This window comes from Lissotriton helveticus, chromosome 3_1, assembly GCF_964261635.1.
Source record: "Lissotriton helveticus chromosome 3_1, aLisHel1.1, whole genome shotgun sequence".
Lineage (NCBI taxonomy): Eukaryota > Metazoa > Chordata > Amphibia > Caudata > Salamandridae > Lissotriton > Lissotriton helveticus.
The window spans coordinates 1,807,564,998-1,807,709,176 of record NC_136061.1 but is presented as its reverse complement, the minus strand read 5'-3'; the positions used below and the strand labels follow the sequence as shown (position 1 = coordinate 1,807,709,176).

At 43.9% G+C, this 144,179-nt stretch overlaps 2 protein-coding genes across 2 annotated transcripts; both read right to left on the bottom strand.

The window, feature by feature from the left end:
* Nucleotides 1–23,240: 23,240 nt before the first annotated feature.
* Nucleotides 23,241–88,385, bottom strand: AUNIP (aurora kinase A and ninein interacting protein). The gene is made up of 3 exons (XM_078682695.1): nucleotides 87,914–88,385; nucleotides 37,414–37,567; nucleotides 23,241–30,150 (listed from the first exon to the last, which is right to left on the bottom strand). Exons 1-3 carry the CDS (start codon nucleotides 88,007–88,009, stop codon nucleotides 28,865–28,867), a joined length of 1,536 nt encoding a protein of 511 aa, XP_078538821.1. The 5' UTR covers nucleotides 88,010–88,385; the 3' UTR covers nucleotides 23,241–28,864.
* A 23,928-nt stretch (nucleotides 88,386–112,313) lies between these two features.
* On the bottom strand, nucleotides 112,314–140,192 carry LOC144824327 (uncharacterized). The gene is made up of 6 exons (XM_078683444.1): nucleotides 140,108–140,192; nucleotides 129,194–129,258; nucleotides 124,050–124,085; nucleotides 117,410–117,847; nucleotides 113,100–113,315; nucleotides 112,314–112,650 (listed from the first exon to the last, which is right to left on the bottom strand). Exons 1-6 carry the CDS (start codon nucleotides 140,190–140,192, stop codon nucleotides 112,366–112,368), a joined length of 1,125 nt encoding a protein of 374 aa, XP_078539570.1. The 3' UTR covers nucleotides 112,314–112,365.
* Nucleotides 140,193–144,179: the final 3,987 nt, after the last annotated feature.

The following is a 144,179-nucleotide window of genomic DNA, read 5'->3' as shown; positions in this document are numbered from 1 at the left end:
GCGGCCAGGTGGCACCCCTACAGGCGAAGATTGATACCATACTGGCTTAGTAGCATCCCAAGACCCAGACAGAGGTGAGAGCCTTTTTAGGTCTCACCGGGTATTACAGACGATTTGTTATGTTATGTTAATTTGGCTCTTTTATAGCGCACGGCTACTCCGTGGAGTGTCCCGGCGCTTTGACAAAGACCCGAAGGAGAGAAAATCCAGGGCAGATGCAGAGCAACAGAAAACATTACTGGGTAAAAAGCCATGTCTTCAGTTCCTTCCTGAAAAACAGTAAATTGCAGATTTTCCTAAGGGAGACGGGCAGGGAGTTCCAACACCGTGGTGCCAAGTATCGAAAAGAGCGACCTCCAATTCTAGCCCGTCTGATGGGAGGAACAGAAGCAATGGCCAAAGAAGCTGATCTCAAAGTTCTAGAGGGCAAATAAAAGGCAAGACGCCTTCTGATGTATCTGGCCCCTGCAAGATGAAGCGCCTTAAAGGCGAGAGTCAGCGCCTTAAAGGTAATCCGTCTCGCAACAGGGAGCCAGTGAAGCCTTTTAAGCAGCTCCGGTGCACTCGCTCTTCGATGAAGGCCAAAAATGGCCCTTGCAGCGGAGTTCTGCACTAGCTGAAGGCGCGCAAGAAGAAATTTTGGCAATCCCAGATAGATCACATTAGCATAATCTAGGCGGGATCCTATCAAAGCCTGTACTGTGGTCTTTCTGTGCTCCAGGGACAAAATCGGAAGGAATTTACTTAGCATTTTTAAAATGCCAAAGCATTTCCCTGTGAGCTCACGAATCTGAGGCCCAAAGGAAAGGCCGTAATCAATCTTGAAGCCAAGATTCTTCGCCTTGGAAGAAGCATCTGCCGGAGGGTACATGTCAGGAGGCCACCAGGCCTTCCATCTCGGATCAGGCGGGCAGCCAAAGAAAAGCAATTCCGATTTATCGGAATTACATTTCAGACTGTGCTGTTTAAACCAGTCAAAGACCGCTCCCAAACAGTCCCTGATCCGCATACCATCAAAGTCGGAGCCCTTAGTGCAGGTGAAAAGGAGCTGGGTGTCATCAGCGTAGGATACGATCTGGGCACCAAACGACTCCGCCAGGGGGGCCATGTAGATATTAAAAAGGGTGGGGCTCAAGATAGAGCCCTGAGGCACCCCCACCTCCAATGGCGGCATGTCGACGGAGAAAGGTGGCACCCAGATCGTTTGCCGGCGACCGGCCAAGAATGACTCGAACCACTTCAACACCACTCCACGCAATCCGATCTCCCAGAGTCTTAAAAGGAGACCGTCATGGGGAACGGTGTCGAAGGCCGCCGACAAATCCAGCATAACTAATATGGCCTTTCCACCTAAATCCAGAACTTCCCGGATGGCATCAGTAACTTCAAGGAGAGCGGTCTCCGTACTCATGTTGGTGCGAAAACCCGACTGAGTATCGTGAAGGATGTCATTACTCTCAATGTAGTCAGAGAGGGAGATGTGAACATGCTTCTCAACCACCTTTGCCAGAGCCGGGAGAAGGGAGATCGGCCTATAGTTGGCATAGATTAAATGGTCCAAATTGGGCTTCCTGACAAGCGGCAGGATCAAGGCATGTTTCCAGGCCTGGGGAACCACCCCTGTGCTTAAAGACATATTGAGCAAAGGGTTTAAGGCCGGGGCTACTTTTCCAAGGCATTTAGCGGGACAGGGATCCTGTGGGGAGCCAGACTTGAGCTGGGTGAGGTCAAGAGAGGCAGGTAGGGACAGAGGAGGAAACTCAGAAAGAGAGGGGCCTTCCACTACCGATGGTGGGAACCGAGAGAGCCTGTGCTCAGATACAGATACTGAACTCATGGGGGGAAAAAGTATCTTGAATAGCTTTAATTTTAGAGGTGAAAAAGATGGCAATTTGATGGACCCATGCTTCCGTGTGGGAGTGGGATGGTAATATCGAGGTGGGGGAAATAAAATCTTTTACAATGCGGAAAATTTCTTTACTCTTATTGGCCGCGTCCTCAATTCTTTTGTCATAATAAGCTTTTTTCCCAGCCATAATATGGCGGTGATAGAGCTTCGTGAGTTCCCTATATTTATTTTTGTCACTGGGATCATACATACGGCGCCAGGCCCTTTCAGCTTTTTTACACTCTCGGCGCAGCTCACCAAGAGAAGGAGTGAACCACGGTGCCGAGGCACGGTTGCAGGATTTTCTAGAAGTAGATATGGGAGCCAACTCCTCAAATCTATCCACTAGCCACCTATTTGTCAAGGGGTATGGCACCATCGTTGCCCCCTTGACAGAGCCGACTTCAAGGAAGCAGCCCAAGAGAGAGAATTGGACCGAAGCCTGTCAAACTGCTTTTGATGACCTGAAAACTGCCATGTGTACAGCACCGGTGCTCAAGGCACCTGATTTCTCCAGTGAGTTTGTAGTGCAGACGGACGCTTCAGAGCACGGTGTGGGAGCAGTACTCTCACAGATCAACGACGAGGGCTGGGACCAACCTATAGCTTTCATTAGTAGGAGGCTACTACCCAGTGAACAGAGGTGGAGTGCAATTGAAGGGGAGCTTTTGCTGTGGCCTGGGCTCTGAAGAAGCTGAGGCCCAACTTGTTTGGAACTCACTTCCGGGTTCAGACAAACCACAGGCCCCTCAGATGGTTAATGCAGATGAGAGGTGAGAACCCAAAACTGTTGAGGTGGTCCATCTCCCTACAGGGAATGGGCTTTACGGTGGAACACCGCCCTGGTAGAGAACACGCCAACACTGATGGTCTGTCCAGATTCTTCTGCCGTAGTGAAGAGAACTCCCAAGAGGGTGGGCAGATCTCCCCACTTTCAGCTGGAGGGGACACGTGTTAGACCTGGCATCTTTGGCGTGGTTTCCCCTGTCTTTTTGCCTCTGCCGCCTGTATTTTTGACGCTGTGCTGGATTTCGTTTTTGCTGGTTTAGATGCTTTGGGCACTTTGCCACTGCTTATCAGTGTCAACGTGCATGTGCTCCCTGTGTAAATTATTATTGTAATTGGTTATCCATGATTGGCATATTTGTAACACCAAGAAGTCCCTAGTAAAACTGAGTTTGCCAGGGCTGGTGATACAAATGCTACTAGTGGGCCTGCAGCACTGATTGTGCCACCCACATCGAGTAGCTCAAAAATGGTGTCTCAGGCCTGCCACCGCAGTGCCTGTGTGCAGTCTGTGAGCTGCCATGTCCACCTGGTCAGTGTCCCCACTGGCCAGGCCTAACCCTTCCCTTTCTGTACACATTAGTCACCCCTATGGATTGCCCAAGGTACCCCTTGGGCAGGGTGCAGTGTATGTGAAAGGTAGAGCATGTACTAGTGCAGGTGACATGCTCTGGTAGTGAATTACAGCCATTTTAGTTTTTCACTATTGCAAGGCTATCTTGCCCATAGGCTATCATGGGGAATGCTGGCTACAGTGGCTACCTGCATATCTTCCCATAGGAGCAAGATAGGACGTAAAAGTTTGGTATCCCTGAACTCAGAATTTAATAACATCTTTTAGGAAAGGTGGTTTTTAAATCCAGTGTTTGAGAACAGCACTTTTAGAAGGTGGCTGTTCTCTTGTCTGACCTTCCTGTGTACCTTGGCCTGTTTGTGAATTGACTGTGTGGTTTGTGAGTGACAGGGGCTGGGTGGCTCCCAGAGGCTGTGTGGGCCATCCCTGGGCTGAATAGCTCCATCTGCATCTAGAGTGGTGGGAGGGGGTAGCACCTGGGCCTGAATAGGGCTGTGCCTGCCTTCCACAATGCTGGCTCCACCTCCTGCTGGGCGGCTGACGACCCAGCCCGTCTCTCTGAAAGGAAAGAAGAGGCCAGGAAAACAAAGTGCTCAAGGAACACACAGAACTGGTTCAGACAGGGCTCAGAACCCTCCTGCACAAAGGGAACAAAGACTTTTAGGGGTATAAGTACAGGACCCCAGACTACAGAAAATTAGATCATACTGGAATCAAGAAGGAACCTCTGCCAAGGAGAATGCAGACTGAAGAAGGAAGACTGTCCTGCAGTTGCTTTGCAGCCAAGGAGAGGGGAAGGACTTTGCTTTGTGCTGTGGTCCCTTGCTTGAAGAAATCTCCAAGGGCCTGAAGAAGAGCTGGCTCCCTGTTAAGAAGTCCCAGGAACAAAAGGACTTCACCCCCAGCTTCCCTGAACTCTGCTGAGAGTTCTGTCCTTCCTAGAGTGCTTGGGCCAGTTGTGGTGCCTCTGGAAGTTGTATCTGTGTTGGGAAGCTGGAAACCAAGATTTGAAAGACTTTCTGCAAGTTTTAACGCATCGCTTGCTTGCGGAGCACATCCCCATCAGTGCGAGGAAATTCCCACCGCTACGAAGGCCAAGATCGTCGCAGCGCCTGTTGCCGCTGCCAGAGTCGTCGCATCCTTCGTTCGCGGGACCCACCAGTCCGGTGCGGGAAGAGTACCATTGCTGCGAGTATCGTCGCTGAGCCTGTCGTCACTGGGTGAGATCGTCGCACCGCTTGCTTACCGCATCACGTCGCTGCGAGAGTCGTCGCAGAGCCATCGCATAGTGGGGCCGCCACAGGAGAAGATCGCTGCTGAACCGCGCATCGTCACCACCCGAAGATCGTCGCATCGTACCTTTTGCGAGCCGCTTCCACCGAAATCTGTGTACCGGAATCCACGCAAGGTATCACATCCCTCCCCATACAGACCGGAGTCACCGCAACACTCCCGCTACGTCCAGCGGGGTTGTCGCATCGCCTCCCCAGGGTCTCAGGAGTGACGCATAGCTTGCTTTTTAACGCTACAGCTTTCACTTGGAACTTTTGTCGCATCTAAAGGTACTGTTGGCTAAAACGTGATGCAAAAGTGGATTACTTTAACACAACCTTAAGAACTCATTTGAAACCGTATTCTTGAACTGTGTATGTTGGATTTTAGTCGATTTGGTCTTGTGTAGTTTAGATTAAATACCTTTATTTTTCTAAACTGTTGTGGAGTCAGTTTGTGGTATGTTCACTGAGTTACTGTGAGTGTTGGTACAAATACTTAGCACATTGCCTTCGATAAGCCGGACTGCTCGTGCCAAGCTACCAAGGGGGTGAGCAGGGGTTATCTGAAGAGTGTTTCCTCCTTACCCAGACTAGAAGCATGGGTCCCGATTTGGACACTGGTACCTACCTCTGCCAACTAGAGCCCCCCAGATCTAACAGCCATATTTGTACTCCTGAGCAACAATGTTCTGTCATCCAAGTCACTTCGATATGAGGGCTCGAGACGTTCTCAGAGTTGAGACAAAGAGCTGATGGTAACCAAGCTACTGTGGACATATGTTCCCCACTGAATTATGCAACCTGGTGTAATAACACTGCAAGGTTGTTTTTTGTTGTGCCAAGAAGTATTTTGTGAGAAATAAGAATAACATGTTTGATTTGCAGAAAATGTAATAGAACTTGAGGCTCTAATTGTGTATTGTATATGTTTTGTGCAGGTTATTTCCTACCCGTGTTATCCACCACTGCTTTGGTACTTCTATCCCATTTGAAACCAACTGAAAAGGCAGGGCACTTGCCAATGATTTGAGCTCCCAGGACTCCGCCGCTTTCACAGGCAACTCCGACCTCTTTTGGTATTTTTATCTCCACCACCCCATGGGCGTTCAGATGAAGGGTGAACTCCCTGCTTTGACTAGAAAGCCTGCTCTTTTCCACCCATCACCCTCCTCCTGCTTCACCTTATCAGGTCAAGCTTTCACAGGTATTCCAACCCATGTCTCTCACTTTACTGTACACATTCCTAAGGGCAGTGTCTCGTTATCTCGAAGTAGACACTCTACTTTACAGACCAATTATCACAATTACACCACCACGCCCGGTTAGACCAATTACTAGGGGCTTAATACATATCCTAGAGGGAGGTTGCACTTTCCCCTCCTCTGAGTGGAACATGTACACCCGGCTACTCTAGTTTTCACTGAATTTCCAAGGTTTCAGACATTCCATATCCACACTGTTCCAATAGTTTACCCATAGATCTAATTCTGCACTGTTTGTGATGATCTTGGGTTGCACACTATGGAGTAGTTTGTGATCACAGAATTCAGTCTTTTGGGTGGTGCCAGAAATAATCATAGGGTATTGCTAGCTGAACGTCCACTGCACTAGATCAAATCAATAAATATTTACACTCAGAGTATAAAAGGACTACAACTACTCAATAACCAAGCTACTTAAATAGTGGAGCTATCTGTAGAGCCATTGAATAAAGGAAACATGTTTCCGACAAAGAGCCTAAATACTCCAAAGTCTGGTAGTTGAGCTTTTGTTGCTCCAAAACAGATATTTAAATCACTGATATCAAATAAACTGCAAGTGACTCCAAACACTTAAATGCTCAAGCAAAACTGATGGCTGAGCATTCACAACTTGTAGAAAAGTGCCCCTTTTTTCCTGGTTGCCCCCCACTTTTTGCCTGATGTTGATGCTCTTTGACTAAGTGCGCTCGAGGTGTTTCAAAGCAGAGTTGTTTAAGACCCATTAATAGCTCTCTTGAATGGTTCTGCTTTGAGTGTCCACTTTGCAATCCCGGCAGATTAACAGCAGTAACCCTAAGATTCTGATTTCATGATTTGTTTTCTGGGCAAAGTTCTGGATGTTGGCCCTCCCTGTTTGTTCAGATAATGCATTGTTTGTGTATTATACGTGTGGCGAAGGATTTAGGTCTTCTTGAAGGATCAAAGAAAAGCCTTCAGGGTTAGATGCACCGTTCTTAACTTTAGGAGCTTGATGTGTTATGTCTGTTCCTTTGGAGATAAAATGCCTGAATCTGTTTCATGTGAGCACCTGCAAATGGTTGTTTAGTTAACTGGTTTGCTAATGGGGCACTTTTTATGGTGCCGATGCCTACATTCTGTTTCTGACCAGGTCTTAACTAGTTATAAAGGACAGCTCTAAGGCAGGATCACATACTCAAGATGGCATCAGAGGGAGAGGAAAATGGAGTAGAATCCCAAAGCCATTTTTGCATGCAGTGGAGTTCCATCTGATGGAATGTCTTCCCGTTATTCTTAGAAACAGGTCATGGCAGTTGTGATATATCTTTGCAAACACAAACTGTGCAGCGGAAAGACAGTGGCAGCTTAGCCCAACCTGTGATAACACAAATGCGGTAGCAAGGGCAAGGACAAAAAAAAAAAAAAAAAAAAAAAAAAGAGTGCTCCCTTGCAGCCCCCTTTCATTCTATTCCAGTCCCAAATTCACTCATTCACTGCACACGCTGGATGTAAAGTCATGCCTATATCCAGTGTTTGCCTATTGACTACATCGAACTCTTTCTGGAGGTTGACTTCCTTGAGGAAATTGCATGCAAAATAATTTCCAAGGGAGCATGACAGCATTCCTGGGCCTCATTTTCTGGTCCAACAGTGGACTCCCACTTCACTTAGGGATTCGAAAACATTTCTGAGTCTTACGCTCAAAATTGGGATAGTGCACATACCTTATCTTATTAAATCTTTATTCGACTATCTAGAGATAGCCATAAAAGAACAGTCATTATAAAAATAGAACAAATACAATCATATTATAAAAACATTGCAACATATACATATGTATTGACCATAACTTTCATATTTATACATCAATGAGGCAATTCTTAATTAGTACACATATAATAATCATGTATAAAAGCTGAAATTGTATTAGGACCAAATCAATGCAATATTCCTATATCTTATAGTTTCCCGCTTATTAATTGCTTTCAGAATGTACAGGACCACCCTATAACAAATCAGAGGGTCACCTAATCTTATCAAGAATTTCATATCCTCTTTATAGGACCTGATGTTATAAGTAATAAATAGTGGCTTTAAATAAAAGCATCTAGGATTCTTATAAAATTTACAAAGCAACATAAAATGCAACGTGCTCTGTTTGCTTAGATTGTCACATGGGCATAAAAAATCTGCAGGCGGATGAAACTGCATTGTAGGAAAGGCTTCAAGAAAATGAACAATGTCACATCTAAATCTCGTTAGTGCTTAATGATACTGTGCATATGTCACATATGACAAATAGTTATTCGTGCTCATATCGCTGCTCTATGATATACTGAGACACAATAGGCTTGTTCTTTTCAGTCAATAACCTTAGATCTATCCTGTTTTGTAAAAAGGTATCTCTAATTTCTTTCTTAGAGCAGATCAAGGTTTTGGACGTTTCTGACCATACTGATGTTTTATATATCTTTTCTAGAACAGTATTAACGTATAGTAGCCATGGAATTTTAAGTGCATTTTGCAGTTTAAGACACTCTAAAATAATTGATTGCGTAAAACCGGTTTCATCTTTTTTCCATATTGAATCCCACAGTGGAAAAGGTCGGGCCAATAGGAAATCTTCTAAAAACTGGAGACCCACCTCATAGTGAGCAATGGGGTTGGATGCAGATGACGGTAAATAAAGTAACCGTATCAGGAACAAGTTTTCTTGGATTTGCAGGACATTAATATTTCAGTGACTCCATAGCCTTGCCCCAAACGAACAAGTTACTTACCTTCGGTAACGCTTTTTCGGGTGGATACAGTATCTGCCTGTGGATTCCTCACCATGTCAATATTCCCTGCGCCAGCAGCATTCGGAAATTTTTTGTAGCTCTCCACGCCGACGAGGACGACGTCGTAGAACCATGGCTCCGCTCGCGACCCTGCTGACGTCACTGGAGCCATAAAAGAGCCTTGTCTGCGTGATGACATCAGTTCCCCTCTTTTTTTCCGTGCCTTCGAGGCACATGGACGGACCGACATAAAGAGAGAGTATACATATTACACAGAATTCAACCAACACACACAGTGTGAAAACATTACTGTAAAACACTTCCATTGAAAACAGATTAGACAATATCAACATTGTGGGTATACAAGGGTGGACAACGGGGAGGCGGGTGGGTCAGTGAGGAAGCCACAGGCAGATACTATATCCACCAGAAAAAGCGTTACCGAAGGTAAGTAACTTGTTCTTCTGATGGATACATCTGCCAGTGGATTCCTCACCTTGTGAATAGAGTCCCACAGCAGTCCCCACTCCCGGAGGAGGGTGTCCACCCTTCTATACCAGAAAATCTTGGAGAACCGAACGTGCAAAGTGTCCGCCCCTCCTCACTTCGGAGTTTAAGCAGTAATGCTTCGCGAAAGTGTGGAGGGAGGCCCAAGTTGCCGCTCTACAAATGTCCTCTACAGGAACACCCCTAGATGAGGCAGATGTAGAAGATTTTGCTCTAGTAGAATGAGCTCTTATACCTTCTGGAGAGTCCTTACCAGCCAAAGAGTAACAGATCTTGATGTACAAGATAATCCATCTGGAAAGGGTGCGCTTGTGCACCGCTCTGCCTTTCCTGCAGCCAGCAAAGGGTGAGGGGGAGGATAGAAGGTAGGAAGGGTAATGGACTGCCCCATATGGAAGGGAGTTACCACCTTAGGCAGAAAAGCAGCCCTGGTCGTGAGTACCATTCTATTAGCATGAATGGTCAAGAACAGGGGGTTTCGAACTCAGAGCTTGAAGCTCACTTACCCTCCTTGTCGAGGTAATGGCAACAAGAAAAAAAGGTCTTAAAAGACAGTAGTCTCAAGGGACACTTGTGCAAGGGCTCAAAGGGAGAACCCATCAAGTAGGTTAAAACACGATTTAAGTCCCATTAAGGCACAATAAATGGAACGGGTGGACATTTGTTGGTAAGGCCCTTAATAAAACGTAAAACAATAGGTGACTTAAACAAGGATGGCTGATCCGGCAAGCAAAGGAATGCCAACAAAGCCGATAAATAGCCTTTCACAGTAGCCACAGCAAAACCCTGCTGGGCCAGGGATAGAGCAAACTGGAAAATGCTGGATAAGCGAGCCCTTTAAGGGTCAATAGACTTCTCCCCTCACCAATGGACAAATTTGGACCACCTATAGGAATAGATAGACTTGGTGAAGAGACGTTTGGCGGACAAAATAACGTCCACCACGTCAGAAGGAAGAGAAAAAGAATTCAGGTTGCCCCGTTCAATCTCCAGGCATGAAGGTGTAAGCTCTGGAGGTGGGGGTGTAGAACATGCCCCTACGACTCCGAGAGGTGGTCTGCCCTGAGAGGGAGACAGAGCAGAGGGCACGAGGAGAGGTGAGAAGATCTGTGTACCACACCCTTCTTAGCCAATCCGGGGCGATCAATATGACTTGGGCCCAGTCTTGGCGAATCTTCCTCATCTACGGGGTCCAGTTCGAGGGTGACGTAGGTGGACTACGGGTGCCGAGCGTCAAGGGCGGTGTGCCGAATACGCTTCCACCCCCCTCCTGAGACCCATGGTGTTTTGTCATAACACCGGAAAAGTGCAGAAACGATCAGTAGAAGCCTCCTAAACCAGGAGTAATTAGGAATAAGTTCACTATTCCTAATTTTTTTGCACTTTTCACATTTTGATTATTTTTACACTCACGTCCCTAGGTAAGGGTGGGCCTTAGCGTGCCCATACCGCCGGGGTTTATTACACCCAGTCCTGATGAATTGCCGGGTAAATTAACACCGTTTCAATGGCAAGAAACATGTCGACTACCCTATAGGAACCCACCACTCAATAAAAGTGGACTGGTCCCTCACATTCTTTTAAATCCAGTGTCCTTAGTGATAAAATTGTTATCTCAGATACACTACTGACATTTTTTAATACCTCCATCACTCACTAATTTTCTTTTGCACACAACACGCCCTCTACCCACTATCCCGCTCCGCAGTAATCCTGGCGTTGCAGCACACCAAAGAGACACTCGGTCTCTTTGGTGGGGCCCGATGATGAAGCATGTCATCACCAGGTGGTGAGTGAGGGCCTTCCTAAACATCCCAGTGTGGGTGTACTGGTGCTCCCGTGAACGGCTTAGTCCTTTCTACATGGACACTCCTTTCTTGTTTATTGATTATTGACCGGGGAACAAGAGTGTCAAAGTACTCTCCCTACCTCTCTCCTTGTCTTACATACGAATCTTCCTCAGAACCCGAGGAATCAAGGGTATGGGAGGAAACGCGTAAAGGAGTTGTGAGTCCCAACTCAACTGAAACGCGCCCCCCAAAGCGCCCTGCATCGGATACTGGAGACTACAGAATGACAGGCAGTGAGCGTTCTCGTGAGTGGCAAACAGGTCCACCCGAGGAGTTCCCCACGTCCGTAAGACGTGACGAACCACCTCCGGATGAAGCCTCCACTCGTGGTCGGCTGAGAACTGCCAACAGACTGTCTGCACGCACGTTTAGAACTCCGGCCAGATGATTTGCCATTAAACAAATTTGATGGTACTCAACCCAGGACCAGAGACGTAGAGCCTCTCTGCAAAGACAATGCGACCCTACTCCTCCCTGTTTGTTGACATACCACATCACGGTAGTGTTGTCCGTTAGGACTTGAACCGACTGACCGCGAAGGGAAGGGAGGAAGGCCTTGAGCGCCAAACGTATCGCCCGTAACTCCAGAAGGTTGATGTGAAGCAACCTTTCCTCTGTAGACCAAAGACCCTTGATCTCCAGGTCCCCCAGATGAGCCGCCCACCCTAGAGTGGATGCATCCCTTATCACTGTGGCCACCGATGGAGGTAGATGAAAGGGCTTTCCCTGAGACAGATTGCCTTCCACGCTCCACCAAGACAGATCAGCCGCAGCTTCTCTGGAGATCCTCACAGACTCCCTGAGATCCCCGTTGTGCTGATACTACTGCCTGCAGAGGCACCACTGGAGCGCCCTCATGTGCTAGCGTGCATGATTGACCAACAGAATGCAGGAAGCAAACAGACCGAGCAGGCGTAGGACCTTCAGGACTGGAATGACCGCTCCATTGTAAAACAAAGGAATCATTTCCTGAATGTCGAGAATCCTTTGAGGAGGAGGGAATGCTCGACAGACAGTAGTGTCCAGTACTGCCCCTATAAACAGGTTGCGCTGAGAGGGCACCAGGTGAGACCTGGGCACGTTTATCGAAAAACCCAATCTGTACAACAGCTGTGTTGTCACTTGCAGATGATGACGCACCTTCTCTGGCGACTCTGCTTTGATCAGCCAGTCGTCCAGATAGGGAAAAACCGGAACCCCGACCTTCTGATATGGGCTGCCACCTCTGCCATCACCTTGGTGAAGACCCGAGGTGCAGTAGTAAGTCCAAACGGGAGGACCGCAAACTGATAATGTTGCAAACCTACCGTGAAACGGAGATACTTCTGTGCGACTTCAGGATCGGGATATGAAAATACGCGTCCTGCAAGTCGATCGACACCATCCAATCCTCCTGTTGCAGCGCTTGAAGAACCTGAGCATGGGTGAGCATCTTGAACTTTTCCTGCTTCAGAAAGAGATTCAAGATCCGGAGATCCAGGATTGGACGTAACCTGCCATCCTTCTTGGGTATCAGTAAATACGGGGAGTAGCAACCCTGACCCCTTTCCTGCTCTGGAACCACCTCTATCGCGCCTTTTTCAACAAAGTTAGAACTTCCTCCTGCAGGAGAAGAAAGTGGTCCTCTGAGCAAACCCCTTGGCAAGGAGGATAATTTGGAGGGAATTCCCAAAAGGGAAGAGCATACCCATTCTCCACAAGATTGAGAACCCAAAGGTCTGTAGTGACAGATTCCCAATCTAGCAGAAAATGAGTAAGCCGACCCCCTACAGGACCGACGTGATCCAGAATGGCAGATCTAGGGCTGCTTTGCTGTGGTAATAGGAGGGGAGGAGGAGGAGGAGGAGGGCTGACGACCTCGAGGGCGACCTCTATTCTTGCCCCTGTAGGATCTATACAAGGTATTTTGCTGCTGCTGTTGCTGCTGCTGAGGTTGTTTGTAGGAGCGAAAGGGCGATCTCCCAAAACCTCTGTACCTCCTAAACGTTGGACCCCAAGGCTGAACCTGAAGACCTAGAGATTTGGCCGTTGCTTTACTATCTTTAAATCTTTCCAGGGCTGCATCCGCTTTCTTGCCAAAGAGACCAGAGCCATCAAAAGGTAGATCCAAAAGTGTTGCCTGTACATCTGGGGAGAACTCTGAAGATTTAAGCCAGGCACTTCTTGTAGCCACAGAAGAGCTCATGATCCTGGCAACAGAGTCCACCGTGTCCAAACCACTCTGAATCACCTGACGAGCAGCCGCTTGAAGGTCCTGTAACACCTCATTCAAATTTTTCCTGTCATCTTCGGACAATTTTGGGGCAAGTTATTTCGCCGAGTCCATTAGGGCGTGGATATAGCGACCCAAAAGACAGGTGGCATTAGTTGACTTAAGGACCATGCTAGCCGAAGAAAACACCTTTTCAGCGGACTGGTCGAGCTTCTTTGACTCTCCGTCAGCCGGAACCTGTGGAAAGGCACTAGAAAACTTCTTTGAACAGGCAGCCTGGACTACTAGACTCTCAGGAGAGGGATGTCATGATAAAAATTCAGGATTCCCTGGAGCCACCCTGTATATCCTGGCAATACTTTGTTAACTGCTGGAGCAGCGAATGGTTTGCGCCAGACCTCCAATACAGGCTCAGTAATTGCCTTATTAAACGGTAGCAGAAGTTCTACAACAGAAGTAGGAGAGTGGAGAACGTCCGCCAGAATATTAGATTTAAATTCAAAAGAAGGAAGCTGAAGGTCCAAAAGTTCTGCTGCCTTTTTAATTACTGTATGGTAGGGGACAACATCCTTTGATGGAGCATCAGATACAGGCGAAAGCTTCTACTCAGGATACATATCAAGGTCACTTGCCTCTTAATTCCATAAAACAGTCATCAGAGTCCTCAACCTCACCTTCCTCCATGCGAAATATCTGCTCCTCCAAAACCCTCTGGGCTTCTCTCCTAGATCTTATTCTAGGCACCGACGGATTCGTCGGCACAGCTTGCGCCATTCGAGGTCGAGCTGACGGTGCCGGAGAGGATGGAAACGGAGTAGACGTCCTCGGCGCCGGGAAATGCCAAAAAGGCGCTGCCGGAAGAAAAGGCATGAAGGGAGCCTGGGCATAGGCCCGAGGAACCCCCATATTAAACGCTAATGGACCCATGGGACCCGAAGGTGCTCCAGAGGGGTACATAGCTCTATGGAATACTCCATACATCGCATTTAGATAATGCGAAGGATCTTGACTCGGGCTTGGAAAAGGATAGGCCCCAGGGACAGACTCCGATGCAGGCGTTACTGTGTTCGAGCCAGCCGGCGCCGACAGCGGATCCGATGGAGTCACCGGCTCATCCGGCACAGGAACCTCTTCTCCCGGAGCCGGAGAATGCTCCGAGGTCGGTGACGGAGCCAGCGTTGGAGATCGAACAGGAGAAGCCGCAGGCGAAGCTGATCTCAGCGGAGAAGCTGGATTCGAGGGAGAAGGAGACACGAAGTCCTTAAGGTGTCGATGGACTGGAGAAGTCGACTTCGGCGCCACCTCTCTATCAGAATGGCGCTTCGAAGAGTGCCTCTTCTTTTTATGCTTCTTGGCTCTTGAAGCATGCCCAGATGTCAATTTCGAGCCCAACCTGGAGCGTGACCTCGACCTTCTTCTTTCTCTTTTTTCTTTGCTCATTTATGCCATGAAGAGCTTCGCTTCTCTTTCTTTCAAAGCCTTCGGATTCATTTTCCTGCAACGGGCGCATCCCTCGACGTCGTGATCCGACAACAGACACCAAACGCAGTCTTCATGTGGATCTGTAATGGACGTATGTCCTCCGCACTCCCTGCAAGGCTTGAACCCGGACTTCCTCGAAGACATCCCTGAAAGGAAACAAGAAGAAGCACAGGAATACAGCCAGAAACACAAAGTAGCAAGAGAAACCTCGGAGAGTCCTAGAAAAACCGTTAGCATCAACGGCGTGGAAAAAAGGGAACTGGCGTCATCACGCAGAAGAGGCTCCTATATGGCTCCAGTGACATCAGCGCGGGTCACGAGCGGAGTGACGTCGTCGGCGTGGAGAGCTACAAAAAATTTCCGAATGCTGCTGGCACAGGGGATATTCACAAGGTGAGGCATCAACTGGCAGATGTATCCATCAGAAAGGGCTATACTTGTGCCTTTAGCCGTAAATAGGGCCACTATCTCATTGATTGGCCGACTCCCCAGTTTGGAAGAAAATTTAAAAATACCTTAAGTTGCCCTGCTCATTTTGGCTCTGGTATATTAAATGGGTTGAGTACAAGAGCCAGCTTCCGAAAAGACAATACCTAAATAACAAAAGGAATTCACAATCTTAACAGGAGTTTTTTTCAATATAAAAGGTTTATGGGAGTTTGGGTTTAGGCCCACAAATCATAGTGTAGGTTTTAGATTTATCACCATTTTCTTCTGTGACATGAAGCCAGAAAATGCGTCCATCAGTCTCTGTAGGCCTATTGGGGTTCTTGCAACAAGTACGGCGGCGTCCGCATATAGAAAAGCGGATGTCGGACGACCTGCCACCATAGGGAGGTCGGCCTGTATTGCCTGTAAGTGATGATCAATCCCATTTAAAAATGAAGAATATAAAATTGCTGCTAATACGCAATCTGGTCGAGTCCCCCGTCCCATCTTAAAATTAGGTGTACATTCTCCATGGGGACCAAAACGGACCTGGGTAGATAATTATTCGTACAAGCGGGAGAGGAGCCCAATAATAGCCGTGGGAGCTCCAATCTCTGTCAGGGTTGCCCCAACAAACGGTGGTCCACTAAATCAAATGCACTGCTTAGTTCGGCAAAGCAGAGATATAAGGATCCTACCTTTGCCCTAGTATATTTACCAATATGCAGTATGACGTTAGGACAGCGTTTGACAGTCCCGAAGCTTTTTCTAAACCCGTATTGTACTGGTGTCAAAACGGAGTATTCCGTTGCCCATTCTTCGAGTCTTAAAAGGAGAACCCTACTCATTACTTTCATGGCGGTGTCTATGAGTGAAATTGGGCAATAATTTCTAGGGTCTTCTTCATTCCCCTTTTTAAATATGGGAATCATAATTGATTCACCCCAGGTCTTGGGGATTATATCTGTGGCAGCTATGTTAAACAGTCTGTTTAGGATGGGTCCCCATAGAGTAGGCGCAGTTTTGAAAACGTCAACCGGGACACCATCCTGACCTGGGGCCAGTCCCCCTGCACTCGCATGGATAGCCTGGATGACTTCCTCATTTGTAATGTTCAGGGGGAGGTTACTTCCATCTTACAACCTATCCTGCCACATGATCATCTCCCTATTGCTATAAAAGATTTCTGAAAAATGTTCTACCCAATTGCCCACTGAGACAAATGAGCAGAATTCTGGAATATTGTCATTCTTCAGAAATGGGGAAATTACCGTCTCCCAAAAAGTTTGTTATTTCGAGTTTTTGCTGCAATGGACACATTTTCCCAAGCCTCTTCCTTAAGTGTCCTTTTCCGGGCCACTATGACTGCATTAGATTTATGCAGTAAGGATTGAATATTAGATAGGTCACATGGAGATTGAGACAGGGCATGCTTCAAGCCCCATAGGGCTTTAGTGCAGGCACCGTCAAACCACCCCTTCTTTTTGCTGCCTGGTGGTCCAGGGGTCTTTGTTAAAATAGATTTAATCGATTTGGTAATAATAACAAACTTCTCAGTCAGTACTAGTGGAATGATTTCCTCCTCAAGACAGTATGCAAATTCACTTTGGTTGGAAACTACTATTTTCCTCATTGTCAGGGAGGGATTAACACCTGACCATTTAATTGTAACTCCATTTGTCCTGACCGGTTTTATATGATTAGCCAAGTTAAAAACATCCATATTTTTACCCCTGAAAAACAAAGGTAGTTTTATAAGGTTATGGTCACTAAGCAGTGAGGGTACCACAGCAAGGTTGCCACACAAGTGGCTTACAGAGGCAGAAACCAATACATGATCAATCATAGAATTAGAGTTTCTGCCTATAAAAGTTGGATTATAGGTCTCATTTGCGCCACTAGCTCCTCTAAGGAGATGAAAATCATATTTGGCCATCATCTGATTGAGTGCTTCCCTATAAGCATATTGGCAAAAATGATCAGATTCCTCATTTATATTTGTGAGGCCACATGGCTTTGTATTAGGAACTCCCCATGCCTGCAAATTAAAATGTACCTGCCCAAATTAAAACATACTCAGTATTGACTATAACAACGTTTCCAGACCATGGTCAATGGCTGTTACCACATACTAAGCATAGATTCCTACTAATCTACTCACCTGTTTGGGCTACATCCCATTCTAGCTTCATACAAGTCACGAAGAGAGATAGGTTTTTGATATTGCAGCACAGCCTGCATTTCAATCATAATTCTCATTCATTGCTCAGGGACCATCCAGACCATGACAGGTTCAAAATTCAGCCTGACTTGGAAAATTTGTCTGCCAGGCTTCCAGAGATTTATACTTCTGGAAAGAATATAGCTGTTGATAAGTCCATGGTCCTGTATAAAGGGCCGCTGCTGTTCAAGTAGTACATACCCAAGGAAAAGATCTTGTTTTGACCTCAAGATGTACATGCTGTGTGAGAGCTCTGCTGGTCTGAGAGTGTATACAGGGAAGGACTCCACTCTAAATCCTACATGCTGCCCTTCCATAGAAGGAATCACTGCCAAGTTTGTATGGAAACTTGTCAAATCACTCCTTCATAAAGGTGATATCCTTTATATAAACAACCTCTATTTAGTAGTGTTGTTCAGGGAGCCAAATGAAGCTTGCACCGTGGCATACGATACAGTTTGACATTGCTGCAAAGGTTTACGCAGGAGCTTGTTTGTAATCAACTCAAAAAAAGCCAGACCACTGCACTGAGATCCAACAAACTGCACACAGTCGAATTTTCAGATAGGCAGGATGTATATATGCTCACTTCAATCCATGAGGAGAGCCCATCACAATTTGGAGTCAGTTGGCAGCAGTTCACAATACATTTGTGTACTTGGTTACAACAAGTATATGGGTGGGATGGATAAGAATATCAAAGGACTTCAGTCATATTACACAAGTCATAAAAGTCACACATGGTACAAGAAGTTGTTTGCCCACCTGACAACTTAAAATGCATATGTTGTTTATCATCAGACCACCGCAGGAAGACAAATGTCTTTCCTTGACTTTCATTTGGCCATAAGTGAAGTTTTTACTGCAGCAGAAGCAGTAGCCTCTACTTCTTCTGCTGTGCAGAATGCTGCAAGATCAGATATTTGCCAACCACATTCCTACAACAGAGAAAGACTTCACCTTGTCATTGTTGCAGAGTCTGCTTTAAGCAAGGAAAGAAGTAGGTGTCGGTATTATTGTCCCCAGTGCCCACCTCAGCCAGGATTGTTTTCCAATGTGCTTCACTTTGTAGTACACTAAAGTGAATTATTGGGAAACTGACTGCAGTGGGCCTGCTCTACTGATAGTATATATGTGCATGGATGTATACCTTTCATGGGCCACTACTTCACTAGGCAAGCAGCCTTTCAAATTATTTCCTCTTGTTGAGAAAATCAACACGTTCGTCCACTGTCAAAACGTAGTAAATGTTTTATTCATCATATGACAATTGCATTACAGTCACAGCATGCCACATAACTTGACAGAACATACACCGTTGTCACAGAGTATCTGGTGCAGCAAAACCTAAAGGTCTTACTAGTCTTTGAAATGCTCTTCGAGGAATTTAAGATCGTTCTCCCTAGCTTGTTTACCTTAGAATCAAGGGTAAATATTCTCACACAATTCAACTAACAAAAGCAAAGTCCTGAAGGCATCCTCAGACACTCCCCCAACTTATATCCAAAAACTGTAGAGTTGGATTTCGCACAGCAAGTGCGCCAAAGGAGCAAGAAAGAGAAGTCTTCCTGAGCCGCGGGTGGCTGCCACAGGAAGCATTAGTAAAGGTTCACTTGACAAGTATACAGTATTAGTCAGAACTCTGAAGTAGAAAAAGACATGAAAAGGTAGGAAAGGCAAAGCCTAAGTATGTTTACATAGGAATAATGCATAGGTAGAAAGCAGATTGTTAAGGTATGAGACACAAAGAACACTGCACATACGGGTCATATTTGTAGTCTGTTTGCAATGTTTATTCTCTGTTAAAACGTGGTAGATCTGTTCGTTGTTTGACAAGTGCATTATACAGTCACATTGCTGTACATAACAGAGGACGGGACATACACCATGTTGTCAAGTACTCAGCTTGCCAAAACCTACCACCCTTAGTAGTTTTGGACATGCTCTCTAGGGAACTTAGGACAGTCTTCCTCAGCATTTTTACCTTAGTTTCAAAGGTAGCTATGCTCACAGAGTTTGAAGAGTGTAAGCCAGACGTATTACTCAGCCCCCCACCTTCCATCTACAAACTGTATGGAGCTGGATTTAGCGCAGCGAGAGCACTAAAGACACATAAAAGACATCTTCATGAGCCTCATGTGGGTGTTATGGGGAGTTAGCAAAGGTAAACTTTGCACACGTTAAGTATCACTTGGCTCAATGGGAGTGCTTGTGAGGGGACTCCGTCCCTGGTTCGATTTGTTCCTGTTGTGGGCACTAGGCCCAGCCACACAAGTGGGGTATTGTTGTAATCAAGACATGCGGGGTAACATTGGGTGGTAGGAATTTTGCGGATCGCTACATCCTACGGAAGTTTAAACCAGAAAAATGTAAAATTTTAGGTACAGATTTAGGCTTCCATGGCATTGTGAGTAAGACAATGGGGGATCTACGCAAGGTACACCACCCTGGACTCCGCTGGGTGTCTAGTTTTCAAAAATGTGCAGGATTGTTAGGTTGGTTTGGAGTAGAAACTCTGATGTGTCCATTTCAATTTGTGGCACTGCACTAGGCCCACTGACACAAGTGGGTACTATTTTTATCGCAAGACTTGTCGGAATGCTGTGTGGTAGGAAATTTGTGGATTCCCACAAATTCTGGAACTGTCCCCTCTGAGAATTGTGTGTTTGAGGTTTACAAGGGACTGGTTGAAAAAAAATCTTTCTGCGAGCCACACAAACCTGGACACCCAAGGTTTCTAGTTTTCAGAAATTTCTTAGGCATGGTCAGTTTCCCAAAAGCCAAGGCCCATAATTGCATCTACCCAGATTGTAAAAATAGTGTTAATTTTGCTGGATGAAATGGGAGTTTCTCAGGTTTCATTTTGGACCTGGCGCTAGGCAAATTCACACAAGTGGGCTACTGTTTTTATCAATAGACGTGTGGGAGCATAATATAACATTGGTTATTACAAATTCAATTTCGCTGCATTTCTGGCTTCCAAATGTAAGAAACTGTGCAATAAAGAAGGCATTTTGCAAAATGCCCTCTGCATCACACAATACTATGGGTACCAACGAATTTAGTGTACAAATAACCTAAGCTCAGTTTCTTATGGACTATACATAAATAGATTTCCTTCATACCCAATTTTCACTCTTTACAAGTTGCTCAATAAATTGAGTATACGTAGTACTAAAAGAAAACTCATTGTAGGATACAGCATAGTTGATTGCTCTGGGTGTGTGTGTATATATATGTTCAAACAAAGCAGGCTCAAGGCGTGCTGGCTGCTGGTGCTGAGGGCAGACCTTTACCCAACAATTGAATGTTCAAAGAAAGTTTCACCACACTCCCAGGAATTGACAAGTTTGTCTTTTATTGAAGAACCTTCCATCAAACGCCACTGACGCGTTTCGACTTTCATATCTTTCAAAGTGGTAAAAAAGTTGATGTCACTCTTTACTGTTTATATATAGATTAGATTGCTAAGGCATTCTGGATGTTTGAGTCCTTTTCACAGGTTCAACTACTGCACCTAAATTAGCAATCTTTGAAATTTGAATTGCCCGTAACCCAGGAATGTCAGTGAAATTTAAAAGCAATTCCTATTGCCTACACATGGGGAAATGTACTAACACAGTCTGCTTACATAAACGAGGGGTGGAGGGTCTAAGGGAGTTTTAAGACCAGCCCTGGCTATCATCCCCTAAATTGACTTACTGCAAACACAAAGAAACCAGGGGGTCTGTAAAAAAGGAAACAAAAGAGTCAATCATATACTCTAAACTTATGAGGCTAAGAAGTCACCAATGTACAACACAAATAACCAATAAGTATTATACAGAAATAATAACCAAACGCATCCGACCACCAGCAAAAGTAGGTGAGACCCAAGATCCAGAGATGGATTCCCATCAAAATCTTGTTAGTGATCTAATTTTCTCATCTGGTCATCCAAAGGTTGGGCTGAGGTGTCTCTAGATCATTGAGACTGCTTACAGACCCACCAAGTAGGACTGGGATCAAACCCACATGTTACTTGTAGACCATGCGTGAGATCACTAAATGGGACCAAGTGCAGTGCAAAGCGTGAGTGTATAAACAAAAGTGATAATTAAAAGTAGAATAGAGAGCAAACAGTAAGACAACTTTAATAACTGTAAGCCCCTTTCTGATTAAAAACCAGAACAGCGCAAAAAAGCAGTATAAACAAATAACTGCTTGTGGGCCGACATGTTTCTGCCATACAGGGGACTACCTCCTAAGGCTTTCTTCAGGGCCTCTGTTCTCAAAAAATCTTTTGCAACTGCTAGTATGAACTACACAGACAAAAACCATAAAAACTGAATAAAGTAACATCATAAAGGATATGAGTTTCTATTCCTCCATGTCATCTGGTTTAACAATCACCCATAATGACAGGGGATATTACCTCACCTCGCCTGGACCAAGCTCAGGGTAAGAGAGGCCACGCTCTCTCAGTCGTTGCCCCAGCCGTCGTTGGCTGGGGCAACGACGGAGAGAGCGTGGCCTCCCTTACCCTGAGCTTGGTCCAGGCGAGGGGATATTACCTCACCTCAACCAAGCTCAGGGTAAGGGAGGCCACGCTCTCTCCGTCGTTGCCCCAGCCGTCGTTGCCCCAGGCAACGACGGCTGGGGCAACGACGGAGAGAGCGTGGCCTCCCTTACCCGGAGCTTGGTCCAGGCGAGGTGAGGTAATATCCCCTGTCATTATGGGTGATTGTTAAACCAGATGACATGGAGGAATAGAAACTCATATCCTTAATGATGTTACTTTATTCAGTTTTATTCTGGTTTTTAATCAGAAAGGGGCTTACAGTTATTAAAGTTGTCTTACTGTTTTCTCTCTATTCTACTTTTAATTATCACTTTTGTTTATACACTCACGCTTTGCACTGCACTTGGTCCCATTTAGTGATCTCACGCATGGTTTACAAGTAACATGTGGGTTTGATCCCAGTCCTACTTGGTGGGTCTGTAAGCAGTCTCAATGATCTAGAGACACCTCAGCCCAACCTTTGGATGACCAGATGAGAAAATTAGATCGCTAACAAGATTTTGATGGGAATCCATCTCTGGATCTTGGGTCTCACCTACTTTTGCTGGTGGTCGGATGCGTTGGGTTATTATTTCTGTATAATACTTATTGGTTATTTGCGTTGTATATTGGTGACTTCTTAGCCTCATAAGTTTAGAGTATATGATTGACTCTTTTGTTTCCTTTTTTTCAGACCCCCTGGTTTCTTTGTGTTTGCACTAACAGTCTGCACCACAGGACAAAGATCACTAATTTAGGTGCAGTAGTTGTACCCGTGAAAAGGACTCACACATCCAGATTATATCATCTACATAAATCCAGGAAAAAAAATAGAAAACCATGGTAACAGCAGCTTTCAAATTGGCCAAATGAAAGCTACTTGACACACATTTAGCAGTCGAAATGAGAGTTGACATTTGTAGCGCAACAGACTACCTTTGTGTTATATTTGTCTACTAATAATGAATATTTATCACAAAAAATTAGAGAATTATAGCTTTTTAAGAAGTTTGTCGCATACTCTTTCAGGAAACATACCCCCCACCCCCTACTTTGGGCATCTGTTAATGAAGTGCAGAGTTTTGTAGTACTGATGACAGACTGGAAAATGTTCCAGTTTCCTTGCAAGAATTCTAGTGCAAAATAAGCAAGAACCTATTTTATGGTTACTTCCCAAGGACAAAAGGAGTTTATATAGGTCTTCTGCTGAGAACTACTTACTGTATCAAATGTGTTGCTAGGTCACTATGAGTTAAAACAAAATGCCCTATTTCATGTGTGGTGAAAATAAAAAAGGGAAGTTGGACTTTTAGTTATGAAGAGATGAAGGTTTGAATGCATTACACGTAGTGCTCCCGGTTTTATGGTATTTCTTTTTTTGCCATTTTCATCTGTATTTATCCATATTTTTTTGTTGCCATTTTATCTGTATTTATCCTCATTTATCTTTGCCACAAGCAAAAGACAACGCTGCTGCTAGTATTTTTCCACATTTATTTAAATTGACAATGCACACATGCACTTGGTTGTTATTGATCAACACAATACATTCATCTGAAAACTTTGCCATTCGCAGAATTTCCCAAATACGCTTTAAAGTGCTATCACAAGCCATTTGTCTCAGAGCCTTGCAGTTTCTGTCATCGGCACAGAGTGCCACATCTTCTCCCACACTGAACACCATACTGCCCCACTGAGAGAAACTCACACTGCCTTCAGCTTCAACCCAATTGTGCCCGCTATGAAAACCTGGAAGCAACTCAATTCAAATTATGCACTAGACTAGAGTAATATGCTGCCTGAAAAAAAAGTTTCAACGTTCTGGGAAAAACAAACACTCACAGGGAATACAACTTAAAGCTTTTACACTCATTATTCAGATATCAATGTGTGTTTTTGCTTGAAAAGCTAAGGAAATGATAAGAAAAGTAGCGCTTCACAGGCAAACTTTGTTAGGTGACGCTAATATGTTTGGGTGTGAATAAAACCAATCTGGCCACTTTGTGACTACTCTGTCTTGTTTTACTTAGTTATGGATTTATTGTTCGAATTTCAAAACCTTTTTTCTCTCATCCTGAGGCTGCATTTTGGAATAGAAAAATGTCAGAAAAAGACATGGCAGCAAAAGGGTTTCCTCTTTTTTTTTATCCATTTCACAGGGGAACGAACGAAAGAGGAGAGCAAAGAACAGTCACAGATTTCTGCAAGTCAGGAAGAGTGCGTGACGGGGCAATCCTGCTGGAACACAGCAGCGCCGCAAAATGTGCTAGTATTTTTCCAGTTTTTAAATATAAATACAAAAAGGAAAATTTGTTTTCTGTTTGTATTTATATGTAAAAATCTGTTCAAACGGAAAACCGGGAGCCCTAATAATACTTAGGGCTCCCAGTTTTATGGTACTTATTTTTTGAGCTTTGTCTGTATTTACCCATATTTATTTTTTGCCAACTTTATCTGTATTTATCCATATTTATTATGGGTTTTGTGAAAAAAATAAAGCTGAAAAGGGTATATTTCCAAAATAAATATGCAGCCATGCTTGAATACCTGCCAGGTTTCAGTGATATGTACATCTGCTGGAGACAAATCAATGCACTTATATGAAAATATGCACATTTCAATATCAGCCTTGTGTATATCTACTGTTATTTAAGCTTCTTTACTAAAATTCCTTTCTTTTTAACCCCCTTACCTATCAATCCACACAGTTATTGACCTGGCAGTCATGGCAAAGTGTATTTAGATTCACTCAAAAAGCCCCCAATTTCCGTTTTTATCCACATTTAAAAATAAATACAGACAAGAAAATAAATGTTTTTTCTGTCTGTATTTATCTGTAAAAATGGAAAACAGGGAGCCTTAATTATACGGTATGGTTGTGCGACCTTACAATGTAACACTCTCGCAAAAACTGTCGTGGGTCCAGTCGGACTGATTGCAAAACCTTTAGCTCATCCCCAGGAGGCTTGTATTCGAGTAGCAAGGTTAAACAAAGGAGCTAGTGAAAAGCATTTAGAAGGACCAAACTCCAAATCAGAGACTCACACAATACGAAAGAAATCTGACACCAATTTCAAAAAATAGATTATCATTTTATGACTTCTTAGAGACCAATATGAGCAAAACCACCAGAGGGTTCCGGAGATACAGATTTTTAAAGAAAATGTTCTTTCAGTCATAACCGCAAACAAGCTTTGGTAACTGAAAAGTTTGGAAACTTTTGAAAAGTTTGAAAGAGTTGTGCTTGGCTACTCCGGCCCGACTAGAACAACCAAATTCGTCAGGGGGGGCACTAAGGAGTATTTGGACAGTTGCTTGGTCACCAAAGTGTTCTCCAGTCTAGTTCTGAACTTTACATCACAACGGCCTTAGGACTTTAAATGAGTAGTCCTTATGCTGAGGGAGATGGAGGATGCTCTGGGTGCTGTGTGGCTGACGGCGGTATCCTTGCCGCTACTCCTCAGTTCACGGGTCAGGAGGGGTAACTTTGGCCACAGAGGTCAGGGTCCCTCGAAGTCCTCTTTGAGCCAGTACATGGCCAGCTGTGGTAACTGTGGGTCAAATGGTAACCTTTTGTGGAAGCTCATGTCCCTCTTGAGCGAACAATCTGAACTCAGATAACACTTCAGGGTCCGGCAAGCTCGGGTGCAACTTTTGGCTGTCGAGAATTAGTCTCTTGGGATGCCCAGTGGCGATCCTCCAGAAGTGGCTACTGACTTACTAAGTTGAGCTGCTTCAGTTTTGATCACCCGGGTGCTGATTCTAAGGGGTCAACTCAGATGACCCTTGGAGTCACTCCTTTGTGCTTGGGAGCAACTATTCCTAAAGCCAGGAGCTACAGGCATAGTTCTCTTTTCACTAGCCCACGGTGCGGCATGTGCAGTCCAGCAGACGGTGCAGCCTCTTTTCCAGGTCCAGGGGCCAGCAGGGCAGTCTTTTTTGTTTCTTTCCTCAGTTCGGTCATGATCTGAGGTTCAGGGGTGCCATATTTAAGCCTAGAAAGTGCACGGGGTGGGGAGTGGCTGATGCAGTCACTAGCCAATGGGCTACCAGAATCCTTTCCGCCCTGTGATGACTTTCGGCTATGAATTACATTTAACAATCCCAGAGTTCACTATTCTGCCCACTCTCAAGATGTCAGAACCCTCCCGTGGATTTTAGTAGCTTGGTAGCCCACTCTAGAGGTGGCCTGCACACCAACGGGAAAACCAGTTTGGGCACTGGTCTCCCTTCTCTGTTCCCACCACCAGCCTGACTACCTGAACAAAGGGGAACCCTCAAGAGTCTGATTGCCATTTGCCCACAAAAGGCGGCTTCGCCTTAGAAGCTTGCCTTTGGGGCCAACACCCATTGTGGCTTCCTGCGAGGGGGAGGTAACACCTTCCTCTGTAGCAGGCTACCACTGTTTCCTAACCTGGGAGTCGTTCACACCAATCCTAGTAGGACAGAAATTTGTCTGGTGGTCAACACCTGTGTGAAGCCATCGGACAAACTGGGCTACACACAGTGGCAACTTTCTAAAAGTTGTTTTTCCTTAAAAGTGACATAAAAAATGGACATGGGCATCAAGTCGGGCTTATTGCCACGATTAATTTGATATCTTGAAGTACCCATTTTAGTAGTCCCACTCAGACGTTAGCTGGGCTGAGAGGTCAGCCGATAACTCTGTTAGCCAATAGGACTACTAACTTTTCCACAGCAAAATGACAATTTGCAAGTGTTGCTGTAAGGAAAGATTAAAAAGCATATGCTCTGTTTAATAATATATAGCTCCCTGCTTCAGAGCTCCATAGGCCAGCTGAAACTTACATATATTCTTAACCATTGGTTTATATAGCAGATTAAAACTGCTCTTCAATGCTGCAGTGGAAGGCAGGGAGCCATTTTGTACTTTGTACCACCCAGGGTGGATATAACCACTGCTACAGCCCTGTGGGGACACGGTCTTTCATGCCCTGTGTCCCCTTGGTACCATACTAGGGAAGAAGTCAGCCTCTGCTGATTGGGCGTAGCCAATTCAACATACACTTTGTGAAGGGTTAGAACACAGGCACTAAAGTCTGGCTAGGAGGCCTCAGTGCACTCTCCGAGTCAAAAACCAGCAGCATCAGTTTAAAACTTACGGGGTGATCATGCAAAAAGTGGCATTTCCTTACAGTGGTACAAGTCTATGATTCGGATTCAAACTTTGTGATGCACCTGGTCATCCGGACAAAACTGTACCTCTCTCTCAGGGAGTGGAGTGCCTAAATGACTGATTAGTACAGGGGATAGTCATCCAAATGGTAGATATATTAGCCCAGAGCAGCATCCTCCTAAACAAGTGGTGCAGGAGACTATTTCAAGGGAGGTAAGCTTCTGACCAGGACCAACTACAGTTGCCTACCCAGTGTTTGACCCAGCCCATCTCTAATTTGGACATCCCTTTACGAGGTGTGGAGACAGGCAGTACTGATTACTTCTTTGACAGACTGGAAAATGTTTCACAGTTTCCTTGCAAGAATTCCAGTGCAAAGTAAGTAAGAACCTATCGGATGGTTATTTCCCCGAAAACTAAACAAGCTTATGTAGATACTCCGCTGAGAACTACTTAACGTATCCAATGAGTTGCTAAATCACTGAGAAAACACAAAAAAGCAATACACTGCTATATGTGTGGTGAAAATGAAAAATAGGGAGGTAGACTTTTAGTTATTAACAGATGGTGCACATGTAAGCAAGCAAAACAGATTCATGTGAGCAACATCATTTTGTAGAAGCTTTCAAGGCATGCCTGCAGCACATTGCAATTCTTTAAACATTTGGAAACAAGGGGTATTAGGAAGGGAGTCACTGGATTCACACTGAAATAGGAACTTTCGATCTCTGAATTCTGCCACAGATGTACAGATCACAATCTAAATTCTTCAGTCTAGAATTTTGATAGATTTCTGTGTGATTTTAGATTAAAAGAAAAAAACTGTATATTTAGGTTCTGTAGAAATGCCCTTGAGATTGCTAACCCTACCAAATAGATTTCACTTAGTTAGCGAAATAGGCAATGGAGAACAGCAATAAGTCAGGAGTACATAGTTCCAAGATGTAGAGGCTTAGGAACTGTGCAAAAGGGTGCAGCTGTACACAGAGGTGCTGCAACAATAAAATTCCGAATGCTGCAGGATTCACAAGGTGAGGAATCCACTGGCAGATGTATCCATCAGAAACTGTATGTAGGACCGTGCACGATATTACAGAGAGCAGAAGAAAAATACAAAAGCGTGCACAGCTGGTGGCACCAACAACCATGGGCATTCGATTGTTTATATCAAAATGTTGTTATGATGCGAAAAGACCTCAGCCTGGATCAAGAATGATCACCTGCTTAGATATCAGATGCCGAAAACTATTTTTGATTAGTCCAGATTCAGTTAATCCAAGTAAGAAAAAAATGATAATTTCTTATAGGGCCTCATGTAGGAGAAATATATACTTCCAGGACACAGACCCAACTCTAGGACCAAATTAACCCCCCATTTGGGAAACAAACATTTTCAGCAATCTTTCTCAATCACTCTCTAAAACAAAATACAATTCTAAACTCTACACTTCCCTCTTTGAAGAATAGATGGCCTCTGGTCTTCTTATACTGCCTTCACGGTATTTCTTCTCAGCGCTACTGCAGCTCTTCTGCAAGCTCTGTAAACTGGAGTGACAGCAGTGATTCTGAAAACAGAACTACTAAAGGGTGCCCGGACACTGCCTGGCCCTGCTCCACTTCAGCACGACTGTAATGAAACTCAATGTCCATGGTGGCACTACCACTGGCATCAATGGGGTGCTTTGGTAGTTAGCTGGCAATGCAAAACCTTTTCCTTTGTATTTACGGCCTTTGGTGCAAATAGGATTTACACCGAAAACTCGCATTGCTAAAAATATTTTTATTGTAGAATGTCATCCGCAACAGCTTCCATTCATAAGCAAAGAAATAGGTCAGATCACACACTCAAAGACTATTAAAAAAATGGAACAAACAACTCACTTTCAGACAGTTTCTTCCCATCAGCTACTCCTAAAAAGGTCAAACAAAAGCATGACCACCTATTAAAAAACAGCTTAACTGAATCACCAGTGCTTTATCACTGCATTTCCTTCTGAATCCTGTGTGAAGAGCAGGCTGGCCAGAGGTTGAGAAGCCATGGGAGAGTTTCCCAACCTGGAGGACATCTCGGAAGGAGGCCTGAAGTTGCCCTGCGCAACATCATCACCATGCCCTTCCTGTATTTCATTTGTTCGATCCCCCAGTGGGGTGTTCCGTGCTTTTGTATTCACAAGGTACTTCAGAGTCTTGTTTGGAACACATCCCTGGCTAATATCTTTGTTGCTGAAACACCTGGTTGACCGAACGGTATTGCCAATGTTTTTCGAAGAGGATACATCTGAACCTTCACACTCATTAAAGATTCCTTCCAAGGATGGTCTAATGCCTTCACAACCATAATGCAAGTGTTTGGCTTGGTGAATAGTGTTCTCACCCGGCACACAGTTTAACTTTACATTTTCTTTTGATGCCCTCATTTTAACAGGATTTATATTTTCTATATTTGATGAGTTTTTAGATGGTTTCCAATACAGCAGATTTCCTTTGGTTTCTGCACAAATATTTGCTAAAGAATTATTGTGGGGTGTAGTGTCCAGGTTTTCTTTTTTCGTTCCTATTCCAGACGTACCCAATGACACGGAACACTCCCTTCTGTTACTCTGCTGACTAATCCCCTGGCCATGCGTGGCCCTATGAGCAAGGACCATATTACCCTCAGAATCTTGGGTGAAGTCTATTTGTGTTTGCGAACCTTCCACACAAGAGGAGCCTTGTGGTGAGAGTGTGTGTGCATGGTTATCTGGGCTGAGTGGCTGCAACAATGGATGTTCGCAGTCTTGGTTGGTTTGCTTCACAAGAATGTCTATATTTAATAATTTAAGGGACTCAAGGTGTGCATCTGGATTCCGTGGCAAATTCCTGTGAGAATTAGGAAGCAGAGTAGGAAATTGTGACTCCGGATCAAACAAGTCCTGTGACTCAGTAATGTGAGAATACACCAAGGACTGCATTTCATTGGACTCCATCTCAATGGGTGAGTCGTTGGAGAGCGTGGTTTGCGGATACTTGGAAGGCGAGTCACGGACAGAACTACCATTGGAGATTCTCTTTATAGCCTCTGTCAGTGGGTTGCATTTTTGTCTCCAGTGAGGCGTTACACTTAATGAGTCATCCACTGGCTGCTGGGTTGAAAAAGATCCCAATGTTCCTCGCTTCTTATTGGAAGACTCCAGCTCATCTTCTGCTCCCTTTCTTTTGAGACCGATGTTTGCTGAAGCCTGGACGTCTGTCTGATTAGCAAGCATTTGTGCTGAAAGATAAAGAAAGCGAGTTACTCACTCTGACATTTCTGATGACCCTCTTGAATGATATTTGTTAGCCATGTACAGACATTATATACAGTATAATGGTACTTTCTAACACACTTAGCCCTGTCCTCTCCCCCCACACCCATTTACATCTTTGCAAGCTCGGTGAAACACAGTGCCTTTTTCAAAGTGGAAAAGAAGGAAGTACAAAGGCAACAACAGGAGGAGAGACACTGATGAGCCACGAAGGACTTTATGCAATACATGATAATCCTTGAGATAAAGCAGGTGCTGGGGCTTAACCGAGGCACAATCATCTAATGGAATAAAGATTGCGTACAATATGCAAATAAGTAAAGGTTGGATGGTTAAAGGATAGATGAGGTGAGAAATGCTGATGTTACCTTCAGCAGATCCAACTAAGGGCACAGCTATCGAGGGGTGGGGGTATAAGAGGAAACAAATTAATTTAAAGACGCGTGCAAAGGTAAGACTTTAATGAGAACAATTAAGCCAGTAGCAAAAAGATAATTCCCTAAATTATCTCCCATACTTAGCTAAAAATCCCCTTTCAATCGTTACACCAGAGCATGCATCTCAGCCAAAAGACCAATTTCACTTGTATTACCTACCCCCTGACCCCCAGACCGGCTCATTCAATAGATGTACCTTTTACGCTGGCTGAGAACCTCTGAAAGGGATTGTATTACTGCAGAACAGAAATGGGTAAAACGTTGGTTTCCTTTTAACATTTGCTTTGCTAGAGATCAACACTTGGATTCCTTCACCTATCTTGACATGGAGATGTTCTGGGGCTGGGAAGTTTGCTGGGGGAAAAACCTCTAGGCGAATGCATTTGAGAAGTATCTAATGATACACACTACTTCCCAACATGTGGATCCCTACATTGCCTCTTGAGAACACCCTTTTCAGAATCTTTGGCAAATCTCCATTTGACAGCCTTTGTAGCTATTTCTACTTCATGTGGAAGCCAAACATATTACAACATAACAAGTGCAAAATTGTTACCGTACACCACACATGGTCTATTTCCATTTTGCAATGCAGCACTGTCTGGTAATCTGTCCCTGTTGAGTATCCGAATTAGGACCAGAAATGCAGTCGCAAGTTTAAATAGCCAAACCCTACTTCAGGAGCCATGGGTCATGTTCAGTGTGCTGTTGTTGGGACTGCAGTGCTATCCTACACACCACTAACATGCACTTTTTATAAGACAATTGTTTTTCTTCCGTCAGAATGTGGACGACGGCAGTGTGATTTGGGATACTCACACCGACCTATCCTGTGTGTTGAAGATCATTGTGAACCATGCATACGGCATCGTTTGCATCAGTGAAATGAGAAGCAAAGAACCCCCAATTAGTCAAATCAAAAGTCCACTTCTCAATCATCCCTTTCTATTAGAGGTGGCAGAATGGGAATAAAAATGTGTTCGGTCCTTCAAATTACTTGCCACAGTGACCCTTGAACTCCGCAGTCCACTCCAAGTTCTTCTCCTCATTTTCACATTTTACTGCAGACTTAAAATGTTTTGAAAAACAGGTCTTAGAGTACCAAAGGCTACACACCTTTAAGCATCTACCGGCTCCTACAACTCAATCATCTTACACATGGGAAAGGCGGGTTGACAACTATGTACACCATAGTCCAATCTCCTGCACCTAAAGACTTATGGGAAAACTGAAAGACCATATTCTGCAATAGACCATGCAATTGCATTAACCACTAAAGTCTAGCCAAACCAGTCCTTTAACAGATCTGGACCCAAACAAGAACTGGTTCACAAGAGAACTTCCATTGTGTAAAGTCAGCAGAACACACGTGGCGTAACCTACGTGGCTGCTTTGGCAAAGGCTTCTAAGAGGATACAGCATACACACAGGTGCAGACAAGAGTAGGGAAACCAGCAACATCTAGCATTTTACGATTCATAAGTCCATTAAACTAACATTGAATGTTTTTCAGAAGAGGGTGAAAGGTGATAAAAACAAAAGCAACGTATGATTAGCTTTGGGCGATTTAAAAATACAACTACTACCCAATGAGTTTCCTAGTACCAGCTTAAAAGAGAAATGAGGCAAGGGATAGACCCAATCAGTGACCAACCAGATTTTTTTATTTCTAGCCATAAGAAAAAGGCAGGTGAAGAGTTCACATGCATCGGAAAGTTATGGCAAAACTTGGAAGCAAGGTAAGAAGAGACACTCCTTTTCATATGCACTAAATTATAGGAAATACAAGAAGCAGATCATTCTGAAAGTCCTATTTTAGGTGGTATATTGGGCGTAAAAAACAAAAGATGAACTGGATTGTGGCTTACGGTCAATTAACAAATATGGAGAGGTATCTTTACAAATGTAGGGGAGAGGGTGCATTATAATATGAACATAGTTATCCCCCACGTGCCTATGTCTAAATCACATCCATACATTCATACAACCTTTACAAACTCACAACACTCTGATCTCATAACACTGAACCCAGATATATGCAAACATGTCTGATATTTATTGTACTAATCCAATGTACATACACAAAATAGTTAAAATCATTAAAAATCATTCGATTAATTTTCACTATGCACATGATCTCCTATATCCCTTTCGTTTCAGTGTACTCGTACAGTAGTAAAGGAGAAACACCTTTGGTTAAAACAATCAAATTTCTTTAAAATTAGCTTATTACTTTTTTTTACGTAATGTGCAAATGAGCAAGATGGAACAACAACATTTCTTATACAGATATCACAAAATATTTTTTAAAAGCTATACAGCATGTAGATGCATTTTTAAATTGTATGTAGTATCTGTATAAGAAATGTTGTTTATTACATCTTGCTTATTTGCACATTATGATAAAAAAGTAAGCCTACTACATCTCCGAATCCAGAAGGTGAATCCCGAAATCGACTGTACCTACCTTTTTGTATCTCTGACTTTTCCTTCCTTAGGATTGCATTGTGCGTAAAGGCGTTAAAAGCATTACTTACCGGTATACATTGCTATTGAAAACCGTACTTACCTTTGAACAAAGTTCTTGGTTTTGAAACATACATAAAAATAAGTGTTATTTTTCCAATTTGGGCTCGGAAATATTCTTTGAGTGTGTGGCTCATTTAATGCCTGTATGAATACAGCAAATGCTTTACACTACCCTGCGATAAGCCTAACTGCTCGCCCAAGCTACCACACAAGAGAGCATTCGTATTAACTACTATTACCTACTTTAGCCTCTGTAAGCCAATTGGGGACCCACTGGAAACTATGTACAGTGTACTTCGTTTTAGTACACGATATAGAGAGCCAGCTTCCTATACGCACTGTAGAGGTAGACCTAAAAATGCATGTGGATTACTTGTACCCCTTGGCATCCCACACTGCTCTCAAACTCACAACAGCACTTTGAAGTATAAACCTAATGATGAAAAGGGGAGAGGGTATGTGCTGCTGACAGAGAAAAACAAACAGTAATCGATCTATGCATTTAAGATACCCTAACAGCGCAATGTGAGTGCTGCTGAAAGTTCAAACTCCATCCCATTGTAAGCTTAAGACTTTATGTATACTAGTGAGTCATCGCTAGAAAGCCATACTGCTGCTGGGTCGGGCAGGTGGAGCAACAAAAATAAATAATATCAGAGCTGCAGAGGGGACACTATTTCTGTGGAAGCACACAACTGCTGATGAATCAAACCATGTACTCCTGGCCACCAACAAGTGGGTGGAGCCAACATCCCTCTCTGTAGTACTCCTGAAAGCTCTTAGATTAGGTTCAACTGCACTGATAAACCAGACCTAAAAAGGAAAAAAAGGATAACAGCAGTGCACAGCTTCATAAAGTAATAGAAGCATTGCTTAGTTTGTGTTTAACTGGCTAGCATGTATGACTGAATGTTTATGGACGCATGCGTTTTTACAAATGAAATCTCATGGATTGCCTCATGCATTCTCTGCTTTAAAGTGTCAGGTAGATGCACAGGGATTTACGGAAGATTATACTGGTCAGAATACCAAACAGTAGGTCATATTTATTTTGTGTGAACCCAGGTACCATGTGACCTAATACGTAGATAAATCCGACTCTCCTGACCTCTGAACTTCTCAGAAAGGAGAAGCGGGTGGATCAGGAAGCAAGTTGCGAAAAGTTATATAAATGTTACCAGACCTGCAGATCTAGTGACTTGAATTTTCTACTCGACATAACTGCAATGCTCTTGACCCATAAACGGGTCTCAAATTATGTGATACTGGACAAATATTTTATTTCACTAAGCCACCTTTTCCTCTATTTTCAAATATGTGAGTTCAGCATGACTACTGTACAAAAACACTAGTTTGATTTAATAGACTGAACTTTTGCTCAGTGTATAATACAAATCTATCCCACATATAGGGTACCCCTGACCTAAAAGGTGACTGAAATCAAATATTTGACTTTGATCCCACAATTAGACTCCAGTTTATTGGTCAATGGCATTACAGTTGGGTCATGTAAATGATTCAAGTCATTAGAACTGCAAGTCTGATAAGTTTTCGAGGCCTGCTGTACCTCAGCACAACTGTCAGACAGTTAACTTTACTTTTTCCGACAACAATCTCCAGGATAAAATAAGGAGCAATTTGTAGAAAGACATAAGCTAATATTTGGTGTCTGTCTTTGAACAGAGCAAAGGTGACAAGATATAAACAAGGTTTAAAAGAATCTTCATTGCTCCTTTACTTTCTGACTGAACAGGACACCTGTTCTTTGCCAGCTCCAGCTCTCTCGTCAGAACGGGCCAGTAGGCCCTAAAAATGGCTTGCCCTCGTACAATCGGACTCGTCATGGCGAGTGGAATTTTTGAGGCCTGGTGGGGCTACAATAGTGAGCACAATGGCCCTACAGGCAATCCTAGCGTCAACAAACTCTTTCATTGGCTTATCAGCCGCAGTGCTCTGCTAGTGACTATTCGCATTCTAGACAGAATCAAGTTCTATGATACTTGAGGGCGGCTGGGGGGGGGGGCGGGGAGGTGTGGTATAATGCTTATGAACATGGCATCAATGAGCAATTACTCCTATTCTACGTAAGGCTGGAGAAATCGAAAGCTCTAACCCCAGGAATTCTCCCATGTGAGTGGACATCGCATGCTCTTCCACTTTGCTGTAGAATGAGGAACAGAGGAAATGGAAGCAGGGCATGGGAGCTGGTAATACTACAATTGGGAAAAAAAAAATCAGATGGCACAAGCGCAGGACCATACCGATCAGACTGCATTAGTTGACCATCAAAATAATAAACAGATTTGATTACAGGCAAGCTAGCAGAGGCACAAATATTATATTATATATACATACACACAGATATATATATATTAAATCCAAACCAAACTTTGCATCAAAAATAAGGCGCCGACTCCGTGAATCATAATCCAAAAGATATTTAATTGCTCAGTTGCTGCATAGACGCGTTTCGGCGGCTTGCTCCCGCCTTGTTCACTACATCTGCATGCACATTGTGTTAAACTATATATAACCATACATGTTCCATGTTTCCATGGACATTCGATTGTTACACAAGTTTCGATTGGCATGGGGTTGTTATGGTTACCTTCATCTGACCCTCATAGATTGACATAGAAGAGTTCATGACATTGCACATTATTTCATCATGGCAGTCTTTTTACACTCTTTGTTTTCGAAACTTTTAAAACACATAGAAAACATTTCATAAAGTGTCTCTCATATATATATATATATACACACACACACACACAAACAAACAAAAAACAAACACATCATCATGCAGTGTGATGTACCATCTTGGGTGCAGCAAGTGGGGTGCATATGCTATACTCCTGAATTACTACTGCAGGTAAGCACCTTTGGGAGTACCACTGAGGTGTAAGCATATGCCGGAGCCAAAACTGAAAACTTTCATGAAAGATTACTAAAAAGTCTGCTTCCACATGTGAAACTACGGGCACCATCTTCTAATATGAATCTCATGATCTTAACTAGCCTTGAACACACAATCCTAAAACACCAAGGTCTTCATTAAAAGTGGCCCAGGAATTGACACATTTCCCCCACCACAAGATGTATAAGTAACTAAGGGTGGGAAATATCTAGTCCATTACAAGTTGAGCCCTGAGGGTCAACTAGGAAATTAGAAATTCTGGGGGAGAGGGATCTGTATTTCCAGATACAATTCTACTTCTACTATAAATTCCTCATTCTTCACTCTACCTGTACACCAGCATTTCGGTTGTTTTCAGCAGACAAAATCTCCATGTAAAGATGACCACAGTGTTCCTGTGGATATCTTATTTCCAATGGGCCAGGTAACCACTGTTAGCAGCCCATCAGAATTTAGAAGCTACTCCACAAACTAGCAAAAGATACAGAGAAGATTCCCACTCAGGACCACAGAAAAGGCCTCCTGGTAACAGTCACCCTAACCATGCTCAAAATCATGATGAGACAAGTAGGTGCCTCATAGTCTACTATGATGTGGACAAAGTCCCAAGTTTAAAGTGTAACGTATAGTGGTTGAGAATGTTAGTTTGATGCATGATCAGTGCCTAGAAGTGTTACATTAATGCATTTGTACTTAATGAAAATCCTAGAGAGCCCTCCTTAACCGCTACCGCGCTAGCGGGTTTTCCCGCTGTGCGCTGAAATTCAAAAATCGCGCGGTTTGTGACAAAGCCAGCTCGTCATCCGCGTAGCGCAGGTAACGCCCATGACGAGCTGGCTTTGTCATCCGCATGGGAGGGGTTAATCAAAGCACGCATACTCAGGACTCACTGCATTTAAGTTTACTGCATGAATATTCTTTGTTGAAACTTGGAATGTGGACTGGATTTAGCCCTTAGGGTATCAGATTGTGCCCAGGTCTTGGCATCAAGAATGCTTATTAAGAGGGTTTCATAAGAGTAATGAGTTAACAGATCAGGCTCTACATCCCGTCGCCATTTGTATCATCTAAGAAGCAATGCTGGGTAAAACCCCTTAAGTCGGTCCTGACTTTAACAGGTACTGTATTTCACTTTTTACACTGGGGTCGGGCCTAAAAGGGCCAGCTTGTCCAGTGATTCTGGATGAGAAAGATTTAACTAGATAAACGCATCATGTGTTCAAACAGGACACTATTTGTTGCCCTCAAGTACAAGCTGCTGGGGACTCGAACATGTATTATCCGATGGTGCAGAATCAGATAGAAGGAACACATCCCCACATTAAATGTCTGCTCCTCAAAGGTACCTGGGGGTGTCGTCCTGAAAAAAGACGATATGGTAGTCTGTAGTGTGCAGGGCTGTGGGGATCTTGTCTGAGTGAAATCATATTCCATTACTGCACTGGAAGACCGTCTTGGGAACGGGTTACTCAGCTTCAAAGAAGGTCGACAGAGTAAAGCCTGAAATGAAAAAACAAGACCAGAAATAGATATAAGTTACACGATAAACCTCAAAGGCTGGGGAAGCAGCACTGGTTATCTATGAAGTTGTTTGGTCAGGTAATTATGATGCAAACAAGCATAAGGCAAACAAGCATACAAGAGTAACAACATTTTTGCAACCTGCATGTCTCTAGCACAGGCAAGAAAGACACAGAAGGATGTGCTTCATTGGGAAACCCACCAGTGTGCAATTCTGAGAGTTCCCAATGGTTTGTCTTCAAAGTTTTCTGGCTCTGCCTACCAACTAGAAATACATGCCATTACTTAGGCTTTTAGAGACCTGCATGGTTACTGTTTAACTTCCAGAGCAGTTCAGTGATCTGGACATCCCTGTTGAAAATGTACCTCCTATACACCAAATTAACCATTGCTCAGTCTGGATCCATTATTTCTTTACCCAAAACCAAAAGCAGCATAGAACATCACATCATGGAGGTGGTGGGGTTCCTTCTAGCACTAATGGGAACTGGAATGCATAGCTTCTCGGGAGATTAGACCTGCCCATTAACGGCAATGTCGAAGATATGCAACAAGCTAAAACTCCTGGGTCAACCACCATCTTCTAAGGACTGATGGGGGAGTGTTAAGTGCCTACTTTAAAAGGAAACTCACACAGACATACTTCGCTGCCAGTCAAGAGGCTCCCAGGAAGCAGTAAGGATTTCACTCAGGCAGTGCCCAAAATCCATAGTGGACATGCATTGCAAAGCGTGCTAGTGACTAAGATCAAAGCCCATGTCTCCACACCTACATGGTGGGATGACCAAAGGGCACAAAGTAATTTCTAGAGTCATGCAACTATCACCACAAATAAAAGTAGACTTTAAAAATCTTATAATTGTTTAGAAGACTGCCCTGGGTACCGCACTGTAATGGCTGGACAGGAGGAGAGGTGGGGCTTTTCTTTGGGTCCAAGCTCCTGGAAGACCGACATTTACAATTCTATAGCCACTGCCCAAAGAAAGACCCACATTTCAACCTGGCCAGCGATTAAGAATGCCATGAAGTAGCCAGGCTAGTGTACAATTTGCTGAAATATGACTGAGTAGAAATCCCACAGCAGACATCTGCAGGTCTTGAATTCTAATCCCAGCAAGGCTAACTCAGCCTTCTGCCCTTCATAGGGTAGCAAACAGATGTTCACTTAATTGCCTAACACCTATTATAAACAGCACTGACAAATGGCAGAACTGCTGAATGAAGCACGGCATAAAAACAAGTTATTAATTCAGTTACTTTGGTATAACAAGCTTTGGTTTCATATTTTGTGCACTGGAATACGCACTGATTTTTACTATAACATACATAAATATTAAAAGTTGTAAACATGTTGCTTTAAGCAAGGAGCCATAACTTTGCATCACGTTCCTGAAATTGTATTGGCTGTACAATTGCATTTGGTTTAACGGCTTCCATTCCTGGCGTCCACAGACATCAACACAGACTGATACAGTAAGTTTGTCAGCACGTAGGCAAAACCACAGGCCGACAACGCAGGAACCCCATCAGGAGGTTAAACGTTTCAAAAAGATGAACTCCCTTATGGTTTCTTGAGCAAAGACTCAGGTCTGAAGCCTATGGTTGCACATTTTTGGAGCATGTAAATCAGAGTCCCCTCGTTGAATTCACCAGAATCAGTGCTTCATTTCAGTCATTGGTTTCCGGTGCTGGGCACCAACACTAAATTGTCAGCACCGGCTCCGGTGACAGACAACCACATGGTGGTGCTGCGGGTTTAATTTTGAGATGAGCACATCAAAAGTGTTTATGAAGTCAAATTGCCTTGAAAATAATACCAGCCTCTCACGACATTATTATAGCTTTGTGTAGCCTGAAATAGTCTGAATTATCACAGTTGTAAACGTGCGATGGTTAGGTGTTATGTTGGTACTGTCATTGGAAGCGCTGGCAGGGGCAATGCGTGGTGTAGGCTGCAGTCACCTGAGAAAAACCACGGTACTTACTTTTTGCAAATCAAGCACTGACCAGAAAGTCTACTTTTCAGAGTCAAACATACAACCAGTGGTTCATGTCAGCAAGTGAGCCCTACGGGGACTTGTTTGTCGCACCGAAACACTCTTTCTTTCTTTCTCACACAGGTAACGGCCTAGAAAAGAAAGTAAACTGAAAGTACTTTACAATGAAGGATGCCTGCTCCCTTCCATAAGTCTTGCCGAGGACCACACTGTCAAGTCACTGGGCTGCTGTGGTGACTAGCAATCTGGGCAACATTATATCACCAGATCATGTGTCTCTCACATAAACAAAGTTCAAGGGAAAAAAACACGTTCATTATGTCTGTTTCAGATTGTTCTCGTTCATTATGTCTGTTTCAGATTGTACTTCCGGGCTCTTACCTGATCGTGGCCCCCGCATGTATGTGGAATCTGTACAGCACAAACCTGGCCAAAGGCAGCTGATTGCTGTACAGGTTGCAGGGAAAGAATACAGTAGACAGAGTGATGGGAAAGGTAGCCCAGTTTGGGAGAAGAAGTGTACTGTTACTGCGCTGTGATATCGTCTTCCTATACTGGAGCAGCATTGGCAATCCCGGTGATTACAGGGATGTTGTTTCAGAGACTATGTATTCAGATGGAAAACGACTGCTGTCTTGTTTTCAGGCCAAGCCTGGGAAGTGCATGAGCTGCTCTGCAGGCATGCTGTATTGAGGTAGAGACCTGAATCTCCACCCACATTTTTCATTGGCTTGTGTCATAGTCCACTGTAAACTGTGCCTGTTCATTGGTCAAAAGGCTTAGTAGTTCCTCCTAAGTACCGCCTTCTCTCATTTTGTAACCTCCCATGGCGACAGCCCCTGTTATGTGTGTTGTTGCTTGGTAGGCTTGAATTACAGCCTCTGAGCACTTTTTTCTCAAATAGGTTGCAGGCAGGACACACTCTCTTCTAACACTTTTTTTTATAACAACTTTATTTTTCCAATTTACCAAACAAATACTGGGCGGTTGATTACAGTCATCATTTGTTGTTAAAACCAGTCCATTCCTAAGAGCGGCAGATTCCCATGACACATCTATAATACGTGATTATATACTACAAAGTTTGTAATATCTTTGACATTTACAATTTCACACAAGACTCAACTTGACATTTTGCTATTCCTATCAGAGGTATCATTCTGCTCATTCCCATTTGGTTTAGAAGTTCCCTGCATAATTCTCTCCAGAGCACAATGTCTTCGGCTAATTTCTCGTCCTTTCTACAGGCTTTCATATGCAATTCTTCCGCGAGAGAGCAGTCCCCTATATCCCTTATCCAACTCTCTGATGTCGGGACTCGATCGCTCATCCAGCATATAACTACCCTTCGTTTGGCCAGTACCAAGGTTAATTGAAGCAATTTATAAGCCATTTTCCATTCCTTCGGCTTCGAGATCAGCCCTAAGAGGCAGTGCTCTGGCTTCACCTCCACTGGTAACCCCACCCCTTTGCACACTCGCTACCACCCTCTCCCAATACTGCCAAAACAGAGGACACTCCCATGCCAAATGTGCAAATCCTGCCTGGGTCCTTTTACATCTAGGACAGTTGTGAAACGGGTCAAATCTATGCGATGGAGCCTCACAGGGGTTATGTACACCCACTGCAGAAAGTTATAATTTATCAATTTTAGGCACGTTTTGCAGGATACTTTACGTGTTAATGTACAAGCCCTCACCTAGCTTTTTTCCAGTAATGGAGCCTGTAGATCCTCGTTCTATGCGTCCTATACCTTACGAGCTAGGGATCCAGAGTCTGCCCTCATAGCTTTATATAACAGCCTGTGTCCACTGCCGCATGCAATATAGAAAACAGTTGGTTCTGTTGGGCGATAGAATTGCTGTGATAAATGTATTCAATACAATAGAAACGGCGTTTCAGACTTTCTTTTAAACATTGAATGAAAAAACGAAATCCATTGAGAACACACCAGGAAAACACAGGGCGAGTTGATTTACTCATATATTTCAACAAGTATTGAATATTAAATAGCTGTCACAAATACAAGTAAATTGCGAAAATACACAGGTGACTATTGTGAGAAGGTGATATGTGGTGACTGGTGAAGTAAACAGTACACTATATACAAAACATACATATGTGATATAAATTAAAAGAATTGTTGAATTTCTGCCCTGTCGTTATTAACACATGTAATGCAAGACTCCATATTGATTGACCATTGGTCAAGAGAACTGTCTAGAGACGTGTGATGGGAAAGTGTTGAACATGTATGATGGGAAAGTGTTGAACATGTGTGATGGGAAAGTGTTGACCTTTCGAACCTGGACACTGCGCGGAATGGTAAGCGTCACTGTGGGTCTTCCTCAGGACTATGAAGGGAGGAGAGGACAGCCAAAAAGTCAAGACGTAGTGGGGATCCAACATTGGTCTCCGAAATGTGAATTCAAATAGTTTGGTTCAGTCGCAATGCATCATTAGTGAGAATTGGGACCAATTGCCAAATGTTCAACTCACAGTGAAACGGTGCGTGCCCAGGTACTCGTTCCACAAACTTCTGTCATAATAATGCAGTTTGTTTAACAACATATGGTAACTCTGCACTTGCTTCAGCCCCTTCCATCAGAATAATTGGTAGATTCTCTGGCTGCACTTGAACGCCGAGTAGGCGCTTCTCCCAGTTGACCGTTTATGTCTCAGGCCAGCACCTATATGCAACGTATGCAGGCCGTCACCTGCTCCTTCGCTGATGTGTTTTTATTATAGCACCTTTCCTCGGGTTTAGACCCATTTCATTGACTGGGTTAAATGCTTTTGCCTTGAACTGCCTAGCTCGCAATAAAAGCCACCTTAAGCTTCGACCCAGCTACATACCGTCATTTGTTGTGTTTTGAATGAAGTTATGTTCAGTCGAATTTCGTTTCAGTAGCGTCTACCTCTAGATTGCAAGGAAAATCAAGGACTTTGTTTTAAATACTTTTATTCAATTTTTTCAATTCTTCTCCGTGGTAGTCAGTGCCAATTGCACCGGTTTTTATTATGTGATTTAACACAAATTCCCTTCGAATAGTGAATGCAGAGCACATCAAATATTCACTACCTGTCAATAGATCTGGATAAAATCCATCGTCTTTTTGCTCACCATGGCACCCCAGTTTAGACCCAGCCATATGCAAATTAGTCTAGACTCTGTGCCTCATGGGAACTACCCAGCCTGAAACTGCCACGCCAGGTCTTCCCTGGACCAGAAACAAGCATCTGGGACTAGTTTCGAGGCATCACCCCATATCAGCCAGGCTAGCTTGAATCCAGTAACACAGTGAGACTGGGACCCATGTCTCGGCATACCTGGCGCACTTAAGGCAAGAAAGCAAAAGCCACACAGAGGATGGACGGAATGCAGAGCAAATAAAACATTCACCCGAGTCAATAGATCTGGGTTAAATTCATCGTTTTTTTGCTCACCATGCCACCCTAGTTTAGACCCAGCCATATGCAAATCAGTCTTGACTATGTGCCTCATGGGAATAGCCAAGCTTAAACTGCTGCTGGTTTCCAGTCCAGGCGAGGACCTGGCCTGGCAGTTCGGGCTGGACTGTTTCCATTGGGAACAGGGTCAAGGCTGATTTAAATATGGCTGGGTGGCATGTTGAGCATAAAAAAACAATAGATTTACACCCAGATCTCTGTACTGGGGGAATGTTTGACATTGTGCAGCATTCTGTCCATCAATTGTTCTTTTTGCATTTGTCACCCCAAGTGGGACGGGTATGTGGGTCACATGCTCTCCATGCCCCTGGAGTAAAGCTAGCCTGAATGATTAGAGGCGATGCCCCAAAACCGGTCCCAGGATGCAGGTTTCCAGTCCAGGGAGTACCTGGCCTGGCAGTTCGAGGTGGACTGTTCCCATGGGGAACAGGGGCAAGACTAATTTGCATATGGCTGGGTCTGTAATGGAATGGCATGGGGAGCAAAAATGATGGATTTAGGCCCAGATCTCTGTACTGGTGGGAACATTTGACATTGTGCAGCATTCTGTCCATCAATTGTTCTTTTGGCAGTTGAAATGTATATAGCCTGTGTGTCACAGGTTCAACCCCAGACAAATCATACTGAGTCTTTATCCATCCTAGGTCAATAACTGAGTACCATGGCACTGAATTATGGTACTGTCTAGTGACAAGCATTGGTGCCCAAAGTCACAAGGACATCTGCCTATGTAGTTATTTAGTATTACGGGGCCCAAGTTAATGGCATTTATTTTTGCCATTTCAGCCTGTAATTATGTATTTTTTAATCGATGTTTCTGTAATTGTCCACCTTAACTAAGTTTCTTGAATGCAAGATTGCAACTAGTATTTTCTACAATTATATGTATGGAAAAATATGCATTCACCACTGAAAATGTGTAGGATTTTTATGCTATTTTAAGTGCTAATGGGCAATAACAACGAAGCAATATTAGAAGCTTTGTTAAACGCATATTTTGATTTGTAGTTTTTTTACAGGGCCTATACCAGAGGGTATCCTAGGTGATTCAAATATTAGTGCTTGCTTCTTGCTATTAATTTGCAAAACCAATACATATTTATATCTAAAAAACAAAACACTGGGAGTCTGAGTCTAATCAGAAATGATCAACTATACAGATGCTGTATAAAGTAGCATTTGGGGGTGGTGATCGAGCATATACATGTGAAATATATGCACATATACTAGGCGCGTTCTCCTCTTTTTAAGCGTTTGAAGTCCTCATGAGGAAATTAATACTGCTTCTATGTCCCCTCTGAGATCTTTCGGGTTCCTTATATTTCAGGGTGCATATTATGAAAGAATCAAGGCAAATCTGCTTAGAAAGGTTCTATGGTATTGTATTCAACTACATTTGTAGAGTGAATTATTTTTCCTTGCAAGGCCCCTTCAGGAGTGCTTAAATTGTGACATACAATGTTGTTCTTAAGAGGTGCGAACCAATGCAGTTAATCAATACTATCTATAAGGAAACATCAGTGGAGAGCTTGCAGTGCCACTATCATTAGGTCTCGCGTGGCGTACTGCACACATGCGCAGTCGAGCTCGCGAAATTTTATGTTTAGAGTGAGTTACACTAGCGAGGGTTAAGCCCCGCCCCTCTTCTCCATTGGCTGGCCTCCTAAACGGTGACCAGCCATTGGAGAAGAGGTCGCCATGACGTATTTCTTTCTCTTTAAGCTCCTTGACTTCTTGCTGGCGTAAAAGCTTTCTTATCTTCTTTATGGGGCCAACAGATGGCCCCATAAAGAAGATAAGAAAGCTTTTACGGCAGCAGGAAGTCAGGCGCTTTTTAATTTAATTGTATTGTTGTTTGTGGTGCAGTTTCGTCTCCTGTCTAGGCTCTGCGTTTTTTTCTACCTACGTGCTGATAACCACAGGAAGCTCATGCATGGCGGCAGGGATGCTAGGCTGGCACAGCTGTCAAAGCAAACAAATTCATTAATAGGGACAAGAAGAAGGGCACATACAAGGTTTCAAAGAAAGTGGCTTTATTGCCAATAAAAGCTGCAGCTTGAGATAATTTGCAGGAGTGCAAAGTGATCTGGTTTTTCAGTAAGCAAGCCAGTTCTTATATACAGTTTTCAGAACCTGGATGCATTAATGATTAACAATGACATCATGGTGTGACCATGCTAGAATTAGGTCCACGTGTACATTACAGTATCAAGGTGCATTTCAAAAATATGTCTACGTTCACAGTTTACATTAGTTGCAATACATCTGACCATGCAGCTATAGGTTAATCTTTAAACTACCGCCGCCTCCTGACTTTCAACCTTGCCTTGACCGGTTATCTGGAAATGTCAATGTGCAATGTTGATCTGATGTCAGCAGAGGCCCGTGTTTTCTGCTTTTCCATACAGATGACGCACTTGCTATCTATGTTATCTATGCTGAGCAAACACTGCCCTTTCACTTAACCGGGCGAGGGGCAGAACAAACTTGGCACGTCCTAGGTCAGCGAGCGATTCTTAGAAAGGTCTCGCTGAACTGACTCTGTACATGGGTGAAAGCTAGTAATACATTAAACAAGTAGGAGCTACAGTAGAATGAGCACGCACACGTTCACCATCTATCCTTTTCTGGTTTTAGCTGAATTTCAGACAACTTAATTTAACTCTCTGTGTACCAGCTGTGCATCATGGAGCAGCATTTCATTATGACTAGTGGGCTTATTTTATTAGCAAGCAGGTTAAAGACAGAAATTAATATAAACTACGGTTCAATTTAATATTTTCATTCAACAAAGGGCCAACTTATTTTTCATCTTTTACAAATCGACCCTTTGAACCTCAGTTTAAAATAATTTCATCACGCAGCATATCACAGTCTAATAATTATATTGTTCATTCTTATCAATGTCAGAAATGTCTATGTTCATTAACTCAGTAGTGGCTGTTTGCATCAGCATTCTTTCTTTTTCCTTTAATTTCCTCACTGGGCATTTAGTCAGCTGTCCCAATAGTTGACAGCACATTGGCAGGCAATTAATTAATAGGCAACAGCCTATTATTAGTAGGAAAATTGTTATGAACACCATTCCTATCTTCCAACCCCATGCGCTCAACCAACTCCAAAGTGAACCTCCTATATCCCATGTACCAGACTCCTGATGTGCTTCTACACCTATATGATGTAATCTTTTTATTGCTTCCCTGACAGTAACAGAGGTGTCAGGGACATAGGTACAGCAGGACGCCCCTATAACTGCACAGACTCCTCCCCTTTCTGCTAGCATCATGTCAAGAATCATTCTATTTTGTAATGAAACTAATCTCACAGCTTGAAGCTCTACTGTAATATTTTCAAGTACACTTGTAGTTTCGTTTATTGTTGCTTCGAGTAGTCTGGCTAATCTACGTATATCCCTTGAGTTGATAGATGGACCAACCCATGGTATTATTCCTTTAAATATATCACCTGCTATTTCTGCTGCTGTATCTCTTTGATCCACACTCCTTCTGCCTCGCCGTGGTGCATGTCTTTGCATGTCCCTTCGTACTTCCTTTGTGTCTTTTATCGCTATAGCAGGTAATACAAAACCTAGGTGACAACAACCACTCCAACTTGTTGGAAGCCATGTATAAGCCTTATCTCCACAAATGAAATAAATTGAGTCACCTACGTAAAATGGAATGCTAATATTTCCGGCCGTCATTTCAAATGTCATATTGCAATTTGTACTATTGCCCACCTGATAGGTCCCGTTACTCTTAATACAAATACTCCCTATTGCGTTGTGTTTTCTTAATTTTAACTTCAAAAATGGTATATTCTTATTTGCCTCTTTTGATGGGCCTGCTATCCCAATGCTTGTATTCTGAGTTGGAAAGATTGGGGTAAAGATGTCAGACAGGGGAAATGTTGCATTCTGCTCTACTACCTCCGTGCAATTTCCCAGTGTCAGAATCTCTGCCATATATTTGTTATATAATGTTCCTGCAGGCGGAGCCATAGTTGCCCCTGCACCACCAGAGGTGCTTTTCTTTAAATTCTGTAAAACAGCTATTATCTCTATCTTTACTATTGTTACGTAAATAGCGTAACAGGATGCTGCGAAAGGCAGTGGGACTTGAACCAGGGGCAAACTTTGGTCTACCGAAGCTGGGAATTGCAAACATATCCAGCAATCTCCCCTTGGTAATATTTTATTGGTATGATGCAACAAAGTCACAAAAGTATTGTGGTGCATATCTTCTCTGTGGGCTATTTCTTCAGGTGACAAAGTGTATGCAGGTATTGTAGCAGGTGTTGTTGGTGCTGGGATCAATTTTTCCATAGGATAGAACACATCTAATAGATATACAATAATTAATGCTAGCAATAACAGACAGAATATCACCCCAGGTATACACATTTTAGACTTGTACCATTTTTTCTTCATTTTTAAAGCTGTATTTTCCCTATCCATACCTATCTATTCTTATACTCTTGTTAATTGGATGTAGAGCTATTGATGACACTATGTTGTGAATTATCACTGTGAATTTTTACTATAATATAAGCTAAACACACAAAAAGCATGAACACATATAAGGTGAGGCTGTAGTACAGAATATATTGCGAACAACTATTCGTTAATATTTCAGATGGTCTCTGAGAATTTCTTGGTACTTCTCGCCTCCCAAAGATATGCATGTAATTTTGTAATGCACGACCCTTTGATATATATCAGTTGGTGGTGCAGCCACACTTACTTTCACAGGAGTGTCCACTATACCTCACCCCTCAGGTAATTTTCTAAAGCTAGCTGTCTCGACGACCTGGAAAAAGTTCTTTGCTGGTTGCTGCAGCAGCACGGGTGCTCGCAGTGACAGGAGGACTCGCAAATACCTCCCGGATCAGTTCATCTACTAATGGCTGCAGTGGCACGGGCACTATGCAGCTACAGGAGGACTCGCAAATACCTCCTGGATCAGTTCATCTACTAATTACTGCAGTGGCACGGGCACTATGCAGTTACAGGAGGACTCGCAAATACCTCCTGGGTCAGTTCATCTACTCAACGTTGAACTTCCCTGATGAAGTGTGCTAAACTTTTCTTGTTCTGCAACTGAGCTATTACTCCTGGTGGTAGTGTGCAATATACCTTAGTTGTATTTTCTTAGTCTGAAAGTACTCTACTCAAGGCTTCTTGTAATGCTATGCTATTTAAATCTCGCATTAGTTGGTATTCTAGCTGATCAAATACTTCCTCAAGGCAAATGAGTGCATTTTCATTGTCTTCCTCACTGCTATTCTCAAAGTCAAAAATTGTCGTCAAAATATCTGTTAGGATGATATCTAGTAGTAATACTTCACCTACTTCCTGTAGAAGATCAGGTACTGGAATCACTGACATTTCATCTCCTTCTTCTTGGTAGATCTTAAGTTGTACCTTTTTTCCTCTTTGACTGGTTCTGGTGTTGGCGTGTGTTGCTGACCTGTGTCTTGACTGAATGCCGTCTCAGTGGGTGCCCTTTTTATATGGCTGGCATGAATCCAGGATTTGTAGTTGGTGCACTTCACTGCTGTCTTTGTAGCGAGCAGCACCTGCTGCGGTCCCTTCCAGCGGGCTTGGAGGCAGTTGGACCTCTGGAATGCTTTGATGAGCACCCAGTCTCCAGGCTTGAACTTGTGCCCCTCGACCTGCAGTGGCTCTGGAAGTGCTCCCTTCACGTGCTGGTTGATAGAAGCAAGAGTACGTGTAAGTGACATGCAGTAATCATTCAACAGTTCATTCGTCATCATAGGCAGAGCATTTTTGTCTGGAACTCCCCAAGCTACCATCGGCAACCCAGTGACAATCTCGTGTGCACTGAGTTTGGTCTTGGCATCTGGTGTGCTCCTCATGCTCATCAGGGCAATAGGTGAGGCATCCATCCAGGTCAATTTTGTGTCAGCACATATTTTAGAGATTTTGGCCTTGAGCACGCCATTTTTTCTTTCCACTGCGCCAGCGGCCTCTGGATGGTAGGCACAGTGTAGCTTCTGCTGTATTCCCAAGGCTTTGCATGTCAGTTTTATTAGTTCATTACAGAAGTGACTGCCATTGTCTGAAAATATTGTTTTTGGGACCCCAAAACGTGGGATCAACTCCTTTATCAGGCACTTGGCTGTTGAGATGGCATCATTGCATTTTACCGGGTATGCCTCTATCCATTTTGAATACATGCACACCACCACCAGGATATACCTATACTTATTTGTAGGGGGCATCTCCACATAGTCTATTTGCAGGGCTTCAAATGGCATCGTTGGCTTCTGAAAATGTCCCTTGGGTACTGGAGCAGTCTTACCCACATTGTACTGTGCACATACCATACATGTTTGACATATCTCCTGTGCTATCTTTCTTATGTTCTTGTTCACCCAGAATTTGTCCATGCAATTTACAATTGCATCCCTGCATATATGTGCCGGGCCATGCATGGCCAAACACATAGAGTAGACCATCCTGTCTGGTAACATATATTTATCTTTGGCATCATTCATCCAACATCCTTGAACAAATGACCCGTTCTTTGACCAACTCATCTGTTCTTCTGCTGTTGCTCCTTGTTGCATTAGTCTTATACCTTCACTTGTTAGATCTAGTGACTTCACTTCATCAGGTAATTCTTGGACCGTTAGTACTAGTGCTGCATTATTTCTTGCTGTCTGTTTTGCTGTAATGTCAGCAAATGCATTTCCCTGGCCTACCTTGTCTGTAACTTTCTTATGAGCACTGCATTTAACTATGGCCAATTTCTTTGGAAGTGCCAAGGAATTAAGTAATTTAGTGATCAGCACTCCATGCTGTATCTTTGTGCCTTGTGAGGTAATAAAACCTCTTTCCTTCCAGAGTCTTCCAAAGGAATGTGCCACATTAAAGGCGTATTGGCTGTCTGTATATATGTTAACACACCTTCCTTCAGATAATTCACAAGCTCGTGTGAGTGCCACAATTTCTGCTGCTTGTGCAGACAACTCAGGTATCTTACAGGACTCAACTACAGTTCTATTTGTTACAACTGCATAGGCTGCTGATGTATTTCCATCCTCTGTTCTAAGGCAGGACCCATCCACCCACAGTTCTCCTTCAGCATCTGCATAGGGTGTATCAGTCATGTCAATTCTACCCTTCGTTTGTTCTTCAGTTAACAGAATACAATCATGGTCTGAATCCACTAAATCATCAGTGGGGACAGGTAACAGAGTGGCAGGGTTAAGCACATTGCATTTGTGAAGTGTCACATGTGCTGCGAATAAACAGATCTCATACTGCGTGAGCCTGGCATTTGTGAGGTGCTGCGTGCGTGTCTTATTCAGTATCAGCTCTACGGCATGTGGAACATAGACATCAACTTCATGTCCCATTATAATGCTTTCTGCACGTTGTAGTGCTAAGGCAGTTGCTGCAACAGAACGTATACAGGAAGGTAAAGCCTTGGCTACAGTATCCAAGGTGGCAGAGAAATATGCGCATGGTCTTTTGTGGTCACCAAATTGCTGGCATAGAACCCCAAGAGCACTCCCGTCAGACTCATGGACATAGAGTAGGAAAGACTTAGAATAGTCTGGTAGGCCTAAAGCAGGAGCAGAGCAGAGAGCTTGCCGAATGGCAAGGAAGCTTTGTTCATGTTCTGGCAACCACTGAAGGGGTTCGGGAGTGTCCTTGTGGGTCAGGGCCAATAAGGGTTTTGAAATCAAGGAGAAGTTAGCAATCCACTGTCGACAATAGCTGGCCATACCTAAAAAGGCTCGCACCTGCTTTTGGGTGCGTGGCACTGGTGTCTGTAGAATCAATTTAATGCGCTTGTCATCCAATCTTCTCTGCCCTTTCGACAGGATGTGTCCTAAATAAGACACTTCCTGTTGAACAAATTGTAGTTTCTCTGGGGAAACTTTGTGACCACGTTCAGCTAGGAAATTCAACAAATTGATGGTGTCAGTTATACATTGTGGCTCAGAGTTGCTGCCAATCAGCAGGTCATCTATATACTGTATTAGCACAGAATCTGGTGATAAATTGAAAGTATCTAGTTCTCTTTTCAAGGCCTGATTGTAAATGCTTGGGCTTTCTGTGAACCCCTGAGGAACCTTCCTAAAACAAAAGGTCCTCCCGGAGACTGAGAATGAGAACAGATACATGCTACCCTCATCTAATGGAATTGAGAAGAAGGCATTCTTCAAATCGATCACTGAAAAATATGCCATTTCTGGTGACAATGTTGACAGTATTGAGACTACATTGGGGACGACCGGGAACTGAGGCACCACAATCTTATTAATTTCCCTGAGATCAAGAATGAATCTATAATTCTTTTCAGTAGTATTTCCATCTCCCTTTTTAAGGACCGGTAAAATAGGGCTGTTGCAAGGACTGCCTGTTATTTCTTTCACAATTCCTTCTTTGAGCAAGTCAGTTACTATATCCTGCAACCCCTTTAGGCCTTCTGGAGCTATTCTGTACTGAGGTATCCTTGGTAATTTCACATTCTGTTTAATTGTAATTGTTACAGGTGTCATGTTCATTCTTCCTGTGTCATTTTTATGTTTCGCCCAAATTCTTGAATCTATTTGATCCAATATGTGTGCTGGTATAGTTTTTATTCCTATTGACAGTAAACAGTTGTCTATTTCCTCTGTCATTGGCCCATCTACTTCCAAGAATACTCCATCTGCCCTACACGTAATTGTTGCATTCATTTTCTTAAGCAAGTCTAATCCCAACAAATTAAATGCACATTTTTCTGATATTAGAAATGAATGGGTGTCCTGTAGTGGGCCTATACTGTATTTCAAGGGAGCCGAAATTGGGCTAGTTACAGGTATGTTGGTGAATCCCACTGACTTATTTATTTTTCCCGAGAGAGGAACATCTGGAAACTTTTTCTTTGTTAAGGAGGAATTGGTGGCCCCTGTATCTATTAGTAATTCCACAGGTGTACCTTCAATCTTACCCCTGACATATGGTCCAGTGGGATCTACAGGGATTACCATCCTCTGTATTAACTCTCTCGGGCCTCCCTATCGTGCATAATAGTCCCATTCCCCTTGGGGCCCTTCCTGATATATTCCATCGTAAGGGTGATGCACCTGCATTTTTGGTATTTGTGCATTATCAAAGAAATTTGTGTTGGGGGGATAGTCTGTAGGGGCAGGTTGTGAGTCACGTCCTTGCTGTTGATAACCAGCTCTTCCCATGCTCCTACCCCGACCTCTTGATCTCCCCAACCCACCCCCTCTCTGTGACTGTTTAAGGGGGTGTGGGCATTGAGCTCTCCAATGATCATGACCCCCACAATTAAAGCATCCTTGTGTGTGTCCTTGTTCATTTGTGGTGGTATGCTGTGCAGGGGGAGTAGAAAACGACCTTTGTGGACCCCCACGGCCTCTTCCTCTACCCCTTCTTATTTCTCCTCTGCCGCTATACTGGTTTGCCTGCTGAATCAAAACTTTAGTTTTTAACTCTTTTAATTTGTTATTTTTACTTTCCAAGTCCTTTTTACCTAGCATTTCGTAATACTGTGCCAATTGTAAAACTTCTGTTAGTGGTTTGCATGACCAAGTAGGGTTGTATTCTAGAATCCCTTTTTTAATAGATGGTTTCAAATTATTTACAAAACAAGAGACAAGTGCACTCTGTGTTGCTTCCTTTTCAGTATCTAAACCACTTGAAGCTGTGAAGACTTTCTGTATTCTAGCGAAAAACCCAGATACTGTTTCTTCAGTGTCTTGAATGCATGCATTTAATTTTGACCAGTCTATTTGTTTTCTGGGGATCAGTGTATTTACTTTAGCCATTATTTTTGCTGGTAAGGCTCTAATCTCATCTGATATATCATCTCCTCCTTTTCTAGTTTCTGAAGTTATATCGTCCCATTTTATTTTGAAAAGTTCATCATCTTCTCTCCTTATTTTTCCCCAAATGTCTGGTGGTAATATTATAGAAAACATTTGTTCAATGTCATCCAATGTCAGAGTGCCAACTCTTAGTATTATTTCTGTTTGCCTGTACCATTCTTCTCTATTTTGTCTAATGTCTGGAAACTGAAGCGCAAATCTATGTAATTCAACATTTGACCATGGTGTGTGAACTTTAATAGTGGGCTTCCCTTCCTGACTTCCTGGTACTTCTCTTAATGGCAGGGCTCTAGAAGTGGAAAGAGTACTATCTTCTTCTTTTTTAGAAAGAGTACTATCTTCTTCTTCTTTACTTTTTTTCTTTTGTATACATTTTTGTTGTAGTATCAGAAGAGTATCTATCCATTCGGCTAATATCTGGACAGCCTCTAGTATCTCTGTGCTTAATGCCCCTACATCATCTATTGCTGCTGAGATCGTGTTGCTATGAGCACGGGACAATCTGTCAGGTTGGGGGTAGCTGTGTTCCTCTGGCCAAAATTTGGCCCAATCTTTAAACCAGTTGTAACTTTTTTTGTCCAATTTATGCAAAGCACTGCGTTGAAGTGCAGGCGTGAAATCTGGGGGGAAGCGACATTTTGCAGTACGCCATGCAGAGGTACCACTTTTCATAACGTCCATCACCCACTCGTGTATCATGTTCTGTTCTTTTTCTGATATTTTTTTGTCGTAACCCTTGTCTACCAGAGTGAGAGAGAGGCGTGTCATGTAGTGATATAGGTACTGTCTTGCTAGGTGGTGATGTATGTTGTGGTGTGTGTGTCTGTGCTGCTGATGGAGTTTGCATTGTTTGTGGGCTGTATGGTGGTGGAGTTGTTAGTAATGCCTCTATTACAGGATCTTCGGTATCTTCCTGTTCTAAGGGAGCATTAGGTAGAGTTGGGTAAATATCTGGTATTGGCTCGTGAACTGTGAAGCATTTGTCTACTTCCATTTCCTTTTCCCTACAATTACTTACATGTCTTTCTTCCCATTTCTGCCTATCATGTACCATTGCTTTTCCTTTCATACTTTTAGGTTCGCATGAGAATCTTGAAGCTACATATGACCTCCATGCATGGAAAGCATCCCACTGCAACAAACGTACCTTCTTCCCTTTCTTTTCACGTTCTCTTAAACAATCTTCTAAATAAAGCATTTTATCTTTATCAAACGTGCCATATTCTGGCCATTGCAATTCAGTATTTTTCCTTGTGTAATGAGTCCATTGATGTAGATGGACAATTGCAGAGTATCCCTTTTTCCTTGACACGTACCATGCTGGGGTACCGCGAGGTGCTGTCGGCTGAGTGACATCTAATGCTGCCCTGCGGCCTTTAGCTGTGCTCAGAAATAATTTACTAAGCATTTTTTAGTTATGTATGTATGTATTTATCAATTTATTTTCTAGATATACACTGTTCTACACTTTATTTAAACACTGTTGTACAACCTATTTCAGTAATATGCATATTTTTCTAGACGTCTTTCAGAAGCATGCTCTGTCTAAAGGCGACCACCCACGGTCCCTCTTCTAAAAGCGACCACCCACGGTCCTTCTCCTGTCCTTGAGATCCTCAAGATCTTTCACAGGTTGGACAGTCTTCCTCAGGTATCTTTCTTAAAGGCACCCTCAGACCTCCCCTAGAGACCCCTAATGAATCTCAGTATATACCTTCTAATGTATTTTTAGAAAAACACTATTCATTTAATAAACTTGAGTTCAGTGCATTTAAGCACTGCCTACCTGATCATCAGACCAGACAGTATGATGCCGTTGTATGCGTCCCTCTTTGTTGTGGCAGCAAAAAAACCTGATGGTTCAAAGGAAGCTGGTGGTGTCTTTTGTCAAAGGATGATCAGCGGGAGCCTTGCCTTCTGGGCGTGTCAGGAAACAAGTCCTCTCCTCAGTAGCTGCGCAGATTACACCGAGACTGGAAGGCCCCTGAAGATTCCAAAGACAGCAGTTCTTTATCCCCTGCAGAGACCATCAGTTCCCCTTGGATCACGGCACCATTCTGTCAAAGCAAACAAATTCATTAATAGGGACAAGAAGAAGGGCACATACAAGGTTTCAAAGAAAGTGGCTTTATTGCCAATAAAAGCTGCAGCTTGAGATAATTTGCAGGAGTGCAAAGTGATCTGGTTTTTCAGTAAGCAAGCCAGTTCTTATATACAGTTTTCAGAACCTGGATGCATTAATGATTAACAATGACATCATGGTGTGACCATGCTAGAATTAGGTCCACGTGTACATTACAGTATCAAGGTGCATTTCAAAAATATGTCTACGTTCACAGTTTACATTAGTTGCAATACATCTGACCATGCAGCTATAGGTTAATCTTTAAACTACCGCCGCCTCCTGACTTTCAACCTTGCCTTGACCGGTTATCTGGAAATGTCAATGTGCAATGTTGATCTGATGTCAGCAGAGGCCCGTGTTTTCTGCTTTTCCATACAGATGACGCACTTGCTATCTATGTTATCTATGCTGAGCAAACACTGCCCTTTCACTTAACCGGGCGAGGGGCAGAACAAACTTGGCACGTCCTAGGTCAGCGAGCGATTCTTAGAAAGGTCTCGCTGAACTGACTCTGTACATGGGTGAAAGCTAGTAATACATTAAACAAGTAGGAGCTACAGTAGAATGAGCACGCACACGTTCACCATCTATCCTTTTCTGGTTTTAGCTGAATTTCAGACAACTTAATTTAACTCTCTGTGTACCAGCTGTGCATCATGGAGCAGCATTTCATTATGACTAGTGGGCTTATTTTATTAGCAAGCAGGTTAAAGACAGAAATTAATATAAACTACGGTTCAATTTAATATTTTCATTCAACAAAGGGCCAACTTATTTTTCATCTTTTACACAGCGGAGTCTGCGCCCTGGGTTCCCACTCGGACATGCCCCCTGCCACAGGTGTCCGGTGTGCAGCCGTCCCTGTCCCGAGTGCTGTGGGCAAACTCGGAGCGTGCTGGCCACGAGGATGCCGCTGCCCGCGCCGTGCTGGTCCTGCTGCGGGCTCTGCCTGAGCGATGCGTGCTTCCTCCCTAGTGACCTCGCCCTCTCCCCCCGGAGCTCCTCCGCCTCCCACCCCCTGCTCAGCCGGAGCCAAAGCGCAGACAGCAACGGAGGCAGCGTGAGCCGGAGAGCCCCCAGCTCCCCGTGGCCCCAGACTCGCCCAGCCCGGCCGGCTAGGACCATGTGTGAAGTCAGGAAGTTCACCAAGCACCTCAGCAAGCCAGGCGAGCTGCGGCAGAGCGTCTCTGAGGCAGTGCGGACCTCGGTCATCCTGGTGAGTCCCATGCGGGGAAGCTGCGGGGCGCGGGGTGGGGTACAGGCAGGGCCGCTCCCCTGCGCACTGGGTAGAGTCACGCTTCGCCGGGCATCGTCCTGGGACGGACTGGGAAGGGCTCCTTTCCATTCCTTGAGTGTGGGGGGAGGTTGTGGGATAGCAGTTCTGGTACATCACCCATGGCAGTGCGCACAACCCTTCGTGGGTCCTCCTCACACACTGCATTTAGGGCACTTGTGGCTGTCAGGGCTGGGGATGGGATGCAGGGCGGTGGTTTCAGGGCGGTGCCAGCCTTTGTTCGTAGCAGTGATGCTGAGCCACAGGGGCTGGTCTGCACACGGGCAGTGCCAAGTATCTCTCCTGTGCACCCAGAGTGTCCCAGAAGGGGTCTTAGGGTTCCTGCCAACCCCTTGCTGTCATACCAAGCAGTTCTGGTGTTTGGAGGAAGCACTGAAAAGCCCCACTGTAGAGCGCGCTGACATCCGAGCGGAGGCAGTGCCATTTCTTCCCGAGGCTGAAGGCTTCCAAGCAGCCTCCTCTGTCAGGCCACTGCATCCCACGCCCTGCTTCCAGACGCTTTCTTCTAGTGCTGGGTTCTATATACTTTAAAGTTGACACGTCACAGGGCCCACCAAGCAACAGGTACCAAGACTGTTATTTAAAAAGAAAATCTGGGGAAAGAGGGGGGAAAGAGAGAGGGGGGGGGAAGAGAGAGTGGGGGGAGAGAGAGTGGGGGGAGAGAGAGAGGGGGGAGAAAGAGAGGGGGAGAGAGAGAGGGGGAGAGAGAGAGGGGGAGAGAGAGAGGGGGAGAGAGAGGGGGGGAGAGAGAGGGGGGGAGAGAGAGAGGGTAGAGAGAGGGGGTAGAGAGAGGGGGTAGAGAGGGGGTAGAGAGAGGGGGTAGAGAGAGGGGGTAGAGAGAGGGGGTAGAGAGAGGGGGTAGAGAGAGGGGGAGAGAGAGAGAGGGGGGAGAGAGGAGGAGAGAGGGGGAGAGACTGCAATAGGTCTCGCATTTGCGAGAGCTAAAGCTATTGGCATTGTAAATGACAATGCCATTTATTTATCTGTTTTTAAAACCAACCCATAAATAAAAAGTTTGTCATTTACAATACCAATGGCTCTAACTTTTGCAAAGGCGAGACCGTTGCATTGTAAATGCTTGTTCGATTTGTAAACAGTCGACTTATCGAAGTGCAATAGGTCTCGCATTTACGCGAGTTTAAGCTATTGGGATTGTAAATGACAATCCCTTTTATTTATGTTTTGGTTTTAAAACATAAATAAAAGGCATTGTCATTTACAATGCCAATACCTTAAACTTGCGTAAACGTGAGACCTATTGCATTGCAAATGCTTGTTATTACATGTAAGTAAAAATGTTCTATCAAACGTGCTAATGACCGTATTTGTAAACGTTTCTCAGAAGGGTACGCCCCCGCGAACCCACGAAGCTCCCTGTAGACCACCATGCCTACTCACTCGCCTCGTAATTACAGCCATGTGTTATGCCCACCACGTTCATGCATCACCGGCTGACTGCTCCTCGAGGACATAGTACTATTAATTAAGACTGTTACAAAACAACAATTTATGTTGCTAATTATTGCAGTCGATGTTTGCATGACATCTAAATATACCGTGGACCTTGTTTATGAATGCACAGAATCTGCTGTCATCATAAATACTCACGCATTAACAACGGAAGCTGCTATAGCTCTTAAGTTAAAAGGGACAGGGGGGAAAATCGCTCAACAAAATATTCCTTCTATATAGGTACAGTTCGTACAAAAACCGTAGAAATTCTGTGACTTTCTGTAAGAAAACGTTATTTGAATCAAAATCAAAGTTTTGTTACGATCCCTGCAAACACCCAAAAAACGCCTCAGCCATTGTGGTCAAGCACCTGTAACTCCCCTTCCACTTTACTGCTTTTGATTGCATTTATTACCTCACTGATGACAACAATATATCTTATGCAAATAAATAAATTCAACAACAACAATATATCACCAATGGCATCACAATTAATGTAACAAAACACTTCTGCTAGTTACTTACCATATCATGTATGTAATTCAACAATGTCAATAGAGTCATACATGCTGCCATCAAAGAAATACGCAGAGGTATCTTTTTTGGAAGGCTCCCCTCCACGTAAGAATTGCATTATGTAGTGTATGTATGCAGCCGTCAGGCTAATCATCTGGCTAATTAGGAACAGCTTACCGGAAGTTCGGGAGCGTCACGTTGTGGGGCGGGACTTCCACTTTTTTTGCGGGATGCCCGGCCCCACGGAGAGCAGCGGTGACGCGGGGCTCCCAGGTGTGAGGGAAGCCCCGCGTGAGGTGAGGCGGCGGAGAAAGAGCCCGGTGAGTGGAGTGGGGGATATGTGTGTGTGTGTGTGTCTGTGTGCGCGCGTGAGAGTGGTGGGGGGTTGCGTGCGTGGCTGTGTGTGTGCGTGAGCCCGTGAGTGGTGGTGGTGTGGGGGGGTGCGTGGGGAGGGGGTGCGTGTGTGCGCGCACGCGTGTGTGTAGCTGTGCGTGTGTATGTATGTGTGTGTGTGTGTGTGTGTGTGTCTCTGTGGGCGTGTGATTTCGAAAGGCTTGACTTGCTCTGAATGTGGGACAGGGGATGTGCACGGCACCGTGCTGGACGTGCGCGTGCAGGTGATGAAATCGCCGAGGGAAAGCGCGTGCCCATCCCCTGTCCAACATTCCCGGCAAGCCGGCAGCAATAGGTCTTTCGCTGATGCGAGACCTAAAAAGGACACACTTGATCACTGTTCCTTTGTCACCCAGTTCACTACACAAAGTGATAAGCTATATAGAATCTTAAGGAAGCACTGAGGATTATTGACTGAGATTCCTAGACTTAAAGAACATAAAACCAAAACACCTAAGATTAACTACTGGAGAGGTAAAACAATATGTAACTGGCTTTGTCCAAGATTTGTACGACCACCAAAAGGAGAACATGGCTACCTCCCATAGTACAGGGGTTTTAAAACTAATAATGAATGCAATATCTGCCAGTCTGGCAAGAATAAAACCAAAAGGTTTAGCTACAATATGAGCCAGGAATAGGACATTAGACATCATATTGACTACAAGACCAAGTTTGTTGTCTATATTGTCGGATGTGGATGCAATAAGACCTATGTAGGAAGCACAGTTAGACCTCTTAAGCTGCACATGCAGCAACACACACGTGCTATAAGAAATAATGACATGAGGTATCCAATCATCTACCACATGAGAGAACAACATAGGGACAACAACAAAATATGGTTCCTTGGGATTGATCACGTTCCACCTGATCCCAGGGGGTGGGGGGGCGCAGGGAGAATCAGGAATTGGCCTTAAGACGCAAGGAGGTCGCATGGATATGCCGCCTACGCAGCATAGCGAGAGGACACAACACTGAGGATGAGTTACACTACTTCTTAGGAGTAGCCGTTATAGCATTTAGCTTGGCCCCACAGCATTTGGCCAAGTATCGCCACCTTGGGTTTTGGTACCTACTACTCAAACAAATAACTATTACCATATGATAAAGGAGGTGACTCATGGTCGTTTTGATAATGTTTAACACCTTTGAGAGTTGTTTTTTAAAATTATTTTCCTGAAACTGCGCACCTGTTAGTTTGGGATTGTGTTATATTCATGGGTCTTATGTGACCAGTTCCCTTTTTATATTTCCCTTTTTCGGTGCCATACCACTACTAATATGACTGAGGGATATATGAAAAAGGGAAGTTCAGATGTACATATACACGTATAGCCTGAATATATATATTTTTTTATTTTGGGGGATTATAGGTCACCTTGATGATGTTCAATACATTTTGAAACATGAATATACAGGTGTACCCCAAGTACTTGTTAATTGGGGAACTTAGGAGCCTCCTGATGAAGGTCAAATACCTTTGGAACATGCTTTAATATGGCTGCCCACCCCCTACGGCATAGTGTATTCACTATCTCTAAACATCGTGCAATTGCTTCCTATGATTGCATTGTATATATGTATCGTTAGACCCACCTCGTTTATAATACGGAGTGTACCAGCACTCGTTTTTGAGGACTAGGGCTTATTTCTAATCATCTTTGACTATGAACAAGAAAGGTAGAATAGTGAAAAAGGAGGAGGAACAGAAAGCCATGAAAACAGGGACAAAAGGTGAAAGGAGGGATGAAAAAACTGTAAAAGTGATAGAAAGGACAGGAACTGTAGGATGGTGGAAGGAGACATAAGGTGGGAAAGAGACCAGGGAGTCTTCGTACTCAGCAAGCCTGTCATTTAGCAGTGTTGGGATTCTGAATGATTAAAGAGTCCCAGCTAAAAATCAAAGCCTAAAGAACCTCTTCATATACCCAAGAGTTGCTTTCTCTCCCAAGCATGGAATTTTTCATGAGAGCTCTTTAAGAGCCCACTGCTTTTTAGCACATGTATATGAAAATTGTTATGTAAATGTTTTCTTGTGGGTTGGGGAAACCTCTGACCTTTCCTTGGGGAGGGAGTGTGTGCTTCACCACTTGCTGAAATTCACTTAAGATATTGAATACCTCCACTTACATTAATCATCAGCTGCAACTGATCTTGCAGGCTATGCACAAGTTACTAATAGTGTTTGTAGTCGTTTGCTTCATTTTTGTCTGCTATCTAAGGTATTAATCTGAGAACAGCAGAACCAAGTGACGAATGAGCTGAAAATTAAAGCATACCTTCAGACATACACCCTGGATTCCTGCCACATACATCTGAACAGTAGGCGATGGATAAAGGCAGAGCCAGCAACAGAAGAGGGCAATGGCAGAATTGGAAGCGGACGGTGGAATACCAGAGGCGGAAATAGGCACATGCATTTTTTTTTAATCAATGCATACAACGCTCATGCCATTGTTGGATACAAGTAAGAATTATTTGGAAGCAGTCAAGATTGCATTGTAGAGGAAAACCCATGTACTATTCTTTTACTAGGGTTCATGCTGATAACGTGTGTGTGTGACCAACCTCTTTCACTGATATCAGTGAATTTAAGTAGAGCTTTTTTAAAAGGAGTAGATTTGAATATAGTTATTGTGGCATCCTACCTGTCGCGGTACTCCCCAATAACCAAACCACACATGGAGAATAGTTGTACATGTCTTTACTCTTCTCTTTCTCCCCTCCTGTTCAACCTTTACATTGCTCCACTTATTTTTTCTTTACAGCAGATGGAGGTCGCAGTATATAACTATGCTGACGACCTCCAACTAATTTTTGACCTGTCCTCCTCTCTGTCTTCTATCTCTAATTTCCAATCTATCATGACCCACATCCGTGACTGGATGAACCACAACCATCTAAAACTCAACCCAGATAAGACCGAGCTGGTGTTGACGGGTGGTTCATCCAGCCCCTGGTCTTCTCTGTTCTGGCCCCTTTCCCTTGGTTCCCCTCCTGTCCCCTCTTCCTCTGTTAAAACTTTAGGTATCAAGCTCAATTCTCAACTTACTCTTCACTCCCAGGTTAGCTCTGTGGTTTCCTCTTCCTTTCTTTCACTGCGTACTATACGCAAGGTGTCCCGTTTCTTTTCTTTTCACGCCCTTAAACTGATCACCTTGGCGATGGTCATCTCCCGCCTGGACTATGGCAACGCCCTATATGCCAGTATACCTGCATACAGTCTTAGGCGGTTGCAACAGATCCAGAACCAGGCGGCCCGCCTGGTGTTCAAACTACCAAAATTTCATCATGTCACCCCCCTCCTTAAATCTTTACATTGGCTCCCTGTTCGTGAACGTGTACAGTTCAAGCTGGCCTCTATCACCTTCCAAGCAAGACTGGGCACGGCACCGGTCTTCATGTCTTCTGAGATCACTCCCTATGCACCCACCAGAGACCTCCGCTCTTCTACTCAGGCCCTTCTCACGGTCCCGCGCTTCCGTAGGAAGAAATGGGGCGGTTCGAAATTTGCGACTCTTGCTCCACTCCTCTGGAATTCCCTGCCCCCTGAGCTCAGGACCATGACTCATTACTCCCAATTTAGGAAACAACTTAAGACTCTTTTGTTTTCTAAAGCCTTTAATTAATTTGCTTCCCCCACAGCCTGAACTGCTCTATTTCACATCGGCCAGTTCACCCTGTTTCTGTAAGTTGTAGCGCCATGAAGCCGCTGGCGAACGTGCGCTTTAAAAATAATTTTAAATTCAAATTTAAATTCAAATTCATGTAAGTCAGACCTCCACATTCAGAGCCTGTTTTCAACTCAACCCTCCAACGCTTACGTCACAGGTGTACAGTGAGAGCCAAAAGAGGTCCAGCGTTTCTTTTATTACAAGACACTACAGTTATGTCAACAGAAATTGCCTTCTTAGGAGTATCATTGCTTCTCTAAATGCATTTAAGCTTTAAGAGCAGCATGCTCGGGGGATCCCTGGGAGAGTCTTTGGAAAAAATTTATGTTTTTGCTAGGTTCTGCATGGGTGTCGAGCTCAGCAACAAGAAAATGCATTCAAGTCTTGCAATTGTGGTATTGTTTGCATTTGAATTGTATTCGAAAGCGGGTTGGCAGGATATGGCTTTTGTATGCTTTCTTATAGCCAAAAAGATTATAAAAACCTGCTTTATATACTGCACTGCTACACCTGTGTCATTCTGCGGAGAACAAATTAAGTGGTTTAAGTACAACTGACTATAAATCTGCTCGCGACATACGTCTGTTACATGGTTACCCTAACGTGAACTCTGCAGTGTGAAAACCTGCTTTATGCCTTTTTTTTATTCCAAAAGGGTCACGCATTCAGATTCTCACTTTAGGCTTGAGAAGGGAGGGTAGTAGTACACAACATTGCGTGAATCTGGTGACCGTCTACGGCAAAAGGGCTGTCTACCCTTCTCTTTGTGTCTTTAGGGCTAGTATCTGAGAAATAATACATGTGAGGCAATCACCATTTGATGTCAAAGAAATTTCCCCAAAAGGTAATTATTTGTGCAAATATAAAAAAATTAAAACCCATTAAATACACATTAAATATGTAGACATTCACTCTTAACGCATTATCCTGCACTGTTAGGCCAATTCTGATGCTATTGCTTTTTAAAGTAGATAATAATAATAATAATAATAATAAATAATGTTCTGCTTTCAAAAGTAGAAAATACAATGAAACAGAAACACACTGGACTAACTGACCATTTGATAAAAAATAATAATAAAAGAATCGCTTCTGACAACCTATACTATCGAACTGAAGGCTAGTCACTGCCCCAAAAAAGTACATATTCTGCGCATCTCAGAAGGCAGTCTAGCCAGAATCCCACAATGAGTTTTCAGTGGCAGCTTCTCTCAAAGAAAAAAATACCCAGTATTGTCGTCCATTCAAGAACAGATTCCAATGACACTTGCAGCTTGTAAAGCGGAAGAGTGCGTCTATATGTTGGCCACTGCAGTTTAGATGTATGAACAGAATAAACTAGTTCTCGGAGGTTATCAGGAATGGCCACCTCAGAAGTAAGAGGTATCGACATTACTGCCAGAGAATGAGAGGTGTGATGAACCACTGCAACACATGCTACCGGGGTAATGGGCTTTTAAAAGGAGGATACTGGAGTGGGGTGGATTACCCAGTTTCTGCAGAACTGATGGGACAGAATATCCACGGACTTACTAATGGAACAGAATATCCACAGACTTAAAGCAAGGAGCTTAAAGAGAATAATCCATCAGATGAGGGTTGGGGGCTCAATATGATAGTTAACAGAACCTGGTTTCAGTGGTGGCTGGTGACATTTGGATGTGGTAAGGCGTAAATTTTGGGGATGAATGTTGCGCAGCGAGTGAGTCTGCCCATCATAAGAAGGGTTCAAGGGGTTCTACCCAGGAAAATGTTGAAGAAAAATCGAAAGAAGTGTGCACAGGGGCATTTTAAAGCAAATCTGAAAAAGTGAGGTGTATAAAGAGCAGACAGAGCGCTTTACAATAAAACAGGTTTCCTTACAGGGGATTTAATTTTTACAAACAGTTGCTAGTAGTTATGATTATCAAAAAAGGCACAAAGAGGAGGGTAGCTGTTCGATAATTGCTTTCAAGTAAGATGCCACTTCTGCATCTTATTTAACTGATAATGGTATATCGATATCAGAATATAACATACGTTTTTTTTTGCTTTTCAAATGACAGTAAGGAACATTTCAAAATTTTCAATTCATGGCATTCGTACAGTATACATGTCATATACAACCACAGTACATAAATCACAGTGTTGCAGAGCATATCATCAATAGGACAGAGAGGTATAGACATGGGATTAACAGGTTTCATCGTGTAGGGTGAGGGTAAGCATGGCAGTTGTAAAAGTACAGTAAAGTCATTAAACATGTAAGTGACAGCAGGTAGGACATAAGCAGCCCCCAAATGTCCCGTGGCTTGAATGCAGACAGTAGTTCTTCTGCATAGCATGTGAGCTGGTCACGACAATAAGTCAGATCCTGCAACCACAGCCCAGTTGTAGGCACTATCCTACTCTCCCAGCAGAGATCCTGCGTTTAGCCATCAACAGTGCTAGGGACACAAATTTCTTATTGGAAGCTTTTACTTTAGCCCCAATCCCCAGCAGACATCCCCGGGTTACATTTGACAGTTTCTATAATAATTCAAGCAAAGAATTCGTGCAACTGAGCCCCAATATTCAAGTATTTTAGGACATTCCCAAGCTAGATGATAAAAACTAGCTCCGGGTGCACCACAGCGTTTACAGTCGTCATTTTGTCGCAGCCCAAATTAATACAGCTGTGCAGGAGTATAGTATAACTGATGCAAGTATTTAAAATGCACCAATCGTAGATTGCCATTTGCCGTCAGTTGGCCTGTCAGGCAGCAGCTAATTAACCAGTCCTCTTCAGAGAGCGGCTCTGGCAGCACAGCATTCCATTTGTCTAGTGCAGTCGCACCCCCATGTATCATATCATTCTGCGATACCCTATAGAGGTTGGTGACTAATATAACTTATAAGTTACAGATATATGCATTCGGTCACTGTGTGCGGCAGATCAAACTAGCCGTACAGCACATATTTTTTGGGGTCCTCCGGGGATTTCTTTTCCCAAAGTTGATCCTACAGTATAGCAAACCACAGACCAGCGCAGTCTGCTCCGTTACCAGGCAGGCAGTGTTTTTGATTATGCCCTGAAAAAATGGCTTGATTTTATTGCTTCCATTTGGAAGAGGCAAGAGAGCCTGCTTTTGGCAAACCCGTTTTATTATTTAAGCTACAACCCTTTGTTCAGACCATAAATACAGGCTTTCAGGACTAGCTGTAAAACTATGTTGATGAAGGAAATACCATGCTTTTGCCCTCGACATGCGTGCACGACGACAGTCCATTGTGAATTTTGCATGTTTTTTTTCTTCAAACGTGCAAGCAGCAGATCACAGAAATTAAATAAACCGAAGGGGCAAAACAAGAGGCAAGGTTAACAGGTCTTCTCTTTCTTGAAAAACTTTTAAAATTTAGTAATCATGACAGAGATGGTGTTTGGGGTCTTGGGCGGAGGGGTTCTATCTATGTTGCTGAATCTGATCGTTTACATTGGTCACTTTTGGCAATTTACTTTAAGAATTGTAATAGCACGGTGACAGAACACCTAATATGCGGGCCATATAAAAGAGAAACTGTGTAGTGGAAAGTAATAAGCTGTGAATAAATTGAAGCAAGCATGATATTCAGAACATTACATCCGTTCTCATTCTCATTTTTCGTTTAGTTGGAAACAACACTTTTCAACAGCAGGGTAGTGTGCTGACATTTTGGAACTCAACTGTTCGGGCAGCAGTGCTGATTATAATTAGTAATAACCCATGTGGTACCAGCGTAAAACTGTGCAGATTTTGATTTAAACACGGCAGTCAGAGAAGCTCAACTTAGCTTCTGGGATGTCAGTCCCTCACCAATTCAATTAATCAACTCAATTATAATTAAGCAGCACATTTCTAATTCTCAGACAATATCTCTCTTTCATTCTCTACCATAATTAATTAGCATTGCCAGTGATCCAGCGGCCTATAGAAAATATATCATAAACAACACTACCCAACTTCATAACCTATAAACGAAATTCTACACTAACTTATGGACCCATTTATAAACATGACATATTTTGGGCCTACTGAATCAGGTGGTCAGATTAAATTTATATACACATTATCTACAAACTATATACAATTTTATACATCTGTGGAAAGAATATTGTCATTAGAATAAATCCTAACCATTTAAACGACCACCATTGGCGATGGGATCTAGCTAATAGTAACCTGCACTTCTGAATAACCAAGACCAGCTTGTTTGTCAAAAGTAAGATTTTATTTACTAAATTATGGTATTTCAAAAATGTAAATTTATTATTGTAATTTTATTAGCATTAAAGTAAGCATGTTTGAAAAGCTTCAAGAGAAAAACACAATTTAATAAGAAATTCAGAGTTTAAGTAAGGATTTTACAGTTTAGCATTTCTAAAGTCTAAGTCCCTAGCTAAGCTAAATAAATGGAAAATAAAGTAAAGTTCTTTGAGGATTCTTACGTGCTCCACACAAAGTCCAGCAGCACTTCACCCTCATCGGAAAGTCAGAAAGCAGCAGCCAGCCCATCCCTAAGGGCATGACTTTTTATACCTTTCTATGCTAGCTAAACTAAGCGAAGGAAAGTTTTCAAAGATCCTCGAAGTCCCATTGGTTGAGAGTGACAAGTGACATGTCACCCACATTTCAAAACTTCCATTAGGTCACATTTCTTAAGGACCATTGTCTTTTCCGAATGCAACCAGGAGCTTCCTTGGTTTGCAACATTTGTAAATTAATGTTCTCACAATGTTCATCTCATTTCCGCGGGTGCCAAGTTAGAGCTGACAAAATTGTCTTTTATCACTGACTTCCGACCTTGGCCACATCCGACAAAATGTTGACAGCATGTCAGATTTGCTTAGTGAATGCAGCTTTGACGAACACTTTTTCAGAATGGGCTTCTCGTGACTTGTGCAGAAGTAAAATTTAGCTTTAGTAAACTCGAGCAAACTAGGCCCAAAAGCAGGCAACTTATGCTTTCTAGTAATAAACAAAAACAAGAAAAGTATTAATTAAAGAAATAATGTTGATTCTGTATCCACCCTAGGTTTACTAATTAATTAACCCTCCCGATTAGTCTAAGGTTACCTAGCAAATGCAAACATATAAAGCAGCGTTTATATCTACCAGTCTTCATTAATCCATGAGACTTATGTGCACCTAGAATAGTGGAAATGACATCACATGGACAAGGAAAAGCAAAATAAGCACATGCCTCTTTTAGATTTGCAGCAGTTAGTAATGACAAAAACGAAAACGACAAATTATTTTATTATTTTGCACGAACAAAAAGATGCAACATTTATGCACGTTTATGAGCACACATGTTAGTCCCCCCATGTGTAAAGTTTAATCTAGGTTGTATTAACACGATACATCACAAATTATTAATATTATTATTCAAGTTATGGAAATGTGACTTTGCGAGTTTAAACAAAATTTTGTTTTCTATCTCGCTCCATCAACTCCCTCATCTGGTGATTAACAAATCACCACACCAACACCCAAAATTTTGGTAATTTAGATTCCCGAGAATTTGATTCAAATTCATTTGTATCAGTAATCCTAAAAATCTGTTTCTGCATAATCTTTGGAATTAGCATTACGCTCTCTATGTAACTCCTGTAATTCAATCTCCCTTTCTTCTTCTTTTCTAAGTTTATAGATTCTTTTCTTTTCTTTCAACTGCTTCTTTCTCTTATGCAACAAACAACCTATTTTTGTCAAAATAAAAATGAATACTATTATAATCAAAGGTGCCAAAATCTTACCAAGAATTGAACTACCAATATCATGAAACCAATTTTTAATAGCTTGGAATCTTTTTGAAAGTTTCCCTGTAAAATCATCTTCTTCTAAAGGAATTATCTCAGAATGCATTTGTGTAATGTTTTTAATGTACATCTTAATATTCTTACTTTCATCAGGTATATATGTGCAACAATGTTGTACATGTAAAATGCCACAGACTCCTCCCTCTTTTGCTAGGAGTATGTCTAAAGCAAGACGATCTTGAATCACCATAGATCTGATTGCAACTACTTCAACATTCACTAATTGGAATCCATCAGCTGTGTCTGTTGACAATCTGTCAACAATTGTGGACAATTTTCTAATTCTCCCTGCATTTAGGGTTATACCAACAAAAGGTATTACAGCTTGAAAAATATCTCCCAGAACTTCTGTAAAAGTTTCTCTTTTGACTCTATTTACATAATTATGAATTTTGAACAATCCTTCTGAATCTCTATCAACATGAAACACTTTAGGAAAAACAATTCCCACATAACAAGTTCCATACCAATGGTCTGGAAGGTTGTAGTAGGCTTTGTCACCACAAACAAAATAAATCCCAGGGAAGATTGGATCTTTTCCACCTTTGAATCCCCAACCTCCCAAAATCTGATAAGTATCTTCAGTTACTTGCACCTACAAAATAATTATCAAAAAGTGTATTATCTCTTCTAATGCAAAGCTTTCCACTAATTGGTTTATCTATGTGAATTGCAATATTTTCAAGCATTTTGCCATTTAATTTCTCATCCTCTTTTTGCCAGAATTTTGACTTAGTCTGCTTGATTAATTCGTTTCTTTTGTAAATTGCTCTTCTCTCTTCAACCATATTCAAAAATGTCTTTCCCTCAGCACTCAATTTGCATGTTAGATTATTCTTGTAAGCATACTCGTAAGTGAGTTCATTAGTAACAAGGAAAAATTCTCTCATTTGTTTTGCTTTCTTATGTTTATTTAAAGCACCATCAATCTTTATATTCGCAAAAATCTCGTCAAAATCTGAATAGTAATATTCTAAGCGTCCAGTTTGATAAAATAAGCTAGTTAACACACTACATGTTACACCATATGTGAGAGGAAGCATATTGTATGTCACTCCCTCAGAAACAGAAGCAGGTAACTTGACGCAGACATAGCAGTCTTTTGCATCCATTACCTTGACATATTCACTCAAAAGCTTTGTGAATGTATTACTTGAAAAATCACTAATAGATTTATCTTGATGAATGTTAGGTTGATGATCAATAAATTTAGCAGATGCACTATGTTTAGTTTGACTAACTAAAGCTTTGCTTGTCATGTTAACTTTGTGTAATTCTCTATTCATCTCTAATGGGATGATCACAGCTAAAACTAACCAGAGCAGAATTAAAATGAGCAGACACACCAGAGTCATCTTACAGCATCTCTTAAAAACAGAACACTTTGAAGTGCTCTCCTTAACATAAGGCATTTTTGGTTAGTTTTAGTTTTGCCACAAAATTAAAAACAAAATTAATTTTAAAATTTCTAAGACTTAAACTATTTATACCCCCCTTTTAAAATAATTTTATTTTTAAAACCCTAAACAAGTTTTCTTCGACCTTATGTCATACATAAGATTTCTTCAACTAAACAGTTTTTCTTCGACCTTATGTCAACTAACAAAATTTCTTCAGCCTTTTGCCAAATTAAAATTTCTGTACTTCAATCATTGTCACTAATTTCCTCTATTTCGTTTTCTTCTTCACTACTACCATAAATGTCAATAACGGGTGGAATTACTAAATAAGTCCACTCAGGAGACTTGTATTTCTGGTTTGGTCTCACTATTCTTTTTCCTTTTCTCGACACCACTTCAATTTTCCTTCCAACTCCCACTTCCTTTCCAGGACTCTTTTGACTACTGATTTCTTCAACTTGCTCTTTAGGTTTCTTGATCAACCTTACTCTCAATCTTCCACCAGGCCAGTAGTCTGCTTTTCTCACGTATTTCTTCTTTGGTTCAGAAGCATTTGATTCTGACTTCCAAGCCCTTTTCTTTCTGTTTTCACTTGCACCATCCACGTCACTTTCTTCAGTTTCGTAGTCTGAAATTTCAATTGACTCAGGAACTTCTCTATTCGGCAGTTTTACTCCTTCAGGAACACTCCTCTGATTTCCAATACTGGTACTTGGTAATTCGTCTTCTTCTTCTTCAATTACCTCCAACTTCCCAGATTTTGGATTTCTGTTCCTTACTTCAGAGCTTGTTTTCTGCTTTTCGATACTCTCCTGGTCTGAAACTTCTTTTTGTTTCGCTTCTTTGTCTTCAATAGTAATAACTGAATCCTCAGTTATTTTTCCTTTTAACAGATTCTCTTCACCTTCAGAATCTATTTCAATAATTTCCAAGTCTTTTCTTGTTGAATTTTCATTCACAGATACAGGTTCCAAATGTCGACCTTCTTGTCTATCTTCAGGATCTGGATTTATTTCATCTTCTGCTTCAGAATCAGAATCATCTGTAGTATCACTTTCAACATCAGAACTCTCAGGAGTTGGTACTGGAATAGTATGACTAGGATGAATCCAACGTTTCAATCCTTTGCATTTTACAGCATTAGTAGTAATCAAAATTATTTGCCTAGGCTTCTGCCATCTAGGAGCCAGACAATTTCTTCTCCGATGTACTTTCGTTCTGACCCAGTCACCAGGTCTCAGGTCATGTGTCAAAACTTTCTCATTTGATTGTGCTTCAGTTCCCACCTGATTAGACACAGAAGTCACTATATCAGATAACCTTTTACAGTAATCCAAAATAGCACTGTCATTTATGCTCAACAGTTTACCTACAGGTACAAAAGCTTGCCTCATAACTCTTCCCATTAAAATTTCATGAGGACTCAAACCTGTCTTTTTATCTGGTGTACTTCTTAATGACATCAAAACAAGTGGAAGAGCATCTGTCCACTTTACACCTGTTTCAAGACACATTTTTCCAATTCTGTTTTTAATTGTTCCATTAATCTGTTCAACTACCCCAGATGCCTCTGGTCTGTATGCACAGTGTATTTTCTGCTCAATGCTCAAAGCTTCACAAATTAATTTCATTAGTTTGTTATCAAAATGGCTTCCTCCATCACTCTCAATAGTGACTGGAAAACCGTACCTTGGGATAATTTCTCTGAGCAGTAGTTTTGCTACTGTAATTGAATCACAATGTCTTGTAGGAAATGCTTCTACCCATCTTGAAAATAAACAAACGATTACAAGAACATATTTTAAGCAATTGTGTAAGGGCATTTCAATGAAATCCATCTGTAACCTGGTAAAAGGACCACCCTCTCGACCAATTATTCCTGTCCCCACCAATGACTTTCTGTTTGGATTCATTTGTTGGCAAGATAAACACCTTTGACAAAAAGATTCTGCAATTGTTCTGAATTTAGTATTGAACCAAGTTTCTCTGAAAAGTCTAATCATAGAATCTCTTCCAAGATGTGCTGGACCATGATATAATCTGGCCATATCTGCAATTAAACAATTTGGTAAGACTATTCTGCCATCTTTGTAAACCCACACTCCATCTTCTTCACGTGGTCTACAATCTGATCTTAACCACAGATCTTTTTCCTCATCATCTGCTTCATTTTGTAATTCTCTAATCTCATTCCATGTTTCTACAACTGTTGTTAGCATTAATGAATTTGAATCAGTTTCTTTACTCCTTTCCCGATTATATGAATAACCTTTTCTTGCGCAGTATTTTGCCGTTTCATCTGCAAATGCATTGCCTTTTGAGATATAATCAACTCCTTTAGTGTGCGCTGCACACTTGACAATTGCGATTTCTTTCGGCAATTGTATTGCTTCAATTAATCTCCTTATGAAAATTGCATTTTTAATTGGAGATCCTGCTGATGTCATATAGCCTCTCTGAGACCAGAGTTGTCCATAATCATGTACAACTCTATACCCATACTGACTATCAGTAATGATGGTAACTCTTATATCTTTTGATACTTCACAAGCACGAATTAAAGCAATCAATTCAGCCACTTGTGCTGAACGAACTCCTTCAAGACATGATGCTTCTTCAACTTCTTTAACTGTACAGACTGAGTATGAGGCTTTCAAGACACCTCCTTCTGATCTCAAACATGAGCCATCCACAAAGTAGACAAAATCTGATTCAGATAGAGGTCTATCTTTGATATCATGTCTTGGTTTCGTGCAGAATTCCATAACATCCAAACATTCATGTTCTGTTTCGATGTTATCAATGATTTCAGAATCAGGTAGTAATGTAGAAGGATTCAGATTCAAACATCTTGAAATTGAAACATTATCTGCTCCTAGTATGATTTTCTCATACTTTGTCAATCTGCTGCTTGTCAGATGCTGAGTTTTACCTCTTGTCAGCAATATTTCAACTGAATGAGGCACAAAAACTTTCACAGGAAATCCCATAATGATTCCTTCACTCTGTTCAAGACTAACACTTGTAGCTGCAACTGCTTTTAAGCAACCTGGTAATGCTTTTGCAATGGGGTCAAGAACTGCAGAGAAGTATGCAATAGGTTTCTTTAAATTCCCATGTCTCTGAATTAATACTGACAATGCACATCCTTCTCTCTCGCTGCAATACAGTTCAAAATCTTTCTCATAATTCGGCATACCTAAAGCAGGAGCTTGGCATAGGCTCTTTTTCAAATTCTCAAAAGATTCCATCTCAATTTCATTGAGAATAATTGGATCTTTTACATCAGACTTTGTCAGTCTCTGTAGTGGTTTTGCAATTACTGAAAATCCACTTATCCATTGTCGACAGTAACCGACCATTCCTAAGAACATTCTGACCTGTCTTTGTGTTCTTGGAGGTTGCATTGCTTGAATCATTTTAATTCTCTCAATTGTTACTTGTCTTTTTCCCTTTGCAATTCTGTGACCAAGGTATTTCACTTCTTGTTTGCAAAATTGTAATTTTGCTGGAGACACTTTATGTCCCTCTTCTGCAAGGCGATTTAATAGTGTTATTGTGTCTGTCACACAATTTTCTCTTGTCTTTGCAGCTATCAACAAATCGTCAATATACTGCACTAACGTAGACCTACCTGGTAAGTCCAAGTTTTCCAAAGATCTTTTTAACAACTCATTAAAGATTGAAGGACTTTCTGTATAGCCCTGTGGGATTCTTGACCATCCGAGGGTCTTACCTTGGAATCTGAAAGCAAAGATTTCATAACTGTCTGGATGTAAGGGAACAGTAAAGAATGCATTGCAAAGATCAATGACAGTGTACCATTCAGCATCATGTGGAATCTGGTACAGAATTACTGCTGGATTTGGAACCACAGGACAACATGGAACAACGATTTGATTAACCTTTCTCAAATCTTGTACGATTCTAAATGCTCCATTTGACTTTTTAACTCCCATAATTGGTGAATTACAAGGACTACTCTCCATTTCTTTTAATACACCTTGTTTGATTAAATTTTCAATTATAGGTGTAATACCTTCAATTGTTTCTGCTTTCATTTTATACTGTGGAATGTTAGGAAATTCTATTCCCTGTTTCAATGTAATTTTTACTGGATCTACGTTTTTCATCAGACCCATCTCGTTCCCAGTAAAATCCCATATATCAGATTTCACTGTTTCTTTGAGCTCTTCAGGCAAATCTTTCTCTTCAAATGCAGGAAACAATTTTGTTTCTTCTGCTTCCATCATCATCATTGTCATTCTATATAAACCATCTTCCTCCATTGTTTGTAACTCAACTCCATCAGGAGAACAATATATTCTGCAATTCATTTTACACAGAATATCTCTGCCTAATAAATTTACTGGACTACTATTACAAACCACAAATCTGTGTTTGTCTCTATAATTTCCAATTTCAACTGGAACTGGATCAGTTAAATCAGTTTTAATTTGTTGATTGTTTACTCCAACAACTTGGATGGTATCCCCAGAGAGAGGTAGGTTTTCAATTTCCACTGATCTAACAGTAGAACGGGTAGCACCAGTGTCCACTAGAAAAGTGATGTCTACATCGTTAACTTTCCCGTTTACAAATGGACCAGACTGGTCAACCTCAAGAGTGGCTCCAACAACACACTCTTCCTCCTCTCTCGGGCACCGTCAGCAATAATCATCAGAATCACTGTCTTGGCTTTCTGTTAACAAAAATTGTTGTGAAGCATTTTGCATTTGCACCCTTTGTTGCTTTTGCTGTTTTTGCGGTCTTATTACCTGTTCATTTCCCTGAAATCCCACATTTGGATTATATTTTTGGACTCCCCCACAATTCGGAAATGGTGGTTGTGGCAATTGATCCTGGCAGTTATTCACCTGTTGTTGTTGCTGTCGCTGAATGTTTAACTCGTTTAACCCCTGTTGCATCTGTAGCTGTTGCTGCAGGTCAACACCATTCTGCATCTGTGGATTTAATAAGGGATTCTTTAAGTTTCTAGGAGGTTTAGGACACTCGTCTTTCCAATGTCCAATTTCGCCACAATTAAAACAAGGTAATCTTTGTTTCAACTCCTCAATCTTTGGGCTAAATTTTCTTGGAAAAATATTACTTTTAAGCTTTCCTTGTATCTGGTTCGTATTTCCAGTTTGAACAAAATTTGTGTTCTTATTACCCATGCTGGCAATTTGTTGCTCAGCTACTTTTACCTGAGCCCACATGGCTTTCTCCTTGAGCTTCTTTTGTCTCACCTCTAATTCATCGCTGCAATACTTAGCTTTTCTCAGAATATCATCCACAGAAAGTGATTGCCATCCTACAATGCTATTCCTGATCATGTCTGCAATTTCAGGTTTTAGTCCATAAACGAATCTATAGATAAAATGACTCATGTCCTTTTCATCTAATTTTTCATAGCCACTGTATTGTTTAAAAATTAACAGTAACCTCTCATAAAAGGAATGAACTGATTCTTTTGTTTCCTGATTTGTCCTTTCTATTTTAACCCAATCAACTTCTTTGGGTGGAATTTTGTTTTTCATCCAAACTATAACTTTTTCGTAAAAATCCATTACAAGAGGATTTGGGGCACCTGTTTCTTTGATTCGTTCAGGTTCTGTTTTTGGCCAACTTATTGATATTTTACATTCTGTCCAAAGATCTGATGGTACGACAATGTCGAAAAATCCATCTAAATCAATCCACAGAACTTTTGACACTTTGATAAATCTGTCCACTTGTCTATACCACTCTACCGGTTTCTCCCTCAATTTTGGAAAATCATTTGTAAATAGCAGTATGTCCTGTCTTGACCAAGGGACATGAACATATCCTCCACCTGCAATCTCTCTCATTGGAAATTGTTTTGACAATTTTTCCAATCTTTCATCTTCCTTCTTTTTCGTCCATTTTACTCTCCATTTATTGAGTTCTCCCAGCTTTTTGATATAAACAATCAAATCTTTTATATGCACTATTCTTCCCATTGAGTTCAAACTCTCAATGTCACTTTCTGAAAAGTCTAGTCTGTAATGTTTTGCAACATTCTTTTTTTTACTCACATCGATTTCAAGTTCCGCTGCTAGATCTTCTAATTGATCATATTTATTTTTAGTTTTCCACTGAATACTTTTACAAATGAACAGTAGTTCATCATCTCGATAATAATTTAAACTATCTGGACCAATTGTTCCAATTATTAATTCTTCGATATTTGCTTTTAATTTAGCCACATCAAGTTTTGGAGTAGTTACCCTAACTTCAGGACTCCCTACATCTGAAATAGCACCCATTGGTGTTTTTGGAGATAAATCCTCATTAAAGGTTAAATCTGGCATTCTCGATCTCGAAGAGTTTATTTCGGATATGTCTGAGTAAAATTTTTCAGCAGCCTTTTGAATTTCTGCATTTAAAGGAATAGTTAACCCTGTTTTGTTTGATTCTCTTTGGTCAAATACAGGCTGAACAGGACCAATCGTTACTGGAACTGTCACAGCTTCCATGCTTTTTGTCATTCGTTTAATTAATTCTTCTTTAGATTTAAAATATTCAGCAGAATCAACAGCCTCAACGTTTCTTGTTTCCCTTGCATAGTCTTTTGGAGCTTCCCTTGCTCTTGGAGTCATTGCAAAATGTCTACCTTCATTTCGAACATTATCAAATTCTGGTCTTCTTGGAGTTTCAATAATTTCACAATTATTTGGATAAAGTTTTGGAGCTTCACTAATTGGAGGTGCACTCGGTGAAGTTTCAGTAGAAACCACCGGAGTAGACCATGATCTAGGAGGTCTCAAAGGTTGATTCTTTCTAGCTGTAGTGTATATTTCTTCCATAACTGCATCTTCAGATTCGCTTTCTATAGATTTCCCAGCAGGAGTACCCATGACCATTTCCTGAATTAAATACAATCCTTCACTCATGTTTCCCTGCCTCCACATTCGCAATCTGTCTTCATGAGTTTCTCTTCTCCAAGGTGGAGTTTTAGTAGGTCTTTTGATTCCACTAGCTTCTCTTTGTAACTGATACATTTCATCTTCCCACTCAACTAAAGCTTCAAATTGAGTTGGTCTCGGTTTTGGAATAAGAGCGTTCATTTTTTCTCGTAAATTTCTCAAGACTTTTACATTAAATGAACCATCATCAGGCCAAGTTAAAATACCGTCGTTCTTAGTATAACGTTTCCAGCTATCAAACCATAAAACAGTACGATATCCATATTCACCTTCCATGTACGCTGCAGGTGTTTTATACTTATGAAGTAATTTACCACCTCGCGTTTCGATTGTCTTGTCAGGTGAAAATAAATTTTTAAGTTTCTGAAATAATGTTGGCTTTTTCTCGACGTGTTTAAAATGATAACTCATTTTTAAAAGTTAAATTTAATTCGTAAAATCGTTCGTAAAATATTTCCGGGATGTTCCGCAAAGCAACCAATCCGTGCGCGAAACACACCAACAAGCCAATGACAGTTGAGCTACGTCAATTTCCTGCTCAACGAATAAAAATGGAGTTTTTCTGAAGGACCAATCAGCTTACAGGTCGTCAGAGACTCAAGAGCCAATCAGAGTATAGCTTGTGGCGTAGGTCACCCAATCCCAGCGCGGCTCTGTGACGTACACAGCAGCTGCGGTTTCTCGCTTCTCACTCCTAGCGCTTACCCCTCCTTCACAAAATCTTTTCACAGCGCCATTTTAAGGACACTTTTCAGTGTAAATTAATTCTTTAACAATGACAATAAGGACTCATCTGTTCGTTTCACTATTTAGGATAGTTTACATACATTCAAGTATCCACACTTCGGAATAGTCGGCGCTATTCACACTAAGGATAATTTTCAATCGTCGGTAGAGTAACTCTTACCTCACCCTTCTAACACGTAAAATTATGAACTCGTTTTCCTCTGAACGCACCGCGAAGTGACAGTTCTAAGAGTTCCACTTGAACATAAATTACAAATCAAATTCGCACTTTCACACGGAAAATTCCCTAATTTCAAACACACATGAAATCCGTACAGGACTCTCACCTGTTTATAGAAATCATGCACCGTTAGCAAAATAACGACGTTATCCGTACAGGACTCTAACCTGTTTATAGATATAAAACATGTACCCCTACAGGACTCTAACCTGTTTATAGATAATCATGCACCGACGCTACTCTGCCCTTCACTCAAGCTCGGATATAACTAATACTCTTATCACAGTGAGTTTTATGGAAGGCGCTTTGTCCCTATTCTCATGCTGCTCTAATTTCTTAGAAAACCCTCACTTTACAAGATTCACATCTAGCCCTAACACTGTGCTGCTCGGCGACAACACTATGGTACACGGCGGTACCTCTTGTGATACTCGACGATATCACTGCAAACAGAACAGATGACTTGCGTGACTAATTTCTCGCCACACAATCTATACCGGTATAGCTTACGGATAGCACGAAAAACAAACTCAACATGTGTTAAAACATCGATCCTATTTCTATACCATAACGCTTTAGTAACCCTTAGCAACCAACATATTACCTTGGTTACCCTTAGCAACCATCAATTTCTGCTACCAGAGAATTGATCCAGCGGCCTATAGAAAATATATCATAAACAACACTACCCAACTTCATAACCTATAAACGAAATTCTACACTAACTTATGGACCCATTTATAAACATGACATATTTTGGGCCTACTGAATCAGGTGGTCAGATTAAATTTATATACACATTATCTACAAACTATATACAATTTTATACATCTGTGGAAAGAATATTGTCATTAGAATAAATCCTAACCATTTAAACGACCACCATTGGCGATGGGATCTAGCTAATAGTAACCTGCACTTCTGAATAACCAAGACCAGCTTGTTTGTCAAAAGTAAGATTTTATTTACTAAATTATGGTATTTCAAAAATGTAAATTTATTATTGTAATTTTATTAGCATTAAAGTAAGCATGTTTGAAAAGCTTCAAGAGAAAAACACAATTTAATAAGAAATTCAGAGTTTAAGTAAGGATTTTACAGTTTAGCATTTCTAAAGTCTAAGTCCCTAGCTAAGCTAAATAAATGGAAAATAAAGTAAAGTTCTTTGAGGATTCTTACGTGCTCCACACAAAGTCCAGCAGCACTTCACCCTCATCGGAAAGTCAGAAAGCAGCAGCCAGCCCATCCCTAAGGGCATGACTTTTTATACCTTTCTATGCTAGCTAAACTAAGCGAAGGAAAGTTTTCAAAGATCCTCGAAGTCCCATTGGTTGAGAGTGACAAGTGACATGTCACCCACATTTCAAAACTTCCATTAGGTCACATTTCTTAAGGACCATTGTCTTTTCCGAATGCAACCAGGAGCTTCCTTGGTTTGCAACATTTGTAAATTAATGTTCTCACAATGTTCATCTCATTTCCGCGGGTGCCAAGTTAGAGCTGACAAAATTGTCTTTTATCACTGACTTCCGACCTTGGCCACATCCGACAAAATGTTGACAGCATGTCAGATTTGCTTAGTGAATGCAGCTTTGACGAACACTTTTTCAGAATGGGCTTCTCGTGACTTGTGCAGAAGTAAAATTTAGCTTTAGTAAACTCGAGCAAACTAGGCCCAAAAGCAGGCAACTTATGCTTTCTAGTAATAAACAAAAACAAGAAAAGTATTAATTAAAGAAATAATGTTGATTCTGTATCCACCCTAGGTTTACTAATTAATTAACCCTCCCGATTAGTCTAAGGTTACCTAGCAAATGCAAACATATAAAGCAGCGTTTATATCTACCAGTCTTCATTAATCCATGAGACTTATGTGCACCTAGAATAGTGGAAATGACATCACATGGACAAGGAAAAGCAAAATAAGCACATGCCTCTTTTAGATTTGCAGCAGTTAGTAATGACAAAAACGAAAACGACAAATTATTTTATTATTTTGCACGAACAAAAAGATGCAACATTTATGCACGTTTATGAGCACACATGTTAGTCCCCCCATGTGTAAAGTTTAATCTAGGTTGTATTAACACGATACATCACAAATTATTAATATTATTATTCAAGTTATGGAAATGTGACTTTGCGAGTTTAAACAAAATTTTGTTTTCTATCTCGCTCCATCACCAGTCATCATTCCACTATCTGTCTCTACAGTTGCACGGTTTTTGCCACCACACCACAACCACGCACAGTCTGATGTTAGTGAGTCGCAGAGCGTCTTGATATTCAAGCACCGTGGCCTTCAAAGCGCCATGCAGACATTTACTGTAATTTAAATAGTTACTCTAGTGTGTCTGAGTCAAGTTCAGTGTAGTACATACTAAGTTGTCATAAGTACATACTAAGTTGTCATAAGTTGGCTTTCTAGTCTTTGTAAGAATATCTGTATCTGATGTTCTATATTCCATGTTCCTTCTGTGTTTGTCTGGTGGGTTCTACACTTTGGCAGTTAACTGGTTGCTGCTGCGGTGGAGGGTCTGCTCTTACTCTACCTCCTATCTTCTACAATAAAGAATCCTACTACTAGCAACTACTGTCTCAGGAAGTCTTTACTACAATATTTTGGCGACGTGCTCTAGAACCCATAGACCCTCGCTACTAAGAGCAGACCCATATGAGATGATTCTCGCTTAGGGGTTACTACGCCACTACAGTACTGCCAGGAAGACGCGCTGCACTCACGGAGGACTTTCAGAAGCAGTCGGCAAGTTTTTCACTTTATTACATTGCCCTTCACCTTCTCTGTGCTCTGCCGTCTTTCCTCTGCCTGCCTCCTGCTCCGCTCCCTGCCTCTCTCCGACTCATGACGTCTTGGAATGCTGAGGGGGAGTTGGTGATTGAGCTTGTGACGTCTGCCGGCTTGTAGTCTTCACGCTCCCAGTCCTGCGCTTGAAGACGAGAGCAATCGCGTACACACGCATTTGACGCGCTCGAAGTTAGTGGAGCCACATCTCACGTCACCACGCTCTTGGAGGCCATTTTCTTTGTTGCTGTAGTTACCGACTCATCTCCAGCGATGCAACGACGATGCGCACGTCTTTTGCGCATCTTTCTCAAGTAAACTTTCAATTTAATTACCTGTGTTAGCGACATTTAACAAAACGCTCATCTGCTGTGGTTGTTTATAATTTTTACACATTTGATTCTCTCACAACCATCTCTGACTGACTTTGTTAGATCTTTACTTCAAACAACTCGATATTTACTAGACTTCATTAACATATTCTTAACATCAGCCATGTCTGAACAAGTGGCTTTGCAGAGTGGCAATGTTGTTCTTCCTCCCAGTTTTCTTCCCATTCCAGGCCAGCCCAGTATATCATGGGAAGATTGGTTTCCCATGTTCGAGAATTACCTGGATGCTCTGGATGCGCAGGAATACTCTGCCAAAAGGAAAAAAGCACTTCTTCTGAGTTCACTTGGTAAAGAGGGCCAGCGTGTTTTCAGGTTTTTGCCGCAAGCACTCCAAGCTGGTTCTCAAGTTGCTTTAGATGAGTATAAAGAGGCAGTTTCCCGTCTCGAAGTCAGATATGCTAAGGAGGAAAACCTCGTAATGAATAGATATAAATTTTACACCAAAAGTCAGAGAATGGGCGAGACTATTGATGATTTTGTTTCCAGGTTACGTGAGATGTCCGTCAAGTGTAAATTTGGAAATATGACCGATGAACTGATTAGAGATCAGCTCATTGTACAGTGTAATAACAAAAAGATACAAGAGCGTTTATGGGCGGCAAAGAACCCTAACCTTCAAACAGCAATTGACTTGGCAAAAGTTGTTGAGCAATCTGAAGGGTGTATGAAGGAGTTGGAAAAAAGAACAATGTCAAGCGATGTTAGTGAAGTGTCTTGTCATTCACATTTATTCTCCTCTCAAGAAGATAATGACCAAGACGATATTGCCCTCATCAAACAGAAGAAGTTTTTCAACAGGAAAACAGTTAATGTCAAGAGTCAAAATGCTGTTAGGCCTATTACTCCTAGACAATGCTTAAGATGTGGTAGTTTAGCACATGCTTCAGACTCAAAATTTTGTTTTGCAGCTAAACAAGAGTGCATGAAGTGTGGCAAGTTGGGGCACTATGCTCGTGTGTGCAGGGGTAAAGCACGTTCATCTGTATCATATGTAAGCGATATTTCTCAAGTCAAAGATGATAAAGATAAAATTTTGGTTGTTGGTGATGATAATGATCTTCAATATGAAGAACTCAAACGAAAAAACAGACCTAAAGCACTTTTTATTATAGATGGCAAGGATGTTTATTTAATGGTGGACACTGGTTCACGTTACACTATCATTCCCAACTCGTTATATGTCAACTTGTGGGGAATAAGTCCACTTCTTCCCAGAGATATTTCACCAGGTGGGTATCAGGGTGAACCTCTGAACATCTTAGGCTATTTTGAGGCCAACATTAAGTTTTGTACGAGACAGATCTTTGGCAAGGTCTATGTCTCAGAGTCAGGTCCTGCTATTCTTGGTTGGATACACCAATACGACCTCTCTATTATTGTTAATCCACGTGCTGATCCCCAAGTCATGGTAGTAGAGGACATAGAGTTACTCTCTTTACTCTCTAGCTTTAAAGACGTTTTTGGAGAGAGCTTAGGCCGTCTTAAGGGCTACTCACATAAAATCATACTTAAACCCAACTCGATTCCTGTCCAGCACAGAGTGAGACGCATCCCCATTGTTATTAGGGATGAAGTCAAGGTCCTTCTTGATGACATGTTGGCGTCTGGTGTCATTGAGCCAGTTGAGGCTTCTCCTTGGGTTTCGCCCATGGTCGTCACCAAGAAATCGGATGGCAAGCTCCGTTTCTGTGTCGACCTCAGGTCTCTTAATCATTGTGTTGTAGCAGATACTTTCCCTCTTCCTAATATAGCAGAATTAGTCACTACCCTTAATGGTGCCAGATTTTTCTCCAAATTAGACCTCAGGAGTGCGTATCACCAGATTGATTTGCACAAGGACTCCAAAAGTTTAACGGCCTTCATCACACCTTGGGGTACTTATCAATTTACTCGTCTGCCATTTGGTCTCAAGTCAGCAGCGAGCATCTTCCAACGCATGGTTTCTGGCATCTTTGAAGGAGTGTCCAGGGTAGTCTACTTTCAGGACGACATCCTGATTTATGGTCTTACTGAATGCCAACACAATTCCACACTCAAAGTTGTCCTAGAAATATTGTCCAATGCTGGTCTTACCCTGCGCAAAGATAAGTGCTTGTTTGGAGTAGATCAAGTGGACTATTTGGGCTACACTATCACCTCCTCTGGCATCAAACCCAAGAAAGACTTGTGAGGCTATTCGCTCTGCACCCCCTCCTTGTGACAAGGATCAGTTGCGTTCCTTCATGGGGCTCATAGAGTATTATTCGAAGTTCGTCAAGAACTTTTCTGATAAAACTGTGTGCATAAGATCTTTGTTAAAACGGGGTACGAGTTTCACATGGACAGTTGAACAACAAAAATGCTTAGAAAATATCAAAAATGAGATTTGTGATGCTAAAATGTTGTCTTCCTTTGATATTCACAATAAGTCAATTGTTACCGTAGATGCCAGTGCACACGGTTTGGGTGCCATGTTGTCACAAATGAAAGGAGCGACAGAACTCACCGTTGCTTTTGCCTCTAGGACCCTCACTGACACGGAAAAAAATTATTCTGTTATAGAGAGGGAGGCACTAGCTGCGTCTTGGGCTGTTGAATATTTCCGCACATATTTGTGGGGCATGAAGTTCATATTGAGGTCCGATCATAAACCCCTCATCAAAGTCCTCTCTCCTGGTGGAGCGGGAAAAGGTTCAGCTCGGCTCATGAAACTAGCAGCCAGATTACAGGAATTCCAGTACTCAATGGAATACATTCCTGGTTGGAGGAATGTCCAGGCAGACTGCCTTTCGAGGCTATCCTTGGATTGGCGTTCTCCTCACAATTCTGAGGTGTCACTAGATTTGGATGATGTTGCTGTGGCTTCAGTTGAGGATGCAGTCTTTGTGGGTGAAGGTGTTTTTTCGTCTAGTGATTGGTCTAAGGAAATGTCTGTTGATACTACTCTTCAGGAAGTCATCAAACTTGTCAGATTGGGGTCTAGGCGCGAGAGTGCTGTCTCCGTCTCTGTCAGACCGTATGTTAAAGTTCTAGATGATCTTTCAGTTGTGGGTGACATACTTTTTAAAGGGGAGAAGTTCATACCACCATTTGGGTTGAGGTCTAAGTTGTTGGCTTTGGCCCATGAGGGGCATATGGGTCAGACCCTTACTCAAAGACGCATTAAGGACCACTTCTGGTGGCCAGGTGTGGATTCCCAGGTGGTTGATTGGATTGAAAATTGTACTTTATGCAGAGAAGGAGAAAAAAGGTTGAAAACTGGTCCTAAGGTTGTTCCTGGTGCACACATTCTAAGTCCCAATTTACCCTGGCATACCATATCCCTTGATTTCATCGGTCCCATGGGTGAGTTGGGTGAAACTGACAGGTTTGCTATTGTGGTTGTGGATGTCTTCACTAGATGGTTAGTGGTTCACTTCACCAGCGACATCACTACACCCAGTACTATTAGATTTCTAGGTAATCTTTTCAAGGATGAAGGGTTGCCTTCTGTCATAATTACAGATAACGGTCCGCAACTCACGTCCAATGACATGCAAGTTTTTTTGAAAGAGTGTGGTATTTCACATCATCGTACGTCCTTGTACAACCCTCAGGGCAATGCTGTCTGTGAGGGCGAATAAAGTGGTCAAGGGCATCATTCAGATGGCTTCCAGTGGTGGGCACATTGTCAGGAAAATGGTGAATGAAATGTTGTGGGCCTATCGCACCACTCCCTTAGCTAGCGGAGATTTGTCCCCTTTTCAGCTGATGAGAGGACGTGATCCTGGACTAACAACAGAAAGGGAGAAGATGTGTAGTACATACTAAGTTGTCATAAGTACATACTAAGTTGTCATAAGTTGGCTTTCTAGTCTTTGTAAGAATATCTGTACCTGATGTTCTATATTCCATGTTCCTTCTGTGTTTGTCTGGTGGGTTCTACACTTTGGCAGTTAACTGGTTGCTGCTGCGGTGGAGGGTCTGCTCTTACTCTACCTCCTATCTTCTACAATAAAGAATCCTACTACTAGCAACTACTGTCTCAGGAAGTCTTTACTACATTCAGCACTGTGCGCCGACTTTTCATGCCAGGGTGTAAGAGGGGTGAACAAATTGGAGGCTCAAAGCCGCCCCAGACGCTTGATATTTGTTGTGACTTAATTGTCGCCTCTCCTTTCCCTTTGTTACATCTTCCCTACTGCTCAGCCAGGATGAGTGTTGGAATGTTTGGTGATGTCATGGAATGCATCGGTGCCTGGTGATGTGCTGAATGTCAGTTGGTGTGTGCAGGCTGAACAGCAAGGAGGCTGCTCCTGGTGAGGCTATGTGCTATCTATCATCATACTTACCATCTATAACTGGATTCAATAAATCACCTTGTTATAACTTACTACCTGGCTACATCTGGACTTCTTTTGCCTACAACAATATTCATACACTGTGGCCTTCAAACTGCCGCGTAGTGATTCACTGTAATTTAAATACTCTAGTGAGACTGAGCCACGACCAGCACTGCGCACTTACGGGTGCCCTACATCCTAGCAACAACAACAAAATAAACTTTTACTGCCAGGGTTTAAGAAGGTATTGGTGCCCTTTTCATGAACACCAGTTATGTTACATAAGGACACATTCATTTATTTTTAGGCACGGGGAGATTAAAGACCTGATTTGGATATATTGGCGTATGGCGTCACAACAGGGACGTATATCCTGTCTGGCAAAATCTAAATCCCATAATATCGTATGGGATTTAGATTTCGGCAGACGGGATAGCTCGCTGCGTTGTGACGGAGTAACCCGTCTGTCGGTATTTAAATCAGGCCCTAAGTGATTTGCCTGGGATCGCAGGAGGTTGTGCCAACGCAAAGACTCAAACCTGGTTCCCCATCTCCAAAGCCAGCAACTCTGGCTGATAATGTCATACCAGATGTAGATTTGATCACGGAAGACATTTTACATGGTTTAGGCCCTACTGCCTAGCTCAAAAAAGGCACTTTTAATGCCAGTGAGCAAGGGTAACCATTTGTATATGTTGCAGTTTCGCTGCAGTGTGTTACTATTTTCAAGCTTGCTAGTGGATGCTTATTGCAACAGTGCATGCCTCTAGTTGTGTGTGTGGTCACTGTTTATACCTGCCAGTGGACGCATGATGTTGTAGCGCCCGCCTCTGGTGGTGTGCATTTCTCTACTCATGATGTATTCGCTAAATGTTATTTTGCTCCACGTTCAGGCAATTGCTTTGGGTTTTAAAACTACTTTTCGGCACCGATATTTCCCTCTTCAGTAGTGCATTTATTAAGAGCTCATCAGCTGTTCCTTCATGCTCGAAAACACACACACACATGCTTGCCGCTGGGACTACCCATATCCACTTGCTCCCATCTTATGCATAGGGTCTGTAACTCAGTAAAGATCCTTTTCTATAATGGAGGATACAGCTATGCCATTTAACTGAGGACAGGCCTCTGCCGATACAGCACGCTGTCTGTGCGCATGCTTCTGGTACAAATTTGGTAATAACATTTACAGTGTGTACTACCGACTGAATACACGTGTATAATGAAATACAAGTGTGTTTTAATTTTCCACGGTCACCAACTCACTAATTATTAAACTTTAAAAACACACCTGTGTAAGCTCTTTTCAAATGAGTACCGCGAGTAACCAATGCCAGTCCCTCTTTGTGCCGTACGGGCAGAGAGCCTCCTTCCACCCCTGTGCTGCCTCACATGCACACATTGCACCTGAGGTCCTAGTAACCTGACCATGTCTGTAAGCCAATGCAGATGCTACTCCTGTTACATAGGAGAGCAGTGCCAGATTGGCTCAGACAGGCAGTCTCACCGCTCATTACTGGAGACCAGTGGCTGCGGCTTGGATTCCCCCCCCCCACCCCACTAATGCACAGTTGGAAAGACAGAGGCCTCTAGTGCGCATGTCAGGCTGGCCAGAGAAAGACAGCAGTCCAACCCGAAATACGCACTTGGGCCCAAGTGTGCCGACTATGGATGATGACAAGTACAACTACGGTGTCAATATTGATAAGCCCCACCCCCTCAGGCATGCATGTGATACACAGGACCCGCCTCAGCCGCTCAAAGAAGGCTGACTGGCTGCCACGGACAGCATGCAAAATACTTTCAAATGTAGCAGTTAGCTCACATTTAATCAGAGGGCCAAAATATAAGTGGAGAGAAAGAAAGAGAGAGAGAGAGAAAGCGAGGGAGAGAGAGAAAAAGCGAGGGAGAGAGAGAGAAAGCGAGAGAGAGAAAGAAAGAATGATAGAGCGAAAGAGGTAGAAAGAAAAAGAGAAAGAGAGAAAGAAAAAGAAAGAGAAAAAAAGAGAAAGAATGAAAGCGAAAGAGAGAAAGAATGAGAGAGAAAGAGAATGAAAGCGACAGAAAGAATGAGAGAGAAAGAATGAGAGAAAGAGAAAGAATGAGAGAGAAAGAGAAAAAATGAAAGCGACAGAAAGAGAAAGAATGAAAGAGAAAGAATGAAAGAGAAAGAATGAAAGAAAGAGAGAAGAGGAGGGGAAGGAAAGGGAGAAGGAGAAGTAGCTGCTGCTGCTGCTATTCCCGGCTGTTGCCAGCACTGCTATCTTTATTTCACAGCAGATTGCTAAGCGACACATGTGACATTTATTATCTCAAAGCCTTGGTGCCGTTCACAGGGCAAATACCCCACTCTGTATAAAACGTTGCTCTTAGCTTCCCGTTAGCTGTTTTTGATCAGCTTTTTTTGTGTCGCCCATACCAACACCCCTGCATGGGGATAGACCTTCTTCCCTCAACGAGTAGACAGCCTTCTAGGCACTAGGCTCTTCCAACAGAAAGTGTAGACTTCATGTGATGCCTCCTCACATCTGTGAGGCTGGCTGTCAGTCATGTCCACAGCATCTCCGAGTTCTCAGTGGAACAATCCTTTGCTTTTTGAATCCCACTTAACACACGTTTTACTGACGGGCACTGTGGATGGACTGTGTAAGGCTTCAGAACTAGTTTGGGTTAATTATCTTTCAAATGTCACTGGCTGTTCTTCAGACACAAATGGTACCCTACTAAATAGACATGCCCATGCAGTACGAATCAAGGCCCTTACTAAATTTTATTTACAAACATTACACATGCACTAGCAGTCAGCCTAGTTTTTTTACTCAAACGCTAAAAAGTCCTGTTACTTCCGCATGGTCTCGTCTGGCTGTGATACAGCGCGAGGAGAGTCTGTACATACCTGCACGCCATTCTTCTTCCCTGCAGATGGGTCTAGCCAAATCCCACATGCCTCGGACGGGGAAGCGACTGCACGGCTACCTTTAGTCTTCATCATTGGTCCACACTAAGAAGATCCTTTATCAGAATATGGAAAGCACAACCGTTTAATGTCCTGTGTGGGTTAAGTGAATTCTACTCCTCTCTAGCACAGCTAACTTATCATTCGCAGAGCAAGCGGGTAACTAGGGATAAGATATCAATTTCCATTCTGAATAGAACCGCGGGAAATAAACATTTCGAGATTCCAAGCGGAGTAGGCGAGTCCCCGGAGCCAACCACCACTCGGGGTTAGACGACATGAAGCCAGTGTATAGGTAGCCGCTAACTTTCCTTTCTATTCCTACGGCTCATGATTACCACCCGCCTACGCGCACCTATACGGTAACCACTCGTAAAATTCAGCCTAGATTCGAGTGTCAGTAAGCGCGCGTTTTCAAAACACGTATTTGGCCGTAATTGAAGTACTTCCGGGTCATGTTACAACCAATCCCAGACGGAACCTAATCTGTAGCGTGTGATAGTGTTCCTAACGTGAGAAATTTCCTGGTATCCCAGCCAATCTTAGGGCGCCATACAAAATTCCGAGAGGCCAATAGGCTGTGGAGGCCGCCCCCGTGCCTTTGTCCGAGCCATTTATTTATTTATTTATGCGTTTTTATATAGCGCGGACTTTACCCGAAGGTGTCAGAGCGCTTTACAATAGGAACAGAACTGATACATGAGAACATTACAGGTGAACAAATTACAAAAGCAAACGCTAAGTTACATGAGGCAAAAGTGACAATCGTGAGCAAACAAAATACACGAGGTAGCAAACGGAACAAGCATTTACAATGCAACGGTCTCGCCTTTGCCAAAGTTAGAGCTATTGGCATTGTAAATGACCACATTTTTATTTATGTGTTGGTTTTGAAAACAGATAAATAAAAGGCATTATCATTTACAATGTCAATAGCTTAATCTCTCGCAAATGCGAGACCTATTGCATTTGCACCCACCCACATACCCACAGGCCTGCCAAGTATCACGCATGAGGCATGACTCTAACGCATTTCAGTGCGGCGATCCGCATCACCGCACTGAAATGCATTGTCACGCATACAAATGCCACTGTCTCACTGCCCTATAAGAGCGCTGAAGCTAGCTACGCGAGGTTGCTAGCGCAGACCGGCCCCTTTGACACCTGTGCGCCGGCTAAGGGCTTTGCTGCTCCCTGCAGAGGCTTGCAGCAGGCTCACTAAACAAATCTTGTGCACTGCAGCCTGCTATAATGTTACATCTTTTAGCTCTGTGCTGCCTCTGTCTGCATGGAAATTCTCGCCCGCGCCGCGACTTTATGGAAGTGAGGTCGTAATCAGGAAGCGGCTGGGGATTTGAATGGGGTTGTGTGCTGAGTGCTGTGCGCATCCCGGCGACGCGGCATAATAAATGTGCTGCTGCCTGCATATTTACCGACGTTGGACCGGACGGCAACACGACACTCTTAGCAGCATAATGGCCGTGAAAAATAAGGTTGTAGAGGCCTCGGGCGCTGCTGGGACCTGCAGTGCTGTGCGGCCGCACCCGTGCGGCTCACTGCCACCGCTGCACCAAACTCGCGTTCAGAGACTGGACTTTGGGCTCATTAATCATGCGGCCGCAGCGTCGTTACTGCCAGCCTGAGATGTATTACAGACCGACTACTGAACAAGAAGTAAGTACTTTGGCCTGTCACTGAATGATTTTAGTAGTGTTGTTGTCACACAGCGTGAGTATCATACACACTGCTCCGTGAAGACGGTAAATAACAGCGGCATATGATGATGATGTAGACCCAGCCGCACATTCATTAGCCCTAGTAGCGTCGGCCGGGGCACACTGCGCCAATAAGTAGTTAATATTGTTTGCCGGCTCCGGCTGCGCCATCCGACGGTGGAGCCTGTATGCTCTGCTGCACAGCAAGCAACACAATGCCAGATCAGATAAGTTCAGGACTCACTTTAAATCTTTACTGTGTATTGCTTTTATTTAGGGCCCACTGTAAAGCAAAGTGAATATACATATAAAACTTTAAAAAAACGAATTGCTTAAAGTAATTGTGATTATTGTAACAGCATATTTCGGGAAGTGATTGCTGGTTATGAGGAAAGAAAGCTTCCAGAGACGGCCCGCTTCTCTCACGCTGAGCTTGTTTCACACTTGAGGCACGTATTTAGAACAGTAATGAGGGTCATGTCAGGCAGTTTTTTGTTATTTGAAAGTTGGTGAAAGACCAACGTGTAGAATACTCACCTGGGCACAGAGTGCATGGCTGCTTGTTAAGAATCAGGAGGCATGATTGTATTTTATTTAATATTGGGCCTCACTGCTACCATTTACTCCCTTATATAGCTGTGGTACCCTTTTAGTTTCATTGGTATTGTAATTGCTGTTTTTTTGTTGTTGCTTGAGAGGCCTTTTTGTATTTGTGTTTTTTTGTAATATTTTAAATCTGTAGGACATACTGTGGAAACAGTACACCCCACAGGACAGTAACCCACAAAGCACAATGGTAATGGAAACATATAAAATATATCTTGTAATAGTCAGGGCTGGTCAAGGTTTTATTGCACTGGGTATTTCTCCCCATCCCTGCTATCTGAGGGGAGGAGCTGGGCCCAGAATAAAACAAGCTGCTTTTGATGGAGTCTGTGGTGACTGCACAGGAGAGACAAAAGGTAATAGTGGGGAAAGTCACTGTCACAGAGATATTTTATCTAACGTCCTGAGCCAGAAGCCTGCCCTGTAAGTAAAGTAACCGCCTGAGCGAAGCTCAGCATTGCAGTCACTGTCTGCAATCTGCACAATGTTGAGTTCAATGTCAGTGAGGCTGGCTCAGGCTCCACGCTGTAGCCTCTCTCACGTTCTAGAGCACTTCCATTTCTGGTGCTTTGCAGCAGTTTTAAGATGTTCTTAGAGTTTCTCCTTGCACAAATGGGTATATTTCCAGATATTTATATGTTTCCCTCATCTTCATTGCTTGATTTTGCTCGCAAATATGTGTCACTCATAGTCGTTGAATGTCACTCATAATTTCACTGACATTATGAAAATGTCACACATAAGCTATCTGAAACCTTGGCAGCTATGTACCCACAGAGAGCCACACACACACCCCCACACACACACAGAGAGAGCCCCACACACAGCCCCCCCCCACACACACACAGAGCCCCACACACAGCCCCACACACACAGAGAGCCCTCCACACACAGCACAGCACAACAAGGCAACAGGGGAGTGGGGGGCAGAAAAGCAAGCACAATGAGGAACAGGGGGGGGCAGAAAAGCAAGCACTCACCGGCTGGGGCGGAGGACTCGGCAGCTTCTCTACCGCCTCCAGGCGCTTGGGGGTTTTTAGGGGTTGGGCTAGTGGCCCGTGGCTGTCGCAGAATTAAAGATACTTAAAAAGTGAGTCTGGGTGCACCATGATAGTGTCACAGCCACAGGGCTCTGCAACCTGTGTGATTGCATTTTAAGAACATGGATGCCCCCCTCCCCCCCTTGTCAACCAGGTGCGACTAAGGTGAGTCCACTCCTATCTAACAATGTGTACCTTTACTCTGATAACCGCACCCAAGAACCTCTGTGTGGGCTTGGTCCTCAGTGTTGAGTGCGAGGGCATCTGGGGAGGAGGGAGCGTCTGAGTGATGTGCACAATCTTCAATCGGCCAGGCCTCAGCATGTCCGGACCCTGAGTGTTGGGGGAGTGTGGGCCTGTAAAACACAGGCCTCAGCAACATACTGCAAGGTCCCAGGATTAGCCGCGGGCAGCAGCTGTGAAGAGTGCACCGCGACTCTGATTCCGCGGGAGGGTCACAGCCCGGCTCCGACCTCAAAATACCCCAGGAGCTAGCAGCGTGGCGGCACACTTCTAATTAATGGCAGCTCATGGCCAATTAAAGTGCAGGTCAGAGGGGGGCCGCGGCGGGGGTGCAGGTGCCTTTGTGCAGGCCTCTATCCAAGCCAGGGTACCTCCAGAGTCTACCCACACGCAGCCGAACCGAACCCAAACAGCAGCAAGCAAGACTCGTGAACACTCACAACCCAGCGGCAGCCATTCCAGAGTCGCCCAGTCCAAACACGCCGTGATCTGCCTCACCAAAGGTTGTCACATGACCGGTTCTTTTAGCGGCATGACCAGAATTTAAAGGCATAGCCAGTACAAATATTAAGAAAGTTGTCTAAAGCCGTTTTTTTACTCAGCACATACTTAAATAATATATATAAGCAGCAAGCACTTAAACAAGCACAACCAGCGAGAGGGAGGGGCAGGAGAGCAAGCACAAGCAACGAGGGGGGCAGGACAGCAAGCACAAGCAACGAGGGGGCAGGACAGCAAGCACAAGCAATGAGGGGGGGTCGGAAAGCAAGCACAACGAGGGGGGGTCGGAAAGCACGAGGGAACAGACGCACAACGAGGGAACAGATGCACAAAAACTTACTGGCTCGGTGGGGGGGAGTCTCTGTCTCTTGCATGGCCGGTCAGACAGCGCCATGACACCACCATCTTTCTCCGAGGCGAAGCAGAAATGCCTCGGAGAAAGCATCGTCATTTTCAGATTCGGGGGCGTGGTTTTCTTTCTATCCTCTTCCCATTGGCTGGAAGGTAAAATTCCAGCCAATGGGAAGAGGAGAGAAAGAAACTAAAAAACACACCCCGAATCCCAAAAAGACGGGGCTTGAACGGAGTGACGCCCCTCTCCTCCAATGGCTGGCCAGCATTTACGAGGCCAGCCAATGGAGAAGAGGGGCGGGTTCAAGCCCTGTTCTCTAAAACATCTGTTTTCTCCCAGCGGAGACTGCGCAAGCGCAGCCTTCGCTAGGCGAAACCTAAAAAGTGACGTGTGCAGGTTACAAAAGTGTACAAAGTACAAATAGAGGTATAATACTGCAATAAATGGAGGACACTCAAACACAAGAACAAACGTTACTTAGGCAATGGTGGCACTTGTGCAAGTATCGAAAGAAAACAAAATGTAAGAGGTAGTAAACAGTGTGTTACAAGAGAAAAGTGATGTGTGCATGTTACAAAAGAGTACCAAACACAGGTAAAAGGGTAGTACTGCAATAAATGGCAGACTCTCCAACCACAGGAACACACTGGGAAGGCACTTCCATAGTCATGAAGAATAGAAATTTTCTATACTAAAAGGTCTTCCTTCATATAATAGAGAGGGCATGAATTAACTTTGGAAGTGTCTTTGAAGGAGGAGAACTTTGAGGTCAGTTTTGAAGGCCTGGGAGGAGGTGGTGGTCCGGAGCTGAGGCGGAAGTGAGTTCCAGATTCTCACTGCGTTGCCTGAAAAGGATTGGGCCATCGATCTTTCCTTCTTGAAAGTGGGAGGTTCAAGCAGTAGATTTTCCGCATTTCGTGATGGTCTAGAGCCTCCAGAGAGTTTCAGTTTATTCGCCAGGTAGCAAGGAGAGGAGGAGTGCAAGGCTTTGTGGGTGATGCAGGCAGTCTTGTAGATAGATCTTGCCTCGATGAGAAGCCAGCGGAGGGTGGATAACATGGGTGTGATGTGGTTGCTTCTTTTGGGCCCATAAATGAAATGAGCTGCTGAATGGAGAACAGACTTAAGGGGGGACAGGTGGGATTTGGGGAGGCCAGTAAGGAGAGAATTGCAGTAGTCCAGTCTGGAGAGGACCAGCGATTGGACCAGGGTTTTAAGGTCATGCTCCGGGAAGAAGAGACGAATCCCCCAAAGAAGGCGCAGTTGGTATCGAGCAGGCTTTGCAATTGAATTAATGTGGGACAATAGATTGAGTTTTGTGTCAAGTATGACACCAAGGGATTTTGCGCTGTCGACAGTGATGGGTTTATTGTTCAGTAGATTCATCTGGTCATCCATGATTGAACCGGGGGAGGAGAAAGTGAGGAGGAGAGGAGGAGGAATTCAGTTTTGGAGGGATTCAGAATCAGTTGATGCGTTGACATCCCGTTTTGAATGGAGTCCAGAGTAGAGCTTAGGACGGAGAGATCGTGAGTAGAGGCAACCTTGAGGTAGATTTGAGTGTCGTCTGCGTAGAGATGATAGTGGACCCCGGATTTACTTAGGAGATTTCCCAGTGGTTCCAAGTAGAGATTGAACAATGTGGGTGCAAGTATAGAGCCTTGAGGAACACCTTGACCCACCGCCAAAGGAGATGAAAGACTGTCCGCTATTTTGATCATTTGGGATCTCTCAGAGAGGAAGGAAGCAAACCATTTAAGCACAGTGCCCTCCATGCCCATTCTCTGTTGAAGAGTGTTGAGGAGGGTGTTGTGATTGACAGTGTCAAAGGCTGTAGAAAGGTCAAGGAGAATAACAAGACAAGACCCCCCCAAATCGAGTATCCGCAGCACGTCATCAATCACTTGCAGCAGGGCTGTTTCAGTGCTGCAATTTTGGATGAAGCCGGACTGAAAATTGTCAAGAAGATCATTGTCCTTGATATGACGAGAGAGTTGTTTTGCAACACATCTTTCTGTGATTTTCGCAAGAAAGGGTAGGTTAGTGATGGGGTGGAAGTTGTTGAGTTCATTCGCACCAGCAGTGTTTTTATTTAGCAGAGGGGTGAGCTGCCCAGTTTTGAAGGGAACAGGAAGGGAGCCTTGACAGAGGGAGAGGTTGACCAGAGTGGTCCAATAGGGATGAGAATGGGTGTAGAAGTCAATGGCAATCGCACTAGGGATGGGGTCAAGAGAATGGTTGGAGGGCTTTGTTTCGAGGATGCACTTGAGGAGGACATCTTCAGAGATGGGGTCGAAGTTCTGCCAAATGACTAGTGATTTGCGCTCCTCTGGAGGGGTAGGATGAGCGACCTGATCCACAAGTGATTTCACTTTTTCGGCGAAGAATACAGCGAAATCCGCAGCTTTCTTTGTAGAATCCTCCAACTTGGAGGTTGGGAGAGCAGTTAGTATTCTTGATGAGATCAAATAGTTTTTTGGGTCTATTTTTGGCTGAGTCAAGGAGGGTTCTGAAGTGTGATGCTTTCCCAAGGAAGATGTGCTTGTGGTACTTGGATCTTGCTGAACGAAGCGTGGCCAAATTATCGGTGGAGGGCGCTTGCCTCCATTGTTTCTCCAGGAGTCTTAAGTGCTTCCTTTCTTCATAGAGGGATTTGTTGAACCAAGGTGCTGAGGGAATGGGCCTTTTCTTTTTGCTTCAAGGAGGAGTGACGTTATTGATTTCGACTGCAAGGACTGAGAGGCATTGGGAGGTGAGAACGTCATCATCTAGGTTCGGATCTAGCCTTGGAAGTGACAGCAAAGCTGATTCACAGAGGGAAACGGTGTCAATATTTTTAGTGTCACGTAACCAGGAGGTAGCCCTTTTAGGTTGGCCAAGAGTTATAGAGTGCGCTAGGTTAAGAGAGAATGGGATGAGGAGGTGGTCAGACCAGTCTACGTGAATAGGGGTAGCGATAGAAAGCATGCCTGCTTTAGAAATAACAAGGTCCAGGATTGAGCCCTTAGAGTGTGTTGATTCTGTGCAGTGTTGGATAAGATCGTTTGTAGAGAGGAATGTGGCCAGCAAATTCGCGGAAGAGTCTTGCAGAGAGCCCCAGTGGAGATTGAATAGCAGGTACTGCTCTCGCAAACAATTGTACGAGTTACAGGCCCAGGGACATTAAGTGATTTGCCCAGAATCACAGGATATTGAGCCAACGCGAAACTGGTTCCTCAGTTTCAAAGTCAGCAGCACCACATCTTTACACCGCTAGTTGTGGTAGATTGTGCCTTTTAACGAGTTGTTAGTCTGTACGAGGGTTGTTTCTTGTTTTCCCACTAGTAGTGAGATCATCGCATTTACGTTTGAAAGGTTATCTCTTCCCTCATCCACCAGACTGTTGAGTACTTGATTGCCAACAAGATCAAGCATTTGCAATGCAATCGGTCTCGCCTTTGGGACCTTATATGTATTTAACTATGCAGCACATTAGCCTGGGTGCTAAAACATCTACTGTTCTTTAACATGGAGGGAAAGTAAGCACCAAACTGTGTGACACGCCAGGTATTGGAACACATGGAGAGAAATATTGCCTTTCAGCTGGAAATGGTATAGTGCAAAGCTGTTTTTAATTTAAAATCAGGGCCTTTGGTGGTCATATCACTGAAAATACAAGATTTGAAAAAAATATTATTGTCTATGGGTGCCATGTAGGGCTTTAAAAGTAAGCCAGAGAGTTTTAAATTTGATGCGATTGCTGACTGTAAACCAGTGTAATTCTTTAATGGCCTGGGATACAGACTGATGTTTTGGAAGATTGAGCAGTACTATGGCGGCTGAGTTCTGCAGAACATGCAGTTTATTGAGGTATTGTTTCTGCAGATTATTGTATAGGCCGTTACAGTAGTCTATTTTAGATCAAATGAGGGAGGAGATAATTGTTTTTCTGGCTCTGATTGGAATATAAGGAAGAATCTTTCTGATGATTCTTAGTTTATTATATGAAGTAGATATGTGTGGTAAATATGTCTTTCTTCAGTGTTTATGGTAGAATTTGAATGTTTTATGTCACCAAATATTGTAACATCATTTGGAATTGTTTATACATAATTTTAGAACTATACCATGTAATGTGGAACTGGCTGAGGTTGAGTTTAGGTTTGAATGCCAGAGAAGCGGTTCAAACTGATCTGACGGGACGCCTGAGCTTGTGCACCAGTGGGTCATTTCTCGCCTTTAAATAAAAAAGATTTAAACTTTATTAAGACTCCCTCGCTTCTTACAATGGCGACGAGGTGTTTTTAAATATTTTGCCGACCCACTGTGCCAAGTTTCACTTGTTTTCACCTTTTGCTGAAGATTTGAGGAAGATTTTAACCAGCACTTACTTCGTTCCTGCTTCCTGGTTTGATTTTCCACTCCATGATATTGTTGTTGCGGCATCCTGAAGAAAGAGATTGAGGTACTGTTATTTTTTTTTCATCGGAAACGAAGCCGTTCTTCTCCGTGAGCCTGCTCGCGCTGAGGTTATCACGCGCTCGGAGCTGCTCACGCAAAGGAATCGTGACGTTGTGCTCCTAGCTACTGTTGCTAAGGGAGTGCTTGGAACGCACGAAGGGAGTGCTTGGAACGCATTGCTTGTTTCCTGATCGCGTCAGACGTTTGCGAGGACACGCAACGTCGCGGCCATTTTGGATTGATACTCCTATGAATTCAGCTGATTTACGAGCTGATTTTAATTGAAGCTGATTTACGAGCTCATGTATTTGCCTCGATCTGTATTGATGTCTTTGGAATTGCGCGAATTCAGCGATTCGCACACTTTTCATATTATAATATCTACAGGAGAACGTTTAATAAAAAAAAAAAAAAGAAGTTTGCTACAAATTGAGCTTTCAAACCCCTGCTAAAAAAAACAACTTGGATCCCACAGAACCCAAAAATTATAGGCCTATTGCTTGCCTTCCTTTCCCTGCAAAGATTGTGGAGAAAATAATGAATATTTAATTATCCCAATTCATTGATCATAATAATCTTTTGGACTCCACTCAATTCGGGTTTAGGAAGGATCATGGGACGGAGACAGCCCTCATTAAGGCGGCGGACGAAATTAGGATGATATTAGATCAAGGTGGTGCGGCGGTCCTTGTTCTATTGGATATGTCCGCAGCCTTTGACACGGTCGATCATTCCATTCTAATCGACCGTGTCTCGGCCATGGACAGAAGGCCAAAGTGCTACTAACCTCTTTCCTCGCCAATCGTACTCAATCGGTTAAACTGGGCGAATCCTTTTCACCAACGTTTTCTCTTCCATGTGGGGTGCCACAAGGATCCTCCATCAGTCCGACCTTATTTAATATCTACGTGTCAGACCTGGCTAGGATCATTAAAAAGCTAGGGATGAGAATAACATCATATGCCGATGACACCTAACTGGTGTTGGCAGTACATAATGTGATGGATTTCAAGTGGCAGCCAGCTTTCAGGAGGGAATGTAAGCCATCAGCTCCTGGATGGCACGAAACTGCCTAAGGTTAAACTCCGATAAAACGGAGGTTATGACCTTTGATAGTTTAACCCCTGGCTGGTCCCCTACGTGGTGGCCAACCGAGTTGGGACCTCCGCCTCAACCAGTCAATAAAGTCAGGAACCTTGGGGTTATGTTAGATGACAAGCTCTCGTTCACTCACCATGCGAATGCAGTTGTAACCGCTTCTTTTAACAGTCTTAGAATGGTAAGGAAGTTGCTCCTTTTCCTTCCCCCGAGTGTGGGAAAGACTCTCATGTGTACGCTGGTTATGGCAAAAATTGATTATTGTAATGGCCTCTTTCTGAATGCTCAGGAGAGTCTTAAATTAGCTACAACTAGTGCAAAACGCAGCAGCAAGAATGCTTTCTGGTACGCCTAAATTTAAATACATTTCCCCAGTTATTCGCCAACTACACTGGCTACCAATCAGAAGCCGAACTAAATTTAAGGCTTATGTATAACATATAAAGCAATCAATAACTCTGGCCCAGAGTTCCTGAAAAAGGCACTCTGTCCATATATTCCCACCAGAATCCTTCGCTCCTCCTCTGCACGCTGCTTAACCATCCCACGTACAAAGAAATCATCTTGGGGAGACAGCATCCATAGTTGCCACCGCCAAATGGTGGAATACCCTTCCTCTACATATCAAGGCCAGCCCATCCCTCATGACATTCAGGAAGTTGGTAAAAACATGGCTGTTCAACCAGTAAGCACTCCCTTCAATCCTATGTTTCTCTATCTTTCAGCGCCGAGACACCTCCGGGTAGTTGTGCGCTATAAAAATTTCATAAATAAATAAATATTCTCTTCTTCAGTGATATGCACACTCATTCGTTTTAAAGTGCATGTTACCTTTGCTACTATTATACCTATTATCACCTACTACAGTGATATGCACACTTGTTTATTTTAAAGGGCATGTTACTTTTTGATGTCAACAACTGTGATATGCACACTAGTATATTTTAATGGTACTTATTTATTGAAATTTCGTTAACAGTGATGCACGCTATTTTAATTGTATGAATGCACATTTACTTAAAATTTTACAACGATAATTTGTTTTTACAAAGGCATCTTCCCAAATTTGTAATCAACCCACTATAATTTTACAAATACCCGGAAAACCTAAATTGCAATGGAAACAAGCATTGGAAATGCAATAGGTCTCGCAGCATTAGAGTTAGTGCATTTAGAATTGTTTATGGGTTTTTTGTTGTAAATCTTTTGCATTTTTATTTTTTTTTGCCAATGCTAAAGAATTACAAATCAAAAAAGCAATAAACAATTGTAAAAGCTGTAACTAAAAATCCTACGAGACCTATTGCACTGTGTGAGGGTGAGGTGTTGAGGGTGAGTGAGGGTGGGGGTGAGTGAGGAGTTGAGTGTGAGTGAGGTGTTGAGGGTGAGTGAGGTGTTGAGGGTGAGTGAGAGTGAGAGTGAGTGAGGGTGAGGGTGAGGGAGGGTTATTGCGAGTTAGGATGAGGGGTTGAGGGTGGGTGATGGTGAGGGTGAGGTGTTGAGGGTGAGTGAGGATGAGTGAGGGTGAGTGAGGAGTTGAGGGTGAGTGAGGGTGAGTGAGGGTGAGTGAGGGTGAGTGAGGGTGACTGAGTGTGAGTGAGTGTGAGTGAGGGTGAGTGAGGGTGAGTGAGAGTGAGTGAGGGTGAGGTGTTGAGGGTGAGTTGTTGAGGTTGAGGTTTTGAAGGTGAGGTGTTGAGGGTGAGGTGTTGAGGGTGAGGTGTTGAGGGTGAGGTGTTGAGGGTGATTGAGTGTGAGTTAGTGAGGGTGAGGTGTTGAGTGTTAGTGATGGTGAGGTGTTGAGGGTGAGTGAGGGTGAGGGTGAGTGAGGGGGAGGGGGAGGCGTTGAGGATGAGTGACGTGTTTAGGGTGAAGTGTTGAGGGTGTGGGTGAGGAATTGAGGGTGAGGGAGGGTGAGTGTGGGTGAATTGTTGAGGGTGAGTGATTGAGGGTGAGGTGTTGAGGCTGATGTTTTGTGGGTGAGTGAGGGTGAGATGTTGATGGTGAGTGAAGGTGAGGTGTTGGGTGAGGCGTTGAGGGTCAGTGAAGTTGAGGGTGGTTGAGTGAGGATGAGTGAGAATGAGGGTGAGTGAGGAGTTGAGGGTGAGTGAGGGTGAGGTGTTGAGGGTGAGTGAGGGTGAGTGAGTGTGTGATGTTGAGGGTGATTGAGGATGAGTGAGAGTGAGGGTGAGTGAGGATTTGAGGGTGAGGCGTTGAGGGTGAGGCGTTGCTGGTGAGTGAGGGTGAGAGTGATTGAGTGTGAGTGAGTGTCAGTGAGGGTGAGGTAGCGTCTTACTGATTGCCCGTGAAAAGCCCAATTATCTTCTTATATGTGAAAAAGAATGAAATGCGATAGGTACATTTAAAAAAAAAAATTTTGAGCTTATGTGTTGTATTTATTGTTATGAAATAGCACTCGCTCGGTAGGGAGGCTACTTCAGAGCTGATAAAAACAGAATTATACATTTAATAAACTGTCATTTTTCGTCCTGTGTGTTTAAGCGTAGTTGAGACATTGACAGTACGAGTCTGAAATATAAATGAAAACAACGCAGCAGGACCCGGCGCCTTTTCATCCCTAAAAGTATTTACCATTTGAGGAAGGACAAGGCGCGAACCCGAAATGCATCGAGGGGTGTGATGTACAAGTTGCCTATCTAGAATGTGAACGATTGTCCGATAAAGTATTTCAATCAATCATGCAATAGAAGTATAGAAAATTATTTTCAGCTAAGAAAAGACAAATGCACCAGTTTACGTTGGGATGACTGAATGCCAGCCACGGATACAAGAAAAGTTATCAGGGATTCCAGGCTGCAATCGCGTAGAGTGTTAGGGGGTGTGAGGGGGGGAGGATGAGTGAAGTTATTTGCGTAAGAGAGTGTGTGAGTGTGTTAGTGTGAGGGTAAGTAAGTGTGTGTGAGGCTGAAGGTGTGTGATGGTGTATGAGGGAGATGTTGTTTTAGCGTTACTGAGCGTGTGTGAAAGAGTGTGATAGTTTTGTTGTGTGAGGGTGATGTTAAGAGTGTGTGTATATGTTAATAATAATTAAGTAATGTGTTGTTTGTAACAAAAGGTGTCACATGTCCCCTTTGTATTACTTCTGTCTTATGTGTATATTAGTATGTAATTTTAAATGTGTATGTATTGTACTAACTATGTTAATGTTTTGTAACATGTTTGTGTAGTCTCGTTTTTATTTTTTTTTAAAAATGGCCGACGTATAGCGTCACGTCGACGTCTGCTATGTTTAGCGGTCTAGTTTATTTTTGAGTTGTGTGTGTTTTTTGTTTACGTATTTTTCTAGCCAATCGGAGCGCGACGTTTTTGACGTAGCGTTCCGATTTGCATACGTCAACGGTTGAATTCCCCATAGTTCGAGAATGTTGGTGCGCGGAAGGCGTGTTCTTGTCCCGGTGGTGTTGCTGCGTCGTTTGACAGGTAAGAATGTATTCCTAAGTTTATTTTAATGTAATGTAATGTAGTATATATACTATGTAAAATTTAAATACTTGCTAAATTTATTTAATTCACTCGTAATATTTGTAAATGTTTGTAATGTAACATAAAGTAGTGTTTTTTATTGGCGATATGTAATGCATATGTTTTGTTAAACTGTAATGTAATGTATTAATGTCCTTTTTTTGGTAATTTGACATACAAAAGGGGTTTGTTTCATTTCGAAGTGGTAAATGTGTTGTAATATATTGATGTAAGTTGATTTTTGATTATTTTTTTGTGTGATGCTGAAGTAGTCGGATAATTTGTTATTGACGTACTTGAAGTATGAAATGAAACTTTGTGTCTTTGCTGACTGTAGTATTTTTAGCAATGTATGAACGACATGTACAGTGAACTAATGTATTTTTCGTTAGATTTTTGTGACTGACTCTTTCTATGTTCGTAATATGTTTTATTGTATTTGAACTAATTCCGTCTGGATAAATGCTATTGTGTTAAGCGTTTCTTTTTTTGTGTAAATCTCGACTATTGTATTCAATGCGTCCCATTTTCCGGATGAATCGTTCTTGTTTATTTCCCTCTGAAAAATTTGATTGTTTCTGAATTTTTGTTTATTTCGTCATATTTGCTTTATATTAGACGGAATTCCGTGAGAAGAAGTGCTATTGTTGTATGCGTCCGGTTTTTTGTGTAACTGTTGACTACTGTCTTTAAACCGTCCCATTCTCCGGATGAATAGTGCTTGTTTATTGCCCGACGAAAAAGTTGCCTGTTTCACTTGTGTCTTTGTATCTCCTCGTCCTCGCTTCCTGCCACATATTTGTATTTGTTTCCTTTGTGTAATATTGTTGTAATATCGTACGAATTAAATTTACTTTTTGGCCCGAAGACTGATTAACATCCTTGCATCCTTTTAGGTCAATGATGTTAAGTTTTTTTTGTGTCTAACGTATCTGATGCTGTACTCCGTCGACCCCCTTGTTTTCCGTCCTGAAATTTCTTTATGTGTAAGAAAATGGCCTAACATTCCTCAAATTGCAGAGTGGGTGAATGCTGCAGAGTGGGCGAATGCTGCAGAGTGGGTGAATGCTGCAGAGTGGGTGAATGCTGCAGAGTGGGTGAATGCTGCAGAGTGGGTGAATGCTGCAGAGTGGGTGAATGCTGCAGAGTGGGTGAATGCTGCAGAGTGGGTGAATGCTGCAGAGTGGGTGAATGCTGCAGAGTGGGTGAATGCTGCAGAGTGGGTGAATGCTGCAGATTGGGTGAATGCTGCAGATTGGGTGAATGCTGCAGATTGGGTGAATGCTGCAGATTGGGTGAATGCTGCAGATTGGGTGAATGCTGCAGATTGGGTGAATGCTGTCTATTGGGTGAATGCTGTCTATTGGGTGAATGCTGTAGATTGGGTGAATGATGGAGATTGGGTGAATGATGGAGATTGGGTGAATGATGGTGAGTGGGTGAATGATGCAGAGTTTCTGAAAGATGGATAGTGTGTGAATGATGGATAGAGTGTGAATGATGGAGAGGCAGAGTGCTGTTGCGTTTTTGAGTGTTAGTGTGTGTAACTGAGGGTGAGTCGTTGAGGGTGAGTGAGGGTGATGTTGAGTGAAGGTGAGGGTGAGGTGTTGAATGGTATTGAGGGTGAGGGTGAGGTGTTAAGGGTGAGTGAGTGTGACTTGTTGAGGATGAGTGAGGGTGAGTGAGGTGTTAAGAGTGAGGTGTTAAGGATGAGATGTTGAGGGTGAGTGATGGTGATGTTGAGTGTAGATGAGGGTGATGTGTTGAGTGTGAGTGAGGGTGAGTGATGGTGAGGGTGAGTGAGGGTGTGGAATTGTGGGTGAGGTGATAAGGGTGAAGTTAGTGAGGGTGAGGTGTTGAGGGTGAGGGTCTGAGGGTATGCTGTGCTGTACCTGCTCCGTGTGTGAGGGAAGCTTGCACTGTTTCCGCCTGTGCTGTACCTGATGTATGTGTGAGGAAAGCTTGCACTGCTGCTGTCGGTGCTGTACCTGTTCCATGTGTAAGGGAAGCTTGCACTGCTGTTGGCTGTGCTGTACCTGCTCCGTGTTTGAGTGAAGCTTGCATTGCCGTTGCCTGTGCAGTACCTGCTCCGTGTGTGATGGAAGCTTGCACTGCAGCTGCCTGTGCTGTACCTGATGTATGTGTGAGGGAAGCTTGCACTGCTGCTGTCGGTGCTGTACCTGTTCCATGTGTAAGGGAAGCTTGCACTGCTGTTGCCTGTGCTGTACCTGCTCCGTGTTTGAGTGAAGCTTGCATTGCCGTTGCCTGTGCTATACCTGCTCCGTGTGTGATGGAAGCTTGCACTGCAGCTGCCTGTGCTGTACCTGATGTATGTGTGAGGGAAGCTTGCACTGCTGCTGTCGGTGCTGTACCTGTTCCATGTGTAAGGGAAGCTTGCACTGCTGTTGCCTGTGCTGTACCTGCTCCGTGTTTGAGTGAAGCTTGCATTGCCGTTGCCTGTGCTATACCTGCTCCGTGTGTGATGGAAGCTTGCACTGCTGCTGTCGGTGCTGTACCTGTTGCATGTGTAAGGGAAGCTTGCACTGCTGCCGCCTGTGCTGTACCTGATCTATGTGTGAGGGAAGCTTGCACTGCTGCTGCCTGTGCTGTACCTGCTCTGTGTGTGAGGGAAGCTTGTACTGCTGCCGCCTGTGCTGTACCTGATCTATGTGTGAGGGAAGCTTGCACTGCTGCTGTCGGTGCTGTACCTGTTCCATGTGTAAGGGAAGTTTGCACTGCTGTTGCCTGTGCTGTACCTGCTCCGTGTTTTCGAGTGAAGCTTGCACTGCTGCCGCCTGTGCTGTACCTGATCTATGTGTGAGGGAAGCTTGCACTGCTGCTGTCGGTGCTGTACCTGTTCCATGTGTAAGGGAAGCTTGCACTGCTGTTGGCTGTGCTGTACCTGCTCCGTGTTTGAGTGAAGCTTGCATTGCCGTTGCCTGTGCTATACCTGCTCCGTGTGTGATGGAAGCTTGCACTGCTGCTGTCAGTGCTGTACCTGTTGCATGTGTAAGAGAAGCTTGCACTGCTGCCGCCTGTGCTGTACCTGATCTATGTGTGAGGGAAGCTTGCACTGCTGCTGCCTGTGCTGTACCTGCTCTGTGTGTGAGGGAAGCTTGCACTGCTGCCGGCTGTGCTGTACCTGATGTATGTGTGAGGGAAGATTGCACTGCAGCTCTCGGTGCTGTACCTGTTCCATGTGTAAGGGAATGCTGTTGCCTGTGCTGTACCTGCTCCGTGTTTGAGTGAAGCTTGCATTGCCGTTGCCTGTTCTGGAGCAGCTCCGTGTGTGATGGAAGATTGTGAGATCTGGCATAACGGAAGAATTGGTAGTGCGTGCACAGTTTTTTTTTTGTTTGTTTATTGTTGTAGTGAAAAGTTTTATGTATGCACTGTGTATGTTCTCTTTGTGTGTTTTCTTTTTTATATTTTCTTTATTTCAGGGAATGAGCTGCTACGATGGACAGGTAATGACAAATTAATTTGCATAATATTAAAGCGTGTCTTTGTGACTTTTATACTTTTGTTTATTGATTTGCTTATTGTAAAGCTAATGTAATTATTTTATTAGGTCTCTCTGCTCGCATGTACTTTCTGCCTGGCTTCTTGCATTTGATTTTTATTTTATCAATGGCTGCTATTTCGGTGTATTTGTTGCCATGGATTGTGTTCCGTTTTGCCGTACGTGTTTTTTGGTCGCACTTGGCTTGTGTATACGTTTGTAAAATTATTTAGTGTATGTAATTAAAAGGTTTTTTTTTTTCTGTTCTAGTAAAGGGTATTACGCAATGTATTCCCTTTACGTTTGTTACGTAAGGGATGTTAGCGTTCTATTTTTTAATTGATGGTGATGTAATTATGAGCGTTACGTAATTTTTAGCCAATCGCAGCTCTACGTTGTGTGACGTAGCGTTGCATTTGACGTGCGTCAACGGGGCTTTTTCCAAATTGATGTGAATGTTCGTGCGGTAAAGGTGTGTTATTCCTCCGTGTTTGTTGCTGCGTCGTCTGACTGGTAAGATGTACATTTATTAAAAGTGAGTACATGAATTTGAATGTATTAATACGTGTGTGTATATACGTATTATTAATAATGTTTTATTAGGATGTATGAGTGTTTTATTTGTATTGCGCCATGTGTATTATCGAGTTTTGAGTTACAATATTCCTTAGTACTGTTCTAAAAGATATATGTTTGAAAAATATAGTTTTTTCGAAATGTTACATAAAGCAATGTTTATGTTTGTATGTGTTATGTCTTTGAAATTGCGTCCCTTGTTATTTCTCGCTCACTTTCCTTGTGTTTTGAATTTTTCTTGATCTTTATGCGAATGTTGGCTCGTGTTTAAGTAGATTCTTTGGGATGCATTGAGTAATCTTTGCTAGTGTCTTCCTGGTATGTAGTTTCAGTAGTTCCGTTTCGCCTGAGGTGGCACTGTGATGTTTATTTTTCCTCTGACTTAGCTTTTGCTTGTGTCATTTGTACCGGTATGTGACTTGTTTCGCCGCTATTCATTTTTTTTGTTAGTTGCTTGTTGTAGTTAAAAGTATAATGTATGCACTGTGTATGTTCTCTTTGTTGTGTTTTTTTTTATATTTTCTACATTTCAGGGAATGAGCTGCTACGATCGACAGGTAATGACAATTTTATTTGCATATTATGAAAAAGTGCCTTTGTGAGTTCTTATACTTTTGTTTATGCCTTTCCTTTTATTGATGTTAATGTAATTATTGTATTTGGTTTTGCTTTGCTCGTACGTATTTTCTGTCTGGCTCCTCTCATTAGAGTGTGTTTAGTATTTTATCAATGGCTGCTATTTAGTTTTATTCTTTGGCATGGATTGAGTTTCGTTTTGGCGTACGTGTTTTTCGGTCGCACTTTCCTTGTGTGTAGTAATTTTCTCTTGCACGGCATCCCTTATGTCCATTTCTGCAGCAATAGCACATTATTAACATTCTGCAACCCCACACTACAATTGAGCGACATGAGATCATCACTAATTGCCAGTAGAGCCGTATTTAGAACTCCCCCAGTCTCATTTAGACATAGAACTGCAGTACTGTACAGCACCAAAGCATGCTTGTATAGCTGTAATTCTGTGTGCAACGTACAAAAAGTTGTTCTAAAGCGTGCACTTCAGGCTGGTGGTGTGTGTGACTGTTGAAAGCGTGGATTGATGGCTGTTTGTGTGGGTGTATGCATGGTGAAAGGATGCACTGATGACTGTTGTGTGTGTACGCCTTGTGAATGTGTCCATTGCTAGCTATTAGTGTGTGTGCCTGTTAAAAGCGCACATGTTGGGATTGTATGTCGTTTGTCTGCTGAGTAATGCTGTAGTGGTAATGAGTGGTGCTGTGGTGGTAAGTGTTTGTGTGTGGTAGTAGTGTGATAGTGTGTTGATGGTGAGTGAGGGTGAGGTGTTGAGGGTGAGTGGATGATGGTGTGAGGGTGACGGTGTGAGGGTGAGAGTGAGTGATTGTTGGCGAGCGTGAGGCTATGAGGCTTATTGAGAATGTGAGTGGGTGTGCGAGGATGTGTGAGAGTGTGTGAGTGTGGATGTGTGTGAGGGTGGGGGTGTGTGAGCGTGTGGGCATGTGAGTGTGTGGTGCTTAGTAATGCTGTAGTTGGGATGTGTTGTTCTGTGCTAGTGATGAGTGGTGTTGTGATGGTGTTTAATAATTACCACCACAGCATAACTCAGCACCACAACAGTTGCAGTTCTCCCAACAATGGCATCACTGATGTCCACGAATGCAACATGCAGCAATACCACTTTATCTTTCTGCAGCCCCACAGTACCATTGAGCAACAACACTGCTTCACTCTGCACTTCCACATCCGTATTTTGCAAACACACAGTCTCATTTTGACATAATACTGCAGTACTGATGACTGTTGTGTGTGTATGCCTGGTGAAAGTGGCCATTGATAGCTGTTGTTGTGTGTGTGTGACTGTTAAAAGCGTACATGTCGTTATTGTATGACCTTTGATTGCTGCAGTGGTGATGAGTGGTGCTGTGGTGGTAATTGTTTTTTTGTGTGGTTGTAGTGTGATAGTGTGTTGAGGGTGAGTGAGGGTGAGGTGTTGAGGGTGAGTGAGGGTGAGGTGTTGAGGGTGAGTGAGGGTGAGGCGTTGAGGGTGAGTGAGATTGAGGGTGAGTGAGATTGAGGGTGAGTCAGTGTGAGGCGTTGAGGGTGGGTGAGGCTATGAGGGTGAGTGAGGCGTTGAGGGTGAGTGAGGGTGAGGTGTTGAGGGTGATTGAGGATGAGTGAGAGTGAGGGTAAGTAAGGGGTTGAGGGGGAGATGTTGATCGTGATTGAAGTGTTGTTGTGGTGGTAAGTGTTTGTGTGTTGTTGTAGTGTGATAGTGTGTTGAGGGTGAGTGAGTATGAGGGTGAGAGGGTGAGAGTGAGTGAGAATGAGGGGGAGGTGTTGAGGGTGAGTGAGGATGAGTGAGGGTGAGGAGTTGAGGGTGGGTGAGGGTGAGGGGCTGAGGGTGAGTGAGGTGTTGAGGGTGAGGTGTTGAGTGTGATTGAGGATGAGTGAGAGTGAGGGTGAGTGATGTGTTGAGGTTGACTGAGGCTGAGGCGTTGTGGGTGAGTGAGGGTGAGGTGTTGAGGCTGAGGGTGAGGAGCTGAGGGTGAGTGTGGGTGAGGCGTTGAGGGCGAGGCGTTGAAGGTGAGAGAGAGTGAGGTGCTGAGGATGAGGGTGTGAGGGTGAGTGTGGGTGAGGCGTTGAGGGTGAGTGAGGGTGAGGTGTTGAGGGTGATTGAGGATGAGTGTGAGTGAGGAGTTAAGGGTGATGTGTTTAGGGTGAGTCAAGTGTTGCTGTGGCGAAAAGTGTTTGTTTGTAGTTGTAGTGTGATAGTGTGTTGACGGTGAGTGAGGGTGAATGAGGGTGATGTTTTGAGGGTGAGTGAGTATGACAGTGAGGTGTTGAGGGAGAGGTGTTGAGGGTGATTGATGATGAGTGAGATTGAGTGTGAGTGAGGAGTTAAGGGTGAGGTGTTGAGGGTGAGTGAAGTGTTGCTGTGGTGGTAAGTATTTGTTTGTTGTTGTAGTGTGATAGTGTGTTGACGGTGAGTGAGGGTGAGTGAGGATGAGTGAGGGTGAGTGAGGGTGAGGTGTTGAGTGTAATTGAGGGTGAGGTGTTGAGGGTGAGTGAGGGTGAGGGGCTGAGTGTTATTGAGGATTTGAGGCTGAGTGTGGTTGAGGTGTTGTATGTTATTGAGGATGAGTGAGAGTGAGTTTGAGTGAGAGTTTAAGGGTGAGGTGTTGAGGGTGAGTGAAGTGGTGCAGTAGTGGTAAGTGTTTGTGTGTTGTTTTAGTGTGATAGTGTGAGGGTAAGTGTGGTTGAGGGTAATTGAGGCAGATGTGATGAGGGTGAGTGAGGATGAAGTCTTGAGTGTGAGTGAGGATGACGGTGATTGAGGGTGAGGTGGTGAGGGGCTGAAGGTGAGTGAGGTTGAGTGAGGGTGAGGTGTTGATGGTGATTGAAGGTGGGTGAGGGTGATGGTGATGTGTTGAGGGTGAGTGAGGGTGAGGTGTTGAGGGAGAGTGAGGGTGAGGTGTAATGTAATTATTGTTTTCGTTCTTGCTTTGCTCGCACGTATTTTCTGTCTGGCTCCTCTCATTAGAGTGTGTTTAGTATTTTATCAATGGCTGCTATTTAGTTTTTTTCTTTGGCATGGATTGAGTTTCGTTTTGCCGTACGTGTTTTTCGGTCGCACTTTCCTTGTGTGTAGTAATTTTCTCTTGCACGGCATCCCTTATGTCCATTTCGGCAGCAATAGCACATTATTAACATTCTGCAACCCCACACTACAATTGAGCAACATGAGATCATCACTCATTGCCACTAGAGCCGTATTTAGAACTCCCCCAGTCTCATTTAGACATAGAACTGCAGTACTGTACAGCACCAAAGCATGCTTGTATAGCTGTAATTGTGTGTGCAACGTACAAAAAGTTGTTCTAAAGCGTGCACTTCAGGCTGGTGGTGTGTGTGACTGTTGAAAGCGTGGATTGATGGCTGTTTGTGTGGGTGTATGCATGGTGAAAGGATGCACTGATGACTGTTGTGTGTGTACGCCTTGTGAAAGTGTCCATTGCTAGCTATTAGTGTGTGTGCCTGTTAAAAGCGCACATGTTTGGATTGTATGTCGTTTGTCTGCTGAGTAATGCTGTAGTGGTAATGAGTGGTGCTGTGGTGGTAAGTGTTTGTGTGTGGTTGTAGTGTGATAGTTTGTTGATGGTGAGTGAGGGTGAGGTGTTGAGGGTGAGTGGATGATGGTGTGAGGGTGACGGTGTGAGGGTGAGAGTGAGTGATTGTTGGCGAGCGTGAGGCTATGAGGCTTATTGAGAATGTGAGTGGGTGTGCGAGGATGTGTGAGAGTGTGTGAGTGTGGATGTGTGTGAGGGTGGGGGTGTGTGAGCGTGTGGGCATGTGAGTGTGTGGTGCTTAGTAATGCTGTATTTGTGATGTGTTGTTCTGTGCTAGTGATGAGTGGTGTTGTGATGGTGTTTAATATTTACCACCACAGCATAACTCAGCACCACAACAGTTGCAGTTCTCCCAACAATGGCATCACTGATGTCCACGAATGCAACATGCAGTAATACCACTTTATCTTTCTGCAGCCCCACAGTACCATTGAGCAACAACACTGCTTCACTCTGCACTTCACATCCGTATTTTGCACACCCACAGTCTCATTTAGACATAATACTGCAGTACTGATGACTGTTGTGTGTGTATGCCTGTTGAAAGTGGCCATTGATAGCTGTTGTTGTGTGTGTGACTGTTAAAAGCGTACATGTTGTTATTGTATGACATTTGTTTGCTGCAGTGGTGATGAGTGGTGCTGGGGTGGTAATAGTTTTTTTGTGTGGTTGTAGTGTGATAGTGTGTTGAGGGTGAGTGAGTATGAGGGTGAGAGGGTGAGAGTGAGTGAGAATGAGGGGGAGGTGTTGAGGGTGAGTGAGGATGAGTGAGGGTGAGGAGGTGAGTGAGGGTGAGGGGCTGAGGGTGAGTGAGGTGTTGAGGGTGAGGTGTTGAGTGATTGAGGATGAGTGAGAGTGAGGGTGAGTGATGTGTTGAGGTTGACTGAGGGTGAGGCGTTGTGGGTGAGTGAGGGTGAGGTGTTGAGGGTGAGGAGCTGTGGGTGAGTGTGGGTGAGGCGTTGAGGGTGAGCCGTTGAAGGTGAGAGAGAGTGAGGTGCTGAGGATGAGGGTGTGAGGGTGAGTGTGGGTGAGGCGTTGAGGGTGAGTGAGGGTGAGGTGTTGAGGGTGATTGAGGATGAGTGAGAGTGAGTGCGAGTGAGGAGTTAAGGGTGAGGTGTTTAGGGTGAGTGAAGTGTTGCTGTGGCGGAAAGTGTTTGTTTGTAGTTGTAGTGTGATAGTGTGTTGACGGTGAGTGAGTGTGAATGAGGGTGATGTATTGAGGGTGAGTGAGTATGACAGTGAGGTGTTGAGGGTGAGGTGTTGAGGGTGATTGATGATGAGTGAGATTGAGGGTGAGTGAGGAGTTAAGGGTGAGGTGTTGAGGGTGAGTGAAGTGTTGCTGTGGTGGTAAGTATTTGTTTGTTGTTGTAGTGTGATAGTGTGTTGACGGTGAGTGAGGGTGAGTGAGGATGAGTGAGGGTGAGTGAGGGTGAGGTGTTGATTGTAATTGAGGGTGAGGTGTTGAGGGTGAGTGAGGGTGAGGGGCTGAGTGTTATTGAGGATTTGAGGCTGAGTGTGGTTGAGGTGTTGTATGTTATTGAGGATGAGTGAGAGTGAGTTTGAGTGAGAGTTTAAGGGTGAGGTGTTGAGGGTGAGTGAAGTGGTGCAGTGGTGGTAAGTGTTTGTGTGTTGTTTTAGTGTGATAGTGTGTTGGGGGTAAGTGTGGTTGAGGGTAATTGAGGCAGATGTGTTGAGGGTGAGTGAGGATGAAGTCTTGAGTGTGAGTGAGGATGACGGTGATTGAGGGTGAGGTGGTGAATGGCTGAAGGTGAGTGAGGTAGAGGCGTTGAGGGTGAGTGAGGGAGAGGTGTTGAGAGTGAGGGTGATTGAAGGTTTGAGGGTGCGGTGTTGAGGGTGAGTGAGGGTGAGGTGTTGATGGTGATTGAAGGTGGTTGAGGGTGATGGTGATGTGTTGAGGGTGAGTGAGGGTGAGGTGTTGAGGGAGAGTAAGGGTGAGGTGTTGAGGGTGAGTGAGTGTAATTGAGGGTGGGTGATGAGTTGAGGCTGAGTGAGTGTGAGTGAGGGTGTGATTGGCAAATGTGAGTGTTTTGCATGTGTGAATAGTTATTTTAATGTGAAGTGTGTTAGTGTTTTTGTATGTTGTTGTAGTAGAATGATGCTGTTGTGGTGGTGTAGAGTGATGTTGGTGTGTTGATGAGTGATGTTAGTGTGGTGCTTCCTAATGCTGTTGTTGTGATGTGTTGATGATGAGTTGTGGTTTGTTAGTGTTCAACTATTACCACCAAAGCATAACTCATCCCAACAACATGTGCAATTCTCACAACAACCTAATTTGTGATGTCCACCAATGCAACACGCATCAATACCACCTTATCATTCGGCCCCCCCACAGTAACATTGAGCAACAACACAGCATAACTCGGCACCAGCACAGGCGTATTTAGCACAACAACAGTCTCATTCATACATACTACTGTAGTGCGTGCAAGCTACAAAGTATGTGTATTTTGTATATGTGTTTGTAATGTCAAATGGATAGGCTGAATGTTGTATGTGGGTGTGACTATGTTGTATAAATTGAGTGTATTACTTACAATTTGCCTTTTGTAGAGCAAAAAATACCATAGAAGTTGTAAAATTTGTATCCCACACTTATTTATTTATTTAAAAAAAAAAAAAAAATTTATTGTTTAACTTTGTACAAAAATAAGATATCCTGGCAACATGCAAAATTTAGTCAGAACATATGTCATCGTTTTTTTCGTGCAGAATCTTTATGATTTGGCCATTACAAAAGACAACTTCAAAAGTTTGTGGCAAAAAGTGGACAAGGGCATCTCCGATGTTGTCAACTTCCTCATCTAACATAAACCATTTAATTAAGATCTGGTTTTCGATGGGCATAGATTGATATTCGTCTGTGTTTGTCACTTTTATTGTGATAATACTATTTTGCTCTGTAGAGCTTTCAACACCATAAATTAGAATGTCCATCTTTTCCTCTGGTGGGGCTGTTACCTGTTGAGAGAAAACAAAAGCAACAATTAGTTTTTAAATTTGTATACTTTATGTTTTGTGTAAGGCCTATAGTGGGTGAAAGGAACAGAGTGGTTGAAAGTGCCAGATTGGGTGAAATGGACTGAGTAGGTGAAAGGGTCCCTGTTGTTGATAGGGTTTGAGTGGGTGATAGGTCGAGAGTGGGTGATAGGTCTAGAGTGGGTGATAGGTCTAGAGTGGGTGATAGGCCTAGAGTGTGTGAAAGGGCCAGAGTTGTTGAAAGGTCCCGAGTGGGTGAAAGTTCCCGAGTGGGTGAAAGCTCCCGAGTGGGTGAAAGGTCCCAAGTGGGTGAAATGTAAAAGGTCCAGAGTGGGTGCAAGGGGCAGAGTGGGTGAAAGGGCAAGACTGGGTGAAAGTCCAAGAGTGGCTGAGCAGAGATAGTTGACAAAAGTTTTGTTTGTTGTGCTTACCTCCATTTTGCTATGGCGCGTTGTATTCAATATTTTTTGGCAATTGAATTCATGTACAGTGACGTGAGTCAGGGTAACATATTTCCCAATATGTATTTTAAATTGTGACGCTTCTCTCCACAGTGTCACTTTTATATCATCAGTTGCATCTTTTATTGTAATCGATTTGAGTGGGGTATCTTGCCCATTGATAAACACAGTCTTTGCATCCTCTTCCTACACAAAAAGAAAGCATTCTATTAAATAGTGACTGTAAAAACACATATTGCTAGTGCCTTGTATGAAAGGCAATATAATGTATCACATTTAACGACCCAAATGAACATCCTTTCTAAAAGATTGAATTGTTTATTTGAAAAAATGGCTTTGTAGAGAGTACTTGTGTTTGTAGTATACACCAAAGCACTGCCATCTTTTAGTTTCCAAAAGTCATACTTGCTACTATGTGTGAAGAGTGTATAATTCTAATTTTTTTGAGTTACTTATTGAAGTTACTAAAGGTGTAATGTGTGTGTAAGTCAACTATGCATTTTTTAAGTAGACATGATGACATGGGTGAGGGTGAGTTATTGAGTGTGAGGTGTTGATAGTGAGTGAGGGTGAGGAGTTGATGGTGAGTGAGGGTGAGTGAGGATGAGGTGTTACGTGAGTGTGAGGGTGAATGTAAGTGAGGGTGAGTGAGGGTGAGCGAGGGTGAGAGGGTGAGGGTGAGAGATTGAAGGTGAGTGAGGGTGAGAAGTTGAGGGTGAGTAAGGATGAGGGTGAGTGTGAGTGAGGCTGAGTGAGTGTCATTTAGGGTGAGGAGTTGAGGGTGAGAGATTGAGGGTGATTGATGTTGAGAAGTTGAGGGTGAGTAAAGATGAGGGGGAGTGTGGGTGAGTGAGGGTGAGTGAGTGAGGGTGAGGTGTTGAGGGTGAGTGAGGGTGAGGCTGAGGGTGAGGCTGAGGTGTTGAGTGAGAGTGAGGTTGACTGAGTAGTTGAGGGAGAAGGGTAAAGTTTTTGAGGGGGAGGTGTTGATGGCTAGTGAGGGTGAGTTAGGGTGAGGAGTTTAGTGTGATTGAGGGTGAGTGAGATTGAGGGTGAGTGAGGCGTTGAGGCTGAAGTGTTGAGGGTGAGGTGTTGAGGGTGAGTCAGGGTGACGTTTTGAGGATGAGTGAGGGTGACTAAGGGTGAGGCATTGAGGTAAACACAGTGTTTGCGTTCTCTTCCTAAAGAAAAAGTAAGCATTGTATAAAATAGTGACTGTAAAAACACATATTATTAGTGCGTTGTATGAATGCCCATATAATGTATTATATTTAGCGACCCAAATGAACATCCTTCCTAAATGATAGCAATATTTATTGCAAAAAATGGCTTTGTAGAGAGTACTTGTATTTGTAGTATACAGCAAAGCGCTGGCATATTATAGTTTTCAAAACGCGTACTTTCTACATAGAGTGAAAGAGTGTATTTGTAGGGTGAATTAGGACTCAGGATTTCAATCTAGGAGTTAGAGTGTGGATTAGGATAGTTTATTTCTATTCTTCTTTTTGTTGTTGTATGTGTGTGTGTGTGTGTGAGGGTGAGTGAGGGTGTGTGAAGCTGAGGGTGTGTGACGGTGTGTGAGGGAAGCTTGCACTGCTGCTGTCGGTGGTGTACCTGTTCCATGTGTAAGGGAAGCTTGCACTGCTGCCGCCTGTGCTGTACCTGATCTATGTGTGAGGGAAGCTTGCACTGCTGCTGCCTGTGGTGTACCTGATCTGTGTGTGAGGGAAGCTTGCACTGCTGCTGTCGGTGCTGTACCTGTTCCATGTGTAAGGGAAGATTGCACTGCTGTTGCCTGTGCTGTACCTGCTCCGTGTTTGAGTGAAGCTTGCATTGCCGTTGCCTGTGCTGTACCAGCTCCATGTGTGATGGAAGATTGTGAGATCTGGCATAACGGAAGGATTGGTAGTGCGTGCACCGCTGCTTGGGGTATCTGCGAGATTTGTGTAAGTAAATGGAGAGGGGGGTGAGAGTTGGAAGAGAGAGTGAAACAGGCAGAAACGTGGAGAGTTAGAAGAAAGAGCGAAGGAATCTAAGCTGCGAGATGTGGCATAACAGAAGGATTGGTAGTGCGTGCACCGCTGCTTGTGGTATCTGCGAGATTTGTGTAAGTAAATTGAGCCGGGGGTGAGAGTTGGAAGAGAGAGTGAAACAGGCAGAAACGTGGAGAGTTAGAAGAAAGAGCGAAGGAATATAAGCTGCGAGATGTGTCATAACAGAAGGATTGGTAGTGCGTGCACCGCTGCTTGGGGTATCTGCGAGATTTGTGTAAGTAAATGGAGAGGGGGTTGAGAGTTGAAAGAGAGAGTGAAACAGTCAGAAACGTGGAAGAACGAGGGAAGGAATCTAAGCTGCGAGATGTGGCATAACAGAAGGATTGGTAGTGCGTGCACCGCTGCTTGTGGTATCTGCGAGATTTGTGTAAGTAAATGGAGAGGGGGTTGAGAGTTGGAAGAGAGAGTGAAACAGGCAGAAACGTGGAGAGTTAGAAGAAAGAGCGAAGGAATGTAAGCTGCGCGATGTGGCATAACAGAAGGATTGGTAGTGCGTACACCGCTGCTTGGGTGTACTGTGTGTGTAAGGCAAGTATGCATTTTTTTAGTACATATGATGACATGAGTGAGGGTGAGGGTGAGGGTGAGTGATTGAGTGTGAGGTGTTGCGGGTGAGTGAGGGTTAGGGTGAGTGAGGGTGGGGTTGAGGGTGAGTGAGGATGAGTGAAGATGAGGTGTTATGTGAGGGTGAGTGTGAGTGAGGCTGAGTTAGGGTGAGGTGTTTAGGGTGAGTGAGAGTGAGGGAGTGTTGAGGGTGAGAGATTGAGGGTGAAAAGTTGAGGGTGAGTAAGGATGAGTGTGAGTGTGGGTGAGTAAGGGTGATTGAGTGAGGGTGAGTTGTTGAGGGTGAGGCTGATGTGTTGAGGTGTTGAGTGAGAGTGAGGGTGACTGAGGAGTTGAGGGAGAAGTGTAGAATTTTTGAGGGGGAGGTGTTGAGGGCTAGTGATGGTGAGTGAGGGTGAGTGAGTGGGAGGTGTTGAGGGTGATTGAGGGTGAGTGAGATTGAGGGTGAGTGAGGCATTAAGGGGGAATTGTAGAGGGTGAGGTGTTGAGGGTGAGTGAGGGTGAGGTGTTGAGGGTGAGTGAGGGTGAGAAGTTGAGGGTGAGTAAGGATGAGGGTGAGTGAGGGTGAGTGATTGATGTTGAGGGTGAGGCTGAGGTGTTGAAGTGTTGAGTGAGAGTGAGGGTGAGTGAGTAGTTGAGGGAGAAGTGTAGAGTTTTTGAGTGTGAGGTGTTGAGGGATAGTGAGGGTGATTGAGGGTGAGTGAGGAGGAGGTGTTGAGGGTGATTGATGTTGAGTGAGATTGAGGGTGAGTGAGGCATTAAGGGTGAATTGTTGAGGGTGAGGTGTTGAGGGAGAGTGAGGGTGGGGTGTTGAGGGTGAGTCAGGGTGACTGAGGGTGAGGCATTGATGTAAAGACAGTCTTTGCGTTCTTTTGGGAAACCCAAAAAGAGCAAATCTATAAAATAGTGACAGTAAAACCACATAGTAGTAGTGCGTTGTATGACTGGCAATATAATGTATTAGATTTCACGACCCAAATGAACATCCTTTCTACCATATTGCATTTTTTTTAAAAAAAAAAGGCTTTGTGGAGAGTACTTGAATTTGTAGTATAGCCCAAAGCACTGGCCTATTATATTTCCCAAAACTCTTACTTTCAACATAGTGTGAAAGAGTGTATAATGCAACCTTTTTTGAGCTTGTTAGTGAAGTTACTAAGGGCACGATGTAGGTAAATCCCATTTACCTATTTTGAAATACCGAATAATACCGATTTGGTATTTAAAAATGGGTAAATGGTATGTAGGTCCCAACATCTGTATTCGTACCGAATCCTTAACAATTCTTAAAATACCGAATCGGTAAATACCGAATAGGTAATGCCCATTCATTCCTATGGGCTTTGAAGCCCATAGGAATGATTAGGCATTATCGATTTGTTATTTACCGAATCGGTAATTAAAGAATTCAGAAGGGTGCAGGGGGTGTCACTTTGACACCCTCTGGCATCCCCAAAAAGGGCACAGGTGCCATGTGGCAAGCATACCTGCCCTAAGAGCAGGTCTGCCTGTCACATGACATAGGTGTGCTATTTAGACTTGCAATTTAAAAAAGTAAAAAATAAATAAGATATGTCATTTACAATACTAATAAGTCCAACTTTTCAAATGCGAGACAATATTTTTTTTTAGTTGACATGATGACATGTTTGTGTTCATACTTACGGCAATTATTGTCCCTGAAACGGTCATCAGGCTTTTTAGACTTGCCCGTTTTATTTCCTTGATGGGAGAAGCCGATGGTGCAGGCGGATGCAAAATGTTGTTTGCTTGTTGGATCAGGCCATCCTCGATTGCCATTGCAGGAAATTTGGTTACTTTAGTTTGTTTTGTAATTAAAATTGTTTTGTTTTTGATAATAAAGTTTCGTATCAGTAGTCCACAGTTATTTTTCGTTTGCTCATATAAATTTTCTTGGTAACAAGTACATTTTATTGTTCCAGTTTTATCTGCTAAAGCCAAATGGAATAAAATTTTCTGCTCTTGTTTAGCATTTTTGTACGTAGTTTTCCCTGAGCAGTTGATGACATTAACTCTTATTGGTTTCTGGTATGGTTTGTTGTCATCGGTATTAATGTTCATAATTTCTTCAATAGACATCATCTGAAATAGAAAATGTGACATAACATGTTAAATACAAACCCATATTGCTTTATGATCACTGTAATAGCATTCTAAAGTACCATAGTTGTGTAGTTGGACATTTGTATATATATGATCTAAAATGGATTGGTAGTTAGTTGTGTAACTGTTAATGAGTTGTTGACATTGTAATTGCGTTTCAAAGAATCCAAGTAATTGCTTGCTGTTTGCATTTTGTTGAGATACATCCACATTGAAATCACCTATAATAATGAATTTGTGTGTGGGGTAAAAATCCGTAATATTTGTGATGAAATCAAAAAGAGAAGTTATACTTTTTAGGGGTGGTTTGTATAAAATAATAATAAGGAAATCTGTGTTACCAATCTGTAGAGTAAAATGTAAAATGTCAATCCCTTCAAGTGTCTCATAAATAGGCAATATAAATAAATCTTTTTTGTAGTACATAATCATTCCATGGTTTGTGTTGTATGTATGAAATTTATCAAATATAATGTGATGATATTGTTCTATCGTGAAATCATTAGCTGTAGCATTTCTTGTAGTGTTGATCTCAGTTAAGCAAATAATGTCTGCTTGTAATATATTGCTATCCGCTACCATAGATGAAAAATTTTTCTGTAGTGATCTGATATTGTGTGCAATGATATTGAAATGTGCACTGTATGTATGTAACTGTGGGATATGTATTTCAAGTGGCATTTCTGTCCTTAATCTGTGCATTTCCTCATTAACTTGTGGATGTACTACAATTTTACGTTCATCAAAATTGTGTACATATACATTTTGTATTGATTTTGCCCTGCTAATAGCAACATAATGCAAATGATGAATCTTGCTGTTATTAAAGTGTATATAAAGTGGTTCGAGAGTTGCACCTTGTGTGCGATGTATAGTGCGTGCTGATGCTTGGCGTAAAGGAAATTGCTTGCGTATAATGGTAATAAATTTTTTAGTGTATTGGAAATGTCTAGCTATAGCATGTATTGGTGTCCATGTATTTTGTATTTGTGAATGAAATAAGTGTTTATATTGTTGTCTGGTTGTTTGTCCTATAGTGGGATTGTCAAATAACAACCAAACGATAATAGGTGTATTGTTAATCAATTCAACTAATTGTACAACACCAGTTGCGCCATTTGTTAAACCATCATTGACATCCACATTGCAACTTAAATCATAACGAAGTTGTAAGGCAATGTGTAATGTATGTGAAAGGCCCATTGTTTTCTGTGGATCTTTGGGCAGTTGCTTAAGAATCGTTTTTTTCACATTTTCAGACAAATCTGAACTGACGGTATCGCTTGCTACTGTTATGTAGACTGGATAATCTTTGCAATGTTGTTCTAAAACCTTTTGGTTAATTTCATTAACTTCTAGATTAGTTGACATGATATATGGAATTGTTTCTAATAAAGTCTCATCAGGTTGTATTTCCCTTTGCTTAATTTGTGAAATATCTTCCTCAGTATGCTTGCCTTCTCTCAATCGGTTTAGTAATTCAGCAAATTGTAGATCTTCTTTTTGGCGCATAATTTTTGTTAATTCAAAAATTTTAAAATGTTCTTTCCATAAGTTAGCACTTAAAGGACCATACATTTGTGTAGAATCCTGAAAAATGTATCTGTCAAATACAGGTTTTAATTGGTAAAAGTCACCAATGGCTAAAATAGAAATTCCTCCAAATGGTTCATTAGATGATTTAATTTCTTGAAGCCTGTTATGTATAAAATTCAACATATTGTGTCCTACCATTGAAATTTCATCAATAATAACAACTCTAACATGCATCATTTCCATTTGTAGAGCAGTTCTATGTTCATGACTCAGTTGTTTATAAGTCAAACTTTGCGACACAGGTATTTTGAAAGTGCTATGCAGTGTTTTTCCATTAATATTATGGGCAGCCTTTCCTGTTGGAGCAGTAAGTAAGATATAAACATTATCTGGATTTTCACCGGCCTTAGTGTTATAATAGCGTAGTAAAGTTTGATATAGTGCAGATATTACAAAACTTTTCCCAACACCAGCCCCTCCAGTGCAAAAAGTATAGCATGGAGTGCTTGTAGTTTTAAACCAATGCAAGTGATGGTAAACAAAATTAAGTTGTTCCTCCGTTAAGTTTTGCATAAGTTGTTGGTATTTTTCATTGGGTAAAATAACGTTAGTTAAGCTTTGTTCTTCAGTTGTAGTTCTAATTCCTAAATCTAGAGCCAAATCATATCTATTATTATGTTCTGGATTTTGGTCTTCTGTCTGTATATTAACAGTTGGTGATAGAGGAGGTGAAATTACATTTTCATGACACTGTTCATGAATAATGTTTGTAACTTCGCCATGCTGTTTGTTATAGATTTTTAGTTGTGTGTCAACAAATGATTTAACTTCCAGATACCTCTCATAGTAAGTTTCCTTGTTGATTAGTATTTTTTCTTCTTCCCTCCATGGATAGTGCAACATTAATATTTCTCTATAATACTCTTCTGGTTCATTATTTTTGCTAAATCTGCAAAAGCGTATTATTTTCCCTTGTCTGCGCTTATTTAAAGCATAATCATAATTCTGTTTCTTTTGTTGTTTATTTCCGTGACTACATTCTATTTCTAATTCTTCCTCATCTGAGCTGTAAAAGTTTTGTTCTGCAAGTAAATCTTCGCAATCATTTATTTCTTTCCCATGTGTTTTTTTCTTCACATAGTTGAAATCAGCCGCATAGTCTGCTAACGTGCACATCTCTAATGATTGTGGCCGTTTGCAGTACTTAATAATAATATTTTCACATTGAATGTCAGTTGAATTTTCGGGCAAGTTATTAATAGTTTCGATATCGCGCATTAAATAAGTTCTTTTCTCTGGACGGCTAGTATTAATAAATACAAATGATCGTGAGCTTTTCCGTAATGGTATTTGAAGAATTAGATATGCTGCTTCTTGAGCACTAATTTCTGTGCAGTTGAGGAATTTGTTTCCTATGTGTTTAAGTTGATCTTTGATATTACTATTGCTTGTTACCTCTTTAGCAGCTTGCGCTAGAAGTTTGCTAATTCCTCTTTGCGATTTACTGATATATGAGATAATATAGACTGCACAAGCATAAGGGTCTAGTATAAACTGCAAGTCTATGTTTGCTCGCCAAGCTTCTAAAAGAGTACTATTGTAGTTATTGATGAAGCATTCGCCTGGTGTTCTTTTTAAAAAAATAGTTGTTTTTTGTAAGCTAGTTTGTATAGAAGTAATATATTCTTTATCATCCATTTTAATGAACTCTAAAAAGTCCTCAAAAGAAAGTGTATTAAAAGTAGTATTATTCATAGCTTCATGTATTATTTTCATATTATCTTGCCATTGCTTATTTGTCTCCTCAAGTGTTAATGGCTCTAATATGAGCGTTCTTGACATTGGATATTTGGGATATTGATATTTGCATGTCCGTTGCTGTTTACGTCTGCAATTTTTGGTGTGACCATGCCTTTGTAGATTTATTAACGGTTGTAAAACAGGGTCCTCAGACTTATGACAAGTGATATATTTGTCAATAAAGCTATTGACTTCTTCGACTGGTGAAACACCATACAATGGTGCTTTGTTTACCCAGAGTAATGCATGTATATGTGGAGAACCTCTTTGTTGGAATTCGACTCTGTAAAAGTAGTCTACTATTTCCCCAATTGGATTAGTGCCATTCAGCAAAACACAATTAAAGAATTTCCTAACTTGATAGTCAAACTGTCTTGCACATGTTATTGGACCTTCTTGTATTAATTTACTTTTAGTTTCCCAAGACATGTTTAAGAATTCTTCCTCTGTACATTCCTTTAAGTTTCTAACTCTCAATAGTATATTTATTAAATGGTGCCATTTTGTTTCAGCAGCAGATAAAGTCAAAAAGAAAGTGGGTATGCCAAGTTGCCTTATCATTGCAAAAATATCTTTTTTGCAACCTTCCCAATATGGAGGTGAACTGCGTATAGTTTTTAATACTTTGTACCCCTCATTAAACTGAAAAACATTGGCAATATTACATTTAATGTCTTTAGCAGTTATTTTATTCCCATCTGTAAAATGTTTTCTGATGGAAATGTTGATTTTACCATGGATCTGCTTAATATGTAATTTCTTCAGTTTAAAAAACATATTACTAATAGATTTAGCGACTCTTCTATCATAACTCCTTAACTCTGCTTGGCAAATAGTACTATAATGTACCGGTATGTGTCTTTCCTTATTGTTAGGCCTTCGTTCACCACAAAAAATAGTAGGGAAAGCCAAAAACTCTGAATCTTTATCCTCATATAAACCTCTTGGCGTGTTATGTTCAGCTGGAGCGAAACTTAACACATTCAGCGAATTACTAGTAATAGTTTCATTTGTTAACATAGTATCCAAATTCCCAGCTTCTATGTTGTCAGAACTATCAGATGAATTGTTTGTCTCAGAAGTCTCATTGTGAGATTCTATTTCTGGAGGTATATACTCCCAGTCAGGGTTAATCGTAACACCATATTCATTAAACATTGTACTATTTTTAGCTAGCCAAGTAGCTGCCTTTTTTACTGTATTTGGTCTAATATTCTCATAATGTGTATATGATTTATAGATTAATTTCCTTTTTAATTTCACTGGGATTGTCATGGCGTCATTAATTTGCCTTGGTAAAATTGTAACAGTTGTCATAACATCTGCAGGTACATTAACTACTGCTCCTGATAATGATTTTTGAAAACCGCGTGGCAGACTCCGAATTTGTAAGAATGGTATCCTAGGTGAAACTAATCTTTCTTCTAAATCATATAATTCTAATTCAACTGGTACATTTGGGAAGCCCATGCCATTTACAATAGAACATGGTGGTATTTTGTTTTTGCGAATGTAATAATAGCAAGTCTTACATATAAAATTGGTTTTCTTGTTACTAATGTTACACTTGTTGAAAATTTCAGATTGGCTAACACTGCGTATATTTTGCAACGTTTGTTTATGCCACAGTTGATTGCAAAGAGTACAAATGTACTCTGGGCCATGCAATATTTCCCGGTGGAATTTGCGAATGATTGTATGGATTTGTTTACCTCGTTTCTGTCTTTGGCCCTGCGTGAAGATGGGGATGTTATTATCAGTAGCACTTAGTTGACTGTTGGTAATGTCTTCTTCAGCTGTATTAACTTTTTTTCTTTGTACAACTTTCGTTGGACATGTACTTGAATCCCTTTTTCTTTTCCGAGACTGTTTATTTGTTCCCTGTATAGCTTTACTATTACCTGGTAATTGTGCTAAATGATTACTATTGCTATTCCCTCCCTTACTTTTATTCAGTAAATCATCAGAAGACATTGATGTTGATGTTATCGTCTGATTAGGAGTACATTCAGTAGTATGTACCCAAATTTTTCTTTCTTGCGGTAGGTGACTATTTTTTTTATGCACAGTAAGTGCTTTTGTAAAGGATTTCCTTTGAATGACTTTTATATCTATTGGTGTTAATTCAAATTGGACACATTGCTCAGCCTGATGTGTAAAGTTATATGCTAGTTTCATAACATATTGAATTAGGCCTTCAAACGAATTAAATGCAATTGTAACACATGTTCCGTTTGAATGAGGCATGCCTTCATGGTCCCTACTATGTGAATCAAATACAAAGTATGATTGCATATGTTTGAAAATAGCTATTACATAAACATTCATACAAAGTAGAACACCACAGTGCTTATTAATAGTAACATTTAATGCTGTGCTAATATCTGGGTAGGCTTTATCAAAACGTTTAAGGACATCACCGTAGTAAGCATTCCGTAGCAAAAGTGAATATATCTCTTGATTGTGGTCTATATACCTTGGCAGGTCATCTGGATGCATAAGTGTTTCGTTGTTAATAGAATGCATTTGGAGATATAAAGCGTCCCCACGGTCCATGATATAATGCAGATCATTAGAGTTCCAAGTAGTTACTGGCTTGCATAAATTGTGCAAGACAGCAAAAGCACTATTTGGTAAGCATTGCTTACCTTGTGATTTGCTATTAAATTTGCTATTCCCTTGATGGTAACTTGCTTTCAAGCATCTCTGCATTTTATAAGTTATACTGAAATGTTGTTATCAACAAATGTAAATTAAGAAGGTTTGTGAACTAACAAATTTTTTTGGGGACTGTAAGGTCAGAACTTTTAAAAAAATTTAAACTAAGTGGCAAAGTAGTATTTACCTTAACTTCTGTTTCTTTTGTTGTTGTTTTAATAATCTGAAAGGAGAAAAAAAATACATAATGTTTAGAAGAGATTTTTTCGAATTTTTCCCATAAAGGGCACATTAACATGTAAATAGTGTTTTAAAGACCTGTTAAGAGCTCTAGTGCTGCTGTGAGTGTATGCGCCACGGGTGGCACACAGGCAGGGTGAGATGATAGAGGGAGAGAGAGGGAGTGTTAGGAAAAGGGGGACAGAGAGAGAGTGAGTGAGTGCGTGAAAAGTTCATACTGAGAGACGTAAAAAAATGTGTGTGTGTTATCTTGTAACTTGGACTGGTTAATGTGTTGCATTGAATCTGAGAATGAATGCGCTGTGCGTGTAATATTGAAAATGTACCCAGTTAGTGTGCAAGTAATGTAGAAAGATAGAGAGGGAATAAAGGGGAGACAAATGGAGAGTTATATACAAAAACAGAGAGGAAGGGAAAGTTAGGGAAAGGAAGGGAAATGGAGGGAGAGGAAGAGAAAGGGAGTGAGATGCAGGGTGATAGGGAGGGAGACGGAGAGGGAGGGAGAGAGGAGGAAAAAGAGAGGGGGAGTGAGACAGAGGGAGGAACACAGTTAGAGTGAGACAGAGGAAGACAGGAGAGAGGGAGGGGGAGCTATAGAGAGGGAGAGAGAGCTATAGAGATGTAGGGAGACCGCGAGAGAAAGAGAGCGATAAAATTATGTGTATGCCGGGAGGGCTCAGTGCACGAAGCCTTCGGCTGCAGGGTCCTGTGATTAACTTCATGGTCAGTTTTATGTTGTAGCTGTCGCCCCGACCCTTAACCACTAACCCTGCCCACACCGACGCGTTCCTTGGACACAAAGTAAACAGTAAATTATTCACTGAGTGGCGTTGCGTGGCTGAGTGGCGTTGCGTGGCTGAGTGGCGTTGCGTGGCTGAGTGGCGTTGCGTGGCTGAGTGGCGTTGCGTGGCAGAGTGGCGTTGCGTGGGTGAGTGGCGTTGCGTGTGTGAGTGGCGTTGCGTATGTGAGTGGCGTTGCGTGGCTGAGTGGCGTTGCGTGGCTGAGTGGCGTGGCTGAGTGGCGTTGCGTGGCTGAGTGGCGTTGCGTGGCTGAGTGGCGTTGCATGTGTGCGTGGCGTTGCGTGTGTGAGTGGCGTGTGTGAGTGGCGTTGCGTGGCTGAGTGGCGTTGCGTGGCTGAGTGGCGTTGCGTGGCTGAGTGGCGTTGCGTGGGTGAGTGGCGTTGCGTGGGTGAGTGGCGTTGCGTGGGTGAGTGGCGTTGCGTGTGTGAGTGGCGTTGCGTGTGTGAGTGGCGTTGCGTGTGTGAGTGGCGTTGCGTGTGTGAGTGGCGTTGCGTGTGTGAGTGGCGTTGCGTGGCTGAGTGGCGTTGCGTGGCAGAGTGGCAGTGCGTGGCTGAGTGGCGTTGCATGTGTGCGTGGCGTTGCGTGTGTGAGTGGCGTGTGTGAGTGGCGTTGCGTGGCTGAGTGGCGTTGTGTGGCTGAGTGGCGTTGCGTGGATGAGTGGCGTTGCGTGGGTGAGTGGCGTTGCGTGGGTGAGTGGCGTTGCGTGGGTGAGTGGCGTTGCGTGGGTGAGTGGCGTTGCGTGGGTGAGTGGCGTTGCGTGGCTGAGTGGCGTTGCGTGGCTGAGTGGCGTTGCGTGGGTGAGTGGCGTTGCGTGGGTGAGTGGCGTTGTGTGGGTGAGTGGCGTTGCGTGGCTGAGTGGCGTTGCGTGGGTGAGTGGCGTTGCGTGGGTGAGTGGCGTTGCGTGGGTGAGTGGCGTTGCGTGGGTGAGTGGCGTTGCGTGGCTGAGTGGCGTTGCGTGGCTGAGTGGCGTTGCGTGGCTGAGTGGCGTTGCGTGGCTGAGTGGCGTTGCGTGGGTGAGTGGCGTTGCGTGGCTGAGTGGCGTTGCGTGGGTGAGTGGCGTTGCGTGGGTGAGTGGCGTTGCGTGGGTGAGTGGCGTTGCGTGGGTGAGTGGCGTTGCGTGGGTGAGTGGCGTTGCGTGGGTGAGTGGCGTTGCGTGGGTGAGTGGCGTTGCGTGGCTGAGTGGCGTTGCGTGGCTGAGTGGCGTTGCGTGGCTGAGTGGCGTTGCGTGGCTGAGTGGCGTTGCGTGCCTGAGTGGCGTTGCGTGGCTGAGTGGCGTTGCGTGGCTGAGTGGCGTTGCGTGGCTGAGTGAAACAGTCAGAAACGTAAATGGAGAGGGGGGTGAGAGTTAAAAGAGAGAGTGAAACAGGCAGAAACGTGGAGAGTTAAAAGAAAGAGCGAATGAATGTAAGCTGCGAGATGTGGCATAACAGAAGGATTGGTACTGCGTGCACCGCAGTTTGGGGTATCTGCGAGATTTGTGTAAGTAAATGGAGAGGGGGGTGAGAGTTGGAAGAGAGAGTGAAACAGGCAGAAACGTGGGGAGTTAAAAGAAAGAGGGAATGAATCTAAGCTGCGAGATGTGGCATAACAGAAGGATTGGTACTGCGTGCACCGCTGCTTGGGGTATCTGCGAGATTTGTGTAAGTAAATGGAGAGGGGGGTGAGAGTTAAAAGAGAGAGTGAAACAGGCAGAAACGTGGAGAGTTAAAAGAAAGAGCGAATGAATCTAAGCTGCGAGATGTGGCATAACAGAAGGATTGGTACTGCGTGCACCGCTGCTTGGGGTATCTGCGAGATTTGTGTAAGTAAATGGAGAGGGGGGTGAGAGTTAAAAGAGAGAGTGAAACAGGCAGAAACGTGGAGAGTTAAAAGAAAGAGCGAAAGAATCTAAGCTGCGAGATGTGGCATAACAGAAGGATTGGTACTGCGTGCACCGCTGCTTGGGGTATCTGCGAGATTTGTGTAAGTAAATGGAGAGGGGGGTGAGAGTTGGAAGAGAGAGTGAAACAGGCAGAAACGTGAATCTAAGCTGCGAGACGGAGAGGGAGGGAGAGAGGAGGAAAAAGAGAGGGGGAGTGAGACAGAGGGAGGAACACAGTTAGAGTGAGACAGAGGAAGACAGGAGAGAGGGAGGGGGAGCTATAGATGTAGGGAGAGCGCGAGAGAAAGAGAGCGATAAAATTATGTGTATGCCGGGAGGGCTCAGTGCACGAAGCCTTCGGCTGCAGGGTCCTGTGATTAACTTCATGGTCAGTTTTATGTTGTTGCTGTCGCCCCGACCCTTAACCACTAACCCTGCCCCCACCGACGCGGTCCTTGGACACAAAGTAAACAGTAAATTATTCACCTGCGAGAAAGCTTGTGAGTAGCCATGTAATAGAGGGTGTGGGCGAAAGTCCCCTTGATCGTGTGTATGAAAAGTTTGTTGTGGTGTGGCGAAGTGTTGCGAACGGATTATGACTGTACTATTCCCCCTAATGTTCCAATGTGCCTGTGAATAGTGTATTAAGTGTAAGGTCAAGTTTTATTTTGGGTAGGCAGCTAGTCCTGGCTAATGTGTTATTGGATGTGTGATTGTGAAAATGTAATACTAGTAGTTGTACGAGCGGCTGTTTCCGTGTGTCAGCTTGTAACTTGGATTACTAACTGTGCAAGTAAAGCTGCGAATGAATGCATTCTGCGTAAATGTTGTAAAGTGTTGCCTGTTTACGTGCACATTAATGTGCAATTAGAAGTTCTGACTGAAAGTTTGGTGCTGTAGTGGCGAAGTGCTCTGATGTTACATTGCGTAGGAGTTGCACGTGCTGTATAAGGGTGGCAGTCAGTGTTTTGCCTAATGTGACAGGCTGTGTGTTATTAGTGTAAGATGAAGTCTTTTCCCTAATGTGACAGGGTGTGTGTGATTAGTGTGCTATAGAGAGGGAGGGAGACGAAGAGAGAAAGAGCGAGAAAATTATGTGTATGCCGGGAGGGCTCAGTGGACGAAGCCTTCGGCTGCAGGGTCCTGTGATTAACCTCATGGCCAGTTTTATGTTGTTGCTGTAGACCCGACCCTTAACCACTGACCCTGCCCCCACCGATGCGGTCCTTGGACACAAAGTAAACATTAAATTTGTCCCCTGAGAGAAAGATTGTGAGTAGCCATGTAATAGATGGTGTGTGTGAAAGTGCCCTTGTTCGTGGAATGTGTGCATGAAATTTTTTTTGTGGTGTGGCGAAGTGTTGCGAACGGTTTATGGCTGTACTATTCTCCCGAATGATACAATGTGCCTGGGAATAGTGTAGTAACTGTAAAGTGAAGTGTTTATTTTTGTAGGCCGCAAATCCTGGCTAATGTGTTATTGGGTGCGTGTTTGTGGAAAGGTAATACTAGTAGTTGTACGAGCGGATGTTTTCGTGTGTCAGCTAGTAACTTGGATTACTTAATGTGTGCCAGTAAAGCTGCGGGTGAATGTTGTAAAGTGTAGCCTGTTTGCGTACAAATAAATGTGCAATTTGAAGTTGTTCCTGAAAGTTTGGTGCTGTAGTGGCGAAGTGCTATGATCTTAGATTGCGTTTGAGTCGCACGTGCTGTATAAGGGTGGCAGTCAGTGTTTTGCCTAATGTGACAGGCTGTGTGTGATTAGTGTAAGATGCAGCTCTGTTGACTCTTGAGTACAATCATCCAGTTTACTGTTTTGCTATGAAGCTGTAAATGAAAGCATAATGAGTGTTCTAATGTGGTCGCACTCATTTCGGCGTGCGTGTGATATAGTATGTGTTCCTAACAGTGTGTGCATGAAAAGTTAATAGTAATAGATGTAAAAAAAAGGGTGGGTATGTGTCATCTTGTAACTTGCACTGGTTACTGTGTTACATTTAATCAGAGAATGGAAGCGGTATGCATGTAATCTTGACAGATAATCTGACAAGGTGTGTGTGAGTAGTGTAAGCTGGAGCTCTGTTCACTGTTCAGTCCGATCATCCTGTTTACTGTATTGCTGTGAAGCAGTGAAAAAAATAGTAAGGAGTGTTCTGTTGTGGTTGCACTCAATTCGCCGTGCGTGTTATATAGTATGTGTTCTTAACCGTGTGTGCGTGAAAAGGTAATAGTAACAGACGTAAAAAGGTGTGTGTGTCATGTTGTAATTAGGAGTAGTTACTGTGTTGCATTAAATATAAGAAAGAATGGGTGTGTGTCAAACTTATGTTGTGCCTTGAATTATTGGAAGGAATGTTCTGTGTGGCGAGTCGGAGTGTTAGGAACGGAAGTAAAAATTGTGTAGAAGAGTGAACAGTTGGCTGTACTTACATGATATATGTTGGTGCGCAGTTTCTTTGCCCCTATCAAGGAAATGTTGAAAGCGTACCAATAACCTACAAGAGATAACGATAAAAAAAACAATATGTATCGGTTGGTTTAAATAAAGGTATGACCTGTTTGAGAAATTACGTAGTCCTTTGCTAAGTATTACCATAGAAAATGTAGATTTGCAAACAAACATGTCGCAGAATAATTTAACAGAGGTGCGATGTTGATATAGTAACAGTTGTAATAAACGCAAGTAAATGTATCAATACTGTCCCTTAGATGTATAGAAATAAAACTTGCATGCACTTACGTTCTAAGATTGAATGCCGTAAATTTTCAGTGGCTGTTGGTCGATAGCAGCAAGTACAGCGCCGTTCTGTAAGTCGAAGTTCTGTCCTCGCAGGTAAAAAGAGAGTATGACTTAAAGTGACCCGTCCCTCTGCTTAAATAGGGGGTAACGATGCAAGAATATATATTTTTTTTTTTGGTTTAAGAAAGGATCAAAGCTTTTAGTCCTTCCCTTGCCCCAAGGAAAAGTCACACTAGCTGATGTGCGCGACTTGGAAGTGTGAATGTTTGAATGTGTATGCAGATGGAGTTTCGACATTGGCGCGCCAGTAGACTTCCCTGGGCAACTCCCTTAAGGCCACATAAGATTTTGCTCGGAACTGACAAAGCAAAGGGCCTTTTTTTTTTACGTTAGTGTAATGACACTTCAACTGTCTGCTCGAAGTTACACTTAAAAATGGTATATATAAAGCATCCAAAGTATACAAAGTTTCACTTTTAAACATACAACTCTTGTAATATACTGGCTCAAAGTTGTGGCGTTTATGTTTAGTATGAAAATACTGAAAATTGCTGCGGATGCGTCCATAAATGTGTGTGTGCCAACGTGAAAATACATTGGGTGAATGAGAAAGATGGTCGATGATTTTCTTTGGCAAAAAATAAATGTAAAGACAGGTGTGGTGCTGAACGGGTCAGAGGCCGGATGCAATGTTTGCCATAAAAGTTGTGTTCTTCGTTTTATTATGAAAATCGTGAACATTGCTGCGTAAGTGGCGTGTGTGTGGCGTTGCGTGTGTGTGTGGCGTTGCGTGTGAGTGGCCTTGCGTGTGTGAGTGGCGTTGCGTGTGTGAGTGGCGTTGCGTGTGAGTGGCGTTGCGTGGCTGAGTGGCGTTCCTTGGGTGAGTGGCGTTGCGTGTGTGAGTGGCGTTGCGTGGGTGAGTGGCATTGCGTGGGTGAGTGGGTGTGTGTGTGGCGTTGCGTGTGTGTGTGGCGTTGCGTGTGAGTGGCCTTGCGTGTGTGAGTGGCGTTGCGTGTGTGAGTGGCGTTGCGTGTGAGTGGCGTTGCGTGGCTGAGTGGCGTTCCTTGGGTGAGTGGCGTTGCGTGTGTGAGTGGCGTTGCGTGGGTGAGTGGCATTGCGTGGGTGAGTGGGTGTGTGTGTGGCGTTGCGTGTGTGGCGTTGCGTGTGTGAGTGGCGTTGCGTGTGTGAGTGGCGTTGCGTGTGTGAGTGCCGTTGCGTGTGTGAGTGGCATTGCATGTGTGAGTGGCGTTGCGTGTGTGAGTGGCGTTGCGTGTGTGAGTGGCGTTGCATGTGTGAGTGGCGTTGCATGTGTGAGTGGCGTTGCGTGTGTGTGGCGTTGCGTGTGTGAGTGGCGTGTGTGGCGTTGCGTGGCAGAGTGGCGTTGCGTGGGTGAGTGGCGTTGCGTGGTTGAGTGGCGTTGCGTGAGTGGCGTTGCGTGGGTGAGTGGCGTTGCGTGGGTGAGTGGCGTTGCGTGGCTGAGTGGCGTTGAGTGGCGTCCCGCGTGTGAGTGGCGTCGCGCGTGTGAGTGGCGTTGCGCGTGTGAGTGGCGTTGCGTGGCTGAGTGGCGTTGCGCGGCTGAGTGGCGTTGCGCGGCTGAGTGGCGTTGCGCAGCTGAGTGGCGTTGCGCGGCTGAGTGGCGTTGCGCGGCTGAGTGGCGTTGCGCGGCTGAGTGGCGTTGCGCGGCTGAGTGGCGTTGCACGGCTGAGTGGCGTTGCGCGGCTGAGTGGCGTTGCGCGGGTGAGTGGCGTTGCGTGGCTGAGTGGCGTTGCGTGGCTGAGTGGCGTTGCGTGGGTGAGTGGCGTTGCGTGGGTGAGTGGCGTTGCGTGGGTGAGTGGCGTTGCGTGGGTGAGTGGCGTTGCGGGTGAGTGGCGTTGCGTGGGTGAGTGGCGTTGAGTGGCGTTGCGTGGCTGAGTGGCCTTACCGTAATTCGACTTGAACTGTCTGCTCCAAGTTACCCTTCAAAATAGCATGAGGGGTTGAGGGTGAGTGAGGGTGAGTGAGGGTGAGGCTGCTGCGGATGCGCCCCTTAATGTGTGTGTATAAGAAATATGGTAGTTATCCAAAAGAAGGCAACATCGGAAATGTTCCACTGAAGGCAACATAAGAAATCTTTAGTCTGTACAAGCGTCGACGTAGAATAGGCCGATTTTAAATACCACGCTGTAGAGGGAAGTTGTGAAATACTAGACATGGTTATGTGAAGTAAATAATTTTTGTTAAAAAAACATCACGTTTCTAGTGTTAGTATTTTCGTTCAGTGGGATTGTTTAAGTTTAGCGAAAAAGCATCACGTTTCTAGTGTTAGTATTTTCTTCCAGTGACTTTGTTTTTGGGGGGGTTTGTTGTTGTTCTCGAGGTAACACCCGGCTCGCATCCTGCTGTTCTAAATTAGCACATCCCCAAAGGAACTTCACAAGTGATTACAATCTTGAACACGGCGCTTAAAGTAGTCTAGCATCCTGGAGTTTTGGTAACGAAAGCCTTGGAGTCTGTGGCCTGGCTTTGTGTTCATGTAAATGGTATTAAAGAATGGTCCCAGCAGGTCCGTCGTATTGTTGGTGGTTATGGCGGGTTGCGAGGACTGTTTAGTCACGTGGATGTGCTAGAGGCTCTGTGATGTCACTCTGTGTCGGAGGAGGGAAATAGTAGGCCCGTTGAATTGAACTGACTCTGTGTGTTTCATTCCGTTATATGACCGGTATGCGAAGGAGGCACTACAGGTCCAGAGCAGGCTCAACCCAGAAGTACTGGTCAAGCCTTTGCCACCTCCCAACCTTGAGGTCAGACTGAGCAAATAACTTGCGTGGTCTTGAGAAGGGAATCCCCCTCTCACACGTAGATACACTTTAGGGCGTGTAGACACATAGTCTCCCCTACACCCCCACTAGGTAGTTTGCACTCACTTATTTTAGTTCCTGAAGAAAGCCAGTCTAGTCATAAGGCACTGGCTGAAACATGTTGACCCATTGGATGTGAGAGGTCGTAACTCGCCCCTTACATCCCCTTGCCTTATTTTTAACCGCTGACGGAGGCCCAGGTATTAAAGTCTAATTTTACCTACGGGTACTGGGACCACCGTTCAGCCGTTTTAACATCACTTCCTTAACTATCTTCACCGCACACTCAGTAAAATACCAGCTCCGCTGTAGTCAGGCGTTGAAGCACACCCGGGGCACGCTAGGTGCCACTGGGTGGGCCCGATGATGAAGCATGCCACCAACTAGGTTGGTGGGTGAGGGCTTTTTGAACACACCTGCTGGGTGTTCACACTCCGTGACAAAACATACCAGAGTCTTCCCCCTCCCCTAAAGTAACTTGAGCTAGTCTCTTTTTGATTTAATCATTCCGTTTATAAACATGTCAAAATATTACATTTTTTTTAGGTGCAATGCTATAGATACAAGCGCTATTTTTGGCGTAGCAGGCTGTAGAGGGAGGGGTGGGAATAGTAGGTCTGCTGATTAGGGAATGTACAAGGCCATGTAGCTTGTAATGCGTCTGTCATTATTTCATTTTGTAGACGATTTCACTTTCAAGTCTTTTTGTGTTCTGAGAGCCTGGCTGTGTGCAGGGACAGAGAGGGGAGGTGCTGGCATCTGGGGAGGGGGAGTTGAATTGCGAGTCTGGATGTGTAAGGGAACAGAGGGGAGAGGTGCTGGCGTTTGTGGGTTGTAATATTAACTGTTTTTTAGGTGCAATGCTATACATACTAACGGCGTTGCGTGTGTGAGTGGCGTTGCGTGTGTGAGTGGCGTTGCGTGTGTGAGTGGCGTTGCGTGTGTGAGAGGCGTTGCGTGTGTGTGGCGTTGCATGTGTGAGTGGCGTTGCGTGTGAGTGGCGTTGCGTGTGTGAGTGGCGTTGCGTGTGTGAGTGGGGTTGCTTGTGAGTGGGGTTGCTTGTGAGTGGCGTTGCGGGTGAGTGGTGTAGCGTGGGTGAGTGGCGTTGCGTGGGTGAGTGGCGTTGCGTGGGTGAGTGGCGTTGCGTGGGTGAATGGCGTTGTGTGGGTGAGTGGCGTTGCGTGGGTGAGTGGCGTTGCGTGGGTGAGTGGCGTTGCGCGGGTGAGTGGCGTTGCGCGTGTGAGTGGCGTTGCGCGTGTGAGTGGCGTTGTGCGTGTGAGTGGCGTTGCGCGGGTGAGTGGCGTTGCGCGTGTGAGTGGCGTTGCGCGTGTGAGTGGCGTTGCGCGTGGCTGAGTGGCGTTGCGTGGCTGAGTGGCGTTGCGTGGCTGAGTGGCGTTGCGTGGGTGAGTGGCGTTGCGTGCCTGAGTGGCGTTGCGTGCCTGAGTGGCGTTGCGTGCCTGAGTGGCGTTGCGTGCCAGAGTGGCGTTGCGTGCCAGAGTGGCGTTGCGTGCCAGAGTGGCGTTGCGTGGGTGAGTGGCGTTGCGTGGGTGAGTGGCGTTGCGTGGGTGAGTGGCGTTGCGTGGGTGAGTGGCGTTGCGTGGCTGAGTGACGTTGCGTGGCTGAGTGGCGTTGCGTGGCTGAGTGGCATTGCGTGGCTGAGTGGCGATGCGTGGGTGAGTGGCGTTACGAATGAATCTAAGCTGCGAGATGTGGCATAACAGAAGGATTGGTACTGCGTGCACCGCTGCTTGGGGTATCTGCGAGATTTGTGTAAGTAAATGGAGAGGGGGGTGAGAGTTGGAAGAGAGAGTGAAACAGGCAGAAACGTGGAGAGTTAAAAGAAAGAGGGAATGAATCTAAGCTGCGAGATGTGGCATAACAGAAGGATTTGTAGTGCGTGCACCGCTGCTTGGGGTACGACAAACAGGAGATGGTGACTAAAGTTTCAAACATGAGGTTGGAAGGCAGTGAAGTGAAATGTGAGGAGGCACCTCTTCAAATTGTAAAACAGACGGAGGGCATTGCTGTGGGGAGGGGGTGTAGGAGAAATGCACATTGCGGGCTGCTGCCGCCAACATGCTTGCTGTTCTGATGTCCCTGTGTTAAGACTGGCTTTAATACACTTTCAAGCACGGTATGAATTGGTTCCATAGGCAGTGCATGACGGTGTGCTATGACGTATTGTTGGAGCGGTGTTATTCTAACGAGGTCTTCGAGATATCTGTGTAACGCATTCAGCCGGTCCTTCCATTATTTGCTAGCGTTTTATTACTAAAAGAAACAAAACTACGAGTCCCAGAATGCAATGTTGTAGCTAAAAGGCCGGGACTGCTCGTGAAGTGTTATGGCTGAGTGGCGTTGCGTGGCTGAGTGGCGAAGCGTGGCTGAGTGGCGTTGCGTGGCTGAGTGGCGTTGCGTGGCTGAGTGGCGTTGCGTGGCTGAGTGGCGTTGCGTGGGTGAGTGGCGTTGCGTGTGTGAGTGGCGTTGCGTGTGTGAGTGGCGTTGCGTGGCTGAGTGGCGTTACGTGGCTGAGTGGCGTTGCGTGGGTGAGTGGCGTTGCGTGGGTGAGTGGCGTTGCGTGGGTGAGTGGCGTTGCGTGGGTGAGTGGGTGAGTGGCGTTGCGGGTGAGTGGCGTTGCGTGGGTGAGTGGCGTTGAGTGGCGTTGCGTGGCTGAGTGGCGTTGCGTGGCTGAGTGGCCTTACCGTAATTCGACTTGAACTGTCTGCTCCAAGTTACCCTTCAAAATAGCATGAGGGGTTGAGGGTGAGTGAGGGTGAGTGAGGGTGAGGCTGCTGCGGATGCGCCCCTTAATGTGTGTGTATAAGAAATATGGTAGTTATCCAAAAGAAGGCAACATCGGAAATGTTCCACTGAAGGCAACATAAGAAATCTTTAGTCTGTACAAGCGTCGACGTAGAATAGGCCGATTTTAAATACCACGCTGTAGAGGGAAGTTGTGAAATACTAGACATGGTTATGTGAAGTAAATAATTTTTGTTAAAAAAACATCACGTTTCTAGTGTTAGTATTTTCGTTCAGTGGGATTGTTTAAGTTTAGCGAAAAAGCATCACGTTTCTAGTGTTAGTATTTTCTTCCAGTGACTTTGTTTTTGGGGGGGTTTGTTGTTGTTCTCGAGGTAACACCCGGCTCGCATCCTGCTGTTCTAAATTAGCACATCCCCAAAGGAACTTCACAAGTGATTACAATCTTGAACACGGCGCTTAAAGTAGTCTAGCATCCTGGAGTTTTGGTAACGAAAGCCTTGGAGTCTGTGGCCTGGCTTTGTGTTCATGTAAATGGTATTAAAGAATGGTCCCAGCAGGTCCGTCGTATTGTTGGGGGTTATGGCGGGTTGCGAGGACTGTTTAGTCACGTGGATGTGCTAGAGGCTCTGTGATGTCACTCTGTGTCGGAGGAGGGAAATAGTAGGCCCGTTGAATTGAACTGACTCTGTGTGTTTCATTCCGTTTATAAACATGTCAAAATATTACATTTTTTTTAGGTGCAATGCTATAGATACAAGCGCTATTTTTGGCGTAGCAGGCTGTAGAGGGAGGGGTGGGAATAGTAGGTCTGCTGATTAGGGAATGTACAAGGCCATGTAGCTTGTAATGCGTCTGTCATTATTTCATTTTGTAGACGATTTCAATTTCAAGTCTTTTTGTGTTCTGAGAGCCTGGCTGTGTGCAGGGACAGAGAGGGGAGGTGCTGGCGTCTGGGGAGGGGGAGTTGAATTGCGAGCCTGGATGTGTACGGGAACAGAGGGGAGAGGTGCTGGCGTTTGTGGGTTGTAATATTAACTGTTTTTTAGGTGCAATGCTATACATACTAACGGCGTTGCGTGGCTGAGTGGCGTTCCTTGGGTGAGTGGCGTTGCGTGGGTGAGTGGCGTTGCGTGGGTGAGTGGCGTTGCGTGGCTGAGTGGCGTTGCGTGGCTGAGTGGCGTTGCGTGCCAGAGTGGCGTTGCGTGCCAGAGTGGCGTTGCGTGCCAGAGTGGCGTTGCGTGGGTGAGTGGCGTTGCGTGGGTGAGTGGCGTTGCGTGGGTGAGTGGCGTTGCGTGGGTGAGTGGCGTTGCGTGGCTGAGTGGCGTTGCGTGGCTGAGTGGCGTTGCGTGGCTGAGTGGCGTTGCGTGGGTGAGTGGCGTTGCGTGGGGGAGTGGCGTTGCGTGGGGGAGTGGCGTTGCGTGGGTGAGTGGCGTTGCGTGGGTGAGTGGCGTTGCGTGCCAGAGTGGCGTTGCGTGCCAGAGTGGCGTTGCGTGCCAGAGTGGCGTTGCGTGCCAGAGTGGCGTTGCGTGGGTGAGTGGCGTTGCGTGGGTGAGTGGCGTTGCGTGGGTGAGTGGCGTTGCGTGGGTGAGTGGCGTTGCGTGGGTGAGTGGCGTTGCGTTTGTGAGTGGCGTTGCGTTTGTGAGTGGCGTTGCGTGGCTGAGTGGCGTTGCGTGGCTGAGTGGCGTTGCGTGGCTGAGTGGTGTTGCGTGCCAGAGTGGCGTTGCGTGCCAGAGTGGCGTTGCGTGCCAGAGTGGCGTTGCGTGCCAGAGTGGCGTTGCGTGCCAGAGTGGCGTTGCGTGCCAGAGTGGCGTTGCGTGCCAGAGTGGCGTTGCGTGGGTGAGTGGCGTTGCGTGGGTGAGTGGCGTTGCGTGGGTGAGTGGCGTTGCGTGGGTGAGTGGCGTTGCGTGGGTGAGTGGCGTTGCGTGGGTGAGTGGCGTTGCGTGGCTGAGTGGCGTTGCGTGGCTGAGTGGCGTTGCGTGGGTGAGTGGCGTTGCGTGGGTGAGTGGCGTTGCGTGGGTGAGTGGCGTTGCGTGGGTGAGTGGCGTTGCGTGGCTGAGTGGCGTTGCGTGGCTGAGTGGCGTTGCGTGGGTGAGTGGCGTTGCGTGGGTGAGTGGCGTTGCGTGGGTGAGTGGCGTTGCGTGGCTGAGTGGCGTTGCGTGGCAGAGTGGCAGTGAGTGGCTGAGTGGCGTTGCATGTGTGCGTGGCGTTGCGTGTGTGAGTGGCGTGCATGAGTGGCGTTGCGTGGGTGAGTGGCGTTGCGTGGGTGAGTGGCGTTGCGTGGCTGAGTGGCGTTGCGTGGCTGAGTGGCGTTGCGTGCGTGAGTGGCGTTGCGTGCCTGAGTGGCGTTGCGTGGCTGAGTGAAACAGGCAGAAACGTAAATGGAGAGGGGGGTGAGAGTTAAAAGAGAGAGTGAAACAGGCAGAAACGTGGAGAGTTAAAAGAAAGAGCAAATGAATCTAAGCTGCGAGATGTGGCATAACAGAAGGATTGGTACTGCGTGCACCGCTGCTTGGGGTATCTGCGAGATTTGTGTAAGTAAATGGAGAGGGGGGTGAGAGTTGGAAGAGAGAGTGAAACAGGCAGAAACGTGGGGAGTTAAAAGAAAGAGGGAATGAATCTAAGCTGCGAGATGTGGCATAACAGAAGGATTGGTACTGCGTGCACCGCTGCTTGGGGTATCTGCGAGATATGTGTAAGTAAATGGAGAGGGGGGTGAGAGTTAAAAGAGAGAGTGAAACAGGAAGAAACGTGGAGAGTTAAAAGAAAGAGCGAATGAATCTAAGCTGCGAGATGTGGCATAACAGAAGGATTGGTACTGCGTGCACCGCTGCTTGGGGTATCTGCGAGATTTGTGTAAGTAAATGGAGAGGGGGGTGAGAGTTAAAAGAGAGAGTGAAACAGGCAGAAACGTGGAGAGTTAAAAGAAAGAGCGAAAGAATCTAAGCTGCGAGATGTGGCATAACAGAAGGATTGGTACTGCGTGCACCGCTGCTTGGGGTATCTGCGAGATTTGTGTAAGTAAATGGAGAGGGGGTGAGAGTTGGAAGAGAGAGTGAAACAGGCAGAAACGTGAATCTAAGCTGCGAGACGGAGAGGGAGGGAGAGAGGAGGAAAAAGAGAGGGGGAGTGAGACAGAGGGAGGAACACAGTTAGAGTGAGACAGAGGAAGACAGGAGAGAGGGAGGGGGAGCTATAGATGTAGGGAGAGCGCGAGAGAAAGAGAGCGATAAAATTATGTGTATGCCGGGAGGGCTCAGTGCACGAAGCCTTCGGCTGCAGGGTCCTGTGATTAACTTCATGGTCAGTTTTATGTTGTTGCTGTCCCTCCAAGCGCAATGCCGCTGCCAGCAATACCAGCATCAAAGAAAACAAGACGGAGGGAAGAGAGGGGAGAGGGGAGAGGGGAGGGGGGAGGAGAAATGCGACACGGCGGGAAGGGGCAGGCAGGATGACTCAGGGGAGGGGGCGGAGCGGGGCAGAGCGGCATGTGGGTGTGAACAAGCCGGGCCTTTGAAGTGAAGCTAAGTTTCACTTCAAAGGTGTCGGAGGAATGCGGGCGGCTGTGCACGCGCTTTTAAGCTCAATGCACATGCGCATTGAGCTTAAAAGTCACGGGCACTGCAAGGAATCGCCACGATTCCTTGAAAGTTAGATAAAGTCTGGATGAGCCCCTATAGTCTCGCTTGCTCGATGCGCATGCGCATCGACAGGCGAGACCTAAAAAGGGTTTGAAACCTTTGAAAACTATATTGTAGCCATTGATGGTACAACATTTTCAGTAGAAAGAAAAAATGCAATACTCTTTAGTTATCTGGGTACAGCTGCAATCGAAATTTTTAAGAATCTTGTGCCTATAGCGCTACCAAGTGATGGAGGAGATGGTTGGAATGTTTTTAAAGAAGTTGTAGCAAGGCTTGAGAAGCAATTTGAGGATGAACCGAATGTGATGATTGAAAGACATGCTTTCCATAAAAGAAAACAGCTATCTGATGAAACTGTTGAAGAATATGTGGCAGCCTTGAGAGTTTTAGCTGCCAACTGCAAATTTGGAGCTTATGTTGATCTGTCAATCAGAGATCAATTTGTATTTAATTGTGGATCAAAAAAGATACAAGAAAGACTTCTTGCATGTCGTAATCCTACTTTAGCTGAAGTTACAGACTTAGCTAAAGGCATTAAAAGGTCTATTGAGTCTTTAAAAATTATTGCTGCTGAAGATGTAAAAAGTACTAACAATTCTCCTGTTTGTTCTGTTCAGACTCATAGTAAGAGCAGTGTCAAAACTAGTAGAGATAACAGTTTAAGTTGTTTTAGGTGTGGATCCATATCACACTTAGCAAATTCTTATGACTGTCCTGCTTTAAAAAAATTTTTTACCAAGTGTGGGAAGGTTGGGCATTTTTCTTCTGTATGCAAAGCTCCGAGAAGAAATTCTAGCATTTCAAATGTTGAACACGATATGCAAAAGTTGCTTCTCACTATTTATGATGATTCTTTCAATAATTCTATCAATAACCTTACGCTTCCTTTTAAAGCTCCCTTGGGAACTGTTTTAGTTGGAGATGTTTCTTTTGAGGCTATGGCTGATTCTGGATCACCTGTGACCATTTTATCTGATGTTTTCTTTAATGAAAATTGGGTGGGTGTCAATCTCACAGTTTCAGATATTAATACTAGAGCCTTTGGTAATTTTGATATTAAGATGTTAGGTATCTTTGAAGATTTTTTAAAATTTGAAGATCGCATGATTTTTACTAAGATTTATGTGACTATTGATGGCAAAAAAATGTGTTGGATGGTATGATTTAGGTAAATTAGGAGTACATTTATGTCCAGGCTCTGGTCATCCAATTAAACTGAGGGATATTTCCATTAATAATATTTCTCTGGAGGAATCTTCCTTGACTTCAATTCTTGATAGGTACAAAAAAGTTTTTGAAAATGTTGTGGGGGAGGTGAAAGGTTATACACACAAAATAAAACTAAAAAAAGGAGCTTTACCCATACAACATAAAATGCGCATGGTATATTTAGATGTAAGGGATAAACTAAAGTCACATTTAGATAATTTGTGTTCTGGAGGCATTATAGAGTCCACTGACAGCTCTGAATGGGTTTCTGCGATTGTTATCGCTCTAAAAAAAAGAATCAAGATTTTAGGTTATGTGTGGACCTTAGGTCACTTAACAAGAACATTGTAGTTGACACGTATCCCTTACCAATAATTCAAGAAATGCTGGCTGCTGTTAATGGTGCAAAGTTTTTCTCCATTATTGATTTAAAATCTGCCTACCATCAGGTGACTCTTGATGAATCTTCAAAGGATCTCATGGCATTTATTACTCCATTTGGCCTTTATAGGTTTCTGAGAATGCCATTTGGGCTGGCATCAGGGGCCAGCGTTTTTCAAATGCTGATTGAGTGTTTATTTCATGGTCTAAAGGGGGTACAGTCTTTCCAAGACGATATTCTGATTTTTTCTAAAACTAGTGAACAGCATAATTCAATTTTGTTGGAAGTTTTACAAATTTTAGATAGCAATGGCATGACTGGGAGCAAGGAGAAGTGTAAGTTTCTAGTTAATGAAATCAATTATTTGGGTCACATCAATACTTTGAAAAGAGCAAGTAAACCACATGATAAAGATTCTTTACATTCCTTTCTTGGCTTAAGTGAGTATTATGCCAAGTTTGTCAAGGGTTATGCTCTTGTCGTTGAGCCCCTTAGACAACTTCTCAAAACAGGTTCACAGTTTATTGAGATCCAACATATTCCTGGTGGGAAAAACTTCACTGCTGACTGTTTATCTAGACTTCCACCAGTTAATGAATCACGTGATGAGGTTATTGATCAACATGAATGTGTTGTTGCTTTAATAGATGCTGTTGATTCTTGTAACTTAATTATTTCTGAAAAGGAGTGGAACGATTATGCAACTAAAGATAATAATGTATCTAAAGTCAAGCAGTTTGTAACTAATGGATGGCCTGCGGGTAAACATTTGGAATGACCTCTCAGGAGTTTTGCACAGGTTGCTGATGAACTTAGCATTGAAAATGATATATTGTTGAGGCAAGATTTATTTGTACCGTCGGTTGGTATCAGAGACAAACTCATCCATTTAGCCCATTCTGGTCATCCTGGAATGTCTGGGACAAAAAAATTACTAAAAATTCATTACTGAGGGCGTGGCCAAGATGGCGAGCTAGGAGGACGCACACCTCTGAGCTCCCGAATCCCCGGAGCCCGCGCGCCGCCTGGTACCGCTGATCTCCCCCGGATCGAGCGGAACCCGGCACCCAGCGCACACGGAAGAGCAGCGGAGCGATCTGCGGTACCCCGGCGCCCTCCAGGGCACAGCGGCGGCGTTCCGGGCGTCCCCTGGCGGAGAGGCCTGCTGCCGGGCCGGGAGCCCTGCCGGACCACCCGGCGGTGCCAGCCGACGATCGGCTCAGAGGCCTTAGCGGGACCCCCGGGACACCCGAGGGGGCGGCGTCCCTACGACTTGAGTTTTCTGGTGGCGGCGGAGGGTCACGCCGCGACGGGCCGGCAGCCCGCCAGCCGAGCAGCAGCGTGCCGGACCCGGGGGACACAACTACGCGACCCCGGGGATTCGGTGATCAACGAGGCCTACCCCGGAGCCTTAACTTTTGGAACCCGTCGCGGCCCCTCGCTCTACCGGAGGGGCTGGCGCAACAAGCTGTCCACACGCCACGACACCCTGAACTGCCCAGGCGGGGGGCCTCAGCGCCTCCCCCCCCCCCGGGACCATCGGAGGGCCTACAAGGACACGGCAGCGCTCGGCCCAGAGGCCTTGCGAACAACGAAGCCCTCCCTCCTTCACCACACCTCACTCCGGTGCCGGGCTGGGGCCCCCGGACGCAAACACTCGAGGTACGGGGCAGTAGGATTGGGGAACACGTGGCGCAGCACATTGACTGCGGTGAAGGCACCTGCCTAGTGAGACGCGGAATGGTGTCGCCTCAGTCGCGGCGCGGTGGGGGCCGCCCGGGCCCGTCTGAGCGGACTACACTCCTTTGGGCGCTGCAGGACCAGCATAGCAGCGAGGCCCACCTGCCTCCCTCCCTGACCGCACTCTTCCTCACACTGACTCAGGGGTGATACTCCGCGATTGGGACGAGCGCTGCCACCCACCTTGAGGGGACGACGCGGGGGTGGACCCGCGGCGGTGATCGCACCGCGGAGTGCCGTGACAAGGGGCGCTGACGCGCACACCTCAACCCGCCCCACCCGGGTCCCTTGCGGTGCCCTCTGTGTCGCGGTCCGGGCCTGTCGCGACGATGTCGGGCAACCAAGGGGGTAAGAAAGGTGAACGCACCCTGCCTGACATGCTGGGCAGAGCTGCCCCCCGACAGGACAGAAACCAACCCGCCCCGAGCCCCCCGTCCGGCTCTCGAGGAGCTGAAGGAGGGGAACCCCCGGTGACCCGATCATTTCTGGAGTCGTTGTTCGGCACTCTTAGGGAGGACTTCCAGGCACTGAAGCAGGAGGTGGCGGGAGAGGTCCGAGAGGTGCGGCGGGAGGTCGATTCCCTGGGGGAGCGAGTGACCATTGTGGAGGACTCTAGTCAAGCCCGAGATGAAGAGATCACGCACCTGCAGCAGGAAGTACTGCGTCTCAGAGACCAGCAGATTGACCTCCAGGCCCACGCGGAAGATCTCGAGAACAGGAGCAGGCGCAACAACATCAGGATTCGCGGCGTTCCATCTGGAGAAGAAGGGGAAGACGTGGCTGCGTACCTGGGCGACATGTTTCGCGACATTCTGGGGGAGCCTGTAGACTTCCAAGTGAGGATAGACAGAGCGCACAGAGTGGGACCGCGGCGCCGGGCCTCCGCACCCACCCCTGATATCTTGGCCTTCTTGCCGGACTTCCCCTTGAAGGAGCGAATCCTACGCGAGGCTCGACATCGGCAACCGCTCACCTTCCGGAACCATTAAGTGGCGCTGTTTCAGGACTTGTCGACTATCACCCTTCAAAAGCGCAAATCCTTCAAGATAGCCACGGATTTTTTGAGAGAACACGGCACACAGTACTCCTGGGGCCACCCCTTTCGGCTCATCTTCCACTGGAACGGCACCCTGCATCAGCTCCGGTCCCTGCAGGACATCTGCGAAGTGTTGGGGATCACAGCTACTGACACCGACACCCCTGCGCCATCCCAACGGAGCGTCACTAGAGATGGATGGCAAACTGTCCGCCGACGCCGGCCCTCTGCTTTACCTGTGCGACCGGCTTCACCAACGGCCAGAGCTGAGAGAGATGACGCAATACTGGCGGTTACCGGAGCCACTTCGCCTGGTGACACGGCCCTGACGGCCTGAGCACACTCCGGGGGGAGATCCTGATGGCTTCATCTTCATAGCAGGTGCAGGGGTTCCGGGTGGGAGGGGGCGGTGGGGGGGTGCTGAAGGTGGCTGGACGTCCACACGAATACTCTACCACAGACTTGTCCACTAGGGACTGGACTGGGACAATGTTCTTCGTTCAAGGGGTGTTGGGACGGTGGGGATGTTGGGGTACCGGGTGGGACAAGGAGGGGGGAGAGTTGGGGTTGGAGGGGGGGCTCGGGGAAGCCACGAGTCCAGCAGTTTGGGGAGGAGAGGTCGGGTGTTGGTTGGGTTGGGGGTTAATTGGGGGGGCTTTGGGGTTTTGTGCTGGGCTGTCATGTTTTATTGCTCTTCCTCCTGTTGCTTCACACCGCGTGCGCTGGGTTGTAGTTCCGGTGCTGCTGGACTCCTGCCTTTGCTTGACCTTCAGCCGTTGCTCCTCACGATGATCATTGCCGACACTGCCTCATTGATCGCTGCCCTTGTGCCGCCTATTCATGGCCCTTAAGGTAGTCACACTCAATGTAAAGGGACTGAACAACCCGGTTAAGCGTAGGGCGATCTTATCCCTCCTAGAGAATACTCAGGCGGACATCTGCCTTCTACAAGAGACTCACCTTTTGACACGAGATTGCATTAGAATGAGGTCATCGAAGTTCCCGACCCAGTTTTTCTCTTCAGGGTCCACTAAAACAGCGGGGGTTGCTATCCTGGTCTCCAGC

Coding starts and splice junctions, on each gene's coding strand:
- AUNIP (XM_078682695.1), bottom strand. CDS start 88,009: ATGATGAAGACTAAAGGTAGCCGTGCAGTCGCTTCCCCGTCCGAGGCA. Junction 37,568..87,913: donor GGAAGAAGAATGGCGTGCAG/GTATGTACAGAC, acceptor TTTTCATTTCAG/GCTTTACTCTGTCGACCTTC. Junction 30,151..37,413: donor TTTCAGGACGACACCCCCAG/GTACCTTTGAGG, acceptor TTTATCTTTCAG/CACAAATGCTTGCTAATCAG.
- LOC144824327 (XM_078683444.1), bottom strand. CDS start 140,192: ATGCCTCCAGAACACAAATTATCTAAATGTGACTTTAGTTTATCCCTT. Junction 124,086..129,193: donor TGCGCACCAACATATATCAT/GTAAGTACAGCC, acceptor TTCTCCTTTCAG/ATTATTAAAACAACAACAAA. Junction 112,651..113,099: donor CGCGCCATAGCAAAATGGAG/GTAAGCACAACA, acceptor TTCTCTCAACAG/GTAACAGCCCCACCAGAGGA.